Genomic DNA, 112,519 nt, shown 5'->3' with positions numbered 1-112,519 from the left:
GCAATAATATAAGCAAATGGATACCTTTAATGACACTTACTAACTTTTCAGTTTATATACAGTGTGTATATAAACTGTAAATAAACATTCAGATTGAATGTTTATAAAAATTCGCAGTGTGGTGCAACTCTTTTTGTTCCAGGTGTTACTCTTTGTTCCAGTGTAGTGTGGTTCAACAAATAAACAAGTGTCAGAAAATATTTATGTTAAATTATACTGCTGTTGATTTTGTTGCTAAGCCATTGGTTAGATAATTCATTTTTGCTTTCTTCAATCAAGCGCCCGAAGTACGAATAGTTTATGAAACTTGTTTCCATTTCATATAATTTATTTATGTTATTTTTTCTATAACTATACGATTCATTGATAATAGACTGTCACAACAATACTCAGCTAATACTGGTTCATGATTCGTATAAACCAAAGTATTTTGTTTGTATAATGTTTATTAAACTAGTAGTACGCTTATTCTGCACGTAACAGGATGAGTGAACATGAGCGCAATAATGAAAGAGTTTACCCACACCTAGCACACTTACCGGTGTCACTGGTGTACACAATAATGTTATTTGTATGGGCAAATCGACCCATGAGTCGGGGCAAATAATGGTGAGTCGGTGACTCAAGTCGGTAGCGTCACGCGAACTTCGGGCCAAAGGCAGCGATGTCGTGAGTTCGGATCCTGGTCACTGCCACTAAATTTTATCAGTACAGTTCACCTTTGTACTGTACCGGCTCACCAATTGCTTTGCTGTAAACGATCCACGCACGGGCGAGGTTAAAAGAGGCTGGACCAACCTCTTAAAAAAACCAAATCTCAGTCAACAACAATCCTAACTTCTCGTCCATTAATTAACCAAAGTCATTGGTAATATACGTAACGTATTTCCTGTTTCCCTCTCTTCTCATCGCATTTTATTATTGCAGATACGTTGAGTTAACTGTCACAAAGAGTTCCCACACTCTGGACTGTTCACCTTGACTACTTCCTTTACCACTTCCTACGTCGTGGACCTGTTTCCCTCCCTTCCCATAGCATTTTTAGAATTGCAGATACTGTACATTATTCTAATTATCACAAAGGGTTTCTACACTCCGGAATGCTCGCCTCAACTATTTCCTTCACCACTTCCTACGTCGTAGACCTGTTTCCCTCCCTTCCTATAGCATTTTAGAATTTCAAATAGATTAATTTAACTTTCACAAAGGGTTCCCACACTCCGGACTGTTCACCTTGACTACATCCTTCACCACTTCCTACGTCGTGGACCTATTTCCCTCCCTTCCTACAGCATTTTAGAATTTCAAATAGATTAATTTAACTTTCACAAAGGGTTCCCACACTCCGGACTGCTCACCTTGACTACATCCTTCACCACTTCCTACGTCGTGGACCTGTTTCCCTCCCTTCCCATAGCATTTTAGAATTGCAGTTACATTAATCTAACTATCACAAAGGGTTTTTACACTCCAGAATGCTCGCCTCGACTACTTCCATTACCACTTCCTACGTCGTGGACCTGTTTCGCTCCCTTCCAATAGCATTTTAGTATTGCAGGTATATTAATCTAACTGTCACAAAGGGTTTCTACAGTCCGGACTGCTCGCCTTGACTACTTCCATCACCGCTTCCTACGTCGTGGACCTGTTTCCTTCCCTTCCTATAGCATTTTAGTATTGCAGGTATATTAATCTAACTGTCACAAAGGGTTTCTACACTCCGGACTGCTCGCCTTGACTACTTCCTTTACCGCTTCCTACGTCGTGGACCTGTTTCCCACCCTTCCTATAGCATTTCATTATGGCAGATACATTAATCTAACTGCCACAAAGGGTTCCCACACTCCGGAATGCTCGCCTTGACTTCTACCTTCACTGCTTCCTAAGTGTCGTGAACCTGTTTCCCTCCCTTCCCATAGCATTTTTAGAATTGCAGATACATTATTCTAATTGTCACAAAGGCTTATGACACTCCGGACTGCTCACATTGACTACTTCCTTCACCACTTCCTACGTCGTATACCTGTTTCCCTCCCTTCCTATAGCATTTTAGTATTGCAGGTATATTAATCTAACTATCACAAAGGGTTTCTACACTCCGGACTGCTCGCCTTGACTACTTCCATCACCGCTTCCTACGTCATGGACCTGTTTCCCTCCCTTCCCATAGCATTTTAGAATTGCAGTTACACTAATCTTACTGCCACAAAGGGTTTCTACACTCCAGAATGCTCGCCTCGACTACTTCCATTACCACTTCCTACGTCGTGGACCTGTTTCCCTCCCTTCCTATAGCACTTTAGTATTGCAGGTATATTAATCTAACTGTCACAAAGGGTTTCTACACTCCGGACTGCTCGCCTTGACTACTTCCATCGCCGCTTCCGACGTCGTGGACCTGTTTCCTTCCCTTCCTATTGGAATTTAGAATTGCAGTTATATTAATCTAACTGCCACAAAGGGTTTCTACAGTCCGGACTGCTCGCCTTGACTACTTCCATCACCGCTTCCTACGTAATGGACCTGTTTCCCTCCCTTCCTATAGCATTTTATTATGGTAGATACATTAATCTAACTGCCACAAAGGGTTCCCACACTCCGGAATGCTCGCCTTGACTACTTCCTTCACTACTTCCTAAGTGTCGTGAACCTGTTTCCCTCCCTTCCCATAGCATTTTTAGAATTGCAGATACATTATTCTAATTGTCACAAAGGCTTCCCACACTCCGGACTGCTCACTTTGACTACTTCCTTCACCACTTCCTACATCGTGGACCTATTTCTCTCCCTTCCCATAGCATTTTTAGAATTGCAGATACATTATTCTAACTGTCATAAAGGCCCCCCACACTCCGCAGCGCTCGCCTTGACTACTTCCTTCACTATTTCCTTCACTACTTCCTACATCGTAGACCTGTTTCCCTATCTTTCCATAGCATTTAAGTATTACAGATACGTTAATTTAACAGTCATAAAGGGTTTCCGTACTCCTTTCTTTTCACTGCTCACCTTTCCGCTTTCTTTACTACTCTCTACGTCGGGGACCTGTCCCCCCCCCCCCTTCGCATAGCATTTTAGTATAAAAATATACCAACATTTTTGAATATTTAATATTCAATGCCAACATTAAATTGAATAATGTAAAAAGCTGCTTTGTTCTAAATACATACATACCTATATACTTTTAATTAAAATGCGAAATTTTAATACTGAGCATAAACGGTATATAACTGCCGACTAATATAGTTAAGTTCAATATGGTTCAATTTATTATTATGGAAGTTGTGAGATTTAATTAGCTTAAATAACATTATTCTGAAAGCTGTGAAATTATAATGATATATATTCATAGACGCCAAACTATTTACTCCATGAATGAAAGAGCTTAGAGTAAAAGTCGTTCTCTCTGTCTTAAGTAGACAACAAAATTGTTGGTCGCAAAACGTAAACAAATAAAAAGAAGAAGAAGGTAGCTCCTAATGTTATTCTTATGGGACAAATTTAAAAATGTTTTTTAAGTATTTTATAATTACTACTGAGCGGAATCGTCTAGAATTTTAATGGTGTCTTTACACTGGTGTCATAACTATTTGTGCAAAATTTGAACGCTATAAGTGCAACGGTTCTTGAGTTTTAGGTGCGAACACACACACACACATACTCCAGCGGACAACTTTTCTCCGACTCCGCTATACACGATACATAGATTCGTTCACTTCGTTCACTCATCTATTATATAACATGTATAGATTCTCGGTTAATATGATGGCACTACACACGAATATAATACACTAGCTGTACCCTCGGGCTTTGCCCCGTTTAACTTCATATGTGAGCTGTGAACATTTAATTTTCAGTATATCTAAACTTACACTGTAAACTTTTAAACAGTGTTAGGCCTAAGTTTTAATTCATCGAAATGTGACGGAAAACGCATTTAATTATATTGTTATGTATTATATGTATAGAAAATTTATAAAAAAATCTAAATTGATACCCAAAATGACTATCATCGTCGTAATTCTTGCTCCTTGCTTTGTTGCTCTATTATTAAAAACATTACGCTAGACTTTTAAATGTTTCGTTTTTCAAGCCCCAAACAAGGCTAGCTTGACTGTATTATTTATTTAAGTAGGCTAATGTGTTCTATATAATATTATTGCATGTAATCCTTTTATTTCTATGTGATATATCTTATACTTAACTTATCTTGCATGCAAACCTTTTAATGCGGTAGCTTAATTGCATGTATCATTTTGATTGCATAACTTGTTTTACTAATTGACATGATCAATTGCATACGTATGATGTTTAATGATCTAATAAATCTATCTATCTATCCATCTATCCATCTATCTATCTATCTATCTTTCTTTCCATCCATCTTATCCATCTATCTAACTATTTATCTATCTATCTTTCTATCTATCTTATCCATCTATCTATCTGTCTATCTATCTATCTATCTATCTATCTATCTATCTATCTATCTATCTATCTATCTATCTATCCATCCATCTATCTATCTATCTATCTATCTATCTTAACCATCTATATGGCTATTTATCTATCTATATATATATCTAATCTGTATAATATTGGTTTATTTTAGCGTGTTTCCCCATGCAGGGAAGAAGCTATTCAATATGTGGAACGCTAACACCTATAAAAGGGCCAGTAAATAGTCTCACTTGAATAATAGATTAAATTGAATGTATCCAATAGGCTTATTCTTCAGTAACTAGCCATGCAATGATTAATCACCTTGATACAGATTTATGGATGTTTCTGACAATAGAGTACACAACAACTAGAGCAGCAATGATGTATCACCTCACAGCAACCTAACCTCACAATAGACGCCTAGTTAATGCAGTCATTATCACTTGTGGAGAAAGGGCGAAGATTCTAGAGTCAATGTCTTTGCCAAGGTTACGTAGCAGAGGTGGTATAAACCGTCAGGTGTAGTTACCACTTTCACCACAAGCCGACGCTACGCAACTGGACCACTTGATAATAAGGAAGTAGATTCTCGGTGCCAACTTTATTTACAGCTGTAAAAGCTTGGAGCTACACCAAGATTTTCGATTGCACCTCCATGTTTGGCCCGATGGGGCACTTGATGTACATTGGCTCCGCCCACCGCGGCCGATTTAAGCTTTAAAGTACGACGTTGTGAAGTGTGAGCTTTCCAGAAAACCGGAATGGTTTATGGGATTGCGGGATATTAGATTTCGAGATTCATAGTTTCTACGTTGAGAAATACGGGAGGAGAAACGTTGAAGGAAGCTGGGATTGCTCTGTTGATGTGGTCCATCTAACGATGGAAAAGAGAAGCAAACTAAAAAAATCACACAAAACAATGTTTAAATAAATTGTCTATGACTACCAGTTCATAATACCAGTCCAGCAATTTACACGTTAATTTACACATGATTTAATGAACATCCGTGCATATTTAAAATCCAGGGCAAAATCATGGTTTAGTTGCAAATGGAATTCTCAACGAAGCATGTTAACTACATTTTAAATTGTTTAATTTGTACAAAAAAGTATTAAAACGGTTTAGATGGACGGCGTGATTAGTAGTTCAGCTAGATCGGTCTAACTGGTAGTTTTGAAAACAGAAATTAAGAAGAAACAAATAGGGACAGATTGACAGATAATAAATCTAGATTGAGTGGTGCTGTCTCAGACTATGTAACAAATAGTCAAAAGTTGTTGTATTTATGTTTGCTGGAGGTTCGGTCTGCAGAACACTGGGGATGGCACCTTAAAAGGAAGTCTTAATTACATTAAATACATTCCACTATTTATTTGTCATAATTTATAGTGTTTTCTCCACAACACTGGTGTACAATAACTGGATAACACACTATGATAGCTGACTATGGAAACTATAGATGCGTTATCATGCCATTTATACTATCAGAATCCAATAATATTACACGTCAGAAATGTGAGCCATTATCCATTCGTCACCTCCACGCACGGACGGCGCTTATTTCATTGCAGCTTCTTGTTCCTCAAACTGTAGGTACTTGGATATTTCTCAGTTCCTGAATATCTGACCCATGGGTCTGCTCAGGATAAAATCATTCTTTGCATAAAGACCTTCAAGACCGTAAAAGGCTTATAAAGACAAAAAGTCGAGCTACATTCAAGTCCTGTCTGCTATCATTTACGGTGGTTAAAATTACAGTTACTTAACATGCACATTGCGTTTCTCTACGTTGGTACGACTGCACATGACAGATGCAGTAGGAACACAGTCAGCTGTTTTCTCTAACGAGTCGCATGTCTGTTGTGATTGCACTTCCGCAGTACTACCACCACTGCAGCGCCTAATTGCTCATTTTGTTGTCAAACATTATTTCTTAAGACTCGTGTTTGTTAATTGATCTTTTTGACCTTAACATAAACTTGAGGTCATTCAACATCACGAAGAAGTAAATGTTTAAATGCGGGAATTAAGAGGTGCTTTAATGACATTTACTAACTTTTCAGTTTATACTGTATACACGCTTGAATGTACACAGGTGCAATAAATAAATAAGCGTAAGAAAATACCACTGTTAAAATTATACTGATCCCAAATTGACCTATTGAAGTTGTAAGAGATGTGCATAACCCATTTTTTTTATCCCACTGAAAATTTGAAGAATCGCTTCCCATAATAATATTATCTGCTACCGTTGCATGTAATATCATTGTATGTATTTTTAACAATACATTATTTCTGAGACAGCATGGAAAATTTATCATGCATTTAATACACAATTTAACTAGAGGGAGTGGCATCCACCCCCCAGGTGGAAATTGGCACAGGGTTGAGGACAAGTTGAACTAAAACCATAGATAAATCATATTAGTCTATGCTAAAACCCAAACCTTTATGTAAATTAGTGTTGTATGGGATAATTACACGGGAAAATGGCCATTCAATTGACTATAAGAGGTGTTGATGAGAGTTAGACTGTTTGAGAACTATTCGTTGAGTGAAACGAAGGTCTAATAAGCATTGTTTTCAACATAACAAAAACTGAAACTGCTTATCATAACGACTCAATTAAATTGGATATTGATTAACTCGTTTTTAAACACACTGAGCGAAGTATTCAGCGGTGCGATGTACGAGAGACAATCCAATGCAAAACTGCCTTTGAAATATATAGACCCAGCAAGGTGATGTACAACATTTTCCTAATTTGAACATTACATGCTGTGTTTGGCAAGTGGCATCTAAACTAACAATCAGGTTCCAGTGACAACTGGATGGTTTTGATGGTCAATATGATTAACTCTTCTAATGCTATTTTGTATTGATGTTGGCTAGCCCTTGATTCAAAAAGCTCCTGAACTATAATTTGGGGGATTTAAATTTCGGTACAAAACACCTATGAAATAAATAAGGGTGTCTGACTAATAATAAAACGTCAATGCACTGGATGCGGTATTAAAAGTAACAGTATTTTGTCGTAAGTAATCCTAATTTATTATTAGAGCAAACAGATTTTCGTAAACTGCTTCAGAGAATTACATTATTGTTTATTTTCTAGCACAGATAAACGAAACGTTGAAACACCTCAATTACTAAGCAGGTAAACAAGTAAACACTCTGTTTACATTCTTGTTCATTGAACTGTTAAACGAGCCACTGTTACACAGTCGTTAACGATGCCAACGAGCCGCAGAGCCGATTGTCGTTAGCTCTCTTGTTACTACTAACCATTCGCTTAAGCTGGTCTTTACATTATAGGTAAATTATAGTACTTATAGTAGGCATTTTGTTTCCTGATTCTCGGTTTACAAAACTCACGTGTCTTTCCATTAAATTACAAAATCAACTTCCACGCGCGAAATTGTTGATAGGATTACACAATCAAACCTCAAAATCAATTTGGTGGCATCCAGCACCGTCTGCAGGATCGCCAGCAACACTCCCTACATGAACCTTCCTCACTTCCGGATCGATCGCTGGTTCAGCAGAGTGTACTTTCCCCTCGGACTTGATATGGAAAAGATTTGAAAGCGCTACATTCCGGTAGCGATGCGGTCGTCAGTCAATGGAACATCGCTACAACATTGATATGTAATGCGTTCTGCCGTGTAATACCAATCTCTGACCCTCAAAAGACTGGGATGATTTCTATCAAGATGTATGCATGGTCCGGGGGAAAAGGCAGTAATTTGTCAATAAGTTGCTCATCTTGAGCGAATTTCTTTGGCAATACACGATCTACATGTAGAAGCGTAGCTATATCCGTACAGAGCAAAAATTAGCTCTTAAAGCTAAGGTCATCTGAAAGCTAGGCTTAGTTCATCTGAGTCGAGGACCCTAGCTAACCCACCTGGTTCGTAAGAAGAATTTAATAAAGTTAAAGACTCATTATATAGCTTGAACAGCTGTGTTTTACCTGATGTTTGCTTAGATTTCCTACACCACCATGCTTAAGTCGGGTTACTTTGCGCAAGTAAACCATCACTATCGCAATGATTGCTTTGAAAGACACTTGCAATAATTGCACTTAGATGAGTGTGAACCCAGAATGAGTGTAGAATGGAGTGAGATGATATTCTTTTGTCTTTTGACTGACTAAGATCATATATGTATATCTGTAGCCTGGGCCCTGGACTATTTTTGTCCAATGAGTGAGGACAACTGGATCTAGTCTCTAACCACCCAAAAACTGCTGAATTTTCTCAAGATTAGAACAGCGATCGTTTAGTTGCCATGCGAGCATTATAGCTACCCGACTACTTAAATGCAATTTTGATGGCATTATAGGCTAAAATTTTGGAATAATAGAAAATTAAATCGATAACTAATACTTTACCAAAATTGTATTAAATATTTGAACGCTTAATGCAAACCAAGCATAAGTTCATATCAATGCACATCAATGTCAAGTATTGACAGATCTGCCCTTAGACGTAACACAGTCACAGTTATGTAGTCCGAGTGTCCAGACACGAGGTTAATGAACACCTTGGTAACCCGGTCCAATCTTAATTTAAGAGGCGGTGTTATAATTTAACCACATGTGTTTCCGGTGTCAGGGTTACATAACATGTCCGGCAGCGCCTGCCTCTCTCTGGTCGCCATTTGTCGCCAATTTGTCACAAATAACAGAAAGTTCAATTTCTCTGCGTCGCCGGCGTCGCACGCCAGGCAGATGGAAAGTCAAATGGAAAACGAATGTTCTTCAGGAAACTTAGGAAAAACTCATTTGGTGTAATTGTAAGGATTATGAAGTGTGTGTTCAGTTTTCAAATTTACTGGATCAGCTGGTTTTAGGGATAGGATTATTGATTTAGTTCGAGCATTGACTATTGGATTTGGATACAGAAGAAGACATCCCATCTATATGAATCAGCTGTCACTAATTTTTTACTAAAAACTCATGTGGTTATGTGAGCCAGTCACAGATTGCTCTAGTGTCTAAAACTCTATTGTGTACCTTATTTTTTGTTACTGACATAGTTACTGGGTCATAACAGTTGCTATAACTCAAAATAAGTCATTTCATCAGTTTGACTTGGTAAAAACCATCGTGTAATTGGCAGTAATCAATAATTTAATCAGTGCAATCTGTAGGTGGCTCACATCAACTAAGACAAATTTGATCAAAAACCTGGTGACAACTTTAACATGGGGATGGAATGTCTAGGTTCGAGTCTTGTAATAATTAAAGGTCTAATTCAGACTGTCTTGAATATATATTACGAGGGCGTTAAAGTCAATTGCCTATAAAACGCAAGGCGTATGTGGTTGAAGAGCAAATACCACGAAAGTGTGAAACACAAAAATGGCTTCAAGTGTGAAACGTTCAACCAATACCCCGTGGATCGTGAAGTTTCACTAGTTAAGTATCTCTTCCATTTTCTTTAGCTCCCACTGACCCTTCCTCTTCGTATTTTTCTCTGGACACTAACAGTCCAACTGAAAGCCCATCTTTTGTCCAAGGAACGCCAACAGTAACGTTTATTGAAGACATATATTTCAAAATATCATAGACATGTTGCTATAGGTTTACTTTTGATTCAAGATTTGTAACTAAATATTTCAGTTCTGAATTTCTTGAATATATTATCTACTTATATTTAATCCATTTTTTTCTACTGAATTTCTTGAATTGCTTTTTTCTATTTTTAGATGGGGGCAAATTAAAGCATAGTTTAACCTAAATACGTATTGACTGAAAAAATTAAATTACTACTTAAAATGTATGTAATTTAAAGGCCGATACCTAAAACAATAACCAAGCAAGCTGATAAAATGCCTATTAGTGGTTCGCGCACGTTAGCCCCTAGGTTGGACCTCAGGATAGAGCGTTTTATTCTATAGTTTTACCTCAAGGATTGGAAGATAAATATACTAAGTATTACGTTGAAGTCATAGTTCTTTACAAAACATGAGTTTTTCCTTTCGATCTATAACGAATTGAATTGATTAAACTTATTAAGCTTGAATACTAAATGCAATTGTTATGCAAGGCTTGGTCGATATGATTTTGTAACTGGAGATGACTTTTGTGTTATTGTTTGACAACTTCATAGTTGATTTTAACATTGTCTCTATTACAGTCTTGTCGTTTTGAAATGTCCACTATGTGATATACGGTATTTGTAAAATGGTTTAAATGGTGAAAAGTACATAAATAACGCAAACATAGTCATTCTAACATGTTTCAGTTATATAAGAGTTTTAATCACACCACTACAATCGAGGCAAACATGTTAAACTCATTCACCCGATTGTGCTGTTGCGCAGTTATGATTCAGCAGTTGTAGGATGACTTGCCGTTATCGAGAGGATTAGAAGGCCTGTAGAAGTTGCGTGAAGGAATATATCTGCCATGAATAGTGTTAAATGCAGAATGTTTTAATAAAATGCTTAACATTTAGCAATAAATAATCGGTTATTTACTGGATCGTATTTGGTGTTGACAAATAAATTTTACACATTCGTAATCAGGTAGTCTATCAAAATGCTATTAGTAGACTGCTTACAGACATGTGATGTAGGATGGATTAACAAAATAAAACTATAGCAAACCTAATATTTTTTTAATTGTTTTAGATTCTTTCCCACAAGTATAGTACACGTGATAACGACTCTTCCTTCTTCACTTGCCAATATTTTTCAGCTATTGTGTAGTTTTCTTTCTTCTGTTGCCCTTTGTATTTTTCTTTGCTTACCATTTACAGATTTTGTGATCAATGTTAATCGCTACTTTTATGGCCATTTAATGCTTAAGTGGGCGTATATTTGATAGCCATAAACTCAGTTAAAACCAGGCAAAGAACGTGTCAGAGAATGGACTTCGTGTTCTTTAACTTGAATAGGGTCACTCCACCCCTGGTGGAAACAGTGTTGTACTCAGATCCACCAAAACACATAAGGACAACCTGGTCTAGGCCGGTTTGGCCCAAAAGGGGAACCCACTTATCGAATAACTTTATCCGTGGAACACATGTCTAGTGTACCAAATGATCAGGGAACATAATCCGTAAAACTTCAGTCATCCAAACATTAAGTCTTGCCAAACGGAGGACTTGATGAACGTGGGTAGCGACTGCACTCCACTCATCAATGGTATCCACACACCCCTTGGTAGAATTAAACTACCACCTTTCTACTAAGGTGTGATGGACTCTTAGGATGTAGAATGGCCCATTATATGTACTTTTTGTTCTTTAACTCTCAATATATATTTGAGACCAAGTACATCTCTGATGTACCTCTAGGTCTACAACTATGATCCCACACAACTCTGTTATGTCCAGGCCAAGTACATCTCAGATGTACTTCTAGGTCTACAACTCTATGATCCCACGCACGATCATCCCTAGACAATCCTTTCCACTTTCCCGGGCGGTCACGTTTCCACACCACGACTTGTCGTATTTGCATCGATCCGAAAGCCGACAGTCGGGATGTTACGTTACCACATGTTCACGCCTAATAAAATTCATCTCGAGTTCGTAATTAATTTACTAGTTTATGACCACTGACCGTCCTCGAGGTCTAAGTTCAGACGTTGAGCGATTTCCGAAACTTGTTGCGCAACAGTTGTCTGCACGGTTTGGAAACCGATTCACAACCCACACGGAAATGGGAGGACCCTAGGGCGAGATGGAATAATACTGCTGGGTCTCACCTGTCGCTTTCTTTGTTTTGGAAAAGGTCGGGAAGGTCGTGATGGTCTGCCCTGGGTCTTCCCATAACTGATTTCTGGACGGTTTCAAATGTCAAAACCAGGTTGTAATCCCTTTCTTTGGTTCACGTTGGTTTACCTTTTACTTTTGTTTTGCAATTTTACTTCAATTCGGAGGAATTCATGGTCTTCCGAAATAATTTATTGTTATTTGAGCTTCTAATCCGAAATAAAGCTATTTACAATACAACAGCTTTGATTGGCATATTATGAAGCAAACGTCGAAAGGATCCATTTTTAAGGAGAGTATTTGTTTGATCTCATTTAAATAGAGTTCGAAATTTTTTTAAACGTGTTCATGTGGTGTAACTGCTAGGTCAAGAATGATGATTTTTATACTGTGTGACCTCGAATATTTAAGTAAAAGTTTTAGTTTTTTCTCCTGCATTTTTCATAAAACTGGAAAACTTTAGTATACAAAATGTAAAATATATTTTTTTCTTATTTCTAAGAAACTTGAATTGGAATATTTTTAGTGTTATAAGGGTATTAAGCCAAAGCTATGTAAATGGTGTGACATTACCGAGAATCAAATTGACTACCTTGTAACGAAGATCCAGACGCACATCAATGTAGGCATTGTTAATGTCAAAACCTTTCAAATCAGATTAATTATGTGCAGATTTCTTCAGTCAAGTCAGATTACAAGTACACATTTCTTACTAATTATCAGACTACAGCTAACTAAGCATCTATATTTCGCAATCGTTGTTTACTGTCTACATTCCAAAACTTGCATAGTTGTACTAATTTAGAATAATGTTGTCTGTGACTTAAGCAACTAAGCTCTAGAAACTTAAACAAATAACTACGAAATCATATCAGTTAAAATTAATATGACCCTTATTAGCTATGTATTTTTTGCTACACGACTTAAAATTAGAAGATAATCCCATCATCTACGATTAATAAAACATATATATTGTTTAGTATTAATAAACGACGAATGTAGTTGAGTTCCTAAACGTTCAAAAAGATTTTACAAATTAGTAACATTTTACTAGTGCAAAATAGTGCTCTTAACCAACGCTAGACATTTAAATTCAGGACCGCATTTTGCATGGGACCATTGACTATATATCCATAGTACTATATATCCATAGTACTATATATATATAGTCCATGATGTGACGCGCTATGCGCACTAAGGGCCCATAATATAATTGCAACCCTCCTTCCTTCTTTGTAGGGGATTTTAAACTTTCTTGTGTCCCGAACAAACCTAAAATGTCATGCGCCCCTTGGCCCTGTTTAACAGTACCACATTCAACTTACACGCTGTTAGCTTTGCATGGGAATATATTAAATTCCGAATGCTGAGGAAACAGTTGAATTCCATAGATTTTGCGAAGACAATGTAAGTAGCAATTGCTGATAATCTAGATTTTGAACCACCATATTTCCACGTTTTGTGGTGTAATTATCTACACCAATTTTATAATATTCAAATATTTTAACTACTTAATTTAGCCTTAAACGTACAATATTACAACATAATTTCAAATCACTCGATTTTAAATCGATTATTCATTTCGTAGTAGCAAATCCAAGTAATCAAAGTTTAAATTAATTCTCCCTTGTTTGAAATCTCTGGACAGATTTTATTGCATCAGCTATATATTTGACTGGTATGCAGGTTTACTGCAACCTGTATTACATAAGAGAGGCTCAGTCAGCAGTAAACTGCAGTAATCAATTATCTCCACATCACGTGACTAAATCAAGTAATAACACCTTATGTGGCGCTGTGCGTTATTTTTATCACCCCAAGCAGTGCTTTACCGCCGAAACCAGTCCGTAAATCGGACAGCGAAACATTGATTGCAAACTTTTGGCGGGAGAGGTCAAGACCCGCTGTAAACAAACAGCTGATTACCTTCTCATTTGTTAATCAGCTGATTCTCCTGACAGAACAGGTTCTTCGATGCCAAAGCCTTTCATGCCCGTTGGATATTGCAATTTATCAGATTTCTAGTCAACTAATGATTCTTGAAGTGTGGGCGGGTTTACTTGTAAATTAGAGATCTCTCAGTTTAGTCATACTGATGAATTAACCAAATACTAATGCCTGTTGATATATGGCTATAGCTTCTGGCTTAGATCATAATATTAATACTTTGCTATGAGGAAATAAATAAAGTTAGTATTTTTCTTCTAGAGGTTGTGTTAAAAAGAAAAATTAATTAATAAATTTATCTTAAAGCTTTGTCCCTACTCATCTAAGAGAAGGAATTAATGTGGTAATTGCCTACCTAAAAATTTAAAATATAGCCAAAGACAAGGCATAAATAACATGTTTTAAACCACCATCATTTATATTTTTGTATGTACTTTTAGTATTATATTTCACTTGTTATTTAAGTATATGCACAGTTCAAAATGTACTTGAAATTGAGTCCGTAAATCTACAACTAACAGTGTAGTCTTACGCAACACTATTTGCTTGTAGAATAGCGATACTTAAGGCAAATACTAAAATATTATAAGAGTGTTGTCCAATAAATCACAAAATAATGTGTTTACTGTAATGACAACAATAGGGCTGTTTAACTCATCATGCAACTGAACACTTAGCAATAAATTAACATTTAACATGAGCATGATTGCATATAATCTTTAGGAGCCACTTAAGTTGCACAGCACAGAGAGCCCAGCTGAATGGTGATTATAGCAAGGGACCTCTACCGGGCCTCCGGGCTCAAATCTCGTCATATCAATAATTTTTGGCTGGTGGTTAAACTGATTCCGTCTCTCGAGCGCCGAGTCTCCCGAGCGCCGCGTCTCCCCAGCGCCGAGCGAACTCTCTGGCATAATCTGACAGCTTTGACAGCCGAATTGGAATTTACAAAAGCAACGAACTGCGGTAAATGCGTGTGCCCAATTGAACATTGTAGACGATCAGAACTGGAATGACGTTAGTTTTACATACATTTTATTGCAGACATGAAACGTCTCGAATTCGAAATTGGCATTTAATGAATATTTTAATTCAGCTTACCGACTCTCGTAGTTTTGAGATGCTCGCACTTAATCTTGGATGACTGACCTAACCTAACCTAACTTAACCTAACCTAACCTTTACTGCTTCACAGATTAAACTCATTGATACCTCTACATCACTAAGCAGAGCCTTTGGTCCACGCCTTAAGATTTGCGTGGAGACCTTCTAATCAGGTGGAGATCTGATAAGAAAATAAAAAATACAGTCCTTTCGGGAGAAGAGCTTGCTAATCTGTGTTTAAGATTTTTCTCCCTTAAAGTCATGCAACAGTTTAAAATTTATTTTAGCTACTCATTAAAAACCGGTCGACATTAAACAGAAAATGTATTTAAAATATGCACTTGAATTGCAACTACGCAAAAAATAAAGAAAAGAATTAGCACATCTTAACCATGTTTGATCGTGCAACAGTAGTTTTGTTTCCAAGATCCACGTTCAAACCTGTTCAGGGTAAAATTGTGTCACATCGCTATATGTAACTCGACTATTTCATCGGTTTAATACACAATGTTACATATTTATACACTGAAAATTGCAATATTTTTATAAATAATTGGTATTTAACAAAGATTTTATATTTTTTGCCCTAAGAAAATTGTTGTGGATTCCACGAATCCGCATTAAATATCCTACGAAACATATCCGTGGACATTAGACAAAGATGTGTTGAAATAATGAACCGTGATGAGATTACATTCGTTGTTGCACCGGATAATTGAGTCAGTTAACACAGTTTAAAGGATGTTGTACCAGACATCAGAGTCAGGAGTTGCCAATTTTCAGTTGTCAGTGTGTTGGGAGTACAAGTACAAGCCAGAGTTGTTGTGTTGGCATTCAGCGGCTTGTTCTTCTTATCTCTACATTGTTGCAACAGTATCTCTCTTGTATCTGTAGCTACAAGACCCAGGGATGTAAACATGCGAAGCCGCCAAACGGATCGATGTTTCTGTGCCAACAGCCAAAAGAAAGAAGTTTTACCTGTGTTACTTGTAGAAAGTATACCAGGATTCGTATAACCTAATAATACCCCCGCCACAGCAAACCTGCCGACTAAACGAATTTCCATTTGTCTTAATTGATTTTCAATTAAATATATTTTAATAACATTTAGGTTTAACGATTACCTAGGTTTGCTGCTACAAGGAAACTAATAAAGTGTGTTTTTTTGTAAAATATTGATAGCTTAGTACAAAATAAATAAATTTGATCAAAATACAAAATATATCCATAAACAAGCAAACTACAACATTTGACAATATTCTCCATAAGAATAACATGGGAATTTTAAATTTACAATTTTTTAAATTTTCTCCGTTACTATTACTTACTCTTACTTACTCTTACTCCCAGGGCCATGCATATCTAAGAAGATATTTGGCCGCACCAACAAAGCCTCTCCATCTTGCTCTATCCTCTGCATCCTCCTCAGTTGCTCCTAGTTGCTCCATGTCTTTCTTTACTTGGCTCCACCATTTTTGTTTTGGCCTTCCTCTCGGTCGTCTTCCTTCGGGATTTCTTAGTAAAACTAATTTTAACTTACAGTATTTTGCTCCTCTCTTCGTAAAACATGCCCAGCCCATCTAACTCTTCTACACTTAAATTCACACACCACATCTGGATCTCTGTAGAGTTCTCTCAGTTCTCTGTTGTGTCTCTTCCTCCATTCACCACCTTCATAAATTGGTCCATAAATTTTTCTTAAAATCTTATTTTCGAATGTGATTAACTTCTTTTCTTCTTTTTTATTTGGTTTCCATGTTTCAGCTCCGTATAATAATACTGGGCTGATTATTGTCTTATAAATTCTAACTTTGGTGTTAGAATTAACCGTTACTATTAACCGAACAAAAATACTTTTACATACTAAATTAATTGTTTTTTTAAGCTCTTTAAAAAGGTCTGAAGAGAAATTGGGAAATTTTGTGTTTTGAGGGTCAAAAGTGAGAAAAACCAATTTTTACCCCATAAAGCCCCGTTCCCATGGTCCGATCATGCTGGTTTCGCGAACTCATTCAAGTTTATCCCGCTTTACACCTTTAAAACAAATTTCATCAAAATCGGACAAAAATTACTCAAGTTATCACGTTCACGGACGTATATATATATATAAGTCTATATATACATATATAAAAAATTGAACGAATGGTGTTTTTGGCCTCTGGGGACATCAAAATGAAAAAGTAAATCGGTCCCGGGTCTAGGTCTTACCGTGCCACCTACGGTAATAGCTACTTCCCTATAGGGAAATTCGCTAAAAACATAATAATCTTTTGTTCCATGATATTAGTTGCCACCGTCATTTAACCAAAGTCAATGACAGTGAAAAGTGTCAATTTATTATCTATTTGCTGAATACCCGTCCTTACGGGGTTGGCATATTATTATTGCAGTTATGGGAAAGGACACGGTTTAAGAAAATCTTATCCTTTTAGTTTATACGGTATGCTATAGTATAGTTCATCTACTATAGCCATAATGTTCTATCACTGCACCTAAACGCCGAAAATGTATTTTATCACTTACCAAAATCATGATGCGGTCGAGCAATGTTATTTATTTTCACTAAACAAGTTTTCAGTATGCTTCCCAAATATCTCGACTATTTCATTCCTTTTTCCTTCAGGGCAGACGGCAGAGATACATCGAAGTCGGAGAGCCAGCTAAAAACGGATATGATTTAAGGTTGTGTTGGAGTACTCAAATATGTTTTAATTACTAAAACTATTTCTAGACAGGATGGATCATTAATAGTCTAGTATTGAATAATGGCTGAGTATTTCTTTGAACTTAAAAAAGGTACTAAATTTTCTAAGAATAGAACAGGCCATCTCCTAAATATTAGGTGATTACTACAACCACCCAATTATGTTAAAAAATTGTACTGTCGTAAACATTTTTGGTTTAAGAACCAAAACCAGTACTAGTGGTAGTTTATACGGGTACGCGTCTAATTGGCACCACGACAGATTGGCACCACGTCAGATTGGCACCTCTACTAGAGGTGCCAATCAGTCGTAACAGTACACGACAGATTGGAACCTCGAGAAAGGGGTGGTGCCAATCTGTCGTAGTGCCAAGCTGACGGCGGCCGCAGAGGTGCTAATCAGTCGCAACAGTACACGACAGATTGGAACCTCGAGAAAGGGTTGGTGCCAATCTGTCGTGGTGCCAAGCTGACGGGGGGTGATATTTCAGGGCTTAAATTCAACGAGGTTCCAATGTGACGCAGGGTGCTAAAACACTATGGTGCCAATCTGTCGTGGTGCCAATCTGAAGCGTTGTCCTGTAATCCAGCTACTAGGAGGTCACGAATTGTGGATATTTATAGGCATGCACTGTGGATGCGATACTCCCTGGTGTGGATTGACGTCCGCACGAGTGAGTACTACGACTATCCGCAGTACTATCCTGATAATTAGACCAATTCGTATATACCAAGGCAAAAATGTGGTTCGGATTCCACTATAAACTGTAGGTCCCTTTGGTTGCCATTAGCTAGCTGTATGGGCTATTAATTAACAGCTATGTCTAAGTCGCCCTTAGTGACTAACAAGACTACAAGATCGCGCCACTCATCTCCATTCATACTTGGTTTAAAATACCTACTTTGTATGGTCGTCATTTAATAAGAAAGTATTAAAGTATAAGTGCTTAAATAAATGAGTTAAATATTAAATTATACATAAACAATATATATATATACATATGTGGAACACAAACATCATTACATGCTGTATATAGCTCACGTTCCACACCAACTGATCTCCATAAGTACAATAATTGCCAAGTACTGTATTCAAATTCCATACATCATATGAACACAAATGAGTTCAAAGTTTCTTCAGTCACCCGCATCATCTAAACCAAATTTAGTCCACGTTTCTCATAAACTATAGCACTATACCTATATCACGCGCATGAAATCATCACACCTGATGTTAGCTAGCTCAAAAACAGTTTTCTTCACTGAACTGTATCGCCAAGTTATCAATTATTACAAACTTTTGCATCAACTGGCCCTTCAAATACATTAAATATAAAGTATGCACATTTCATTGCATTACATCAACACATTAACGTCGGTGTTTCTTTGGCAGTCCGGTTACAATGCTCGCCTTCTAATCTAGAGGTTGCTGGTTAGATCCGCAGGGGTTGATATTGCTCCCAGATGACATTTGTGTGTGGACTTTCAGTTAATGATGCTTTCTAACGAAAGGTTGACATTGGATATTTACAAGAACAAAGAATGTATGTTAATTTCATAAAATGCAAAATTGCCATGGCGCTGAGATACAATACACCCATTTCACACTCGCGGAGCTCATACAGTTTCCTTCACTGTGTCACCAGTCCCACGCATCATACATTCAGTCCACGTTTCACATCACCTGCTCCCGATGCATACTTTAATTAACACGTGTTCGCCGGCGCCGCTGTCAAGTGTACAAACAATACAAGTGCTGTGACGTAATCAAGTGAGTCTCGGCTCCCAACAAGACAATGCTCTGCATGTCTTCCTTCCTCCGCTCCGGGATTAGATAACGGTCCTTTAAACGAAAGTTAAATCGCGGAAGCGCACATGGTGTAATCTCTTGGGCCTTCTCGTTAGTTATGTAGATAGCGTGGTAACTAGTCGCTAGTCGCCCTACGGAGACTACAAGCCGCGTAACTCGCAGCCTACCTGATAATGTGACAGCACAAGTCGGAGAACCGAGGGAGGTCCTCTGCAGGCTCGTTTGTCTGTCACAATATTGGTGAATATTTTTGCAATGACTGTGAACCTGTTTTTCACAACGTTTTCCATTTGATTTCGGGTTTCATTTTTTCCCCTCGGGGAATCAACTCTATCCTGCCCCAGACATACAAAGACTTTGTACTAGACATATTGTACTAGATCTTAGTACAAAGTAGATGATCCATACTTACTTATTGTCTTGACTGAGGTGTGTAGCTAAGTGTTTATATAGCTATCATAAAAATCTGAAGATTTCCAGTTAATTTCTGAGAAAGGTGAGCTTTTTCGTGGTTCGAAACTGGACCCAGCTGTCCCCGATTATCACCCTTTTAATCTTGGTTAAAGAAATTGCTTAACAGGCCTTTCTATCATAATCCGTTTAGCACTATTCCTTTACTTTATCTTAAAATCTTAAAATAAACATCTTGTTGTTTTGGCACCATATACATAATATAATCTAATTTCAAGAAGATTTTTGAAACGTAAGCCCTAACAAGAAAAAAATCTCATTTGTCAGAGGAATGCATGTGTCTAATAAAGTCGTTGCATTTCAGCTTTAAAAGTAAGACGCATGATGGAAACTACATGAAAACAACAACAATTCCTTTTCATCACTTTTAGGACTAATACAATGGTCTGATAGAAGATATGCAAAATATAAAAATTATGAGGTCGAAACATTATGCTGGTATGTAGCCTAAATGATGTGGTAAATTGATTGGTTCAAACCAATGCTAAGCTTAAGAAACACTTTCTATGACATAGTACTAATTTAAGCGGTTTTTTTTTCTGGAGGCTGACAATCAAGGATGAATTCTCTCCTTGAAAACCAACAAAAAAAAGGAACTTACTCATATAAATTAAGGACTCAATTTTGATGAAAATAAGTTTGAAAATAATATATAGTTCCCACTTAAGAGACCAACCTCATTCATGGATGAACCTGTAGCTAAAGGGTTAATTGTACAGGACAAGTGTAGCTGGTGAGTAAAAAAACAAGCTTGTCGGCATACACGATATTTAAAACTCCCACCATTAACCAAATCCTCCGACATTATCGATACTAATCCTAATTGTCGCTCATCTGTGGGTACAACTAGATGGTTTACGATCTAGTTCGATCAAAAGCCGGTTGGTGGCTACTTAAAACGTTTTACATGTGGTAAATACACTATGCTTGTTTACGAGCTTCATATAAAAAGGCAGCTAGTAGCTTGTAAACTTACCTTGTGTAATCAAACCTTTAAGGTGGGCTAAATTTCATTGGTTATTTGCGGGATTTGAACCTGTCAATCCAAAACAAAAACCCCGCATTCCAACCACTGGACCAGCCGCGTTGAATACTATTTTTAGAATAAGATGATAGCTCAACTTCAAAAACCCTTTTTGTCCTTAATATAATATCCTCATAGCAACAAGTCTTCGAATGGTGAATTTATAGGGGTAATAAAGATGCACTGTTTACACATACAAATTTACACTCACACACTTGTGTTATCGAAAATGTAAATTCATTTAAATCACGGAAATACTTATGTGAGGGTATTACGATTGTGGTACAATTCAAATAAATTGTTAATTTAACGGTTGGGTAGCAGAGGGGTTACAGTGCTCGCCTAACACTCAAAAGGTCACCACTTCGTTGCTGAAAAAATCAGTAGCTTTTTAAAGGGTAAACTGGACCCAGGTGTTCTTGATCATTGGGTTTTGAATAAATTATCCTGTCTAATAAAACAGCTGGTCTTGCGTCCCCATCTCAGTGATTGATAATTGAAAACTTGAACAATTTCTAAGTTGGATTGGAGTTTTCCCATGCAGAGTAAGGACTGTTTTTGACTGGGTTTTATTTGACACAGATTGGTAATAATTTGGTACAGTGGATTTGTCAACAACTTGTACGAAACTATTTTGGCGATTACCCGCATCGTGTTTGGTAGTGTAGACATGAATCAGTTCCAATGACAGATGACAAATCTTGGATCCCTCATGAACATTCTGTGACTAACTAATCAATGAATTTATCCCTCAGAGGTAGAAGCAGAGTAAAAGACCAGATACACCAACAAGAAAACAAAATCCACGTGTAATCAACATGACGAATATACAATAATAGTCCAATTAGTAAACAAAAGCGATTGCTAAACTTTACAAATTTGTCACCAAACTTATCAATGTACAGTATTTAATTATTATTTACTATAGTGAATTTATCTACAGCGAGGAATATATACTTTTATTGGTATTTATGTATGTAAAAAGCACTGTAATGTGTAATGTTAATGTTTAAGCTACACAGGTAACTGATATTATTACCGACATATTTATAGGCCTAAGGGTTCGAAGTTCGAATAAGTAAGTTTGAACAATTTTATACTGGAATAACTGTTTCTCTTAGCTTAATCTAGGTTTACCATATGTATAGGCCTGCGAAAACATATTTTGCATTATGTTTTAAATATCTTAGGGTTTAGTGGGTTCATTGAAGAAAAAAACAGTGCTGAAAAGTCTTTTAACAAAGCCTTTTAGAGCCTCCATTAGCTCTTTAGGTGTTTTCCTTGGTAAAAAGATAAAGCCATGTTTAAATACTTAATCTTGTAAAGATTTTTACTGCCAAGGACAGTATGACTAGAGAAATGAAAAAATAAAATCTAATTTAAGGTTAATTTGACATCTTAATTTTTTTACTACACATACTTGCATTACACATCAACCTGGAGGCAAGTAAGCGTAGCGAACGAGCTAACCTGAAAACAAGTGAGCGCAGTGAACGATTTCCAACCTGAAGGTGAGTGAGCGTAGCGAACGAACTTCAACCAGGACGTGATTGAGCCATGCGAATACTTATGAAGTTAAGCGGGGCAAAGCCCGCGGGTACAGCTAGTTAATTAATAAAAGAGGTAAATTCGTCTAGCGTTAGCAAAGTGTGTTGTAAAGTTTGATTAATTATATTACAAAATTAAATTGACAAATTATTAACTTTATTTTTATTGACATTTTTTAAATAATAATTTTACTGTGTTGTGTACACGTTATGTTGTATCTTCTTCTTATCAAGATATAAGTTAATTGTAATGCAAGGTGGTTTATTTCTGTTTGTTATTGTAGCCTTATACAGTAGTTAACCAAACTGGACTTCGGTAAAACCATGCGTTTAAGTCTCCATTGCCAAACGACAAAATAATCAAATCCTAAGGTACCTGAATACGAGAACTTTCTCTGTAACTTCTTTGTAATTAAAATATTGTTATAGCATACTTTGCTTAACAGCTTTATCGCTTTAACCTGCAAATTAAATTGTAGTCTAGATAAGCCGAGATAATTTTAAATTAGCTTATGACCGTAAATTGTAATGATTTTGGAAAACTAAATTTGAGGCTCTCAAAAATGCATTTTTATTAACTATCTGGTATCAAGAACTGTCTTTAAACTTATTGTGTAATAAAAAAAACTCTAAGCCTCATTTGGCAATTCATTTGATTTAGTTAGTGTGAATAATAAATGTAATTTAATGGCGTAGTTATTATGCGCGACATATGAGCTGTGCCTTTTCGGTGATCATGTTATTATTATTTTGATAAATGTTCAGTTCAATTTTCCAAAATTGGTAGTATTTACGAAATGAATCTTCATATACAAGGCTAATCCCTTGACCATTGATTTTATCTTATAAAACATGCATAAAAAGGAATTTAGACAATAGAAAAATAATGGTTCATTCCTTAGTATCTTCCTGTAGGCCTTGGTACCTTTAAACCTCGTTCCCTTAATTTCACCCCTTCACCAACCCCCAAAATCACCAAACCCATAATTCCTTACCCAATTACAATATTTCAAAAAGTGCTACGTGTTGTTGAACAGCATAATAGAAGAAAATTCAAAACATATACCGTACTAAGAAACCACCTCAAAATTCTTAAGTTATTCGACAAATTAAAATACAATTTCCTGACTAACCCATAAATTCATCCCCAAAACAATCTCAAACCACCCCCAACATTCGTAGCCCTTCTACAATCCCCGCGTGCTGCGGGTTGCTCCGGCGGAGAAAGTTGTATCGCGGGGTAGGGACGCCGGCGCTGGTGGGTCTATATAAGTGACAGGACCCCTTGGATCAGTACTCTCCTAGTCCGTGGGTCCTGGACGCACAACATGGGAGGAAGACGTCGCCTCGTGGTCAGTGAAGTGTTGTGATAGTGTAGCCAGTGGATATGTGGATAAGTGCTAGATTAAGTGGAGCCAGTTTGAAGTGTTTCGTCGTTTTGTCTGCGGAAGATTTGTTTGAAAATCGCGAATTATTTGTTCATGAACACGATTTTTTGTTCATGAACACGATTTTTTGTTTATAGTTTTGTAAGGAATTGTAACAGTTCGTTGTTTTGATTTGACAGGCTTAAGGAATTTTGTTTAGTAAATTCAAAGTAAAAAAATATTTTTTGCTTGCGCTGTCAACTCAAGTAAAATTTTGTACTTGGTAATTTTAAAAATATACCCTCAATGATTCCAAGTGAGGTAAAACTTGGATTTTGTTTTTATCGTAAAAATGTCAATCGTGTTCAAAAACATTATCCATCCTTGAACTTTCTCAGACTCTACAACACAATACTGAAAATTGTGAAATTATATTTTCATTCGCGGTTTTTTTATTGGACCATCATTAATTAAACACAAACAAAATTGAAAAGTTTTTTAGGAACATGCTTATACTTACAACAGTTTCATTTAATCGGACGAAACCCTTGTCGAAACACTTCAAATAGCCTTATTTAGTGGAACTAATTAGTTATGGAGTTCTATCTTACGATTTGCTCCGTATAATATAACCGTGGTTTCATACAGAAAATAAACTAGTCAGAAGGGACGAATCGTATTTTAGATGGCGGTACATTAAATAACTTTTAGTTTGGTAGTTCACGTGGTTATATTATGAGAACTTCAGTAATTAAATTACTTCTTCCAACATAAAAGTAAAAAGAGAACGTGAATTTTTACGATATAGTTTATATAGGTAGATGATTGTTAATCCTAAAATATAATTTGGCAAATCCATTAACGTTTACAATTTTGATAAAATGTCTCACATTGTTTGAAATGTTTGTTTCTGATTGTTTATTAATTCTTAGTGTATTTTTTAGTTAAATACAAATTTCATTTTAAGTCGAACTTTTAATTCTGTTTTACGTCATTTAAATTCATAAAATCAGCATTTTAATAAACTACAATTAAATCAATAAGACGAATTTAGAATATTTTTTCATATGTTGGTATTTTAAAAAGACCGTTCTGAAACAAATCTAAACATTGTCAATAATTAAACAAAATTGATGATATTGCGTTATATGTTGATCATCTCTTGCTCATAGTTACGTGTTAGTGTTAAAATTTAACCATGATTAATTTAAGAGTCGTGTCTTTAAAATTGTTCGGAAAGGGAATAACATTGAATATACGTTTTGATACGTACATTAGGGGGATAAACTGAAACAACGAAGTTGACTTATTTTACATTGTTTAAATATAAATTCTTATGATAAATGTTTTTGCATATGATAATATAAATTTAAAATGTGGTAAACAGTAACCATTTAACTGCTTTACTATATAAAGGATTCATTCTTTAGTATTTTAGTTAACTAATCAAAGTATTATTTTAGTTTTTTGTCACTTTTAAATTATTTGATCAATTACAGTAACTTAAAAATTTAAATTAGTAAAATGATTGATCCAATGGCTTGGGTTACCTCTTCACTTATTTATCGATATGGGTTTTATATTGGTAAGTCGTTCATAAAGAGGTAACAGTATAAAGTAAACTTAAGGACAATATCTAATAAAATTTAATGTTTTAATGAAATTTTGCAATATTGATTTTAAATTACATTGTTGTTATATTTTGTATTTATATAATTGACCAAATTGTTTAGATGAATAAGAGATACTATTGCATATACAACTTAATAAAAGTACATTTTCTGTCTTCATTCATTCAATGAATAGATGAAATTACAAAATAAACAACACAATAACGTAAATTAGTTAAGTAGGCTACTTATATCGCCAGAACGAGAGGTTCAAGTTGAAATCAATGCAGTTTGCTTAAAAAAACTATTTTATCACAGATGGTTTGAAAATAATTACAGTACAACTTTTTCTGGACTATGAATGACCAAGCAATATCTTTCCTAAATTTTTAAATCAGAGTTATGATTTCCACCATAGCTATAACTAACTACTGAGATGGCTGTGAGTGTTACAACTGTCATAAATTTATCAATGGTAGACGTAATAATCAATTGCAGAGTTATTAGTGTCTCTCGGAGCTTAGAATGTCCGAGTTTCAATAATGTAGGATTTATGACTGTGGGAGTTAAGATTGTTTAAATATTAATGTAAAAAAACAAATGTTCAGGGTGGTGAGTTTTCAAGTTATACTGTAACTATGAGAGTTGTGATTCAAAAAGTTATTTCTGTTAGAAATCAAACTATCCAAATTTTGAAATGTCATGGTTGTATTGTTGGAGTTATAACTGTTTAAGTTGTTACTGTGAGAGCCACGGTTGTCAGAGCAATGAACAGGGGTAAAATTGTCATAGTATCGGAGTTTTCTAATATCGAAGTTATAGCTGTCGGAAGTACAACAGCCGGGGTGATAACTGTATTATGATCAGAGTAATAGTTGTAGATGTCGTAGTTATAGATGTCGGAGCTATGCACAGTCGTGAGCGAGGTGAGGTAACCACTGGTTACGTATCGGAGGAATCCCACATGATACAATTACCAGTCCCGGGCAAGGACGCAGCTTTCCTTTACCTGCTTGACCACTTTCATCGCGTTCCCGCCAAACTGGCTCTTCTCGCCCTTTGGCGGGTAAACACTTCCGCCACTGCCCACTCCCCCGCCCCACGCTCCGGCACTTCCGCGTATCTGCATCCAGGGCGTAACCTTTCACTCAATTATTCACAACAGAAGCGTCAATAGCTTCACAACTTTGAATTAAATAATGCTAACTTAATATTTCGTACAAAAACTTAAAAAATACGCGTGAGAATTACTAGGATTTAAAGCGTATTTAGTTGAAAATGTGAGCTAATTTTTAAGGGGTTGGCGGCCTTTTCAACCTTCACTTGACTTTCTGTATAGTTCTCAAGCGTGTGCGCGGATCTTATTCAGCGAAGTCGTGAGCATTTACAGTACAGGGGTGAACTGTACTGATAACATTAACGGTGTGCACTAAGATAAGAAAATTGCTATCATGGATTCGTCATCCCGTCTTGTTACCGATTGAGCTACCGACTCGCCTTTTATTTACTGCGTTTGAACAACTTGTTTGGCAGGAAATGCGCTTTTAGTGTTTTTGTCTTAGTTTTTGGGGGTTAGAGGTTCCAGGCTGGATTCAAATTTGATTTTCAACTATAATATAACTTAAATCATGTCAACTAATATATCAACTAATATCTGAAATCATGCATGCATGAATAAAAAAATGAATGGTTTAACATTAACAATTAACCTCACCCTCATAGGACATTATACACTTATACATTTATAGGACTTATACATTTTATTGATAACTAATGAAAACTGAACAAACAAAGTTTACATGAAACAAAAACCTCTTTCATATTTAACTATTTTCTTTACACTGACTGGATTCATACAGATAATATGTCCTCAATTTACTAAATTTTAAGGAAAGACATTCGTTCTGGTTTCGAACTCCGACGCTTATCGTGGGTTTCAAATTTAAAGAGTCAAATTTTAATTTAAATCTATTGGCACCCAGTACGATTATTATACATTTATGTACTTTTACCACCCCAATAAGATATTTTGTTAATCAGTATCACTACACTTTTTAATTAACGCTGACTAGAACCATGACTCTAAATTATAATACAAACGCCTGCAAATTTAAATGCTGTATAAAAATTCTCAATGGAAAAACTCATTTTCATTGCATTCATAATTCCACATATCTATTTTGAATTATCGCTAATAACCCATTCGCTTACACTACAACAAACCACGTCAAGGTTGACGACTCACAACATTACGAACAATGCGTTATCTCGTGTTATCGCTGCAGGTTGGGTAAAAAGTTGTAACTCCAACCTCCTGTTTCCGCACACCTATGACGTAACAAGACAGTCGCACAAATGATGTCACCCGTTGTTTAATAATTCCCTAGACAAGGTCGTACTTTCTCAAGCCGCGGATGAATACCAATTTGTCCAGATCCTTTGGCCTCTGGGACCGGAAGCGTTGGGACGAACTACTTTCACTCGCGGAACTCTGAATTCGTAAATGAATTTCATCACATGGCGGCCAACAATGCCAAACAATACAATAAATGAGAAAGTGCCCGTCAGATTGTCTATGTCTCTCTCTGCTACTTGTCATCTCACCACCTTGCCCCTTGACTTGAGCTCTCTAACGTTGAAGTAGGTAGCCAGGACGAGCTTTGCAAATTAGTTTATTGGAATTCGGCATTGTTTCTTTTACAATATAAACTTATATTTTTATTAGAACATCCAAATATTACAAAACTCGATTTTAATGCTACAAACGTTTAGACATAGATGATCTTCGATTCATAAAACAGCTATCAATTCATTCACGGTTTATGATTGGTATTCTATTTAAAAACAACTCGTTCTCCAAAAGGGCTCATATTTATATCCTGAGTATAATCTCTCTTACCTCAAATATTTTTCCAAATGATCCGATACAACTCCTTATTTATATAAAAAGTAATTTTAATTTCCTGGTAGATGTCTTTAAAGTTTGGCACCAGGAGCAAAAAACTTGTTTTATTTTATTTTGTGTATTTCTACACCAGTGACTTTTTTACGTTTTGAAAGGGAATGTTTGGTTCTTTTGGTAAAACAGTTGAAACCCTTACAATTTATAAACATAATTGTAAAATCATCTCATACAGTATAAATTTTTATATAAAATGAGGTAGGTAGGCCTTGTAGGTGATATCCCAGTTTGGATGTATCACGTGTGCCTCAATACTTTGAGGTAAATGTTACACGCGTAACTGATAAACTTAAGTCCCCCCTAGATCGTGCTAAAGGTATTTCAGCGGATGATGTCGATGAGCCCCTATATGTCGTCTTCAACCTAGCTCGCTCAGCTTTATTTGTTTTCTTATCTGATGTTTTGCATTACAGGTGGCGCTCGTGCTAGTGCTGCACGTTGGCCTCGCGGTCAGCAAAGCTCTTCCAGACGTGTCAGAACAGCTGACGCCGCCGCAAGAAACAGCGGCCGCGCCTCTGTACGGTGATTATCAACAGCCACAACAGCAGCAACAACAGTAAGTGTCAACAACTTGTTAAACAATCCAATGGCTACTGGTGGTAGTGGATTATAGTTGATTACTGTCTCAAGTAGGACAAATAGATAGATTTCAATGTTAGAATGAAAACTAATTAATTAGGCTCGAGTTTAAAATCATTATGCAAACCACAAACAGTATGGCCAAAACGTAGTGTATCGGTGATAAAGAGTAATCTTTCTTACATCTCATTTTCACCTTTTCTTCTTAAGTTGTAAATAATTTTAAGTTAAAAGATCTCGCAGAACACTACGAACGCGATTAAACTGGTGAACAAATAATCGGAAAGCGAATAAAGTAGTGCTACTCAAGTGAATTTATGTAAAAAATTGTCCCAATAATTAGTTATCTAGTTACAATGAACCAAGTATTTATTTTGCCAGGTAGTTCATTTTTAGTAGCTGTAGTGTAAATAATAATGATATGCTACTTAACGCAAAAGTTAACTGGTTCTTGTGATTGTAGGGCCGCAGTCCCAGAGTTGCAAAGGAGGTATGACCCTCATGAGGAGGAACACCACCATCATCATGAGGAGCATCACAAGGGCTACTGGAAAAAGAAGCTGATCTGGAAGCCAGACTGGGTCAAGATCTGGAAACCGGCCAAGAAACAGATCTGGAAGCAAGGCTGGAAGAAAATCTGGAAACCCATCTGGGTGCCAACGAAGAAAGCTGCGTGGAAGGAGTACCAAGTTCCCGAATGGAAGAAGTACTGGAAACCAATCTGGGTACAGATCAAGGTCCCAGTTTGGAAGGAATATCAAGTTCCCGACTGGAAGAAAATCTGGAAACCAATCTGGGTCGAGATCAAGGTCCCCGCATGGAAAGAAATCCAGGTACCCGACTGGAAGAAGGTTTACAAGCCAGTCTGGAAACACATCGAGGTCCCCGCATGGAAAGAGATCCAAGTGCCCGATTGGAAGAAGATCGTCGTACCTAAGCTTATCAAGGTCGGTATCCCCGGTGAAAAGCACTTAGGAAAGGACGAACACGGATGGGAATACACCAGCCACGATCTTTGGAAGAAGAAGGTAATTTGGGAAACCCACTGGAAGAAGATTTGGAGAACCGAGAAGAAACAGATCTGGGTGCCATCAAAGAAACTAGTCTGGAAAGAAGAATGGAAACAGATCTGGAGAACCGAGAAGAAACAGATCTGGGTGCCCTCGAAGAAGCTCGAATGGAAGGCTGAATGGAAGCAAATTTGGAAGCCCGCTAAGAAACTGATCTGGGTGCCCGACAAGAAACTCGAATGGAAGGAAGAGTGGAAACAGATCTGGAGAACTGAGAAGAAGCAAATTTGGATCCCTGACAAGAAACTGGAGTGGAAGGAAGACTGGAAAGAAATCCAAGTTCCTGCATGGAAAACTATCTGGGTACCTGCGTGGAAGAAGGTATGGAAGCCAGTATGGATCAGCGAATGGATCATCATCCAAGAGGAGCACCATCCACACCACGAGGAGCACGGATGGGACCGCAAGGACAGTGGAGTTGCTGAGTCCAAGCAGATCGGAGTCGGAGTTGCGCTGAACCAACAGACGCAGCAGCTGCAGCAACGACAGCTTCAGCAACAACAGCTTCAGCAACAACCGTTGCTTCAGCAACAGCCACTGCCTCAGCAACGACAAATCCCCGTGTCATTTCCCCAGCAGTAGCACCCCCGACTGATCCCCCGGGTGCCACCCTACCTCGCGTTGCCAAACCCTGTCCCTTCCTTCTCAAAACTCCACAAGTACAAACCAAACGTGTCTGTATAGTATTAAACGTCTGAGCGATTTTACGTTCAGACACTGTATATATAAAGTGTTGTTATATATTATGTGTTGTTAGTTAATTTTTATTCGTTACTCTGTTGTAAATACGAAATAAACTTTTTGTTACTAAACAGAACTTGTTGTTTACGTACGAAACCTTGTCTAATATATTACTGTATTGCATATAAACTTTAGGTATGTAGCTGAAATGTTGACAGGAACTAACAGTTCCATTGTAATTTCACTTCAAATTTTATCTTAAATCAATTGTAAGGTCAATGAAGAATTCTCATTGCATTGCAAATCTAGACCAATCACACGAAAGCGAAGGTGAAAGAATGGCCTCGAAACACAAATTCACACTCACTGTCTCGTTCCTTCTTTAAATACGTGTTAGGTACATTCCAATAGCTTACCATTATCGTTGGATTTTGGATAGTGAACCAATAATACTCTAGGAAACAATAGCTCAATGGCCAATTTATTACATTTGAGCTGCCTTTATTACTCAACCGAAAAATATTTATAGCCCTATAATGGTTTCAAAATTTTCTTGATGCCCTAGAAAAACTAAGAAGGCGAAAAGTTGATTCTGAAAGTTCATATTAAAAAGTTGATATAACCAATAACTATACTGTATAAAGGTAAAATATATTTCAACGATATATCTCATACGTAAGTTATTAATAATCTAGTTAGGTGTAAGGCTGTCTTTTCATCACACAAAACCTAAATAATAAATCAAGTCAAATCTTAGGTAAAGAAATTGACTATTCTCGTTCTCATATCGACCGACTAGATCTGAGAAAATAAAATCCTTTGTCCATAGCCATTTTATAAGTAGTATTAACAAGCAGAACTTGTAGACATAGTAGTTTGTCTTATATGACCAAGTTAAATCGATACAGTTTAAATCCTACACAGGCAGAATGAAAGGCTAGGCCTAAATATCACATGAAAAATTGCTACATACTAAATTGTTAAATAATGAAAACAGACTATAAATATTTATAGTATAATGTAGTTAAAGATAGTTAACAAAAATTACAAACAAAACAAAAATAGACTCCATCCTGTTATCAAGCTTATTTTGGGACCACAAAAAGATTTGAATAGAGGCCCCAAATTGTTACCACTGCTACTGTTTGGAATGATTTTATACAGTACTAGCAGTGTACCCGTTCTACGCACGGGGATCTTATAGTATTCAGTTGAAACCTTTTTATATTAAGAACAGCAGTTGGTTTGCATATTTTTAGATATGCTGGCCAAACTGTTATACATAACTTCATTTTTAGCGAATTTCCCATATAGGGAATAAGCTATTACCGTAGTACTCATGGTAAGACCTGGAAGCGGGACCAATTTTTTTTTCGTTTCGAGGTCCCTAGAGGCCAAAAACACCATCCGTTCAAATTCATATATATATATATATATATTTATATATTTATATATATATATATGTGTCCGTTAGCACGATAACTCGAGCAAAAATGATCCGATTTTGATGAAATTTGGTACAAACGTGTAAACCTACGTTTATTCGAACGAGTTCGCGATCCAGCATGATCGGACCATGGGAACGGGGGTTTACGGGGGGTTTTATGGGGTAAAAATAGGTTTTTCGCATTTTTGACCCAAAAACATAAAATTTAGCAATTTCTTTCCAAACCATTTTGTAGAGCTTAAAAAAACAAATAATTTAGTATATTGAAGCGTTATTATGCGCCTAGTGGTTACGGAGAAAATTACAAAAAACTGTAAATTTAAAATTCCCATGTTATTCTTATGGAGAATAAGTAAACTGTTGTAGTTTGCTTGTTTATGATCATATTTTAATCAAATTTGGATAATGCATTCATTTCATACTAAGCGATTAACATTTTACAAAAACACCTTTTTACCCTCCCTGTTGCAGCAAACCTAAGTACTCGTTAAACTAGGCCTAATGTTATTTAAATAGGGAATGAATGTGATATTTTTAAGGAGGCATTTTAGTGTAAATCCAATCAGGCAAATGGAAATTCGCTTAGTCTGCAGGTTTGCTGCGGCGGGGGTATATGTTGTTTGTTGTTGTTCCGGATCGGTATAACAATCAATAAAAGGTTAAATTACCTGTGTCCGCCGGTCGATCCTAATGTATCCTATTACAGGAGATGCATTTCGGCGAAATTAAATCGCCATCATCAGTCATAATATAAGGTCTTGAGCTTCCCCATTAGGTGCGTCTTGGAGTTTTTGAAACACATACACGAACTGTACACTTATACACATGACGAATAAAACATAAATATGTACACGGTATGCCTACTTTTATTTTCACTATGGACATGTAGACGCGCGTCGGTCGTGTGCCGAGTCTCGACTGAAAATGCTCATTTAAAAAATGTAAGTTTCCCAGCCATATACAACACTGATTCAAGGTCTTTTTCCCGGTTATCAAAACTCAAGGATAATTTTTTACCCAAAGAATCTCCATTTTAATTTTTCGGTTATCCTACAAATTATTGCACTTGCGATTAACTAAATCCGTTATGTAAGGAAAAACGTTTTTAATCTTACTTGGTTTGGATTTGCTTTCAAAACGTGATCGGAATTGGTTGCGGTATTTGTAAACAATCAATCTAAACATATCAGTGACAGCTAGAAGAAGTAATCTTGATTCGAACAGCTGTTCGTTATTTCATAGATGAATATGTGATCATATTGGGAGAAAACTTTACAAAAGTCGCACAAAATTGGGCTTTTAGTCCGTCATTTTATTTACAAAGTAGTGACGCCATATTTTAATGGCTAAAGACAATCTCGCCAATCCAGTGAATACAATAAAATGATTTGGAACTTGATAGGTACTCTCGTTTTTCAGGAGAAGTACGCGTAAAATGGCTCTTAGGCCGTGACAGACAGGAAGACAGACAGAAATTTAGATGAGACTTGTTTCGGTTTCTTTAATGTATAAAACGTAAAAATAACCTAAAAGTTTATGATTCTGAGCAATGTACAGACAAAACTCTAATGTTATTTATATCGATTCGTTATCCAAGCTATTTATTTAAATGGTATTTTAATTAATTTTTAATTACTTTAGTTCAAAAATAGAACGAAACATTTAGTGCTACTGCTTGTTTTCTGCTTGTTTTTGTTAGTCCATGAGTAAATGCCAAACATAGAAATTAGCATAAAATGAGTGGACGTTTAGCCAACATGAACTCACTCGAGAGGTGTCGGACTAAGCGCCCCCAAAAAGCTTTCTAAACAATATGGGACAAGATATTAACTGGCAGTATTAAAATTTAATACATGATTATCATCAATTAACAGTGATATCATTTATAGACGTTTGCCTTTTCATGACAGACGTGTTTAATTTTCATTATTGTAAAAAACACATTTAATGTAGCAGGCATGGAACTGCATAGTTATTTTATTTTGTAATCTCATGAATCTCGTTGTCTTTTCTTGAAAACATGGACGAAACATTGGAAGCAATTTTATCGTTTTATTCATTCATTTCAATTTTGTTGCAGTCGTAATTATTTATGTAGTTTTTAGCGTTCTGTTTACAAATTAAATGTAGACTAGGTACTCTTTTAATCGCTCCTTCGACTTTTGAATGCAGCACAAAGAGAGAAACGGGCGACAGTCTGCATAGTAACGTTTTGCAGGAACCGAGTGTTGTTCTAGTCAGTCATTTAAAAATTAATATATCCCTTTTGTCACGTTTTACAGTAAATCATTGCTTCCGTTATTCCAGATAGTAAAACTAATAACTGTTCTAATTAGTAAAAACTGCTTTCTTGGTGAGTTTGCATATTTTAAAGAATACAACCCAATACTGCATTTACCCTCTGAATACCTACAAAATGTTCAACGAATAAAAATGGCTTAACGAGACTATATATATTTCATGTCAGATCATAATTTATTTTCTACACAATTTTAACCCGAACAATGAAGAAGTTGCTTCTAGCTGTTGCTGCTTTGGACAATGCGACAGCAATATAGTGAATACCGAGGTTGACGGTTGAACAGTGATATTTTCAACTAATAATTCATTTACGCCAAATTGAGCTCAGGTTAGTTTGACATCTAGTGGTAGGCCTAAGTTTTATCTACACATCTACAGCTGAATTGTAGTGGACACAAGCAGGGGGCATCCCAAATGATTCCAGAAGTGCGGTAGAAATTCCTTTTCCAATCTTAAAATTGGAAATGGCCTGTTGCAATTGAGGCAACAGTAAACAGTAACATTCTGCTACATCTCCTATACGTTTCACTCATTCATCTTTTTAAGAGTTCGAACAGATATGACGATTAATAATCTTGTTAGCACACGATCGAAATGCTACTAAGTTCATCAAAATATCAAACATTGTGCAAGTTGCAAGGAAAAGTATAATAGTTAGTATACCAGGTCTAGTTGTAGAGAGAGGGCCTAGCTGCATCGGTGATTATATCGGGATAAATCCACAAAAATCAATATTTTTGCTATCTACAAATCTAAATTTAAATTTGTTATTTCTTTAACACAATAGTTTCCTCTGGAGCTTTTTAAAAAAATTGTACATTGTACATTTAAAAAAGTTAAACAGCAGATTTAAACATGTCGCATGTTTAAATCTGCTCTCTCATTTTGAAACAATTAATTGTTTATTTTCCAGAATGTCTTTCCTGGCTGAAAAAGAAGCAAGTCCCGTACACTGTATTGATGTATGTTTTGACTCCCTTCAAACAAATTTTTACTGGACAACCAAGTATGACTTCCAATGTTATTCTTATAGAACAGTTTAACTTACTACATAATTTGTGTTGTCAAGATAAAAATTCCAATGCTTCCCTACAATCACTTAATATTTTTTTGTTATATGTACCATTTGGTCAATCCATATCAAGTGATCCAATAAAAGATAATTTGGTTGCTTGACCATTTTTAACATTTTCTAGTATTTTATTTATTGTTCCCTCATGTTTTGGAAGCTCAAAAATGGTTTTATTTAATTTTTATCCCTTCCCATTTTTTTGTAGCGGCCATTTTTGTCTTGCAGCACACGGCGATTTTTGAGTTTGCAGACGTTAAACGTAAACGAACATATCTTTTTAACTACTCATGTTACAAAAATGTACTTCGTTCAACATGTTCCCATCTTTAATTTTGATTACGATCATAATCAGCCTAATTTTTACCCATATGGGTGAAAAAAATGTTTAAAAACGAGCAACGCAAACAAATAAATTTCACTTTTTGAAGCCATTTTTCTCATGAAGGATTTGTAAATCATTGTTAATATTTTTTAGACAATTACATATACTAGTGTACTCTATGTAGCTAGAGTTATTACACTGATATATGTGTCCTTTAATTTTGGCAATCTATATCTATAAAAGAGGAACTATGTATGTATGTATGTGTGTGTGTATATACGTTATGGACTCTGAAACCGCTCGACAGATTGTAATGAAACTTATTAAGCATCTTTCAAAGATGGTTCGAGTGAAGTTTGGTGCAGATCCGTCAAAAGGGCTCTGCCCCAGAGGGTTTTAAGTGGGCCAATGTCAGACTTTTTGATCTACAATGTTTACAAATAAATATAATTTTTAAAGCAGATGTTTACTTTCACCAACTGTTTTGTAGGTTTGAATAATCACAACATTCTGTATTAGCATTAGTCATGATTTGAAATAGTGCCACAGTGTTTCTACAGATTGCAGCACAGAACACTATTTTACTTTTGAATAAGTCTAAATGTATTAAACCCCAATCGCAGCACACCTGTGCACTTAACAACGTTTAAATTCTCCAATGTTAAATATTAAAACATAAAAACCTTTATCAAAGTTCTGTATTATAAACAATAAAAGGGATGACTTTTTTAAATTTATGACAACAGCTAATTTGCAACCAAAAGGTGAGTGAGCGTAGCGAACGAACATCAACCTGGAGGCGAGTAAGCGTAGCGAACGAGCTAACCTGAAAACAAGTGAGCGCAGTGAACGATTTCCAACCTGAAGGTGAGTGAGCGTAGCGAACGAACTTCAACCAGGACGTGATTGAGCCATGCGAATACTTATGAAGTTAAGCGGGGCAAAGCCCGCGGGTATAGCTAGTATTTTTATAAAAAGAGATTTTTCAATTTTCACAAATTTTGGAGTTTAATATCTCTGATGGGACATGGGATAAAAATTTGATTTTTCACAGGATGTTCTTCTGTATAAGAGGAAACTACAGTAAAAGTTTTCATCATTGGTATTTTACCGTGGTAAAAGTTATGAATTTTTTCTAAAAAGAAACTGCATAGTGTTTAATGTAGTGGCGACTTGTCCACTGGTTAATGACTGGCCTGCTTCAAAGGGAGTTAGGATTTAAGCCCATATCTAGATGATCTAATATTTTTATCACAACACCTCTAGTCCGTCTTAATAAATGTATGTTTTGTATTTCACCTACCTTAAAAATCATTTTTAAATTAAACCGCTCAATTTCAGGTCAAAACCTAGGTATACATTTAATAATAATTTTCTCAAACTTGTTCGGAACTTAGCATGATGTTCACACACCCACAAATGAAACATATTCAACAAAATATACAAAACATCTGTAAATCGCTAAGGGATTAAGTTATATTTGGTCAATGGTGTATCGTTGTATACATAGCATAGATGGCTTAAGTCAAACTGAACTCAGGTACTTTTTGTATATGTTTACCTAACAACTAAACACTAAACGATTATGTTGGGTGAGCAATATATTTTTAGAATGAACAAACAGAAGTTGAACTAAATAAGTATACTGTGATAGCCTTGATGTTAACTGTGTAGTGTGTAGGCCTATTCTCAATCAATATGGTAATGGAAAATAGCACAGTAATAATATATCCCCCAAAAAGTTTGACTAAGTTAGGCAAAAGATGAAGTACAGTAAAGGTTGATACTTGGTTTGTTTTACTACTCTTTGTTTGAATTTCACATTCCCACTTTGAAGTAGATATTTGAATACAGTAGTTAAATAAATATTTATTGTTAAACAGATTTGTTCTCAACATTATCATACTTTACACTCTGTCCAAATTCATCTGTTGTTTTATCCATTTGATTTTTATCACTAATAACTTTGTTCGTTTTATTTTTTCTAACACCATTTTTGTCCTTCTTTTTCTTCCCATCCACTTTTTTGTTCAACTTGGATTTCTCTTGGCCCACAGCCCAATCATCATCGTCATCATCACTTATTCCACCATAAGCGTTTTCTTTACAGTTGTTGGCGATACGACGACTGGCGATTCTCGAACTGTTGCGGCCCATCCCCAGACACTTCTCTAGATGGGGAGCAAACCTCGACGCAGATAATTGTCGGTTACAACTGGGACAACAGCACTCCTGCGCCTTTTTTATATAAGGTTGTCCAAATATATCGGTTTCAATGTTTTCGACTATTCTAAATTTGTTTATGTCCTCTTCAGTCATCTTAGGTACACCACCCAATTTTGTTTCACGATGTATTTCAAATGTAATTCCCAAAACTATGTCTTCTACCAACTCATCAAAAATATGATTTGCTGCTGCTTCCAAGTTTCCTGGAATCGATAGAAACTGTTTCATACGAAGTTTAATCTCCTCAATTGAAGTACATGGGTTCTCTTGTCTGTCAATAGCTGCCATTGCTGAAATAGAAGAATGGTTTCAGTCATAAACAATCCAATTTTGATTCAATTTGGAATAAACGTGTAAACCATTTATAATAATGAGTTCACGAACCAGCATGATCAAAAACTTCATTTCATCAACCACTAAGTCTATCGCTAGTAAACGGAAGTTGTGAAGGAGTGGAGGAATTTTGGAGGTGGTTTTAAACATTTGCACGTTGTTTTGCATAGTTTAAATCAAATTGCAGTGGGGCTGAACATGAGATTGCTGAGGTTAGTGGACTTCTCTAGAAGACTATCAAGGACAACAAAACTCTTTTATTCGTAAACAGGCCAATCAGCAAGAATCCATTTTCTCAACTTTTCACTGTATCAATGGAAAGCTACAAACTCCCACTGCCGGAATCGTGCTGATGTGTACGACCTTCTGTAAACTTCCTATCCCAATCTTGCACATTTTCTCATTCTAAAGATTTTTCTACATAGGTATAGGCTACAGATCTTTTAACTGGTGATGTATTTTAATAGAGGTTGACACCTTTTCTACAGAAACCTAATCAGAAAAGATTCAATACCATACTAGACAGAAGCATCAATTTTCTTTCACAGTGTTTTGTGTACTGTGAAAGTTTACTGTATGTGAAGGCCCAACTAAAATAATTGCACTAAAATAAAGCTCTGCAAGCATTTTGTTACTTATCATTAAATGTGTGTGTGTGTTTACGCTGTATCATTATATCGTACCATTAAATCATACAAATGTATCTATTCAAGCCAAATGAAGAAAATGTATCAATTACTAAATAAAAAAAAAACTGCTGAAGATATAACAGTGTGTCATCCCATCTGTAAACACTTATCCGAGCCTAAGGAGTCAAATACACGACTGTGATTATCATATTCGGAGGGGTTCTAACTACTGTATAGGCTACCTAAGTATTCTTTTGTGCGAACTGCAAAACATTAACATTCAGTACCCAACATACTGTATACAGTATGTCGAACAGATGTAAATAACAAACAATAACAATGGCTACCACTGAACTGACTGGATGACCGTATTTTTTCTTCATAGCCTATCCATTATTTTGGTGGGGGGCCCTTATATTCGCCCCTGCTACAAATACATAAATCTCAATAAGAAAACTTGTAACTAGATCTACCTTTAGTAATTTTTGCTTGGCCTTCAAAATTATTTGAAATAGCCTAAGTTTATCATGAGAAAACACTTAGGCCTAAGTTACATAAATTAATAAATGATGTGAAAATAATAACACCTAGTGTTTAATGTATGATTAAAATGCTTAAATGTTTATTTTATACAATATAAATTGTTTTTTTAGTGCTTTGGAAGAGCGAAGTAATTAACGTATATTGGTGAGTCTGTGGCTCAGTTGGTAGCGTCACGGACTTCGGGCCCAAGGCAGCGATGTTGAGGGTTCGGATCCTGGTCACTGCCATTAAAATTTATCTGTATAGTTCACCTTCGTACTGTACCGGCTCACCCCTTGCTTTGCTGAATACGTTCCAAGCGCAGATCTGTAGTCTATGTGGACGGGCAAATGCAAGGTTAAAAGAGGTTGCTAACCTCTTTAAAAAAAATGAAACAGGCAATCGAGGGCCTAAGTCTAATACCACGTATCTTCAAAATATAGGGTTTTGAGATCTATAGTAAAAAAACTAGATTTCATTGTCCCTCACCTAATTCTAAAACCTCGTAAGTCTATAAAAATTGGAAATAATTAAAAAAAAAATGGGAAATGTAGACCTCGTATCTTGCAGTATTGGTAAACCTTCCTTCTAGCAACACGTATCTTGTATTGTTTACAGTGTGCAAAAGGTGGTCAGCTGTGCCGGTCTGTTAATTGTTATGCAGTTTCATAGTGAAAAAGTGAATTTCAGTGTTCAAAATGTAGTAAATATAAGATAGAATTAACTCAGTTTTGTATATGCAATTAGTTTATTTGTGGCTTTATTACAATTTATGTAATACGTTGTCATAAATCAGTGTTAAGATACGAGGTCTTAGAAGGAGGAATATTCTTATTGTAAAAATACGTTATAACTTGTTATAAAAATTATTGTATTAACTTTTTTGCTAAGGAATAATTTAATACTCTAATTTTTTCTGCAATACAATAAAATGTAGTTATAACAATAAAGTTGTTATAATAAAAATGCTTAGTGTTTATTTAGCAATACCTCGTATTTTACAAATTGGTAAATTCTAATAACTCGTATACCCAATTTCAATACCACGTAAGTTAACCCTCCAACTGGCACATTTAAAAAAAGTTTAATACAATACCTCGTATCTTACTTTTTTTATATAATAACTCTTTTTAAATAATAAATAAACATAAGAAGTTGTTTGTTTTATCAAATTTAATAACTACATGTACATTCCTATAAAGTAATGAGCTGTTTCTCGTAAAACCATAATAATTACAACGTTTTTTTGCTCTCCTGTAAAGTAGGCATTTTCCTCATACGTGGTATTAGACTTAGGCCCTCGCAATGTGGAAGTAAGTTAAGGATCAAGGATCTGCTGTTGACAATGATGGTGACTGATCAACTCAAAATACTATTTTACACATTAAATCATGTTTGAAATCATTAACTTAGCCTTATTTTTTTAACATATTACTTTGAAGATAGACCTAACTTGTCAGTTTCCCATTAACTTAGTTTTACAGTAGGCTAACCTATTTTAATAGGCCTACTGTAACCTAACTTTAGTAGCCTAGCTGCTACATTTTAGAGAAAAACTAAGTTAAGTTAAGTTACCGTACTTCTTTATTATGAGAGGTCTACTGCATATTTTCTTTTAATACTGATAAAGTAGACCTGTCATTTGATTCGAAACTGAGACCGATACCACTAATATTGAAATTATTGATAATTGATATAATTGATTTACTTGCTTTGCTAGTAAATTAAGCTAAGTTAAACATTTTATAATAATTAAGTTATTACCGGTAGGCCTACCTACTTATATTATTTATACATGCTAACAGCCATTAGGCCTACATAGAATGAGAAAGGGTACGTACGACTAACAAGTATCATACGTTGTTTAAGTATCGTATACCATACGGTATCTAATAATTCAGTTGATCAAATCATTACTTCACTTAGGTCATCACTGATAGGCCTATTTATTCATTTGGTTGGGTTGGGGTAAGGTTAGGATAATTACCAAAAACGTAGTTTGCAAAATGGGCAGAACAAACCCGTCCCAGGAGGGGGTACCAGATCGAGGGAGCTGTTTGCTAGGTCTTATCATGCTACGCTCTACGAACAGCACAGTGCCATCGCTCGCATACAAGCCATGGGAAACTCTCTGCCACCTGAAATTGATTTCTTCAACTGTAACACCACATGTTTCAGGAGATTGAACAGCTCGCTTCCACTTGATTAGAGAAGATGACCTATCTCATTAATTTAATCTCTCACTAATTTGTTAAATGCTTTTTATGTTTTGTTGTTCTCGTTGCTCTTTATTGTTATCTTAGTATTTATTGTTACATCATTGTTATTGTTTTTGTTATTTCGTTGTTGTTGTTATTATTATTATTGTTATCGTTATTACTATATGCACTTTTGTTGTTATTTATACATGTTTGTTAGTCATCACTCATCAATTTAATTCAATAGTTGTAACACAAATTGTATCCTGTATGAAATGGTTTGTCCGTCAAATAAATGAAATAAATGGGAAAATCTACATTTAAATTTATGAAGGATTGAGGTTAGGTCAATGAAACACAGTCTCAACTAACTGGAAAAAGGCTGTGGGTCTTGCCTACTTAACCCCACAATTAATTGTGTAATTAAATAACTTACCTACAACATGGCGTGTAGTATAATAGTGTATACTAGGCCTATGTTATTTACTTAAATTATTTACCTTATAGTATATTGATGTCAACTTGCTGCAAGAACTTGAGCGATAGAATGGAACCCCTAACCTAAAAATTGAGAGGTAGGCTAACCAATACACTGACTTGACTGGCTCAATTTTGTTTAAAAAATATATTAAGTTATTGAATTAAAACTCAAACACATCCAGTCCAGCTACAGCCTAGTTCTAATTTCGAGATCTTGCTTCACCTCATCATTTTCTATTTCCAACAATCAATTCCCTGATTTCAGTTCAAAACTTCGAAATGACAGCGGAGTTGACGATGACGATGACACTAGTACTGAATCTGAATCGGAATCCTGTCAGCACTCCTGAATGACCTGAATCACTGAATTGAATAGTGAATGGTGCCAATGGTGGGCGAGAGAGATCAGAGAGCGGACAGCGGAGTATGTTTTATGGTGAGAGTCACAAGCACTCAAAGAGTTGGTGGACTTCCGGACTTGGACGTTGACTTACTTGGCCGAATTGGGTTGGGTTGACGCATCGATGGGTTGACGACGTTGACAGCAGCGTTGACTTGACATACTACAACACAACTACACTGTTTCCTCTGTTGACATATTGGACTTGGACTGGACATCCAGGATCCAGATGATACCTCAGTTATAGAATGGTTTTAGTGAATTTCCCTATTAGCAAGTCAAGTATGTTTATACTTACTATACTTATACCATAGATAAAACATCTGTGTTGGTTAGTCTATGCTTATACTTAGTGGAGGTGTCACGGAAAGGCCCGGAAAGCAAACTCCATAAGAATAATATGGGAATTTTGAATTAAATTCTTTTCAATTTTCTCCGTAACTAATAACGTACAATATTTTGTTTTATTATACTCTGCAAAATAGTTTAAAGATACATTGGAAGATTTTATGTTTTGAGGGCCAAAAATGAATGAAACCTATTTTCACCCCCCACCCCTTAAAACCCCGTTCCTATACGGTCCGATCAAGCTGATTCGCAAACTCGTTCAAATAAATGTAGGTTTACACAATTTCATAAAAATCTAAGTTATTTTTGCTTGAGTTATTGTGCTAACAGACACACACACATATATATATATATATATATATATATATATATATATTTGAACAGAGTGTTTTTGGCCTCTAGGGCAGTGACGTAGCCAGGGGGGGGAGTCCTGACCCCCCTTCCAGTCTTAAGTATAATATTTTTTTTGTTAAATTAAATGTAAAATTATATAATTAAACTGTATTGACATTGGGGTTGATTATTATCAATGCCAAGAGAGCTAAAAAAGACTGTTAGATGGTCGGTCAAAAACCTCCCTATTTTGAAATCCTGGATACGTCACCCCCTGTTTAAATAAAACTAGTTTAACGAGTACTTAGGTTTCCTTATACAGGGAAGGTAATTAAGTGTTTTTTATTGTTAGAATAGTATGAAATACCAAATTTAATCAAAAAATGTTTATAAACAAGTAAACTACCTACAACAGGTTGCTTCATTTCCATAAGAATAATATGGGAATTTTAAATTAAGTTTTTTTGAATTTTTTCCTTAACATCCTATGACAACACTTTAATATTAATATACAGTTGAACCTCTATAAGACGAATTTCAAGGGGTACGGGAAAAATTTGTACTATAGAGGTATTCTTAATAAAGAGGGTCGTTTTATCGAGGTTTAATGCTGCTGTTATTCTTCTTATAGAGGGTTTTCCTCACTCCAAGGTTTTTCCAAACAATGACTGAGGAAAGAGGAGAGATGGGTGGGGGTTTCATGTTAAGACAAGTTTCTGTTTGTTTTGAAAACTACGTACTATGGAGGTTAAGATTATGATAAATTCGTCTTATAGAGGTCATGTTTGTCTTGTAGAGGTTTTGTGCTAAGAATATTCGTTATATAGCGGTAAATCAGTCCTAGTCCATGTCACAAACAAATTCGTCTTATGGAGGTTTTTAACTTAATTACTACGTTGTATAGAGGTGTTTTTAGCATTGACCTATACGAAAGTGTCAAGGGGATTAAAAAAATTTGTCTTATCGAGGAATTCGTTTTATCGAGGTTCGTACAAACGAGGTTCAACTGTACTAGATAATTTTTTAAAGTCTACAAAATGGTTTAGAAATAAATTGCAAAATATAAACCCCCTTGTTCCCAAAGTCCGAGATTATGCTGGTTCGTGAACTCATTCAAATAATGTGGGTTTACACGTTTGCACCAAATTTAATCAAAATCGGATCATTTTTGCTCGAGTTATCGTGCTAACGGACACATATAAATAATATATACACATGAATTTGAATGAATTGTGTTTTTGGCCTCTAGGTACCTCAAAACAAAGTAAATCGGTCCCATATAAAGGTCTTACCATGAGACCTACGGTAATAGCTTATTCGCTATTTGGGAAATTCGCTTATATAAAAAAAAATACTATGGCGGATATCTCGCTAACAAAGCATTTTTGGAAAAAATGTCATTTGTGATTTCTGTGTTTTTTGCCATTTAACTGGTTCTCAACTTGTTTGTACTTCCTCACGGGACGAGGACACATTATTTGTTTAAGCTGAAATGAATTCCTTCCCACCACATATACCTTTCATACTGCTACATATGAGTATTCTGGGTGTTAAATAACTTTTCAAAATTACAGTATTTTACGTTTTTAATATAAGTTTGTATAAAACAATCACATGTTTACATTGTTGACAGAAGTTTAATGTAATAGAAGAGAAATATCATTCCATAGAACAGACTACACATAAAATCACATACACAAAATTCGTTCGTTGTTAACATTTAACTTGTTCATTAGGCTCATCTGCTACGTTATTTGTTAAATATAGACCATCATTTGTTTATTATTAGTTTCCTAACACAGCAGTGTTATTTAATTGCCACAGTTTTAATATGTGCCAGTAAATAAATACAATATGTAATACTTCTAATATACAGTTCTAACATTTAAAGTTACAATATTAGTATTATGTTTCAGTTTCAATATTATGGCTTGTTCATACACTCTAAGTTACAAAAATATAAAAAAGGCGTTATTTAAAAAAAGAAACGTTTGGTTAATACATATGAGGAGAAATAGAATACAAGAAGCCTTAGGTACTAACATGCAAAATATTATGTTTAATGACAGAGAGCATAAGAGTAGGAAACTTTGTCAGATCTGTTACATACATGCTAAGTTAAATACTTGAAAGACCTGTACATCATTAAAATTGGACTTAAAATTAAAATTTATATTTGTAGTGTTATTTGTGATCAGAAATATGTACCTTTATAATCTGCTTACAACAAATTCACTTTATATACAGATCTGTTTAACAGTTTATAATTAAAATTGAACCTTGAATGGTGGGTTCAGGATTACAGGGGGGGGGGGGGAGTGCCCTCCTACTAACCGGTAAAATGTAAAGCCTAAAACGTATTTTTATGTTACATTGTTTAAAACCAACACATAAGACAGGGTGATCAAAAAAAGGTACTCATCCAAACTGCTGTTTTTTAACTTAACTTCTGTTTTAATGGATATCACTCCACAACAATGTTCAGGAATGGTTGAAAACATGCTAAGACGAATGTAATATGTAATAAACATTAAACAAACACTGGTGGAAAACATGTAGAGCATGTAGTTTTAAGACAGAGTAAGTTTGTAGAGCTATTAAATAATAATTAATTACTGTGAAATGATGAGTGCTTTTTTTGGGCCACCCTATATATAATCACATCCCATTATATTATTCATGGGGTACACCATGGTATTTCAGGGGAAGAAACCATCCCCCCTTTAGGGGTGAACCTTCATAGACCGTTTCTAACATCAAACATTTGCTCGTATTTGACTTTCATCATACACAATAACATTTGGTTAAAATATTGAACTAACATTATACTTATATTTTATCAGATCCATTAAATTCAATATATCACGGAAATTCTTTATTTTGTAAATAAAACTTATTCATTATATAAAGTACATGGGCATAGGACATTATACATACCTATATCATATTTTTATCAGATCTACTGAATTCAATCTATTGAGTAAATACTTAATTCTGTAAATAAATCTTATTCATTATGTATATATTTGATATAGATCACAATGAGGTAGTAATATGTGTCGGTTTCAATTGCGTGCTGAGACTCCCCAAGCCCTCAGTAAGGCGAGGGATTTGTTGACGTGTTGGCACCATTGAATACGATCTTCCTTTGTGTCAGCTGACAGCAAGTGTCTAGAAAAGTTTTATCTTATTAAATAGTGCTTGCTGCTTAAGACACATTTTTCCACCACACCTACGTTTTCACAAACTGTGTTTCACAAAAATATATCGTATGCGAGCGCGCGAGCATTTCCCGACATATTGGAAAGTACCAAAATAACAAAATGTCATTTGTGCTACCATTCCACTACTACCATGCAAGTAAATTTATGGTTGACACTTATTCGAGGAGGAATGCGAGCTGTACTTGTATGCGAATTCAAATTAATGTAAACGCGCATTTAAAATAATTCCTATGCTCAGGATACTGAAAAAAGTAGATAGCATGAACATGTTCGATAACGTAACTATATTTTAAAATTTCATAGAACATAATAGAAACAGTTCTTACCTTTTTTTGTCAGACCACAGGTCTATTTTAGAGAAGTCTACCCTTATGTATTCTAAGTACAGTAGACTCCCTCTTATCAGCACATCGGTTTAACCAGACTAGATTGGCAGGAAGTGGGCCGTACTGAAACGACTGTTCTTGTGGGAAAGATTTGATACCAGTGATCACGTGTCTAAATACAATGCTCTCCTAAATTTAAGTCAAATACTGTATACAGTATGCATTTAAACGGTCCTTTTTAACAAGTTTTTGGGAACGTCGGTTTTACAAAAAAAAACCGTTATCCGGACTGGCCTCGGTCCAAAGGAGTCCGGATAAGAGGGAGTCTACTGTACATAACATCCAAAATGTATCTAGAAGCTTGAACCAGAATTAAAAAACACTTGATCACTAATTGTTTCATAAATTAAACTCTTGAGCTTTTCATATTTACATAGTGTATTCGTAGACCTAATGATTACAAGATTTCTTAATTTGGGGAAACTAATTTCACGTAGTTGACGTAATTAAAACGTCTCTAAACTGCTCTTTTATGACGAAATAGGCAAACTGATCTTTTATGACGAAATAGGCTATCTTTTCTCCATTTGTATCCAAAAATCAACCGGCTGACTAGTTTTGCTGCAAACACAACATTGTCAAAGTGTGCAACACGTCAAAACATCAGAATAAATAATGCCAGTATGACAGACTATGTTTGTCCAGGTATTGTATAATGTTTTATGTACTTATTTATTTGGATGTTTTAACTTGTTGCAAGCTTCCTGTTGATAAAAATGTTGGAAAAATGTTGGGGATAGAGGTAAGATAACCTTTCTAGTTTTTCCTGAACTGCTGATGAGTGATGATAATAATATTTTAACCTGGACTATTGATTTAATTTATTTATCTACCTAATACAAATTTTCAAATCAGGTCAAATGTTGAATGTACAGTATTGCTTTTCTAAATTGTCTTCATTAAGTGTTATAGTACATTACCGCAATATCACTGGACACTTCCTTTTAAACACTCTTGTCCCTAATCAGCTCACCTGATAGTGGTTGTGTTCTGGTGTCTGATCATGACCAGAGAGTCGCTGTCGGTGTCTCGCGCAGGACGTGAGGTCTCCAGCAGGAACGTGTTGGGACGAGCACATACATCTCTCGGCACGACGTCAACCTCTCGTGTCACACACATTGTTAACTCTATGGTGTCTAGCGGAATCTGGGGACACAAAAAATTCTCATTAGTGCCTACAGTTGAACAATGCAAAGTAGAAAAAGAAGAACTACAATGTTGCTGTTTAATTGTAGGTGTATTTTTCTTACCATGATCAAATTATCAACAATTCTTCACGACACTAGGCTGCACAAATAAAAAAAATTTATGTAATATCAATATCACACTAAAAGGTATCCTCATAAAATAAAACGAAGAACATTCTTACAAACCTTGTTAAATATATCTTTTTTTGTAGAGGCTTGAATTTCGAGTTGAAACAAGCCTAGCCTACAAGCTTGAGTGATTGAAAGCCATAGAAGAAAATCAAGCTCGAGCTCACCTTTTAGGACTTGGGTTGGATTCGCAAAGATTGCGTGATTTATAAATTCAAGCTTTAGTTATGATTACAGCTAGGCCTATGACAAAAGTTGTGACAAAATAAAGTTTCTGTGATCATGGGAGACGATGATGATGATGACTGCAAGGGATGTTCAATATTTTGCCACAATTATAAAAGACCCATACAATGTCTACAAAACTCCAAGAAATTTTCTGGATTTTTTTGTGATCGTGGATGACAATGATGTTTTCAGTTAATGTGGGAGACGATAATAATGCCCACACAACTGCGGGAGATGACCAGGATTTAGTCCCTATTGGAATTGACGATGATGATGCCCGTTGATTTTGTCGCAATCATGGACAAAAATAAATTTTGATGTCTACATCACTGCTGCAGACGGTCAGGATTTTGCCGAGATCGCAGAAGGCAATGATGACGTTTCCACTTTCCATGACTGCAGGAGATAAAATGGAGTTTTTCTGTGATTGTGGAAGAAAGTGGTGATGACCATGGGAAATGATATTACCAAGATAACATTGAGAAATTGTTATAAATGCACAGTACACCGAATTTATGGTTACTAAATTTAATACTTTGTCTCTAAATACATCATAACATTAAGATTAAACTGCATTTTGAAAAAAAAAATGTCCAATTAATTTATTATATGGCATTACATCAAATTCGTTATATAAAAAAGCTCGGCTTGAAAACAGCTTAAGGCGCCAGCATTTTTCTAAGTTTGGCTTAATCGCCTTTATCTCAGGCTCGCAGATCTCTAAACTTTATGATACCGGTACCACTAAAAACAAAAACCTAAATTTTACCTACAAAAGTTCAAAATATCAATATTACATGCAAGCATTGCCAAGAAACACACGTGTATTATTTAAGTTTTACAATGTCCAGACCTATGTCAAACTCTTTGAAGCGACACAATATAAATACATAATATTGGAAGTTAAACTGACAGTAAAATTTTATGAGTAAAAAACCAATATTATTTTGAACTCCTAATTGATAGTTTCTAACTGAGTACATACCTTCTTGCGTTCATCATCCGGGTATTTCCAATATGAGAGTTTGTCCCCTTTGAGCAGACACCAGCGTCTGTGCCAAGCCCCGAAGCCAGACACGTCCTCAAACATAGTCAGGAACCCTCGGTGCTCCACGTCCACTCTCATCTCTGTGTCAATCTTCACCTGCATCGAGCCTTCCACCACACTGGTGTAGTTGTTCTGCAACCACAAACATTTGCATCAACCAACACTTGCAATTTGAATACAAAGGGAAACAGTAAATTAAACAACACGGTAGATTTTTCAAGATTGGCCAATATATAGCTTATAAACAAAAATTTGAATAATCCATATTGTGCACAATTTGAATTTTAAAAACAATTTCACTCTTCCACTTTTTTCTACTTTAAGGATTTGTAGGATTTTTTACATAAAGCAAAATAAACAAAAATTTTTGTACATGTAATTGTTTGTAGATGTAATTGTTGTACATGTAATTGTTTTTTTAAATCTGTATGGATTTAGTCTGTTCTCTAAAAATCAGCACATTCGGATGGGGAAAAGTACCGGTACCAACATCATGAAAATGGCCAAGTCGAGTCAAGCTTTTACTATCGCTTTTGCGACCCCATGTGCCTGTGAAGATTTTGCGATTGAAAAGTTAACGCTTTTGCCGTGATTTTGGAGGACCATGATGATGTTTCTGTGACTGCGGAAGATGATGATGTTTACACAACCGTGGGAGACGATGATATCTACTCGATCTAGACATTTTCAGGATTCTGCTGCAATCAAGGCCTCTGCTTACGTTAATAAGGGTTCTTATTATTACCGTAGTTTAAGAGTTATAACATTCTCTCCTTAAGGTATTCAGATAGTTGGAGTTTGGATGATTGAAATTTAACCCTAACACCATTAGACATATTATGAGTTATCTTACTTTGTTTAGAATTTTTTGGGAGGAACTGAAATGAAATGAAATTAAATGATATTTATTCGTCTATAGACATTATAAATGCATGAGACACAGTTAAGTCAAATTAAGTTATATAAATACATGCTGGTAGAGGCACAAGTCAAGTTCAAGCAACTAATAGTAATAATAAAGAATTATTACAAATCATGCAAATAAATAATCATACAAAAGCAGATAAGCATAGACAGGCTGAAAATACATGCAAGGCTGGTATTAAATAATCATTTGGGGTTATGTCATTGGTTGTAAAGCAAAAAACTCATCAATCTTATACAGGGGGTTTCTGACAAGCCATTCATAAATTGCATTCTTAAAACTATTGTAAGGGAGTTGAATTATTCTTGGCGATAGTTTGTTCCACAACTTTCTACCCATAATAATATGGCTTCTTTTAATCTTTTCCAGTCTTGTAAAAGGAATGTCAAGGTTTTCTCTTTTCCTAGTGTCAAAGCAATGAAAATCACCCCTTAGAGCAAAGGTTTCATGCAACTTAAAACTAGATAACAATACATTATAAATATAAAGGTTTATCACAGTCAAAGCATTAAAGTTGATAAATAATGGTTTACAATGTTCATTTTGATCTTTGTTAAATATAGTTCTAATAATCTCTTTTTGGGCAACAAGAATATCATTGATGTGGTAACTATTTCCCCAAAGGATTATCCCGTAGCTTAGAATTGACTGGACAAGTGCAAAGTAAACATTTTTGAGATGATTTAGAGGCAGAAGGTTCCTTAATTTTCTAAATAAAAAAGTAAGCCTACTTAGTCTTGTGCATATATGTTGTACCTGGGAGTTCCAAGTTAGTTGGAGATCAACAATTACTCCAAGAATCTTAACATTTGAATTGTTTTTTATAGTTTCCTCCATTTGAGGTATAGGCCGCAAGCTAAATAGCATAGACTGTGTTTTGTCCTCGTTGACAAGGAATTTATTTGCTGCAAACCATTCAGAGGTCAAACTTAGGCTACTTTCCACTGCAGCTACAAGCTGCGTTACATCTGCACCCTTACTTAGAATGGTGGTATCGTCTGCATACAAATATGCTTCACAGTTGAGGCTGAAGGGCAGGTCATTGATGGCAATGAGGAACAGGAGAGGACCTAATACTGAGCCCTGAGGTACTCCACAGTTAGTGGATAGGACAGAGGACCAGGTATTGCCTATGCAAACTGCCTGTCTTCGATCAGCAAGGTATGTCCTGAATAGGCTGAGGCTCGCACCACGGATACCATAATACTCCAGCTTTTGGAGGAGGATGCCATGGTCAACACAATCAAAGGCCTTGCTTAGGTCAATAAAAGTGGCCCAAGCAGCCTCTCGACTTTCAAAACAATTGAAGACTGTGCGGACCATGGCATCGATGGCCCCCGTAGTAGAGCGTCCAGCCCTGAAACCAAATTGTTGTTCGTTGAACAGAGCATGATACTCAAAAAATTTCTCACCCTGGTTATAAATCACATGTTCGACTACCTTAGCCAAGGTCGGTACCAGACTGATAGGCCGATAGCTCTGAGGACTAGCTTTATCCCCCTTATTGAAAATCGGACAGATCTTTGACAATTTTAAATGACAATTTTCTGATTTGATCTGATTTGATTTGATAGGACACCTAAAATATTCAGTATTATGCTATGTGACTTTCTACTGTATATCTATGGGCAACTGGATTCTACATCAGGGTGTCTACCAGTTGATCAAACTTAATTTCAGTGACTTTGGGTGTGGGGGGAACAACAACACAAACAACAATAACACACAACCTTTGGTACTTATAAAATAATAATTTTCAGTATCTTGAACACGAAAGAGTCAGGCATTCAATATTTTGTGCCATAACAATTTGAGCTGATTGTCTCCTCCCAAAATATATACACTCTTATGGATTCTACATTTTGAATTTAATCATTGCCTGCAGCAAGGTGCAAACCAAAGACATGTCTGGGGAACTTTATTTTAGTTTTCCCTGACTTTTGGGACCTAAAATGAAAATTTGTTACTTTTCAGTGACTTCCATGACCCTGTAATCAGTGACTTTTCCGTGACCTTAGTGACTGGTAAACACCCTGTACATTCTCTGTAAGCTAGCTGAACCCCGTCTTTACCTTGTTGAGTGTAAACTGTTTGCGGTTGATCTCGCGCAGTGAGAAGATGACGTAGCCGGCCAATGAGAAGGCAGATGTCCTGACTGCTGACGGACCCCCTGGTGACTGTACAGGAGGAGCTACCAGGCGAGACTCTCCCTTCATCTTGCGAGGGGTTAACTTCAGCTTGCTGGCGTCCTGTGAACAATACACAACTCTAAAATACTGATAATGTATTTGTAAAACTTTGATAAAAAAAGATCTACAAGAGAAAGGAGAGTAGTAAACTCCCTATTCATTAAATCCATGGAGTAGTAAACATTCTCCTGTCTATGACTCATACTGTTCTTAGCCTGTTAGCTAAGAACAGCATGAGTTCCATGAGCATGAGGAAAGCATTCTTAGTTAGACGGGGAAGTTCCACTTAAGGCCACTCGAGTTAATTTGAGCTTGAGCCGCAAGTACCCTAAGTCCGGTACTGACCTTGTGCTTTACATTACCTTCTTGCTGGTGTTGATATGGTACTTGACGTCATGAGGGATGTGCTCCTTGCTCCTAGCAGTCATCCCGTACACCTCTATGATGACCTTGAAGTCAGAGTAGACGTTGTCTAGAGAGAATGTGTTGGGGAAGGTAAGTTGGTTGTGGTGGTGTAGGTGACGAGGAGCACACATCACATCCGTACTGTACACTTCCTCGTTGTGGTGCACCAGGCATAGTAGGTAGTAACACTGGTCATCTGGAATCATAGATAAACTCAGTTACAGTGTAGTGTTTGGTTTGTAATGATTAACAATGATTTAACAAGTGATTTGTCAAACCTTAATCTAAAGTCCAACAAATTGCAAAGATAAATTCAAATTTGAGACTCAATAAACTCTAGGCATCCATACATCTTGTTCAAGGCAGTAAACAAACTGAAATCTGGATAATGAATAGATATGTCAAGAGTCCTGAATAGTAGACATTTGTGTGTGATTCTAATCATTTTAGGAATTATTAAGATGTGACTCTTAAGATCGCAGGAATATATCTCAATGTCTCATTGGCACGGAAGTCTGGTGCGAACACGATTAAAATAAATGAATATTATCCCCAACCAATTAAAAATAATAGTGAGAACTGACTACTAATGTTTACAGTAGATCATCTGTATCTAACCATCACTAATTAAGTATTAATAGTGTTTGTGATAGTAAGAGACCCAGATTTCTGTGTGTTATGAAAAGTTAAGTTATGACGTGGGTTACCCAGAAAGACTAAGAAATCCTTAGATGGAGGAAAATTTCATTTCAAAGTATATGACACAAATGTAGGCCCAACTGTCATGCCTACAGTAACACTCTCTAGCATGAAGATATTAAGTTACTACAGCTGACTTTACACTCCTACAGCCAACACTGATACAATCTTTCAATTGAGAAACAGAATAAGTTCTTGGGCAACATACCTTTAGCAGCACGGTGTATAACGTCCATTTTAAGAGGTAGAGTAACCTGTGAGAGAGTTAGACTGCCTCTCTCAGTTAGACTGTTGTTGTCTGTACTCTGTGGTCTCAGTGTCTGTTCTACCCTCAGTCTCTGTATCTCATGTAGAGCTGCTTGTCTTCTTTGAGCTGTACAATCACACAATGTTACATGTTACTGTACTTCTTCTAAAGAGACATGCTAAAGCGATATCGATATGTAGTCTTTAGAAAAAACTGTAGAGACAAAAGTAATCTATAAAGAAAGACCACAAAGTCTTAAGTTTACTTCAATAAAGAGTAATTTAATAGATAAACAGTCCTAGTATCATTATAGGTGAATCAAATATTTTTGTTTACGTATTTAGGGACTTTTTCAAGCATTTGAAAAAATAATGTTAACCAAGCAAATGCAGATAAACCAAACGCAAAGAGTTTTACTGTGGCTGCTGATCATTAAAAAAAACCTCTATTTCCACTTGACGTGGAAACTGATATAGATTCTTGGAGTTAAGTCCTAAATCAAAACATTATACAAAGACGATCTGTGTCGAAGGTTTGGTATTTGACTTATACTTATAACTTACTTGCAAGCAGAAGGAGCTTTTCAGCCTCCAGCTGTTCTGTTGACCCTGAGAATTCAATTGTAGAGTAACACAGATTGAGAGCTTGGCTGGCTTGGGAAATGTACGACTGCTGCTTGATTACCTGCAAGCCAGTATAAGATGATTTTATACCAAAGTATAAACTTCATTTAGTTCTGACACATGAAACACATACAAAAACTGGAGATTTGTTTTCTGTTTCACCTTTATAAGCTAGGATAATAGGCTTTAGCTTGAAACCATGTTACAAATTACTTCAGGCTAGTCCTAGAGGTCAAGCACTATCAGATAAATCCATTGGTGATCGGTGGAATTTGAACCCATGACCTTGGGGGCCAAAGATTCGGATAGCTTGACTAATCTGTATGAAAATTATCCATTAAAATCCACGTTTTGGCTCCTGAGCTGTGGTATAATTAAAAATCTAGGTATTTACCTCTGTCTACAGCTCAATCTGTTGTAACTTGTGCAACGGCCATTTTGGCATTAAAATGCCATCATCAGACAGAAGATTTAGCTATGTGTGTCTACTGTAACGACGCTACTTTAGGTGAATATTCTGTCTGATAATGGCATCATAAAGCCGAAACGTCCGTAACGCAAGTTAGAACAGATTGAGCTGTAGACAAAGGTAAATAAATACCTATTTTCAATTAAATTTATCTGTTAGGTAAGGTAAGTGTAAATAACTAAGGTTACTATCGCCAATATATTTTCTGAACTATGCCCCATTAAAAAAGTAACAGATGGAAAGGCGCAATAACATTAAGAGGATCTTTTAAAAAAATGTTCAGTTAGACATTACCTCTTGTTGCAATACAGCAATCTTTTGCTCAACCAGCTTGAGCTCCCTGTCCAACTCCTCCTCCATCCGCTCAATACTGTCGTCTGTGGAGTACTCGGATGGATCTATTCGTACCTGTCTTGTCGGTGATGGAGGTTTCAGAGTCTAGAAAATATACATCAGTCCAATCACAGCTTGTACTAGAAAAAAAAACTGTTAACAAAAACAAAATCAACTTTGCCTAGTTCATATTTTGTTTCAAGACATTCAATTTCAGACAACTTTGTCTGAATAATCAAATGAATGAAAACCACCTACAGTACTACCATAAAAAGCCAAGAGACTTTCGAGGTTTACCATGATGGACCTTATTAAGAATATTTCAAGTAAAATGTAGGCCTATATGTAAAATATTCAAACTATTTTTAAATCCCATCTAAGTGATCATCTTTTGCAATCGTTTTGACATCTTAAATTCTTGATTACGCAAACTTTACAAACATCTCCTAAGATAGCAATAATATTGCTAGACAAAATAAGGGATACAGTAGGTATAAAATCCCAAGGTTTTTAGAGACACTTAGGACTAAACTGAATCATATCTATGTGATTCTAGAATATTTATCATAGGGTCTTGGTTCTAAATCCGAGACCTGTAGGCTAGATACTCTGTTTAAACATTATAACATGTTAAAAGTCTAACTAGGACCACAGAAAACATACTACTATAACCCAGAATGCCAACCGCATGGTAAAAAGCGTTAAGTACTTTGAGAGAGCTTTGCCTGTCAGTTCGTAGGCAGTGCCACCAGCGTTGCAATGCACTCAGCATAGCAACGCTGGTGGCACTGCCTACGAATTGACAGGCAAAGCTCTCTCAAAGTACTTAACGCTTTTTACCATGCGGTTGGTATTCTGGGTTATAGTAGTATGTTTTCTGTGCTAGGACAGAACCATACTAACCATGTTTTGTTGTTTTCTGTAAAAGCTGACTGTGTGCAGTAGAGGCTGTTTGTATGATTCTTCTTGTTGTTGGTTGTTTTGTGAATATTCAAAACTTCTTGAGTGTACACTCCCAGCGTTGTTCTGAAAGTAAACGTTCATTTCATTACATCAAGCCTAACAGGGGGAAAGTAGAGAGGTACAGTAGAACCTCGAGAACTATACTCTCATGGGGATTATTAAATAAGACTTGTTATCAAGTTTGACTTCCTATATGGTTTGCAATACAATGTGATGCGGGGTAAAATAAATTTAAGGAGATTTGAAAACAACACTTGTAATTGAGGGTCTTGTTATCGAGGTTCCACTGTATTATGTTCAGCTTGAATGAGGTGTGAAATGACAATTGATTGCTGTATTTTAAGGAACGCTAGAATAAAAAAGGCTCTACACATATGTGGAGACAACTACAGTCAGTTTAGAGACTATTTTGTGACACATCAAGAAATTGTTATATAATCACCACTGTTAATTTGTACTTGTTAGTCTCAGTACAATGACGTCAACTGTACAAGTGTGTAATCTTGTTCATATAAATCTTTGAATAGTAGGGAATTGCAGGAAGGGGAGGCACTTTGAGTAGCATCACATTAGGAAGGGTGATAAATTTATGGTATGACAAAATATCTCTTATAGGCAATTATTAAAAGGCCTAAGTGTTTTGGCCTATCTGGAGTTTTGGTTGAACTTATCTTCCTATGGTACTTTTCATAGTAATTGGCAAACATATTATATGTTTTGGGTTTGTTCACTGAAATGAAATATCAATGTGAAAAAACCTAATAGTTGGTCTGTTATGATTAACGATTAATTTTTCTTCAATAATAGGCAGATAAACCTACAAAATTGGATGGAAAACCCCACAGGGTTTTTATAAAAGTTATACGTTTTATTGATACTAAAAAAACTGCATGGTATATTTATTTTCCTTTAAAAAAAACATTGACAACTACATTTTCACTCACGCTGTAAGAGATGCGTTTAGGTGGTGTTGATTGGTCTGAGGTGTTCAAAGCTTCATCAAGGAAATCATCAATCTCTTGACCTTCTGCTTCAGATCTGGATCCCTCACTGGCAGACCAGTTCCTCTAGAATTCACCACAATTGTCATGTTTACTCTCTAGTACAATTTATCATCTTTACTTCAAATTCAGTTTTTTTTTTTTAATATAATTCAACATGTTTAATCAAACCAGACCAAAATGAAGAACCAGGACTTATCTATAGTGCACTACTCAATACAGGTCGCACCACTCATCCCACACTCTCTCCATTCATACTTGGCTTAAAATACTTACCTTCGTATGGTCACAATTCAGGTAAGAGTATTAAGTAAAAGGTTGTCAACACTGTACACTTAACGTTTGTTAAATTTCCACATAAAAAGGACTAGACTACCTACTACAAAGTTGTTAGTTTTTTGCTAAATAATTAAATATTTGTGACCACATTTAGGAAACGTGGCATAATACAGTATCTGATATGCAGTATACTGATAGGACTTAATTCAGAGAAACACAAAACACTCCTAGTAAAATTCCTAGTGTTTCTTTAGAGTTCCAAATGCAGTCTTAAAGTATAGTTTATTCAGGGCTAAACATAGCTTTTGGTACAAAATACCCGTTTAAAGCTTAGACATTTAGGATGCATTAAAACTATCGTCAATACATTAAATAAAAAATACTAGGTACACATAACCTACTATAATTTTAAATTTATGACTCACCTTCAAGTTAGATCTAGACAGTTTAACTATGTCTTGTCCTAGGCTGTGCAAATCAGACTCATCGGACATGTCAGATGATGTTGACCTACAATACATAAAAACAAATCAATAACATGTTGTACCTAAATACATTTCTTGGGGTATCAGAACAAGAGGAACTTTACAGTATTTTAATTTTTCAAGTGAATGGAATTTTATTTACAGCAATCCAGAAGTTGTAGTCAAATGTGAAACTACCATTAACAATATCAAGCATTAAAAACAATTCTTAGAATTAGTGCTGCCGTCCTTTATTGCATCCATGAATGAATTAATGAACACAGCTGAGAACACCCCACCTGTTGTTGTTACTCGTGTTGGCACTACTGTCCAACTCTGCAGCCTCACTGCTCTCTACCTCCATATCAGACAAGTTAGGATACAGGTGGCCTGGCTTGGGTGGAGACAACTTGATCTTCTTGACATCTTTCAGCACTGGATAAGCTGTCAATCAAGAAAAGTCTTACACTGTGTTTTATCTTTACACGTTTTAGTTGATACCTACTATGCTTTAGCAGTGCTGTTACATATACTTAAACTTATAAGAGATCTCTTGACGACCTTGACATTAGTTTCAATTTAAATGGTAAAGAACAAAGGAATAGTAACTGTGAATATGTGTAAACTACTCATTTCACTTTTATGGGGTGGTAAGACATTTTTGTGAATTTTAATGTTGTTTGAATCATACAGCCAACAAAACTAACCCATTGATTGCTGTGCTCTTAATTGAAAGTTCAACATTTTGGGATCTCAATGTTTCCCTAATAATCATGCATGATATGCATTGCTTGAGTAAAGAACATAGGCCTAGTACAAAAACTAGATAAAAGTGAAATGATTCCTTGATTTTGAATCAATAATGTAATGTGTATCAAGGCATACTAACAGTAAGGTAATTTATCATAATTCAGAATCAATTAGTAAGTGAACAAAATTTTTTGAAAATTAAGTTTATCCTACCTTAAGCAACAATAACTATACTTATCTTGTATTCTAATCAAACCAATATAAATATTTTATATAGCTAGTTGTAGATAAGCAATATACCTTCTTTTGGTTTAAGAAATTTAGGAGAGTCTTGAGGTTCTGACATTTCAGGGTATTCCTCTTCTTCTTGTTCATAGAAACTACTATTTCTCCTGCTTCCGTAGTTAAAGTTCTGCGGTGGGGATGGCAGAGGTGGGGGTGTTGGGGGTGGAGCTGATGGCTGAAATTTAAACAAATAATGGTACAACAAAACAGAAACATAATAAAATAATAAAACTAGGTTGAGTATAACATCCACACACCAGGCAATCTTATCTTTCGCATGATTGGGCATTTTAATGTGAAAGTGAAGGACGAGTGTACTACGAGTGTGCTATGCAGGACGCTACATGGTACCATAAGACAAAAATGCCCAGTAGGTTACAGTATTTTGATTTAGTTAAGCCATAATCTGTATTTTTTTATAACTTATAATTTAAAGTCACTTGGTGATATTTAAAAAAAAAACTTGGTACACTTTAAGAAGGTTCCATTAATAGTTTCAAGTTTCAACAAATGTTGCTTATCAAACTATATAAATTTTAAAAGGGCGGCCTTTTAAAAATGTCCAAGTCAATTTAAGTCAATTTCATAAAAACCCCTAATTCAATATTATATATGTTACCAGACAATTAAATTTAAATCTTAAATGACATTTTTATTGTAAATATTAGTTGGTAAATAAACAACTTGTGGCATTTTTTAATGATCTAAATCGAAATCAATCTAGTAGCCATTTAAACATTTTAAGTTATAGTCCTATCTTTTTTGCATGTAGTGTCTAAATTCAATTGTAAGTCCATAATGATGTTATTTGGTCCAGGATCACTTCTTGAAAATTTAAATGGTATAAGATTACAGTAGAACCTCTTTAATCCGAACTAATTGGGACCAGGGGTAGTTCGGACTATTGAATAGTTCGGATTACAGAACATATTGTTGTTTTTACATAACAATAGCTAAAACATGGCAAAAATTGATCAAAATTATTTTGGGAAAAGTGAAAAATGTTTTATAAAGTAAAATACAGTGTTTATTTAATACAGTAGTAAACATGGTGAATAAACAGTACTGTAGATTAAATACAGTATACAATAAAGAACTGCTGTACTGTGTATAAAGTACAGCAATGAGGGGTTCGGATTAGTGGACGTTCGGATTACGGGGGTTCGGATTAAAGAGGTTCTACTGTACCTGTTTCTGTCTGTGATCCTAATTTGTAGTATGAGCTACCGGTTTCGAGGTTATAACCTCATCATCAGGCTTCTTGTCACTCTTGCGAGGTCGTCGAGTTTTATAAACACACAAAACACTGACATTTAAATAAATAAGTTACAAGACATTGACGGATACCTACAATACGAATATATTTAACATAAAAAAAAAAAAAACTGGAACTAGTTCCCACACGACGCGGCACGGGCAAACGTTTTGTCATTACTCATGTTTGTCATGTGAGTCATGACAAAACGTTTGCCCGTGCCGCGTCGTGTGGGAACTAGTTCCAGTTTTTTTTTTATGTTAAATATATTTGTATCGTATCCGTCAATGTCTTGTAACTTATTTATTTAAATGTCAGTGTTTTGTGTGTTTATAAAACTCGACGACCTCGCAAGAGTGACAAGAAGACTGATGATGAGGTTATAACCTCGAAACCGGTAGCTCATACTACAAATTAGGATCACAGACAGAAACAGGTAATCTTATACCATTTTAATTTTTAATTGTAAGTTTTTTTTACAATGATGTTCTTCAAGTCTTGAGAAAGAAGCTTCATACAGATCGATAACTGAGAGACACCCTGCATGCTCTTAAGTCAAATGAAGTGTCTACTTTGGCCTGGCTGACATACCTTGTAGTCGTCAGGTTTCTGAGTTAACAGTCCTTTGTTTCTGTCACATCGATTCTTCAACATCTCCAACTCCTTCTGCCTCTCGGAGAGAGCTTCCTTCACATGGTCTTTCTCGTGGTTCTCAGCAGTCCTCTGAAAAGCAGCAACCCTGTTGTGAAGAGAACCTGTGGAAAATGAAAAATAAATGTTGATGGGTTAGGAAAAAGCCAAAGTGGTCTACACTAAGATTGATTAGGTAGTATGACTGACTAGGTAGCAGAGTAGTTAAAATTGGGCTCACAAAGTAATCAAGTGGTTGCTGGTTTACACCAGAGAAAAGTCAAGAGCTTTTTCACGGTTCAAAACTGAACCCATCTGTCATTGATCATCGAGCTTTCAATAAGTGGTCTACTAAATAACAACCTGATCTTAGTCAATAACAAATCATTTCACTTGTTAAACTCTTAGTCTTCACTCATCTTCCTCTCAAAATATGTACACTGTGTCAGCATCGTATAAATCTTATCCAATCCAAATGTGTCTCTTTCCCACTGAATTTAATTAATTTTGTCAGTTGGCAAAAAAAAAAAAAAACTGTAGAAAATGTATAACAATAAGTAAGTTAAGTAGGATTTTAACATTTTAGTTAGGCTACACATTACACATAACATTTGATGATTTTAATGAAAAAAACAGATGGATTAAAATACTTAAAGAACAGACTACCGGTAGATTTTAAATCAAGATTAACTGATGAACAAAATATGGATGAACACAAAAAGAAACTACCTAAAGTGGTCCAAGGAAGACTATGAAAATAATTAACAGGAATAGGCCTAGTAATAATAATAATGGACATTAAACTTCCACAACAATTAAAGTTCAACAATTAAACAATTAAAATTCAACATTAATTAATGGATTATTAAACTTATCTATGTACCTTGTTGCTTTGACGTAGACCTCTGTTCTGGTTTACTCTGCAGCTTTTTTGCAGGGACGGCCTGGCCAAACGGAGCCTTGGGTAGTACAGCTGTACCTGCATTGCGCTCAAAAAGAGCTCTGCGCTCGGCCAGTGAGAGTTCTGTGGGGTCTCGCGCTCGCTTGCTAGGACTCGTAGCCTCCTCGTAGCGTTGAGCTCTGTCTAGCACTGAGCCACTCGGTGGTGTAGAGGCCATCTTACGAGGACTGTGTAACTGCTTAAAGAGAAACAATTTGGGATTGTGAGTGAGACCATATGTTAAAGACCAAAAATGTGTGACTAATGTTTGTTAGTTAGAATTTTTAAGAAAAAGGGATGTTTTAGTGTAAAATCATTGACTTTTGAATACTGAAGTAGACGTTCCATCTGCAAGGACCAGCTGTAGTCAATTTTTTTTAGTTAAAATTCTACTCTTTCCATTAGTTTTTGATACTATGATAGTTGATAGGATGTAGTAGATGTTCCAGTTTTCAATAAATCTTTTCTGTCAGTTTACTTGGTTAAAAAGTGAATTATTCTACTTTTTGATTATTGATTTTGATTGAGTTGACTTGTTCCTTTAATATAAAGTTAGGTAGAAGATTAAATTAAATTTTAGGCTATATCCTTTAGGTTTCAACAATGACTAAAACGTAGACCAATATCTCAGAGAATCTAAAATTAAAGTTACATAGGCCTACTAAGCTGATATTTTATCATCTTGGATATTGCCTTCTGGATTACTTCATGAATTGTATACGAGAGGTTAAGTTAACTTGATTCTTTCCAAGTAATCCTTAAGTCGTCATTAGTGCGACCGGTTTCGATGTCTATGATAGCATCATTGTCAAGCTGGACGTAAAATCCCTCCTAGGAGGTCGTCATGAATCTTGAAAAACACGTAACACATACACAAACAAAAAACGATAAAATGTATGTAACTAATTTACAACACGGTAGCGCCGTGTTCCCGTTTACTCATTTACTTATTTACTACACCCTGTACCCGCCGCCGTATTGTAAATTAGTTGTGTGGCCATGTATTTTATTGTTTTTTGTTAGTGTATGTGTTATGTGTTTTTCAAGACCCATGACGACCTCCTAGGAGCGATTTTACGTCCAGCTTGACAATGATGCCATAGACATCAAAACCGGTCGCACTAATGACGACTTAAGGATTACTTGGACAGAATTAAGGTAACTTAACCTCTTGTATACATGATATTTTATGACGTTTTATATTCACCTGTTTGATTCCCATTGTCGGTAGCGGTGTGTCAACATCAATAGATGGGGGTATCGCTTCTTGAGCCTTGACTACTGTTGTGCCCATTTTGATGGGGCTTCCAAACCTGTACAGAGAATGAAATTGGTACATAATTAGTTGAGGTAAGTACATTACAGTAGATCAAACAAATTCAATACTTCCACACAAAAAAATAAAAAGAGAATGCCAGGTATATGATTAAGTAATAATGCACTTCGATAATTCCTTTTTGACTAGCTAGACATTCCATCCCTATGTTAAAAGTTGTGGGCAGTATTTTTTATCAAAATCGTCGTAGTTGATGTGAGCCACTGACAGATTGTGCTGATCTAAATTATATTTCCAACGGATACACAAACTTTTTTCCAAAGTCAAACTGATGCAACAACTTATTTTGAGCTATAGCACTGTTATGGCCAATCAACTATATCAACAACATAAAATAAGGTTGGAAATGGTATTTAGACACTAGCACATTCTGTGACTGGCTCACACAACTAAGCTTATGTACTATTCCAATGAAAGATTTGCAACCACTGGTCCATATGGATGGGTAGTCTACTTCAGAATCCAATTGTCAATAATTTCAGTGGCTGACTAATTTCATTTTAAAAACTGATCATATAATTTGTTTTGGACTTACCTTGTCTTGATGGGCGAAGTCTTCACTGGAGACTTCTGTGGAGACACACTCCTAGTCGGAGATGGTCTGTTGTGAGACGGGCCTGGTCTCTCATAGTCATAAACTATCTGTGGGGACACATTCCTAGTCGGAGAAGGTCTGCTGTGAGGTGGGCCTGGTCTCTCATAGTCATAGACCATATGTGGGGACACATTCCTAATTGGAGAAGGTCTGCTGTGAGATGGGTCTGGTCTCTCATTGTCATCTGAGGAGCTCATCTGAGGAGACACACTTCTAGTTGGAGATGGTCTGTTGTGAGATTGGCCTGATCTCTCATAGTCGTAAACCATCTTATGATTGGTCTGAGATGAGGAAAACCCTTGTGCTTCCTGGAAAATATAAACCTTACTTTTGACAACCTTTCTTAGAAAATAAACCTTTTCCAAACTAACTTCAAATTAAATATTTTTTTAGATGAGATGAGATGAATGAGCGTTTGTGATTTCTACTATAGACATATCAAGGACAAAATATGATGATTTAGTGTTTCGGTTGTATGTGAAAGGGTGGAGAAAATAGTGTATTTGAGTCTGATATATCATCAGCATGTACTGGTGTAAAGTAGCTTAAAAACTATAGATTTGGCTAGATTCTTGTATTAATGGCAATATGTAAAAATCAACTGAAAGATGGTACATAAGTATTGAAGATAACACACTACATACTGCATTTTTCTAAAGTTTTGTGTTCAAAAAAATCCTGACACGAAACCCTTTCTCTAATATTGTATTCTTCTCGTGTGTAGAATAGTAAAAAAATATTCATCCTGAGATAGGTTAACACTACAAACTTTTTTAAAGATCTTTAAACTATAGTTTGCATAATCCAGTCTTTGGCACATGCTAAATATAATGCAAATTCTTACTAGTTAATTAGATCTCTGAAACTGATTTTTACAAAATCAAATTTGTCATGCCACTACCTCTCTCTAACTAATTTGAAATTATACACAACAATAAAATTATTATGAATTTGTTTTAAGCCACAATTACTGTTCAAGTTAGTAATATTCTTGCACAATCAGGTACATTAGGTAAATCATAGAATAGCGTAAGCTGAATTCGATTTATATTTTTATTTTTATTTTAGCAGTCAAAATAAAAAGGTATAATGTCAAAGACTACTACAAACTTCTACACAGAGAGATCTACTAAGAAGGATCAAAGCGCTTCTTTTATTAATCTACCAAACACCTCTAAATCTTTATCTTAGAAATTATGCCTGTGAAACACATAGTTATTTTACAGAGATTGTTCAACAAAGAAAATTACAATTGTCTACAATAGACTGCTACGAAGAGGGGTGGAGCCGCAACAATATGCACAAGTGAATAGATCTTCTCACCAGCGAATCCATGACTGACTTGTCCCATAGAATAGTTTTAGTGCTCTTAGCACCTCTAAACTGCGGGGAAATCCTTGTCTCTGAACTGTGTTTCAAGATAGACGGCATTGTTTTCTCAGGAGTTCTCTGTCGCCTACTCTTGGTGTTTATGTTTCTTATGTCTTTAGGGGGAGAACTGAACCTCTCAGTTGGTTCTCTCCCTTTTTGATAGGAAATGAATTTTCTATGATCCTGGTCTTCTTTTTTACTTGTATACCCAGAGTGTTTTGTTAAAACTGAAGTTTTTGTTGGTGAAGGCTGTTATGGTAAAATATAACACAACTGTATCAGTTATTATAAACTAAAATTGAAGATTTTGTATTTATGCCCTGTTTTCACTAAACTATTATTCATATATTAACATTTTAGGGATAGAGAGCTTGTGGCTAATTACACAATAAAATGTAACAAATTATAACAATGATGTTTTGTCCTATAGAAGGACTTTTTTAGAGAATAGGTTGAAGAGATATAGATGAAGAAACAAGCAACTTGATTTTTCCTTTATCTGAGTATATACAAAATGTTTGTGCCTATCTGTATTTACAAGGTAGAGTAAATGTGAAACAATGCTATCACTATGAGAAAACCAATGGGTGAAATGAATGATATATGATTCATTCTGAGGAACTAGTGACATATTGGTGGGTAAGAAAAAGGCCTTTTACTTACTTTTAGATTTAGATGTTTGTTAGATAGGCTATATTGGCTTTTAACTCAAATTACAACAATTGTAAATTTGAGTTTATTTTGATAACTTATTTACAAACAGTATTGCAAAAATGTTTAGATGTTACCTTCTTCAGTGGTATGTGTCTGGGGTCGTCCTCCCAGTGGTTGATAGTATCAGCCAGGGCTGCCAACCTAGCACTCCGACCAGAACTCCTTATATCATTCCTTACCATCGGTTTGGATTCTGATTCCTTAACTTCCTCGATGTAAAAATGTTCCTCAGTTTTGTGGATTGGTGACGATAGTCTTGATGGGTCATCTATTAAAACCATGATTTATGACAAAAATTGAAAGCGTATTTAATATTGTTTAACTACTTTGAGAGAATGAAAACTTGTGTGGTATGGGAAGTGTTGATTTCTGTATTTAGAGGTTTAAAAAAACTTGCAAAGTTTAAATAGGGCACGCCCCAAGTTCTTTGATAAAACATCTTAGTTAGTTGTAAATTTTATATTACATCATTGTAATTTGCTATGCCCTGTGCCATGTAAATGATTTAATAGATAGGCTTTAGTATTGCAAACTTGTCACCAAAGCTGTAATTAAACTATATTTTTGGTCAAATTTAAATAAACCTTGGAGAGTTCTAATCCACATTATTTGTATACACCACTACTTTATTTACAACCAGATAAGAAAAACCAAAGTAAAAGAAGGTTATAAAGTCAACATTTATATTGTAACTCCTCTGTTTCAGTTTGCTACAATCTTTTTATTTACTAACCAGAAATAACCAACACAAAGACTCCTCATCTCATGTAAATTTTGAAGCTTATTTTTAATGTCTAGTTCGTGTAGTGTGTCAATGGGCACTAGTGTCGACAAAATTTTGTTTAAAAGTATCTTAAGGGTATTATTACATTTACTGTGTACTAAAAAAATAGTTCTATTTTAGTAGGAGAAGAAGTAACTTAAACAGATTTCACTCTTGCATTTCAAAACATTCAAACATATGAAATTGTAAAAATGTGGGAGGTAGTTCGGTACCTGAATAAAGTACTCCAAGACGTTTCAGCCGAGATTTGGTATCTTGGCGCAAAAGACAGTTTGCGTTAGGGGAACTTGCATTCTCTTTGTCTTCTGAGGATGATTCTTCTCCCTCTGAAGTATTACGAGTGTCGTCAACATTTTCAACTACTTCCTCTTTTCTGGGACTCGACACTTGTCTTGTCGGGTGTTTTGACATGGTCACTGTGGTTTCAATTGTAACTTTGTTACTACCAGAATAGTGCTTTTTAATATTGACTGGAAAATGCAATGTAAATTTGTATCAGTAAAAAAATTAAAATGCCCTCTATTAAAATTGAACATTTAAATCAAATCAAAATAATTTTTATTTAAGCTGTACACATACAGATTTAAGGTTATTTATTTAGGTATTTATTTAGTAATACAAGACCTATTTTAAACATATAAGAACATTGACTTAAGTAGGCCTACTGTAGATTAGCTAAATAGCTTTCAATCAAAAAATAATAACAAGATAATTTTAAATGTTGGCCTGCATAGACTAACAGTAAAAATACTTCATGTATTAACTCTAGATCTGGCGGTCATTTTATTCACCAGTGGCGGGTATATTTTGGCGCTTTTGTAGTGGTACCTATCATATATTTTGCCACAGAACATTTATTTGTGAATATAAGTACACACATATATATATTTTCTATTTCAGTGATGGATTTAGAATATAATAATATAAAAATATTCTTTTCCTAGCAATGCGTTTAGGCGTAGTAGCAAAAGGTTTGCAAATTTTTGGATTATGCAAATTAGAAATTTCAAAAGCAACCCACAAGAAAACTACAAAATAATTTGTTTACACATTTTATCTAAATGTAAAGTTTGTGTGAAATATGATTCCCTACGTAGAAATATCAATGTTTTTTAAATACTCAAAAAAATAAAATTATAAAAAAATAAATTCTTCATACATATTTTCTTTTTTGAAAAACGACCAAATTTCTTTTTGTTACGTAGGAAATAATAGAATGCATCAACAAAAAATTAAATGATACTGTACAATGGGTAATAAATCACATTTATTCCCTATTTAAATCAAATCAGTTTACCACATACTTAGGTTTGCTGCAACAGGGAGGGTTAAAGTGTTTTTTTTATGTAAAATGTTAATAGTTAGTAAGAAATAAAAACATTTTCCAAATTTGGGCAAAATATGTTAATAAATAAGCAAACTACAACAGTTTACTTATCCTCCATAAGAATAACATGGGAATTTTAAATTTACAATTTTTTTGAATTTTCTCCGTAACCAGTAGGCGCATTATAACGCTTCAATATACTAAATTATTTGTTTTTTTAAGCTCTACAAAATAGTTTAGAAAGAAATTGCAAAAATTTAAGTTTTTTGGGTCAAAAATGGGAAAAACCCATTTTTACCCCATAAAAGCCCCCATAAACCCCCGTTCCCATGGTCCGATCATGCTGGTTCGCGAACTCGTTCGAATAAACTTAGGTTTACACGTTTGTACCAAATTTCATCAAAATCGGATCATTTTTGCTCGAGTTATCGCGCTAACGGACACATATATATATAAATATATATATATATAAATATATATATATATATATATATATATATATATATGAATTTGAACGGATGCTATTTTTGGCCTCTAGGGACCTCAAAACGAAAAAAAAAATCGGTCCCGGGTCCAGGTCTTACCATGAGTACTACGGTAATAGCTTATTCCCTATATGGGAAATTCGCTAAAAAGATCTTTCTGAAAATGTATAGTTATATTTAGTTGAATTCTAAAATGTCGGAGAAATTTACGTCAGAATGTAAAATTTTGAAGATTTTTTTACAAAAACATAATATTTATGGCATTTTTAAAAACAAATAAAATTTGTATGATCAACCTTATAGATTCACAGTGAATTGTAGGGAATTTATTGTAGTTTCAGAATATGTACTAATATTGTATATACAATTTAATTGACAATCACCAAAAACAGCTGTTTTTGTAGTCAGGTGACCAAAACTTTCCACCGCCAAAATCTATTTTGAACTCTCTAGTTTTTCAAACTACCGTTTCTCGCTACATAATTCTCACTCAATAATGTTTTATGCATGAAAATGAATCCTCAGAATCTCATCTTTCCAATGGTATAAGATTTATTGCGTTTTAAAACTGTTTTCATATTTTAATAATAGAAAAACCCGACCCATGTCATCTTGGTCTATAATCGACCAGCACCACTGAGAACTCACGTTTTAGTGGTCGAAAATCGACCAGCGCCAGATAGAGGGTTAATAGGCAAGCATGAAACTTGCATTTTGGCAAGCACAAACTTCATCGCATGGGAAATCTACGTATACTGTTAGAAAGATATTTTCCTGTAGATTTGCAGAATCTCTTTATAAATTAAAATATGTTGACAAATCAGCACAAAAAAAATTAATTTTAAATTTTAAAAATAACATGGGTCTTATACCCTGCTATGATGGTGACAAAATAACAACGAAATATAAAGTAAATCAAAACAAATGGAAGAAATTCCAATCACATGTTTTATTTACAGAGTGGGGTGAAAATAGAGAGTCATAAGGGTGTATATAAGTTACATTACATATTTTTGCCTGAGTTTTTGACCACTGGACAAGCTCTAGTATCAATAATTAGGTTGATAACATGCAATATTTTACTCAGTTGACGATTATTTTGAGGAAGCACCAACTTATGACCGCCCACCGCCATCTAAAGCATAAGTTGTAAATAGATGTTTTATTGAAAGTTTTATTTTTAAATGTTTGACGCTGTCTATTCCGCTCTGGCTGGTCAAAGACGAAGAGGAGGTAATAAGGTAATAATAGGAATTAAAAGAAATATAGCACTCTTAATAAATTGCATATATGGGCAATGTTCATAGTTGATTGCAGGTTCAGCTCATGGTCTTTGAGGGAACTGAGAAGAACTTGAGTACGGTACATAGAGTACTAATCGAGCTTCACTCTTGTTAAAGGCTGTATTTAATTGTGGCAATAGTCGAGGAAAAAACGTCAAAATCCCAGGGAAGAAAAAGGCTTTTTTTATTCAAGCCATTGGGCTGTTTTATTCATATGTTAGCCTAGGCCCTTATCATTTGTAATGAGATATTTGTTGGTTATCTGAAAAGCAAAAACGTTGCATGCAGTGATGTACAAAATCTATTGCCCAGTTAAGTCAGAGTGCAAAAAAAATTATACCATAGGCCTAAACCTAAAGTAGTAGGTTAGATACTAAATATAACATAGGCTGTGTTAACAAATGAATATGAAAATATTAAAATTAAAAGCGTCACGCAGCAAAGAATAAACTTCGATAACAAAATGTAATGTTTTAACTTCAAAGCTACGATTCAGAGAGAAGGCCTATGTTAATCTTAACAACATCATTTAGCATGTGCTGTCTATGATAGTTTTTTTTTAACGCCAAATGACACCGTTTTAACGAGCTTCCCACGCAAGGATTTTGTCCAGAAAACAGATGTTTGCCACCAGCTTAATCAAATGGGGTTTCATTACGTACTACTGTACTGTACTGGGATACTGAGTTTTTATCAGACACCTACCAGCTGATTATATTTGGAAATGAGTGGTTATAAACAAAACCATAACCTCTCTTAGGTTATCAGTAAGTTAGTGATTGTTAGTCCTTTAGTCGGTGGGAATATAAAGATTTGTACAAATTTTATATTGTTTGCTTAGAGTAAGTATGGCATAAAATATTGTAAGTCAAACGTCCAAAATGTGTTTTCCGAACTCGTATGGTAATCCACACTTGTACGGTAAATACCTATTTTCAGGAATAGTAACATAATACTATTACAGAAGAAACCTAAAAGCAAAAAGGCAACTCTGTCAAGTTTATATAAGTTTAAGTCTTTTCTAGAGTATCTTCTTACCACTTGTTGATGCAACAGTGGTAACGGTGTTTTGATTGACTTGTTTCAGTGGCTCTGAAGCTACGCCCTTCACATCAATCTTTGCCTGGCGTGAACGATTACGTTCAAGCATTCTCTGTTAACATAAAAAAATGGTTAGAAATAACTTTGATAGAATTAAGTTAAAATACAATCTGAATGCACAATGGTGTAGCCTTAAAAACTTATAAGTTAACTGGTGGTAAATACGAGACATTAGGCTAGCTTTTTTAATCACAAAGTCCTCGGCTATATTCGGTATGATTTGGAAGCGTTTGTTACGGCGCGATGGTGGGGAGTTCTTCCTCCAGAGAAGGTAGGCCTATCATGCGATTGAACTAGTTAACTTACAACCAGTCAATTAGATCTGCCCACCTCACAACCGCTAAAATTGCCGGTAACTTAACTTAGGCCCTAATCATTCAATTTCTAACACAAATAGGCTAGGCCCATAACTACACAATAAGTTAATATATAGATTAACTTAGCTTAAGTTTAGGCCTACATATGTACCATAGGGGAGGCTACTAAAAGTTAATTTAACTTAGACCTTGGCTTGAAAGTTTAGGCTCAGGATTTTTTGGTCCCAACTAAGTTAACTTGTACTGGAACTATGATAGCTTAAATGTAAGTTACAAATAAAACTTATCTGAGTAATTCTAACTAGCTTGTAACTTATGCACCGGTTTTCCAGCTACAAAAATCAACATGCTTCAATCAAACCAATTGCACTACAGTGAAAGTTATAATTTTGTGAACGTTATATGCCTAAAACCATTACTTATGTTAATTAGGCCCAAGCTAGGCCTAAGTTATGTCTGGCAAAATATAGGCCTAACTTAAGAGAGAATTATAGTAGGGAATCCCATAAACAGGTTTGATAAAGGTGTAGCTGCACTTTTAGTTTACGTCCTACACTCATTCGGTTAAGTTAGCTAGATGGATGTAAAACTGCCAATAAACCAACATTAAGCTATGACGTCAGCGTCAGATCAGTAGATCAAGAAGGCCGTGGCTGAAAAACTTCCTAACCTCAAAATGTATTTTTCACTATAAAATTTAAAACATATGACTTTTAAGCATTTTCAGAGTGTTTTTTGTACAAAAATACAATTTTTATGTAACTGAGGTGATTAATAAAGTCTAATAACCACTAATAATACTTGTTTCTATACCATTAATTGTATCACGCAATGTACTCCCACGTGCAAAGATAGTATAAACCTAAGCTAGTAAAAACAATATTCTTCAAAAACGGTTTATACGATTTTGATGATTTTTATGTAGTATGATTATAAATACTTAAGCTACATGAGAAATAAACTGCATTCCCATACCATGGTTATGATGGAATCTATAAGATGCAGAATTTGGACCTGTTCATTTCTAGGCTACTGACTTGCCGATTCAGTTAAAAATGTATATCTCAAAAATCGTTTACACGACTTTATTGATTTGTATGTAGTATGATCATAATGTCTTAAGCTAACTCATAAATAAATTGCATTCCCATACCATGCTTATGATGGTTTCTATAAGAGGTAGAAGTTGGGCCTGTTCATTTCTAGGCTACTGACTTACAGATTCAGTTAAAATTGTATATCTCAAAAATCGTTTAAACGATTTTAATTATTTTTATGTAGTATGATCATAATGTCTTAAGGTACCTGAGACATAATTTGCATCCCCATACCGTGGTTATGATGGTTTCTATAAGAGGTAGAAGTTGGGCGTGTTCATACCTAGGCTACTGACTTGCCGATTAAGTAAAAATATTATATATCTCAAAAATCGTTTACACGATTTTAATAATTTTTATATAGTATGATCATTATTTCTTACGCTACATGTGAAATTAATTGCATTCCCATACCATGGTTATGATGGTTTCTATAAGAGGTAGAATTTTGGCCTGTTAATTCCTAGGTTACTGATTTGCCGATTTAGTTAAAATATTATATATACTAAATCTTTTACACAATTTTGATAATTTTTACATAGTATGATTATAATGACTAAAGCTACCTATGAAATAAATTGCATTCCCATACCATTCTTATGACGGTTTCTATAAGAGGTAGAAGTTGGGCCTGTTCATTCCTAGGTTACTGATTGGCCGATATAGTTAAAAATGTATATCTCGAAAACCGTTTACAAGATTTTAATGATTTTTATGTAGTATGATCATAATGTCTTAAGCTAACTGAGAAATAAATTGCATTTCCATACCATGCTTATGATGGAATCTATAAGTGGTAGAAGTTGTGCCTGTTCATTTCAAGGCAACTGATCTGCCGATGTAGTTTAAAATGTAAATCTCTAAAATCGTTTAAACGATTTTAATGATTTTTATGTAGTATGATCATCATGTTTTAAGCTACTTGAGAAATAAATTGCATTCCCATACCATTGTTATGATGGTTTCTATAAGAGGTAGAAGTTGGGCCTGTTCATTTCTAGGCTACTGACTTGCCGATTCAGTTAAAAATGTATATCTCAAAAATCGTTTACACGACTGTATTAATTTGTATGTAGTATGATCATAATGTCTTAAGCTAACTCATAAATAAATTGCATTCCCATACCATGCTTATGATGGTTTCTATAAGAGGTAGAAGTTGGGCCTGTTCATTTCTAGGCTACTGACTTACAGATTCATTTAAAATTGTATATCTCAAAAATCGTTTAAACGATTTTAATTATTTTTATGTAGTATGATCATAATTTCTTACGCTACATGTGAAATTAATTGCATTCCCATACCATGGTTATGATGGTTTTTATAAGAGGTAGAATTTTGGCCTGTTAATTCCTAGGTTACTGATTTGCCGATTTAGTTAAAATATTATATATACTAAATCTTTTACACAATTTTGATAATTTTTACATAGTATGATTATAATGACTAAAGCTACCTATGAAATAAATTGCATTCCCATACCATTCTTATGACGGTTTCTATAAGAGGTAGAAGTTGGGCCTGTTCATTCCTAGGTTACTGATTGGCCGATATAGTTAAAAATGTATATCTCGAAAACCGTTTACAAGATTTTAATGATTTTTATGTAGTATGATCATAATGTCTTAAGCTAACTGAGAAATAAATTGCATTTCCATACCATGCTTATGATGGAATCTATAAGTGGTAGAAGTTGTGCCTGTTCATTTCAAGGCAACTGATCTGCCGATGTAGTTAAAAATGTATATCTCTAAAATCGTTTAAACGATTTTAATGATTTTTATGTAGTATGATCATCATGTTTTAAGCTACCTGAGAAATAAATTGCATTCCCATACCATTGTTATGATGGTTTCCATAAGAGGTAGAATTTGTGCCTGTTCGTGTCTAGGCTACTGATTTAACCATTCATTAAAAAATTTGTATCTCGATATACGTTTACACAATTTTGATAAATTTTATATAGTATGATCATAATGTTTTAAGCTACCTGTGAAATAAATTGCATTCCCATACCATGGTTATGGTGGTTTGTATAAGAGGTAGAAGTTGGGCTAGTTCATTTCTATGCTATACTTATTTGACGAATTAGTTAAAAACTTATATCTCAAAAACCGTTTACACCATATTGATGAATCTTATGTGGTATGATCATAATGTCATAAGCTACCTGTGAAATAAATTGCATTCCCATACCATGATTATGATGGGTTCTATAACAGGTAGAACCCATTCAATGCTTATGATGGTGTCTGTATGTGGTAGAAGTTAGGCCTGCACCTTACTGTGCTACCGATTTTTCAGATAAAAAAAAATATTTCAAATTTGGCACCATAATTTTACCACTGGGTCATTTTTTTTTCTTTTTCTTTAGACTTTACATTGAATGTTACATTGACTATTTATTTTTTTTATTGCAGCCTCCTCCTCCCCTTATAGCTGCTCTTTACCTCGCCATAATTTTTACCACTGGGTCATTTTATCTTAAGTAAGGTAATATATTTTTAAGAATTGTTTATCATTTTGTTTAGGCTATTAATTATATGTTACATCGACAATATTAATTTTTTTTGCAGCCTCCTCCTCCCCTTATAGCTGCTCCTTACCTCGCCATAATTTTACCACTGGGTCATTTTATCTTTCTTTTTCTTTAGGCTTTACATTAAATGTTACATTGACTATTTATTTGTTTTATTGCAGCCTCCTCCTCCCCTTATAGCTGCTCCTTACCTCGCCATAAATTTACCACTGGGTCATTTTTAGACTGTAGGCCAATGTTAGATGTGAAAACCTTGAGGATGATTTTAGTAAATATTAGTAAGAATTTAACAGTGTTCTCATGTGGTTTGTAATGTAATAATGATAATCACTGTTATATTTAAATATAAATTTTACAGCCTATACTTTTTAAAGACTATTAGAGACAGTGAATGAAGGCAACCTATTACTCTTATTTTTGTTGTTGTAAATATTTAGTTTGGTAGTACCTGCATAAAATACAAAAGAAATCTATGTGTTCTAACACTTGAGTAGAACTTGGCACATCAGGTGGTAAGCAATTTCCACCACCTTTCTTACTAGTGTGAAACCACCTTTTACAAGCAGTACATTCAACGCAAAAGTCATTTTGGTTTCTTGGTGAGTCGGGAAATTGTCCATTGCAAAATGTAACATGTATTAACCATATAGCCTGAATAGCTAAGGAGCTTTTTGAATAACAATATTCTATGTTGATCTGAATCAAACATCAAGTCTATTGAACCATTTGTTTTTAATTGTTCTATGAAATACAAAATGAATACACCACAATTGTAACTGTCAGTTTGAACAGGATGTCTTAAATGGCCATGTTGCCATGATTTGACTATGTCATCAAAGTCAGTGTTGGTTATGTTTGAGTAAAATTTTAGAAAGTTGTTAAATATATACTTTTTTCTGTTAGGATTGACAAAATCTGATGAAGGATCAATAAGGTAAAATGTATGGTCCTTCACGTTTGCATAGCCTAAAACCCAGTGCACGTTATCAATGTTCAATGGGAAAAATAGCTGTTCTGCAACAGAAATATCTGCAATTGATTTTGTAAGCAACCAGTGGTTAGGTTTGATATTTTCTCCTTGGACAAGACTTAATGTTGCAACATTGTCATGAACTATTGAACTGTTATGGTTGTCTTTTCCCATGAGTATAAGCCCTACAGCCTCTATGACAGAGTTGTCCAGCCAAGATTTGCCCCGTAACAGTTCAATATCATTAATGTACAAGCAACACTTTGAGTTGTTCCGACCTTCGATGGAACAAACAATGTAATTTTTCCTCTGTGGTAATTGAGTATAATAGTTAGGGTCAGAAATCAAGCCATTATCTAAAATCAGATTTGTTATCGTTAATTGGTGTTCATGTGTCATAACGTAAGGTTTTTGAACATGATTTTGCAAGTACTTAGATTGGAAATAGCTTGGGCGAGTTATCTTAGAGGGTTTTTCCCAAGACTCCTCGACAACATCCATGTCTTCATCTGACAGCAAAAGCATTCCAGTTTTATTGTTATCAGGTACTGTCTGTGCTTTAGAATTTTTCTTAGATTTAGTACTCAATTTCAAATGTCTTTTAACCACATTATTCCTCGGTTTACGAACACAGCAACCTTCCTTAGGTATGTTTAGTGTGATTTCTTTGCAACGGGCCTCAATAACCCTTCTTACCATCCTAATAAACCTGTTAGCTCTGAGATTAGTTTGTCCCTTTAAAATTACATTTTTAACCATACCAAACCAACTTTCAACCGGGGCATTGCTTAATCTCTTTAATGCTGTAACATTAACTTTGCTTTTTAACATAATGGCAGACCACAGTGGTAAAAAAGCTACAAATCTCTTAGCAATGAGAATTGCTAATTTCGGGCAGTAAAACGGATTCTTATTAGGCCTACAGTCTATATTTGAGATGTCAGGGCTACTTTCTTCAGATATAGGACAAAGGTCTATATCTTCTTTGTTTTCATCATTTAGAGAACTTTACAACTAACCTGTGCATAGAAAACAATTCAGCCCTTGTTTGACAAATTTCGTAAAAGAATGGACTTTTTTTTATAAGTTGTACAACTTGTATCATGAAACATTTCATCTGTACATACATTTTCACTATCAAAATCTGTTTCAAATGTGTTTTCCTCAACAGTGCATTCAAAGTTTAAAATACCTAAAGCATATTGAACCTCTGAGTTGTTGTTGAAGGTCATTAGTATAGTGAAGGTGTGACTTAATATTGTTTTAATCTTTTCATATGAAGTACAGTTTATGATAAAACAAAGTATTTGTAAAGCTAACTGTTTAATTGATTTTCGTTCCCTTGACTGCAAATTTAATGTTGCTGCATATATATTACACATATTTTCACGAAATGGCAACAGCAGACATGTACAGTAACTGTGACCGGTTGTACACTGGCTTTGTTATGTACATAGTTGTGGCAGTGGATTAAGTATGAAGTTAGGTCCATTTTGTTCAATTGCACAATGACAGCTTCGATTAGAGCCCAGCTAAAGTCCACAACGACTCTTTGAGCAAGAGGCCACTTATTTTCTCGAATAAGAAAATCTTTTAGTTTTAATAGCCAACCTCCAATAGAAATTGCATTATGTTTGCAAGTAATATATTCAGACAATGGTAAAATGTAACCATTCGTTTGGAATACGATACTATAATATAACACTCTTTTACCATTACATTGATCAACTGGACGTACAACCTTGCCAGTTGCATCCAGATGAAGCACAAAATCATGTTTTAATTGCTTAGTTTTTTGTTTAGCTAAGTAGGCAACATTTAAAACATCTTTGCTATAAATAATAGGTTCAAAGGGATGTGTTACATGTTGCAAATACCTACTTTCAGGGTCACTTTGTTGGTCTCTCATTAAAAACAAATCAGTTAGGCAATCTTTATGTAAATCATCCTTAGCTAATTCCTCTCATTTAGCAAGCCTTAAAACACTATAAGATTTTGCATCTTGTATATTGTTTAATTGCACTCCCTCAACATCACACTTCTTGACACTCTCCAATCTAATAATAGATGCACTTGTTTGCATGAGTTTTTCCTTCATTACATCTCTAGCAACTCCACTTAATTCTCTTGTGTTTTTTCTAGGGTTTAAACATTCACTCACATTAGTGTAAACATCTACTTTAATGGAATTTGATTCTTCATTATTGCAACAATCTAACCTAAATGTGGTAACATAATTATGGCCACAATAACAATATATAGACATCAGCTTCTTTGAGGGGTGTTTACAATAGTTAACATTGTTCATTTGAAAAATGCAGCCCTTACTTACAGAAAACAAACAATCAGATATTACTTTGGGATAAATTTTTGTTATTAATTTACCTTTATCATCTACTAATTGTGACCACACTGATAGAGGAATAAAAAACGTGGTCATGTAGTGTGTACACAAGAAAATCCTTTGCTGTTTGTCAGTTTTTGAGTTGTTTGAAAAAATATCTAACTTTACACAAACTGAGCTAGTGCGCTTGGACGTTGTATATTCACAGTTGTCTCGCTGTGCACATGTAACTTTATAGGCATTATTCATTTCACATTGAGATTGATCTAGTTGACACAGCTTAGCATCCCCATTAATTACAAATTGAGAGTCATCATATTCGATTACTTTTGAATTAACAACCCCATTATTTTCAGATTGAGAATCATCAAATTCACAAAGTTTTGCATTATCAAACCCTGTTATCTCTAAATGATCAATGTCTGTGACTCTAGGTTCAACAATGCTCCTTGGTTTTTGAGATATAAATTTTTTACTAATTCGTCAAATCAGTATAGCCTAGAAATGAACTAGCCCAACTTCTACCTGTTGTAGAACCCATCATAACCATGGTATGGTAATGCAATTTATTTCACAGGTAGGTTATGACATTATGATCATACCACATAAGATTCATCAATATGGTGTAAACTGTTTTTGAGATATAAATTTTTAACTAATTCGTCAAATTAGTATGGCCCAGAAATGAACTAGCCCAACTTCTACCTGTTGTAGAACCCATCATAACCATGGTATGGTAATGCAATTTATTTCACAGGTAGTTTATGACATTATGATCATACCACATAAGATTCATCAATATGGTGTAAACGGTTTTTGAGATATAAGTTTTTAACTAATTCGTCAAATCAGTATAGCATAGAAATGAACTAGCCCAACTTCTACCTCTTATACAAACCACCATAACCATGGTATGGGAATGCAATTTATTTCACAGGTAGCTTAAAACTTAATGATCATACTATATAAAATTTATCAAAATTGTGTAAACGTATATCGAGATACAAATTTTTTAATGAATGGTTAAATCAGTAGCCTAGACACGAACAGGCACAAATTCTACCTCTTATGGAAACCATCATAACAATGGTATGGAATTGCAATTTATTTCTCAGGTAGCTTAAAACATGATGATCATACTACATAAAAATCAATAAAATTGTTTAAACGATTTTTGAGATATACATTTTTAACTAAATCGGCAGATCAGATGCCTTGAAATGAACAAGCACAACTTCTACCACTTATAGATTCCATCATAACCATGGTATGGAAATGCAATTTATTTCTCAGTTAGAGTAAGACATTATGATCCTACTACATAAAAATCATAAAAATCTTGTAAACGGTTTTCGAGTTATAAATTTTTAACTATATCGGCCAATCAGTAACCTAGGAATGAACAGGCCCAACTTCTACCTCTTATAGAAACCGTCATAAGAATGGTATGGGAATGCAATTTATTTTACAGGTAGCTTAAGACATTATGATCATACTACATAAAAATGATCAAAATCGTTTAAACGATTTTTGAGATATAAATGTTTAACTGAATCGGCCAATCAGTAACCTAGTAATGAACAGGCCTAACTTCTACCTCTTATAGAAACCATCATTACAATGGTATGGGAATGCAATTTATTTCTCAGGTAGCTTAAAACATGATGATCATACTACATAAAAATCATTAAAATTGTTTAAACGATTTTTGAGATATACATTTTTAACTAAATTGGCAGATCAGATGCCTTGAAATGAACAAGCACAACTTCTACCACTTATAGATTCCATCATAACCATGGTATGGAAATGCAATTTATTTCTCAGTTAGAGTAAGACATTATGATCCTACTACATAAAAATCATAAAAATCTTGTAAACGGTTTTCGAGTTATAAATTTTTAACTATATCGGCCAATCAGTAACCTAGGAATGAACAGGCCCAACTTCTACCTCTTATAGAAACCGTCATAAGAATGGTATGGGAATGCAATTTATTTTACAGGTAGCTTAAGACATTATTATCATACTACATAAAAATGATTAAAATCGTTTAAACGATTTTTGAGATATATAATTTTAACTGAATCGGCAAGTCAGTAGCCTAGAAATGAACAGGCCCAACTTCTACCTCTTATAGAAACCATCATAACAATGGTATGGGAATGCAATTTATTTCTCAGGTAGCTTTAAACATGATGATCATACTACATAAAAATCATTAAAATTGTTTAAACGATTGTTGAGATATACATTTTTAACTAAATCGGCAGATCAGATGCCTTGAAATGAACAGGCATAATTTCTACCACTTATAGATTCCATCATAAACATGGTATGGAAATGCAATTTATTTCTCAGTTAGAGTAAGACATTATGATCCTACTACATAAAAATCATAAAAATCTTGTAAACGGTTTTCGAGTTATAAATTTTTAACTATATCGGCCAATCAGTAACCTAGGAATGAACAGGCCCAACTTCTACCTCTTATAGAAACCGTCATAAGAATGGTATGGGAATGCAATTTATTTTACAGGTAGCTTAAGACGTTATGATCATACTACATAAAAATGATTAAAATCGTTTAAACGATTTTTGAGATATACAATTTTAACTGAATCGGCAAGTCAGTAGCCTAGAAATGAACAGGCCCAACTTCTACCTCTTATAGAAACCATCATTACAATGGTATGGGAATGCAATTTATTTCTCAGGTAGCTTAAAACATGATGATCATACTACATAAAAATCATTAAAATTGTTTAAACGATTTTTGAGATATACATTTTTAACTAAATCGTCAGATCAGTTGCCTTGAAATGAACAGGCACAACTTCTACCACTTATAGATTCCATCATAAGCATGGTATGGAAATGCAATTTATTTCTCAGTTAGCTTAAGACATTATGATCATACTACATAAAAATCATTAAAATCTTGTAAACGGTTTTTGAGATATAAATTTTTAACTATATCGGCCAATCAGTAACCTAGGAATGACAGGCCCAACTTCTACCTCTTATAGAAACCGTCATAAGAATGGTATGGCAATGCAATTTATTTCACAGGTAGCTTCAGACATTATGATCATACTACATAAAAATCATTAAAATCGTTTAAACGATTTTTGAGATATACATTTTTAACTAAATCGGCAAATCAGTTGCCTTGAAATGAACAGGCACAACTTCTACCACTTATAGATTCCATCATAACCATGGTATGGGAATCCAATTTATTTCTCAGGTTGCTTAAGTACTTATAATTATACTACATAAAAATTATCAAAATCTTATAAACCGTTTTTGAAGATTTTTGTTTTTACTAGCTCACGTTTTTATACTATCTTCGCACGTGGGAGTACATTGCGTGATACAATTATGGTATAGAAACAAGTGTTATTTGTGGTTAATATACTTTATTTAGACACCTCAGTTACATATAAATGGTACATTAGTAAAACAAACACTTTAAAACTGCTCAAAACGTATGATTTAAACATAAAATGTTTTTGAGGTTAGGAAGTTTTGACACGTGAAACATGTGTTTGAGGTTAGGACGTTTTGATACATGAAATTGAGGTTAGGAAGTTTTGATGCCACGGCCTTCTTGATCTACTGATCTGACGGTGACGTCATAGCTTAATGTTGGTTTATTGGCAGTTTCACAGACATGTTAGCTAGGTTATATTTTAACCAAACTTTTTATATCGAATGAAAAAATCTATAGCTTAGGCCTACCTATATCGATCGATATATTCGTTCGAATGAGTGTAGGATGTAAACTGAAATGCAGCCAAAAGTGTTGCAAAAATCCACATAAGTTTAACTTACTTATGCTAACTTAGCCTTGAAACGGTATTTTTGCTTAAGAAGCTTTTTAAAGGGTAACATAAGACTGTGTAATTAATTAACACTGAATTAATTAATTAATTAATAATTAATTAGTGTTGGGGCCGTCGACTCCCCTCACATCTGTGCATTTCATATTTATTAATATTTATGGTCTATCTTGTTGTTACTTTTATTGTTAAGTTTTTTATTTTTGTTCAGAGTTTACTGTACCGTTTGCACATTGTTATCTTCTGTAAATTTGCTGTTTTTGCCATACTATGAATTTTTTTGTAGTGTTTCATAATTTTGGGTTTGCTTATTGTTAGTCTCTACTTCGTTAATATTTATTGTATTATTGTTCCTGCATGTTAACTAGTCTTTATTGCCACTTGCTGTGATATTTATCATATAAGTTATTTATTTCTCAACTTTGTTTTGTTAATTAAGTGTAGGTAGTATGTAATCTTTGGTAGTAGCTTTGATTATTATTACGTCATCTTTTTTTGGCCATCTGTATATAATTATAATAATTGCAATGTGAATTGTAAAATGGTGTTTACCGTATACAAATAAATAAATAAACGGCGGGGGAAATTGGGGGGGTTTCCTGAAAGAGAGAGTTGTTAATAAATTTGTTAGCCTATGATGTTAATTCATAATCATAATATAACCCCATGGCTCTCAGGTGGTTTTGCCTCCCCCTTCCTAACTTCCTTATTTTTTAATGACCAATCCGCCACTGAATTTTAGCATTATTGTCTAATCTAGGCTAAGTTTATTGTGTATGAGCCAAAACGAATGAAACTACAGTTACTGGTAAAACTTACTATAAAAGTTAACTCAGATCAAGTTGCATGATTTGTGTTTTTAGAGCATAACTATTAAAATGTGGATGTCTGTGACACTTCTTTGTCCTACCGTTAAGTTATTTGATACATAACTAACTTGCTAGATGGCTTTGGCTAGTCAATAGCCGAATCCGACCTTACCTCAGTAAAATCCATTATATTCGTATAGGCCTACAAACAATAAAAAACTGAGGTCTATAAAAATACCCTGTTTTAATATTACTTTACTGTTAATTAACTTTATAAACACGAACAATTAACTCGTAAACCAAGCCAATGACACATCGCACACAAACACCGAGAAAGCGACCCGACACCCGACACGACACCTTGCTAAATTTTCAAACAGTTCTAACCGCGTTCCAAAGACAACTAAACAATAAAATACAACGTCAAAGGCGTTAAAAATTATAGAAAGACAATAATAAGACTTTGTCAATAAGTAAACTCATTGATTATAGAATAGTATGACTATTATTTTAAAACATAATTTTATACGGTTACCTTTACCGTTGATTAAACCTACCCTTTAATTTAGAGATTGATTTGACAAATTGCTAATGACTGTGTTTGTTATTTTTGTCAAATAGCTGAGTTACCATTTACATGTAACTTACTATGTACTACCATAGATAAAACGTTGGTTAGTCTATGGTACTACTCATTCCGCAGTTTCCCTATCAACTGTTTTAAGCCAGTTTTAGTTTTATGTCAGCTAAGCTTCAGAACATTAATGTAGACTGGATGTTTCAGCATGATTATTGTAAATTAGACGATAGATAAAACATACTCCCTTCGACTCATCAGCCATCGAATATGTATAATTTGTCCTGTTCCTACTCAATTCATTTTTTAGAAAGCAAAGCACCATTAAACAACGTATCTCAAGAATATGCAGGATATAAAAATATAGGAGATGTAATAATGGACCCATTCTAAAGTGAATGCCATGAGGGGAGGAAAAACGTAGGTGTGCTAGCTATTCCCGTCATAAGCTGACGTCACCCAGATTGCAGAAAAAATTATAAAAACAATAACAATCAAGAATCAAATCCAAACAAATATACACTTATGGCAATACAATCAGGTAATTGTTGTTTGCAATCTGGGTGACGTCAGTGATTGATGGGTATAGCACACCTATGTATTTACTTCCACCATGAGTGAATGCATAATGAGCGTAGAATCAGAATGGATGATCAGTGTATACTTAGCTTTGCTAACAGAGAAGAGAAACTGACTAACTATTACTTTAGCCAGGATCATCAATGATCATAATCGATTCGATAGCAAACCTATGAACGGCACATTTTTTTATATGAAAGTACGTTCATGTTTTTATATAGCACACCGATGCTAGCGTTTCGAAAACACCTGGTTTTTACTTTACATCTGTGTATATGAATCATCTGACAGCAGGCTGTGTGTGAGTCATTCTGAGAAAGAATGATTCGGATCTGGTAACTAGTAACTACTGGTTTGTGGTCTGCTGCTGATTGCTGCTCTGCTTGTTCTTGTGTTTGTTGGTGGGGAAGATAAACGTCAAAACATTGACAAAGTTTATGAAAGTTCTAAAAACTTTAGGTTAACATTAATGATCGTCATAAAGCTAGACATTTTCTATTAATAGATACGTGTAAATATTATTGTAAGCACAAGTTGGCTTTTGGTTGATATGAGTTTTCTAAATTGCAGCTAGGCCTCAATGCACATTAAATTGGTTAAGGTTTTATTTTAGACAATCCTGCCCAAAAAATACAATGGTAAGTTAAGCCAAAACTTGGCTGTTACGGAATTCTTTATTATAGAACTAATGTTTGGCTTTATTTATTTGGCATTTTGGTAACTACCAAAGGTCCAAAATAAACCAATTAACAATTAAGTTAATTGGTTTGGTTTAGCAAAGTGTTCTAGATTCTTGTTAATTCTGAACTCTACAACGAGTTTTAAATTTTCTGAAACTTATAGTAGGCTACATTTTAAAAAGTTTAAACACAAGTGTGGTTGAGTCTAGGTACCGTAAAATGGGGTGAATAGAAACAACAGGGTGAATAGAAACAAAACTTCAATGAATGATTCACATTTTTATAACTTTGTTATACATTGACTTTATATAAGGGAATTATTTTCCCCCATTATAACCATATCCTATCTACCTGGGAAAAATTAGTTTAGCATATTGGTATCACTGCTTCGGATGTTGGATGATGCGAAACATCATTTGAAAATTTTGGCGAAAAACATTCTTTTCAAAACTTTCTCTCTAAGTATGAACCTATTACATGTATTTATGTTAATAACCATTTTTTATATTGTCTTAGGTATCTTAAAACCAAGTGTGTTAATAGATTAGCGTTAGAATAAACTATATTTTTTTACTTTATTTTTAATTTAGGTTAACTTATGTCATGATTTTGCAAAACCAGGGTGAATAGAAACACTTTTTTTAACCAGTGGTGCAAATAAAGGTTGACCTAAAAACCCCCCAAAAAAGAAAAAAAAATACCAGAGATGAAGATGATTCTACATCAGTCACACTGGAAGAAAGTGACAAAGACGAACAATTTGATGAAGAAGAACCAGCATACCTAGCTCAAGACATCAGTGAGTCTTCAAAGTTGTCCCTTCATGATCATGTAATTGTCAAAGTAATGGGGAAAAACAAAACTTGCTATCGTTTATATTTTGCAAAAGTTATTGAATTTGACGAGGAAGGATAAATAGGAAGATTCATCAAGAAAATTGCGCAAACCAACAAGTTCTGAGAGACAGATTAAGAGGCCCTCTTCAAAGTCGATGACGTAGTACGATCGGCTTCCAACTCCCAAGCCGTGTACAACTTGTAGATTTAAGGGAGTGTTGTATTTTGAGGAAGATTTGTCTGATTTTACTCTTCATTTAGTTGGTCTCTATGTAAGATTTTGTTACTCTGATTTCACCCATTGTCATTTATGTTCTCCGATTTGTTTGGATAAGGGTTTATGAAAACGACGTTTTTATACTTCGTACTTATAAATAAATGTGTTAATTAACTTTAAATATTTTAATTTACAACAACCTAAGCTAACAAGCATAAATTTCATGTTTCTATTGCCCCTGGTAAGTGAGGAAAAGCAACAATCATCAATTTAACACAGTGTTTCTATTCACCCCAATGTGCGGGGTGAATAGAAACAGCCATATTTTGTTTTTTTTCTGCTTAATGATTAAAAATAAAAAAAATTTGATAACTGGTTTGAGTAGAGGAGTTCAAGACCGAAAATATGAGCTAGTGTTGAAAATTTTAAAATTAAAAATATCGGTTTTACAGAAGCTTAAAAGTCAAAAAGTGTTTCTATTCACCCCATTCTACGGTACCTAACTTGTACGTCTTATTGACGCTTATTGTAGAACACTGTAAACGTTATTGTTAATTCTTTATTTATGTTTATTTGCATTGAAATTGTGCAATTGCCTAAATTATTTGCTTCCGCCTATATCAACACTGGCCTAAGCCTTTTTTATTGCTCCCAGTTGATCAATTTTGCCAAAAGTGAAATAACTTATTCGATCTGTTTGTTTTTGAATTCCAGAACCAAACTAGACATGCAGGGTACGAACAAATGAATGGATCAAAGTATGCTGTGGAACCCCGTTTCGAGTGCCCAATTTGTTTAACATGTCTTAAAGACCCCCTTTTGACATCATGCGGGCATCGTTTTTGTCAAGAGTGCATACAAGAATGGCTCAAGTAAGTTTTTCACTTTTGATAATATAGGTAGGTACTGAAATTATTCATTGTAGAATTTACTCTCTTGTTTTGTAGATATGGTTCTGTGATGGTTATTAAACATAGGTATAGCATTTATAAGTCCGAAAACATAATTAACTTACCAAACCACCAGCCTATTAGATATAAAAATAATACAAAATATATGAACACAACTCTTGATACATGTTTATTTCTTAATAATAATTGTAAACATTGAATTATTTACAATATGAAATTATTCCAGCCATATGATCAATATTAAATAAAAGATAGATTATTTGGAATATATAACAATTCATCCCTACTTATTTAAGAGAATGTTCATTTACAAGTTCATCCTTTTAATTGGTTTTCTGATTCTCATTGAACGGCGAATTTTAGGGACAGGAACATCTGGTTGTGAGTTTGCATTGGACATTTCAGCGTCTTGTTGTATGATTGTACTTGGCTCTTCGACCTCTTGTCGGCTGCTTGTACGATGGATTGTACATGACGCTTCATTGTTATGTATAGGGCTTTTTTCCTCAGTATTAGGCATAGTGCTTGCTGTAGGACCCGATGTTTCAGTGTCTATAGTTCCTTCCCAGCTTGGGGTGTTACTTGAGACATTTTCTGTATCTTGTGACTTTTCTGAATTGCTTATTGATTTCCTTAACATACCGTACCTTGTATTTCCCATGAATATAGGTTGTCTTGAACAATTTTAATTGGTTTTCTGATTCTCATTGAACGGCAAATTTTAGGGACAGGAACATCTGGTTGTGAGTTTACATTGGACATTTCAGCGTCTTGTTGTATGATTGTACTTGGCTCTTCGACCTCTTGTCGGCTGCTTGTACGATGGATTGTACATGACGCTAATTCAATGTTTACAATTATTATTAAGAAATAAACATGTATCAAGAGTTGTGTTCATATATTTTGTATTATTTTTATATATAATACTAATTTGGCGACGAGGATGGGATTTTAGGTTGTAGCTTTTTTGGAATGATAACACTATTTCCTCTAAAAATAATTCCGTCTTGAAGTGATATTTCTGGGTCAGCGACTTCTCCGTTTAGGAGCTTTTCCTTTAAGCGAGAGAGTTCTTCGTCAAGTGATGTTTCTTTTTCTATGTCTTTAGCCATGATAGTATCGGTTGTTATAGACATACCACTCACAAAACAACCTGCGCAGAAACGAAAAGATCACGTGGTTCGCGCCGGTAGGTGTGGCGTACCATTCAAACCTGCGCGGCTCGAAACGGCCCAGGGTTCTTTTGTTTCTGGTATTACTATATGCAGTATATTGTCTCTCTTCGAACAGTGCAATCTTCGTCAACCACAGTTATATTCTCTTCTTTTATGGGTAAGGGATGTCTTGAGAGGTAATCTGCATTACAGTGGTCGTTTGATTTTTTGTGTACAATCTCATAATCAAATCCTGAAAGAAAATGAGCATATCTAAGCATCCTGGATGAAGTCAACAATGGTAGTTTCTTGTCTGGATGAAATATGGTCATCAGTGGTTTGTTGTCAATGGCAAGAGTAAACTTCCTTCCGTATATATAATCGAACATTTTTTTACACCCCCAATATACAGCAGTTGCTTCTCTGTCCAATTGGCTATAGTTGCGCTCTGCAGCAGTTAGGGATCTGCTGGCAAATACAATAGGCCTCTCTTCATTATTTGGCATTTTATGAGACAGCACAGCTGATAAGCCAACAGGGCTAGCATCTGTAGCAAGTATCACGGGTAAGTCTGGGTTGTATGGAGTAAGAACTGTGTCACTTGCTATCTCTTCTTTAACACAAGTAAAAGCTTTTTCACACTCCTGGGACCAGTGAAAACGTTTGTCTTTCCTTAGAAGCTGATGTAAGGGATTTAGCAGTGTAGATGCATCTTTGATGAACTTTGAGTAGTACTGTACAAGTCCAAGGAATTGACGCACTCCTGTGATATTTGTTGGACGGGGAGCATCCTGGATTGCCCTCACCTTTTCTGGTGATTTCTGGATACCGTCTTTGCTGATGATATGACCCAAATACTGCACCTTTCTCTCAAAAAACTTGCCTTTTTCAACATTCACATGTAGATTGTGTTGTTCCAATTTTTCTAAGACCTTTATGAGCCTGGATTTGCATTCTTCAAAAGTGCAGCCTTGTACAACAATATCATCAAAATAAGCCACTGTCCCTTCAAGATTTTGTACGACTTGGTCAATCAATTTATGAAATTCATTTGGGGGAGTCTTAATTCCGAAAAACAGTCTTTTTGCTAAATATGTACCCTTATGTGTGGTAATTGTCTGGATTTTAGAACTTTCAGAGTCCACTGAAAGGTGTAAATAAGCCATGTAAATGTCTAAAGTGCAAAAATAGTTTCCATTTCTCATTTTGTTGAGGATATCCTCTATTCTTGGTATTGGATAACGACTGTCATGTAGTTGTTGGTTCACAGTTACCTTGTAATCCGCGCAAATACGGACCGCTCCATTTGCTTTTGGAATCACAACAATCGGTGTTCCCCACTCAGATTGATCCACTTTCTCTATTACGTCTTCTTTTTCAAGTTTATCTAGTTCATTCTCAACAGCTTCTCGGAGAGCATGAGGTACTGGTCTGGGTTTTAAGTACACAGGTCTTGAATTATCCTTTAGTTTTAAAGAGCATGAAAAGTTGGGTGTTTTACCAATGCATTGTTCAAAAACGCTTGAGAATCTTTGCTTGATAGATTTGACAACAGTGTTGGTATCAACCTCTGGTTTCTTCATGTTAACAAGATTAATATTGTGTAAGTTAATTTTTAATTTTCGAATCCAATCCCTTCCAAGAATAGCGTTTTTAGGTAGATTTACAATGTATAGATCCTCTCTGCAAGATCTCCCTTCGTAAGATATGCTTAGGGTACAGACCCCGATTGGTTTGAAAATTTGTCCAGTATAAGATCGAAAAAGAGCACTTGTTTTGCAAACTGGAACATGTAAGTCTAGTTTCTTGAAGTCATCATTATTTATTATGCTAACACGACTTCCGGAATCACACTCAAAACGTTGCTGTTTACCATTTAGAGATACGTTAATCATCATTCTGTCATCTCCTTCGTCATTCTTCAATCCATTTATGATCCGTTGAACGTCGTATTCATATTCAGAATCAATTTCATCAACTCGTTTTACATTTTTCTCTGAAGACTGTAATTCCTGTATTCGTTTCGCTATGCAAACCTTTTCTATGTGTCCATCTTTATGACAATACCTGCAATTTAGTTCATCTATTAATCGGCAATTTTGTGTTTCGTGGTTATTCCTTCCACAGTGCAAACAGACATCTAAAAGTCCCAGTCTTTGTAGCCTTTTGTTTTTGCTGTCTTTCTTTTTGCTTGAGTCATTAGAGAAATGGTTTTTGGTTGAGAAACTTTTTTTCTTAGGGCCGATATTGTTCTTTGTTGTTTTACTTATTTTGTGAATGTCATTTTGGTTATTACTAGTATATAAAATCTGGTTGTCAAGTTTTGATGCCTCTATAGCCAAGGCGATTTCTAAGGCTTTGTCAAATGATATTTCCCCCAGTTGTAAGAGTTTTTCTCTGATGTCCGAGTCATATAAGCCTCTGATGAATTGAGCCCTGAGCATGAGGTTTATAACTGATTTTGTACATTTTCCTTCTTTACACCCAGATTTGAAATCTGCTGAACAAGCCAGTTGTTTGAGGACTGTGACATAATTTGTTATTGATTCATTTCCATCTTGTAAACGGGATAAGAATTTGTGCTGTTCTGTAAGTATATTCTTCTTTGGGCTTAGGTGCTCATTTAGTAATATCAGTAATTCTTGATATGTTTTTGAGTCTGGTTTGTCTGGAGATGTTAGACTACAGATCAGATTGTAGTGCTTAGCACCTAAGCAATTGATTAAAAATAAACCTTTCAATTGTTCAGTCTCTGAATCATTGTCTGTCAATCCTTTTATTTTAAAAAATATTTCTAAACGCTGAGTGTAGCTTTTAAACGTTTCCTTACTTTCATCATAAGCATCAAACATCAAGGCATTGCTCTGTAGTAGTTCCTTGGTACTATGTTTTGATCTAGGCTGTTCTGTCTGTTGACTTGTATGTTGTGTCAATTATGTCATAAAATTGTTCAAAGTAGATATAAGGTCTTGTATTTCAGTCATTTTCTTCCTCGTCGCCAAATTATTAGATATAAAAATAATACAAAATATATGAACACAACTCTTGATACATGTTTATTTCTTAATAATAATTGTAAACATTGAATTATTTACAATATGAAATTATTCCAGCCGTGTATGACCAATATTAAATAAAAGATAGATTATTTGGAATATATAACAATTCCTCCCTACTTATTTAAGAGAATGTTCATTTACAAGTTCATCCTTTTAATTGGTTTTCTGATTCTCATTGAACGGCGAATTTTAGGGACAGGAACATCTGGTTGTGAGTTTGCATTGGACATTTCAGCGTCTTGTTGTATGATTGTACTTGGCTCTTCGACCTCTTGTCGGCTGCTTGTACGATGGATTGTACATGACGCTTCATTGTTATGTATAGGGCTTGATTATTTGGAATATATAACACAGCCAATAGTGATTATGAATTTATTTTGTTTATAGGTAGCTTGAATTTTATGTATTTTTACAAAATGTTGAAACAGACCTTTCATTAAAGCAGTGGACTAAGATCAATTGCACTTTGGTACAACTTTCGTTTAGGAAAAGGTAGATTTGATTGACACAATATCTATAGAAGAGATGTAGGGATGCAGTGCTACCATACTGTAGGCCTACATGGTAGGCCTACAGAGCTAACTGAATCACATAACTAAGTCGATGATTGCCTTTTGATAGCACTTCCTGGAAGATTGCCTACTAGTACTCTATAAGCATTTAGCTGCTTGATTATGATGGCTGAGCACCTTGGATTTACATGCCTTTTTCTTTAAGATGATTATTAATAAGTAGGCCTAATGCTGGGGAGCGGATAAGATCTGGTTTTTGTCCTTTAAGGACCTCTTAACAAATCTAGTTTAATCTCTAGATTAACTTTTAAACTTTGATTGTGGTCTAGATTCACCTCCGATTCACTTTCCCAAAAATAATTCCTCAGTTTAAACTAGGTTTAAGTAAACCTCTAGGTGAGACCGTTCGCCTGGAATCTATTTGGTTAAACTTTCCTCCAGACAATATCTTAAGCTGCTGCCTATAAATACATGAGAGGTTTTCATCCTCCCCAGCCCCATTCTCAATGAAAGTTAAGTGAAAAATTACCTCTAAAGGAAACACATACTATCATACATAGGCTACAGAATGCATAAAGAAAGCCAGTGTATTGAAAACTACTGTAATAGGTACCTTCAGCTTTCTATAGTAACGTTAACAGATACTTTTAACAGAATACCTCCTTGGCTAGGTTCGGCTGTTTGATTTAAAATCAAGTTTGCTGCTACAAAAAAGAAGACATTAAACAATGGTTTAATTTTTGTGAAACTTCATAGGTATCAAACATCACCTCAAAGGTTAAAGGTTATAGGTTATGGATAAACAAATACCTTACCTTCTTCCATGAAGAATCATAAATCACTGGTTCTTTGTAAAAATCACGCATGTCTTATCGATTTGGCATGTGTGTTGAAACCCCATTTGTTCAAATAAAAATGAGTCAAGATAGTTCAAACAATTGTTGACCATTGACCATATTGTTTACGACAAAATTTCACAACAAGATATGCGGCGAACCCAACTAACCGATCAATAGACTGTCATCAAATTTAAATATTTGACTAACATAGGCCTACTATTTGTTTTTTTTTTCTTATCCTAGTAATGAGGTGCAAGGTGCAATTAGTAGGTAACACTTTAAATTCCTCTAACTTTGTAGGGAAAGATTTTGATTTAAATAAACAGTTATAAACTGACTCTAAACCACTGAAACTGGTCAATGACCTGATAGTATAAGCAGGACTACAACTATCAGGAATCAGATTACTGTACTAGTTACTTTGTTATATCTCAACTTATTTTCTCTCAGATGCTGAAAAACATATTTCTCCTTAAAACAGCTTAGTTCTCAATTTATTAATAATTTTCAATTAATAATATCTGTCATATCATATCAAAAGATTTTTAGTTATATTGCTGTTGTCACAAAATCTGTTTACCTAGCTAAAACATTGATAAACGTGTAAAAATACAAAGCTGAGTATTTTATATTTCAATTTATTTTCTGTGTTTCTCATAAACATAAAATTTGTATTAAGCTCATAGCATGAAATTTTTTACAATTAGGCCTAATTCCATATTTTATATATTACCTAAATGGGTTAGTAAAAAGTGTGGAGACCCCCTGTTATTTTTTTAACGGCCCATACTAGAAAAACTAAACTCGGCACACGTTTATGGCATGTTATGAAGTACTTTTTGGGCATAACCGTCACTTGGTGTACATCCCCAAAATGGGGGATTTTGGGGGAAACTAAAAAATTTCAAATACAAAGATCTATCGAGTGACCCCTCATTTTGAAGGTCCTGGTAAAAGAAAACCAAAAACGCAAACTAGAGGTCTTTATCTCAATCCATTAAAAAATGGCAAACAATTTAAATTCTCAGAAGTTGAATTTAACTTGCAGCTTTCCAAGTCTGGAGACCCCCTGTAAATTTTGTAGCGGCTCACACTAGGAAAACTAAACTCTACACACCTTTTTGGCACGTTATGAAGTACTTTTTAAGCCTAATAGCCACTTGCTTAACAAACCCAAAATGGGGGATTTTGGGGGAAACTCAAAAGTTTTAAAAGATAAGCCCCATCAAGTGACCCCTCATTTTGAAGGGCCTGGTAAAAGAAAACTAACAACGCAAACTAGAGGTTTCTATCTCAATCCAGTAAAAAATGGAAGCTGATTGAAATCTTTAGAACTCGGAAATAACTTGCAATTTTATATTCAATTGGCTGCCATATTTTACTGTGTTAAGATAGAGACCTATAGTTTGCGTTGTTAGTTTTCTTTTACCAGGACCTTCAAAATGAGGGGTCACTCGATGGGTCTTTGTATTTGAAATCTTTTAGTTTCCCCCATTTTGGGGATGAACACCAAGTGGCGGTTATGCCCAAAAAGTACTTCATAACATGCAATAATGGTGTGCCTAGTTTAGTTTTTCTAGTATGGGCCGTTAAAAAAAATAACAGGGGGTCTCCACACTTTTTACTAACCCTGTATATTGATTTGTTTGTATAGTAAAATGTTTAAAAGTTCCTTCATAGGAAGGTAGGGGAAGTCATTTTAAGTCATTTACTCTAAGTGGACTAGGCCCATAAAAATTGTGAAAAATTAAAGTGTTTCATACAAATTATCCTTACCACAATGGCTCAGATTTTCCCAGCAGGTTCTGCCTCCAATATATTTTCCTACAGTTACCTGTCAAAGTGGGCTTCCTTGCACTGATTATAGCACGCAAAGTAGCTAATTGCTGCATTTACTTACTTTTGCCACACTTATTTTACTTTGCCACACTCCAGTATTCTAACCAATCAACACTAAACAGTGTTAATTTGTAAAGCACATAATATGTGTACTCATGAAAGTAAGTTGGTAACACTTAAAGATACTACAACTACGATCAGCTGGTGCAGCAATTCATGGCCTTTGAGTATTGATACTACCACTTAACCTGTTGTTTTGTGTTAACATTCTATTTTCGTTCAACGCTTGGATTAAACCAAACCTAAAACGTTTTGTTTAGTGCTTGAAAGACTAATTATTTATATGCTTTATAGTACTGTAGGAAATATAATGTGTAACGTGAGCGCAAAGAGTCACTTCCCCGCACTAGTTACACAAATAACTATTTTGCTCAATAGGCCTCATCTATAAATTGAAATGTGTTTTGCAGAAAACAAGATGGCCTTTGTCCTATAGATAGCCAGGCTCTATCAATAACTAAGGACTTATTCCCTGACAATTTCACACGTCGAGAGATTGCTCAGCAAACCCGCAACTGTCCTGTGGAAGGCTGCTCACAGCTGCTGCCTTTACTGGAAATTGAAAAACACATTAGTACTGCACACAAGGTAACCCACGGTCAACTTGTCATTCACTTATCAAAAACAAATATTGGTTCTCAGTTGTTTTCTTTTGATGCATAACAGCTTTGACCATAGATACAACTAGATATTCCATTCCCACGTTAATTGTGCTAGTTTAATCGTAGAAATGAACACAGTCGAGTTGAGCTATGAGCAGAAAGTGTTGATGTAGGAATTAATTTTGGTTGAATACGCCAACTTTTTTAACAAAGCCAGACTAAAATGGGTTATTGTAAACTAAGTGTATAGCATATCTTACATCAGCTATAATCAATACCAACAACCGAGGGAGAAAATAGAATTTTAGATTGTTGTTTTCTTGTTTATATAATTAAAATGGGAAGAAAATTCAACCTCAAAGGGTTAAAATTCCAGTCTGCTACATCAATTGTGATTGAGTTACAGCAAATAAATTCTTCAAAATTACATTCCATTTTCCTTTTTGTATTTATGTGTTTTAGGATAACCCTTCTCTAATACAACCTAAGTTTATGTCTGTTTGTCTGTCTGTCTGTCCGTAATACACATCTCAAAATCCAGCTGAAGGATTCTGACTTAAATTTTTGAATTAGGGTCTTATAGCCCTAAAAACGTGATTGGTCAATATCTCAGCAAAATTTGTATTTCGCTAGACAATTAATAAAAAAAAATTACATTGGCCTAATGGGTTGCTAAGTAGCCTAACTTTGTTGGTTGAACAAAATAACAAGTAAAAAGTAAACAAAAGACTTGTAACATGTGTTTATAACAAGTCATCCACAGTATACTAGCAAATTGTAAAATACAGTACAAAGTTATAAACATCAGTTGTAACTATTAAGCAAAGATTACACTGAACTATACTCGATATAGGGGATAATGGTTCGGATCAAATACTAATTATTTTAATTAGCCCTTTCCCACCAAAACTTAATCCCTGAAGTACTGAGGCATTCTAAGTAAACTAATTACATCTGGGGGTTTTAATTATTGGCATACAACTATTACCATATGCTAAATCCCAATAAGAAAAAAACACACAGAATCTCAATTTCTTTAGAAGTGGTAGCGAAAAAGCAAAAAATCGTTGTCACAAGAAATTTTGAAACTAATATGATTTTGTTTATATAATATTTTTATCTGCTGTCTTTAATGAGCGTAAAAGTCGATCAAAGGGTTTTCCAATGACTAGATGGTAGATTAATTCTGTGCGAGTGACATTTAAACTTAAGCAAGATAATAAAAGTGTATCTTATTTTTGTTTAATTGCATACTTTTACATTACAGAGTTGTATTATTTCAGCAATCAAAATGTCTATAATTTAGTATCAAAGAATTTTTCATAAAAAACTAACATAGGTGTATAATACAGGAGAGCAGTCAGCAAGAAGAAACTATTCTTTGTACATTCCACAACTTTGGCTGCAAGACACAAGTACAGTCTGTGCAGCAGCTAAACACTCATCTGGATACGCAGTTACATCACCATCTTGCGGTAAGTCCCTAATTACATAAAAAAACTAATGTTTTCGAAGCTTTGCAATCATAGAAAACAGTAAAGGCCAATAGCATGGCCTCCTCAAGGCCGCGGCGAGACAAAAGGGACACCACCGTAGCCTCGGCCTAACTAAACAGCTGTTGCACTAATTCATAATGGACCCTCTGCACAACATCTATGTACTTACTAGTTATTTCTGTTATCACCATGGCAATAGGCACTGGCGTGACATTTCCATACACCAAAGACGGAGCCTTATATTGGAGGAGGCTTTGCCAATTGTCCTAAAGGTAATGTTCCTTTACAACATAACATCAGTCAATGAGCAGCAAAAAACAGACTTGAACTTAATCCTGACAAAACAGTCATTGTAGGTCGCTCATGGTTACTTACAAACTAGAAGAAGGCAGTTTACCAAAACTCACTGTATACGGAATCACTTTACAACGTCAAGACAAGGATAAAAGTCTTGATTGTTAATAAACCAAAACCACACATACGACTGGACTGATGTGGTGGTAAATACTTATAAATGTGTGTTTGCCATTGTTCATTTTGTAAAAAAGATGCAGTAACTAATTCCTTTTCATATTATAATCTTATTTATTTATTTATTTATTGCTCTTTACAATTTTTACATTGTGTAGCATTTTTACATTGTGTGATTCTAATATTTATAATTACATAGAGGTTATTTTATAATATTACACTTTAAATTCAATTTAACTTTAAACAATAATAAATCAATACATTTAAGAAATGGAGGAAAACTAGTAAACATTATACATTTATCAAAAAACCTTAAAATATTTAACTCATAACCCCTGGGGAATATAATACTGTGGCCCTTAACTCCAACGGTGTGCAGTAAACTCATCAACCGAATAGAATGCCTGATTTTTTATAAACTTTTTTTATAAATTTTTTTTACACTTATCAAATCAGTTGAAATTATACAATTCACACTGTGTTTTGACGTGACTAGCTTTGCCAACAAAATTAATGTGCACAAACAAAATTATTGTTTTAGATTTCTGTTTAATCCTAGGTGTTGTTATTCACATAATAATAATAAACATTTGCTCTTTCTGATTTGCAGCTGTTGGCTTCAAGAGTTAGTGACAGACAGGCTGGCACTTCAGACCTCAAGGCACAAGAAGCGAAGTTATGGGAAGCACCGTCCAAAAATGGAGAACAAGAGGAGGACTCCTGGAAGAATCTGTTGAAGTGAGTAGCCATGCTTCTATCATTATAGAAATGGTCCTGCTATAAACAGTATGGTGAAACAAAATGGTTGAAAACATAAAGCAACTAGTTTGTTGTCACCAAGAACACAGAAAAAGAGTCTTACTCAGAGAGACTTACTAGCCTATTAAAAACTCACGCTCATTGTCTATGTACCCACAGCCAGTCAAGAAAAAAGTTGAAATCTGTATCTTAAGTGCTATTTGGTAGGTGCAGTTTGTGTTCAGAGTTTCCCTTATTGATTAGTTTCATATTTTGTTCAATAGTACTGCACACATAATGTGTAGTTTTTAAAACATGTCCAGTCCAATCATTTTTGTGGCAACTTCAAACTGTCCATTTTTACTTTCTCCCCCTATATACAGGGTGTTTATAAAAGAATGCCGGGATTTTAAATGTTAATTTTTTGGCTGGTATTCAAGGTAACTAAACATTTTTTCTGTCAAATTGAAGCTAAAATAATTAATTTTTGTTTTCCGTGTAGCAAGGGAGGAAACTTTGACCTTAGCATGCACAAAACAGGTGTGGGGTGGTAGACCGCCATTGGGACTCACACGCCTGATGTCAATCGCCAGTACGATGTTTACGGCACAGAGTGTAATCTGTGGTTCGCAGATTTTAAATTGATTATTAAATTAAATTTACATCTGACGATAAAAAATTTGATGCTGGTTGATGAGTTTCTTTGCACCGTAGCGTTTTGAATGGACATTCACCTGGTCAGCTAAAAACAAGTGATAAAAAAGGCCGAAAAATCGATTGCCCAAAAATTTCTTGAGTTTAACATTCCTAAATATTGACATTTCATTATGTCAACCGTAAAAGATTGAGTCTTTATGCCTAAAAAATTCAGCTAAGACATCAGATATACCTGCCGATCACCCTAAGCGTACAGACTTTGCCAGTTTTAGTTCATCTGAGATTAATGAAAATCTTAATTTTATTCAATTGTTCCCAATTTTATCAAAGTATGAGAAAAAACACTTTGTTCTTTTCTCTTCTATTAAACGTTTAAATAGTTTTTAACCACAAAATAACCAAAAATAAGATTTTCAAAAAACGAGTAAAATGATTTTGATAAAATTTAGTATGTTATAAGCCCTTTAAACTTTTAACAAAATTGTACCAACCCTAATTGCTGTAGCCTAACATTTATGGTTCTAAAGTTGTTTCAGCTTCTGCAATTTTCCCATAAAAATAATAGTTAGTCCCCACCGCTTATAAGTTGTTGACAAGCTAATGGGAGAAAATATGTATCAGATTGCTGATACTGTATTTTAATTGATAAAACCGGTTTACTTTTGTTTCTAACGAGTTTTCCAGAGAGTATATACATGGTTATTCTGAACTCTGAGTTAAAGCTTACGGTTTTCTCAGTGTAATTCTGAAGTCCTCTCCTCAGGTTTATTCAATCGAATAGACCTCAAGGGGAAAGAAACATGGTCTTTCTTGCCGGTGTTCTTTCCTTGCTTTATTTGAAGTTATTATTTTTTCCTACAGTCGCCCGACAAAGTTGGCTTCCTTGTACTGTTTATAGTACAGAAAGCTGCTAACTGCTGCATATTTATACTTTGCCGTACGGTTTATACTTTGCCGCACATCAGGATTCCAACGAAACAACACAAAACAGCGTGGTTCTATTATGCACGTAATCCGTGTACGCTTAGAAATAGGTTGGCAACACTTAAAGATAATAATACTATGTGCAGCTGATTGACTATTATAACTACGATTTAACCTGTCATTTTGTGTTTATAGTTTCGGTATTTCTGAACTTTCTGGACTTTTCTTTTAAACGTTTTTAAAACATTCCTACAATCTTAATAAACAAGAAAATACTTTTAAAACAGTTTTTTTAGGCGCGGAAACCACTTCAAATTACAAAAACATACGGAACTATATTCTCAAAACGCGGAGCAAATTTCTTGCCGAGGAAAAATAGCGGAGTGATGCGGACCGCGGGTACTACTTTCTCTAGGGCACCATTTGTGTTGCCAGCTGAACCTAAAAACGTGTTGTATAGTGTTTGAAAGACTAATTATTTATATGCTTTATAGTGACTGTAGGAAAAATATAATGTGTAACACGAGTGAAAAAGGCCTTTGCTGCACTCGAGATCATTCCGCACTCGCCTGCGGCTCGTGCGTAAACATTGCTCTCGTGTGCAGCAAAGTGCCACTTTCACCACTAGTTACACAAATAACTATTGTAATTTAACAGTAAGGATTTTTTCAGGTCACTCTATGAAAGGATAGTTTTATTGGAGCAGAGCAACAGAGAACAAGAAGTCCAGATAACAAGCATGAGAGCTCAGGTATAAACTTTTCTTGAACTTCCTAATTGTAATTTTAGTAGATTTGATCTTTTACCAACAACACAAATCTGAATCCAAAACCAATATAGGTTCAACAAGTAGTGATAACACTAATTTAATATTGGATTGATAATTTTATAAACAATCTAGCAAAATTTTATTCCCTTTAGGTCTCAATTTGTAGCAGTGGTAAGACGTTGGGACCTTTCTTTCCAATGAGACAGTTGTGGACTTTAACACTGCGTTTAAAAGACGCTTTAAAATAAATTACTGATGCTGCTTTATGTTTTGTTTTACATAGAGTATAATACTTGTAGTTTTGGACCGCAATAATTTTTTTAATGAATTTTAAACAGTTTTGTAGGTGGTTAAAATACATTCACAAAATTTATATTGATTTAAAACATTTTGTTTCAGGTGAATCGACTGGTGGAAGAGAATGAGAATCTCAAGTACAACATCCCTCTACAGTTTTGTAACGGAGTGTGTGTCTGGACTATTGACAAGTTCCGTGACAAGCTCTTGTCAATGACTCAGGATTACAACAGGTGTTTTTACAGTCCAGCATTTACGACATCGTATGTAGGGTACAGGTGAGAATCGTGCTTCAACTAATTATATAAACTAAATTATTGTATAATTTAATTTTGATAAATTTTAAGAAATTTATATAATAATAATAATTTAATATATATTAGATAAATTGTGATATTTGATGTCTTTGCGATATTAGAATCCAAAAAGTGATATTCAATGTCTTGAAGTCCAAATAGTCGGCTAGTTTTGGTATCTTATCTATTTCAGTCAAGCTCTTGTTGTTATAAATAAAAAAATATGGAAATACCACTTTTTTGATATTCAAGAATAGAAAAAAATATTTCTTTGGCAATTCTAAAGCCACCATATAACTTTTGGCAAGATGAAATAAATAGAAAGTTATATCTGTATGACATTGCCGACATTGATATGCATGAATATCAGGGTCCTATTACCCTAACCACAGTTTCTAGGGGCCTCGACATAGGAAGGGTCCTCACTTGGCGCAAAAATTAATTTTCCCAATAATCTTTAAGGGGGTTTGATTTTTGAGCAGAACTTTTAATGTCTCAACCACCGAAAGCGTCTTTGAAGTTTGTGCGATTGAAAGTTGTGATTCTGGTCCTCGCGATCTCGGGAGACAGTGATGAAGTTTCTCCAAACACGCAAGAAGTTCACAATTTCGCCGTGATTGTGGTAGATGGGTAATGATGTCCCCGTAGTCGCAAAAGATGTTCACTATTTTTGAAGTGAACGTAGGAGACAATTCCTACGCAATCGTTTTATGAACCATCTCTAGTGATCATGAAAATCAATCTTATGAGATTTAAGGCGATCCGCCACCTTAAATATGATTTTTTTTATTTTTTAAGTGAATTTTGCTAATAACATTTTTGCTTGTTTTATTAGTGTTAGAAATAAGGTTTCCAGGTGGAATTATTTTTTTAACCCTTTTAAGTATCTTATAATTTGAAATGTTAACGTTTTTTTACGTTTTTTACACATATTTTATACTTTAAATAACTTTTTTGCTTTTTAACCATTTGGCTTGATTTTTTTTAATTTTTATTCCTTATAGCTTAAAGAAACTTTTGTCTTATGGAAAATAAGATAAAATTGCTAGGAAAAAAGTTACAAACAATTAAAAACACATAATATTTATAGTTTTTTTTTTATTTATAATTTTTTTTTTTCACAGTTAGTTTTAAAGTCAGAGTGTTTTCCATAAGACAAAATATTGGTAATATAACAATGAAATAGTGGTAAAAATTTCATAATTTTATATAATATACTTTAGAAGTTATTCAAATTTTTGTACCAAGAAACACGGAAAATCCAAATTTTGGGAAACAGAGTTTAAAGTTGAGGCTTACTCAGGGAAGCTCGATACTGAAGCTTGAAGCGTAGCTGAGTCAATATTTTATTTCATTTCTTTTTGTATGAAAAAATAATCAGATTTAGATAAAAATCTACACACATACTCAGAAAAGTGTGTAGAATAAGAAAATAACATATTTGGAAAATTAAAAAAATTTTAAAAATTGGCCATTTAAAGGTGGCGGATCCCCTTAATCAGCTTTGAAAATACTGGAAGATTCGAATAATCATCTATTACTTATTTAATACGCAAGCAGGTTTTTTGTGGCAATTACTCCTTCGAAACTACTGAACCGATTGACATGTTTTTGGTGTCATTGGAAAGAGCGTAACGTGAAGTTGTGCAGGAAACTTTCTTTTTAGGGAAATAATTAGAGAGTGAGGCCCTGGGGTCCTTTAAAGTTTTGTATTCCTCCATAAGATTAACATGGGAAACAAACATTGTTATGAAACTCCAGTTGTTGTCAGAAATTAAAAGTGAGAAGAAGAACATATGTTAATTGCAAAATTGTGATAGAGAGGTTATGCAGAAATTCAGGTAGTTAATGGTTATTTGGTGCTATTAAAATAAAGACTGAAATTTGCAAACGTACTGGTGACAATGAGTGATACCATGCAGACTACATTATCATTGACCAACATGGACAACCTATTGCGGCTATAAGTGGGAAACAGTTCTACAATAGACTAAAAGCTAGATTAGCTTTTGAAAAATGATAAAATATTTACAAGTAATGTTGATTATATTGAACTGTTAAGTACATTGTGAGTATTATCATTAGTGACGTAATCTTTGAGTTGACTCTTTTAAACTCATCGGAATTTATGACTTATATTTGTTCCTAAATAAGTTATTTGTTTTTAAATAACTTCTTTGCGATTGCTCGATTTCGAGCAACGTGTAGTAGTATAAAATAAAACTCTACCATCCAGCTCCAGTTATCAAATTTTAAACAAGATTTCACCAGAACAACATACATATCAAATTATTTTCAGATTCTGCGCCCGATTGAAAATGTCGATCGAAAATCCAAACTATTTGTCTCTGTTGATCCACCTGAAGCAAGGACAGTTTGACCAAGCCTTGGACTGGCCTTTCTCTGGGAGGATCAGCTTCACACTGGTCCATCCGACCAACCCCGACCTCACCATCAGGGAGACGATGATGTCACGACCCGAGCTGGAGGCCTTCAAGAGACCCTCCAAAGAAATCAGTCCGCGAGGATTCGGATACTCTGAGTTTGTGTTGCTCTCTGATGTTTTTGCCAAGGGCTTCTTGGATAGTGATTATTCTCTTGTTATAAAGATTCAAATACAGACGGTTTAGTTATTTTGTATGTTTTCTGTTCCTCAATGTCCTCATTTCCTAGTTACAAAGGATGTCCAGAAACAGATTTTTGGTATATTGACACAGTGGATCTATAAGGACATATATTTATAGGAATCTAAGATTTTTCACAAAATATTTTAAAAACCTGTAAATTGTATGACGCTAGCTTTCACAAATAAAAGTGAAAGTTACATTACAGGTACAAAGATTTGTAAAAATACAAAGAATGAAATACATTGGTAAATTAATTAAAGTAAATCAATTATTTAATAGTGAATATACTTTCACTGGTGAGGTTTTTTGTTGTTTATATATTTTTTATGGTAACCCAAATTATTTTTCCTAACACTGCATGATATTTGGGGAGCGAGCTGGTCTAGTGGTTAGAGCGCGGGACTCCGGTTCCTGGGGTCTCGGGTTCAAATCCTGCCAAATCAACAATGGGTGCCTAGCGTCCTAGGGAAAAAAAGAAGAAAAAAATTCCTTAGAAATGATCACATTTCCCCAATGTAAACACTATGCAAAAAAGGAAAAAACTCATTTCTGTTCTAGAGTGGAAATGACTTTTACTGCTGGCTAAATTACTCGATCACCTGATTTCATTGTTGGCATTTATACAAAACACTTACATTCAATGACCAGGAAACATAAGCAAAGTATGTAACAGTTCTTTTTTTGTTTTAACATTAGATATTTATCACAAAAGGGGAGTTAATTTCATACTGTTCCTTCCTAAACATATAGTATTTTAGTACTCAACTACTTGTTCAAAATCAAAACTATTATTTCAATGAGACTGCTGCGGGAAAACAATGAGTGTCATTATGTGATAGATAACTCATGGCCCTATGTTATTGATCAGGTGAGTCAACCTAGGGCTACAAACCTCTGAAAGGTTAGCCGAGTCATAGGTTGTTCCCATAAAATACGTTTAACCTTGTAGATCAGCTGAAGGCAATGTTTAAGAGATTTTTTTTGTCTGATATCTTGAATAGTTTTGAATGTTTAACATTATTGATTTATTCCTTTAAAATTCATAAACTTAGGTGGTAAGCAGATAAAATTATTCACCAAAAGTTATGCTGGGCCTCTTAAATGTTAACAAAAGAATGTGTTTAGAGCATTGACTATATTATATAGTCAATGGTTCAGAGACAATGGTTTAAGACTATTAAACTTTCTTGCTACACTGTCTATTGGCAGAACCAGGGCATAAAATAACATGTTAACTCGGCGACGGGTCGCCCAGTGGCTATGGCTGGTGCCGGCATAGGTTTTTTTTAATGATTCACATTTTAAATGAATCGGGATTTTTAAAGTATTTAAAAAATTGCATTGTGTAAATGTAATATTTCTAGAATTCATAATAAAGTGAGATTGTATGGACCATTTACAAGCAAATATAATCGAAAAATTCGTTACAAGACACGTAGAAATGTGTGATTTTTACTTTACTCCATGCAAAAAATTTCCGGGGGTCTCCAGACCCCCCTTTTTTGATGGGACCCCCTGATAACTACGGCGCCACTGTCGCCCAGTGGAAATCATTAAAATATGCTCTGGGCAGAACTATCAAACAAAACGCTCCTGTTTTCATTCACTTAGCAAAGATTTTAACATGAACAATACAATTACACATGAGTCCCTATTTAAAATCATGGAACCTCAAAAGAATTGAGAAGAAAAGAGTAGAAGGTAAAATAGAACGATCGTCTAGATTCTAGAACTAACTGAATAAAGAGGGATACAGAAGTAGAACTTCATCCTTCCAATAGAACGTAGGCAATCCGCACTACAGACAAGTACAACAGCTATGCGGATGTAATTGAAGGAAACACAGAACCTCCGTTAGAACATAGTAGTGGTTATCGTCTCGGACTGCAGGAGGGACAGGTTCGATTCCAAACATATCCAAAATACTTTTAAGGGCTTGGACAGCTTTCCCTGAAAAGACCTCCCTTAAAAAAAACACACCACTTTTGCAGACACTAAAGATTTACCAGTTGCATTCATCGATGTATAATAACTCTACATTATAGTTAGGGAGTTATTATACCGGGTGTCCATAAAGTCTTTCCCTGATAAAGGAACCGAATAACACGAAAACCAATGATTGGAGATCAAAGTTTTATTTACAGATAGAACAAGCAACTTCTTAAGTTTTTTTACAACTATATACAATGTTAGTACACCTCTACGTGAGCGCCTCTAATGGCCTGAATATCAACTAGGCGATTTTCGATTTCATTCCATGTTTTAGTCAGCATATCTTCAGTCACAGACATTTTGCTCAAGTTTTTGCACAACCTGTAATTTATGAGCAAAGAATTTCAGTTCTTTTTTCAAAATCTTGTGTACAGTAGAACGTGGAATTTGTAGCTCTCGGCTAGCTTTTCGGACTGATTTTCGAGGATTCTGTCGAAATGCATGGCGCACGGCATCAACTGTGTCTTGATTAACACGCGGGCGACCGGTTCTTTCCTTATCACACACACTGCCTCTTTCCTGAAACTTTGCATACCAACTCTTGATACTTTTCACATCAGGTGGAGGCCTTCCAAAATTTCTCCAAAAATTTCTCTGAACTGTAACAGCGGAATGAGTTTATGAAACCATAAGACGCACTGTGATTTCTCTTGCAAACTTGCCATTACAGTATTACTGTTTTGTTTATATGTTCAACGTTAACGTAACGTCATTGTTGGAAATCAGCTGGATTTAAAGTGATACCAACAAAAACTTGATTAAATTCCCTTTCAGAAAAACTAAAAAAGTACGGCGTAGCATTGATGGTGTCCGCACAACAAAGATTTATAATCAGGGAAAGACTTTATGGACACCCGGTACATCGATGGGAGCATTTAGCATCCCGCTAATCAATCATCACAAGATTGGATTTTGACAGACAAAATTTGAACTTGACCATTGGTTGGTGTGTTAATTGTTTGTGATTTTACACAAATTATAATTTTGTAAGCGTCAAAACAAAACGGAAGCGGACATTCGTACATAATTTTCGCGTCCGGCCGACCTTGTCTGGCCAATGAACCCGTTTTGTGCGGTCATGCTCTTGCACTTGTCTTGGTCCTGCAATTGATGTTAAATGACTGGGAAAACTTCATCATAAGGTCTTGAAAAGTTGAGTCATAAAAGTCATAAGTTGAAAAGTAACGCATATGAACATTTCGTGATCCTTGACCAATTTTGGATCCTTGATCAATCCAGGATTTTCATAAGCACACGTTGTAAAGTATAGGTATGTTTAGGTTTTATCTAAGAGTAAAACATTATTTGATTGACACCAACATACACCCGCGTAGCAGTAGCACGCCATAAAACATAAATTAATTTCAGAAAATAATCATGGTTCTAGCTAAATTATTTTGAAAATGTTAAAATTATTGTATTGTTGTTCAGCACCGCCTTGTGACATTGTTGAAATTCTATTAATGATGTGTGATAAATTAATACGTAGATCATATAATATTGTAAACAACCTAATTCAATTGGGTATTTTATTTTGCTGAAAAATCGTGATGAACGCCCCCGGTTGATGTCTCTGTATTTAGTCCAACAAAGACGTTTTACATGAAACGTTTCAAACTCCCAAACTGCAAGTGTCGTACCTTATCAGCTGATCATTTAATTGCTCCACAACACAATGCATGTGCAATATCTATCCTATATTCTCGGTCGACTTTCCTCTTGTAAATCAAGCGCAAAAAATCATCTCGACTTTCTAGCTAACAAGACGAAGATGCAGGGCCGGATTTCCCAATAGGCCCGGTAGGCCCGGGCCTATGGGCGCAAGGTCCCAGAGGGCGCACGGCCGAGAATATTTTTTTTTATACCTAGGCTATCTAAAAATAAAAAAAAATAAATAGTCACAGTTGATAAAAAAAAAAAACTCCAAAGCATTGTGATTCTGAAGTTCATAAGAAGAAATAATTGTTACGAAATCTAAACTATTTTTCAGAATTACGTATCAATTTCGTTTCAAAATTGGTAACGAACATTGGTTATACGGGAGTAGGCTGTAGGGATGTTGACGTTTACGAGCGCCCAAGGAGTACGCATCGTATTGCCACTGCACTGCCACTATGCTGGTTTGGGCTCGGCACTACTGATCAGAGTGATTAGGGGCGCATGCGTGCTAGACATTGTTACTACCCTCACCTCACAAAACAAAAGTTATTAACTAATCTTTTGATTAGTTTACAACAATCTGCAGGATCAAGTTAATAAGTTGTGTTGAATATTAATACAACGATGAATTTACCATTAAAATTAACCAAAAATATTAATCTCAGTTTGCATTAGAAAAATTCAATACCCTCCAAAGCACCAATAATGCTGTCATTTTCTCCTCAGACCTAAGGATCGACGGTTGGCCGGAATATTTCTCTGTTTTGCTTTGGAAATATATAACCCAGATGCAGTACGACCATAGATTAAATATAACTCAAGTCGACTTCTTATGACATTGTTAATTCAAATTTTTTTAATGTCTAGTTCATGTTGGTGACATTGGACGTTAGTTTTGACGTAATTTTGTTTCCATTATTTTAGGGTTAGTTCTATGATGTGTGTTTCAATTTCTTTTAATATAACCAGGAGACGACCTATTGTTGATGATTAGATCGTTTTATTTTAGATAAACTAGGTTTAAACCATTAAACCACGATTACTAGAAAAATACCGCTATGGATCATAAACATAAACAAATGACGTTGTTGGCCCGAATCCTATACTAATAGCATTGAACATATGTTTTGGCAGTTCCATTTAAGCAATGTTAAATCATGTTTTTTTCGGGCCAAAATTGTCATTTGTTTATGTTTATGATCCATACAGGTATTTTTCTAGTAATCGTGGTTTAAACATAGATCAAACATACTAGGTACTATTAAATAACAAGAATTGTTTTAAGCTAATCCAAAATGATGACAAATCTACTAAAGGAGTATGTTTAATCTATGGTATCACGTACTGTTTGGAGATCATGTTTTTTGGGCTGGAATTGGAATCAATGGCCATGTTTTTTTTCAGGAATGCTCGGTGGGTTGAGTAAGTTGAGTTGTTTTGTTTCAGTCCCACAAGCGTGAGCATTTGCCAAAAGCATAAAATTGACAAAAGTGTTTAAGACGGCATTTTGTTAAGGCTATAAACAAGTCAATTCTTAAAAAAAACTTGCAATGATTCCAACGAGGAGTGGTATTAAAGCAATAAACTTAGGTCAATGGGCATGATATAGTTTTTAATAAAGGTTTGAAGGAAAGTAACTGTGACCAGACTAGAGGGTGGAAAATTAATTGGGCCTAGGGGCGCAAAAATGCTAAATCCGGCCCTGCGAAGATGAATGGTGTATTGAAGGCTTCTTATACGTGGGAGTTACGCTTCACGAACTGCGCTGATCACTGACGTACCTTCACTTCCCAGCGGCTATAGTGGCCTCTAGGGGTACAACCAATGTGTCGGAATCTTTATTTTTACCTACAAACTATTTCACAGTAAGACAACATTTCCATATGTTAAAACGCTAACTTTGAAATAAACTAAATGGAGTGGCCGCGAAAATAAAGTATGGTGTGTTCCAAATAGTTCAATGTAAAATACACCGGCATCACAAATCTTTTTGTGGCAGATTTATTTTTTTCGGTTTACAGCTTAGACAGCGTCAGCTGTTTTGCTTGTGTTTAGTTTATATTACACCATTGACTTAATGTATACTTCGTTCACTTTGGGCGGCTTTAGGGGAAGAAATTCACCCACTCCACTTGACCCTTACCTTTAAAATAAGAGCTCAACAGCTGATTTTATAGAGTCTCTCATCGAGTGTGGTACTATTGAAATATTTATATATATATATATATTTATACTGCTAAATACTTTATGTGGTCGTAGGCTGTGCTTAGTAAACTATACATTGTAATTTTAGTTCGGCATGATTTTAAGTTCCTGTGTATTTTTTATAACTAAAACGGTATTTTATAGCAGCTAACTCTATAATTTACCTAATTCAAAGGTTTATTTATATTCTTATTAAAACATGGCTACAACTTAAAACATGTATACTGTACTCCCACCTATAGTCAGAAGTAGAAACCTTTGAAGAAATATAAAGGATTCTTTATTCCACTATACAACCGTATGGTGGCGTAAACAGGATATTATTTTTTTAGTTAATAACAGCAATTTGACAACAAAAACTGAGCAGGAAAAAGAATCAGAAGAAATCAGCGGCTCTCCAAGGTAAAATTTTGTTAAAAAAAAAACACATAGAAAAATGTCATTCACTTTGACAAATACATCTACTGAATTGTTTTATTCTCACTAGTTATTTCTTGTAAGGCGTCCACATTTTTATTATTTTAGTGGATGAAAACACGCAGACCAAGGTCATAACCAAATATTGTTTTGTGTACGGTGCATTATGTTCAGCCTTTTTAATCGTTAAAAAGATATTTGGCCGATTGTTAGAGTTTGATACCGATACCAGTCTTGCATCCTGTAGGCCTAACGAAATATATTAAGAACCACTTGTCTACTTATTTTCGTCTTTGGACTCAAATAATTACTACTATCTATATGTTTTCTATGTCTTTCTCAAAGCGTTCTAAAAACAAGGTGTTCTCAGAATATTAAATATAAAACTTTGACGTTCTATACTACTTTCGCGCCCGTTGACGAAATTAAAATCATTAAAAACCATTGGCTTATATTAGTCTATATAAGACTAGTGTTATATAGTCAATGTTAAAATCCATCACAACAATAGAATGCTTGCGTTCTTAAACCCCATCAGTGAGAAGTAATGTTATACTTAATGGGGAGACCTACTAATGAAAACATTCAAACCTTATGGGAACTTGTGATGAGCAGTCTAGTAGTTCCCAGCCGTTTACTAAAACCAGCTTATACCAATTCTGGCGTACTACCAATAGTTTTTACCGAACAGATTAATTAGTTAGCAATGAATACCCAAAGTATATATTCGCCTTTTTAATAAACTTTGTCTTGAACAAATTACACAAATTGCGATATAGTTCATAATATTCTTTTTTAGAATCAGTTATGTATAACAATTTTATCGCTCAAGGGACTCTTTACGGGTAAACTTAACTACCCGTATGCTATATATATATTAGGCTATATCATGCATCGATTTAACAAATTACACATGTTAGCAATGGTTACGAAAAATGCATTTCTGGTGACATTTCTGGCAATAAGACCGCCAAACTCTTAGGCTATACAAAGTAGATGTATTGATAGACTTATCACTAAGTGATAGCCCAATGATGACTCGCTCAGAATCAATCCCGCTGGGCAGTAAATGAGCAACCTTCGAGAGTACTATCCAGAGAGCACTGTGCTCTCTGGTACTATCATGGTACTATAGAAACTTGGTCACTTAGTAATTTTATACGTCGTTGCTATTGAAGAACAAACTACTCGAGGTTTTTGTTCCAGATAGCCGAGATTAAATCCCACCAATGGTTTTTACCTATGAGGAAATTTCGTGATCTGATTTCCATAAGGCTGAAGACGACATGTAGTACTAAAATAGTCACAGTAGAGACTTCACGATGTCAACGATCTCTCAAAGCCAACTTAAAGCTATCGACAACTAACTAGCAGAAGTATTTAGGTATCCGATACAAAAACTGTCTTTGAGTTGAAAATCTCCCTCCACAAAAATCATTGCGAAATTACATACCAGTCTATGAGTCTATCTTTGGCGATCTCCATGTTCCCTGGGTTGTAATCACGAGTGCTACGCTACGCTCGACTCAGCCCTACATTAGCTAAATGATCGCTCCTTCCCTGTCTGCAGATGTCCATCTCAGGGGTGAAATGTGGGTTGAAGGTGAAGCTTTCCCCAATCATCCGCAGCTGCATTCCCGATTTCTCTGGTCGAAAATAATAAAGCGGCTTTAATAACTACGGGCGTGCGTTCTGCCATGCGTGACCAGCCTTCGCACCTAGGCGGGAGTGCTCGACGAATAGCTTCGTCTGAACTGCTAAAAGTGTCGGACAAGTGAAAATACATAAAATATAAAATGTGCAATATTGATTAGTTTATGCAAAAACATTGCTTTGGCGTTCACAATTCAGAGAACGTGTTTACCTAAATTTAACTTTTGGTACCTACACTACTGCAATCGTGCAGTTTCAGCTAATAACTGATCCTTCTTTAGAATAGGTATTAATATCATCAACGCTCCAGTACATAAAAAGAGCCTGGATATATTCTTAAATCTATTCCAGAGTATTTTAATTAGCTGGGTAAACGAAAAATTGAGTTGTGCGTATAGCGTTTTTTTTTCTTTTTCCCCTCTAAGACGCTAGGCACGAGCCCAGAACTGTCTTTCACATTACTTCAGGCTAGAACTAGGAGTTGCGGCATTATCACTTAGATAAAAACCATTGGTAACTTGGATTAACAAATCTACTCAAGATATCACCCACCCCCTACTTCTCACTATCAAAAACTTCTAGTTGCATCCCCATATCAAATGATATCACAAAATGTTATATCCAAGTTTTGTTGTATCAAATATTTACTTTGATATTTTATTAATTTCGTAATAATATTTCATGATATGAACAGAATAGTTTGGTTTGTTGTGGATTACCGAAAGATGTCCCAACAGTTATACACTCATTCATTTACAGTCTAACAGACATAACTGATTTAATTGTATCGGTTGTTTTTCTTAATCATTCAATGAATATAAATCATTTTTATGTTTTATGTTTTTTCAAAACAAAACTATTGTATTCATAATTTATGAAATATTAATAAAATTTCAACGTAAATATTTGATACAAAAAAACTTGGATATTATAACATTTTGTGATACCATTTGATATGGGGATGCAACTAGAAGTTTTTGATGATGATAAATAGGAATTGTTTATGGATATATATTAATCAAATTTGGCAATTTGGTTTATTTCATACTAAGTTATCAATATTTCAATAAAATAAACACACCTCAATATCTTCCCCGTAGCAGCAAACCTAACTACTCTCTAAAATTAATGTTATTTAAATAGGAAATAAATCTGAAAATGTATAGGGAATATTTTAGTAGAAATCAAGCCGGGTTAATGGAAATTCGCTTAGTATGCA

General features: G+C 34.8%; 4 protein-coding genes across 8 annotated transcripts; 2 read left to right on the top strand and 2 right to left on the bottom strand.

Moving 5' to 3' along the window:
* The first annotated feature begins 24,090 nt into the window (after positions 1-24,090).
* Positions 24,091-31,183, top strand: LOC128994874 (uncharacterized). The gene is made up of 3 exons (XM_054419695.1): positions 24,091-24,130; positions 29,131-29,273; positions 29,760-31,183. The coding sequence occupies exons 1-3, from the start codon at positions 24,107-24,109 to the stop codon at positions 30,946-30,948; spliced, it is 1,356 nt and encodes a 451-aa protein (XP_054275670.1). The 5' UTR covers positions 24,091-24,106; the 3' UTR covers positions 30,949-31,183.
* A 6,810-nt stretch (positions 31,184-37,993) lies between these two features.
* LOC128995133 (SAGA-associated factor 11 homolog) lies at positions 37,994-42,901 on the bottom strand. Its single transcript, XM_054420043.1, has 2 exons — positions 42,598-42,901; positions 37,994-38,705 (listed from the first exon to the last, which is right to left on the bottom strand). Exon 2 carries the CDS (start codon positions 38,701-38,703, stop codon positions 38,065-38,067), a length of 639 nt encoding a protein of 212 aa, XP_054276018.1. The 5' UTR covers positions 38,704-38,705; positions 42,598-42,901; the 3' UTR covers positions 37,994-38,064.
* Positions 42,902-45,235: 2,334 nt separating this feature from the next.
* Positions 45,236-83,520, bottom strand: LOC128994958 (anillin-like). Of its 5 annotated transcripts, none has more exons than XM_054419810.1 (21): positions 83,407-83,520; positions 71,251-71,365; positions 67,330-67,587; positions 66,408-66,601; positions 64,189-64,556; positions 63,525-63,630; positions 62,261-62,516; positions 61,339-61,502; positions 59,508-59,667; positions 58,757-58,901; positions 58,419-58,503; positions 57,658-57,780; positions 56,654-56,776; positions 55,712-55,855; positions 54,889-55,009; positions 54,287-54,451; positions 53,337-53,575; positions 52,858-53,034; positions 49,798-49,992; positions 48,242-48,414; positions 45,236-46,829 (listed from the first exon to the last, which is right to left on the bottom strand). In XM_054419810.1, exons 1-21 carry the CDS (start codon positions 83,419-83,421, stop codon positions 46,724-46,726), a joined length of 3,432 nt encoding a protein of 1,143 aa, XP_054275785.1. In that variant the 5' UTR covers positions 83,422-83,520; the 3' UTR covers positions 45,236-46,723. The 5 variants fall into 5 exon arrangements, with proteins under 5 accessions (XP_054275785.1, XP_054275786.1, XP_054275789.1 ...); XM_054419811.1 differs by having other exon boundaries at positions 62,261-62,513; XM_054419814.1 differs by having other exon boundaries at positions 67,330-67,533.
* Positions 83,521-84,799: 1,279 nt separating this feature from the next.
* On the top strand, positions 84,800-103,387 carry LOC128994555 (TNF receptor-associated factor 6-like). Its single transcript, XM_054419179.1, has 8 exons — positions 84,800-85,028; positions 86,838-86,995; positions 94,908-95,085; positions 96,452-96,574; positions 97,677-97,804; positions 100,058-100,136; positions 100,554-100,729; positions 103,047-103,387. Exons 1-8 carry the CDS (start codon positions 85,026-85,028, stop codon positions 103,375-103,377), a joined length of 1,176 nt encoding a protein of 391 aa, XP_054275154.1. The 5' UTR covers positions 84,800-85,025; the 3' UTR covers positions 103,378-103,387.
* Positions 103,388-112,519: the final 9,132 nt, after the last annotated feature.

The sequence above is a fragment of the Macrosteles quadrilineatus genome, unplaced genomic scaffold (assembly GCF_028750875.1).
Source record: "Macrosteles quadrilineatus isolate MER2022 unplaced genomic scaffold, UCM_ALF_1.0 Scaffold_5__1_contigs__length_97177068, whole genome shotgun sequence".
Taxonomy (NCBI): Eukaryota; Metazoa; Arthropoda; class Insecta; order Hemiptera; family Cicadellidae; genus Macrosteles; species Macrosteles quadrilineatus.
The sequence above is the reverse complement of the archived record's forward strand: the minus strand, read 5'-3'. Positions and strand labels throughout refer to the sequence as shown.

What these genes read in the sequence shown, in the direction of transcription:
- LOC128994874 (XM_054419695.1), top strand. Translation starts at nt 24,107, where the DNA reads ATGGGAGGAAGACGTCGCCTCGTG. An exon ending in GAGGAAGACGTCGCCTCGTG is followed by an intron (nt 24,131 to 29,130) that starts GTCAGTGAAGTG and finishes TTTGCATTACAG; the next exon opens with GTGGCGCTCGTGCTAGTGCT. An exon ending in CCACAACAGCAGCAACAACA is followed by an intron (nt 29,274 to 29,759) that starts GTAAGTGTCAAC and finishes TTGTGATTGTAG; the next exon opens with GGCCGCAGTCCCAGAGTTGC.
- LOC128995133 (XM_054420043.1), bottom strand. Translation starts at nt 38,703, where the DNA reads ATGGCAGCTATTGACAGACAAGAGAACCCATGTACTTCAATTGAGGAG.
- LOC128994555 (XM_054419179.1), top strand. An exon ending in TCCTGGAAGAATCTGTTGAA is followed by an intron (nt 97,805 to 100,057) that starts GTGAGTAGCCAT and finishes GGATTTTTTCAG; the next exon opens with GTCACTCTATGAAAGGATAG. An exon ending in ACATCGTATGTAGGGTACAG is followed by an intron (nt 100,730 to 103,046) that starts GTGAGAATCGTG and finishes AATTATTTTCAG; the next exon opens with ATTCTGCGCCCGATTGAAAA.
- LOC128994958 (XM_054419810.1), bottom strand. An exon ending in GTCTACGTCAAAGCAACAAG is followed by an intron (nt 61,503 to 62,260) that starts GTACATAGATAA and finishes CATTTTCCACAG; the next exon opens with GTTCTCTTCACAACAGGGTT. An exon ending in AACAGTTTACACTCAACAAG is followed by an intron (nt 49,993 to 52,857) that starts GTAAAGACGGGG and finishes TTGTGGTTGCAG; the next exon opens with AACAACTACACCAGTGTGGT.